The sequence below is a fragment of the Antechinus flavipes genome, chromosome 6, assembly GCF_016432865.1.
Source record: "Antechinus flavipes isolate AdamAnt ecotype Samford, QLD, Australia chromosome 6, AdamAnt_v2, whole genome shotgun sequence".
NCBI classification, from domain to species: Eukaryota; Metazoa; Chordata; class Mammalia; order Dasyuromorphia; family Dasyuridae; genus Antechinus; species Antechinus flavipes.
In genome coordinates, this window is record NC_067403.1 from 5697170 (window position 1) to 5841348 (window position 144179).

Below are 144179 nucleotides of genomic sequence, written 5' to 3' on the forward strand. Positions count from 1 at the left end.
TTCAAGGAGCCTTTGGAAAGCTGAGATTTGAAGACAGTGTGGTCTAGAAGAGCTTTGGCTCTTGTGTTAGAGGAACAAGCTCTTGTTTGATTCTAATTGTGGTTCTGCAATATTTGATTTTTTTGTTGTTGTTGCTCATATTTTCTTCTTAACCTGTAAGTTTTGGAATTTGACAATGATGTTCCTGTAGATTATCATGCTGGAATCTCTTTTAGGTAGTGAGCAGTGAATTTTTTTTCTATTTCTATTTTCCTCTCTTGTCCTAAAACTTCAGGGCAATTTTGTTTCTTGTATTACTGTATCGATTCTTTTTTTTTTTTTTTTTTTATCCTAGCTTTTGGGTAATCTTATTAGTCTCATGTTTTCTTGATTTCTTCTTCACATCAGTTGCCTTTCTTATGAGATGTTTCACACTCTCTTCTGCTTTTATCTTTTGTATTGTTTTATTATTTCTCAATCTCTAATAATATTGGCTTCCCCTCATCCAATTCTAGTTTTCAGGGCGTTATTTTCTTCCTTGAGATTCTGGATCTCCTTTTCTAGTTAGTTAACTTTATTTTTATAATTTTCTTGGTTTTCTTCGATTACCTTTTTTCCCCTTAACCTCTCTGATTTTTAAAGTCTTTTTAGAGCTCTTCTAAAAATTCTTTTGGGGTGATCATTTGTCATTTCTCTTTAAGATTGAAGAATATTTTGAGGGTTTTTTTTTTTGATTCAGTATCCTTCTCTGAAGATGAACCCACCTTCTCTATTCATAGTATCCATGGTTGGGTCTTTCTCTTTGCTTGCTCATTTGGTTTTTTGTTTTGTTTTGATTTGATTTTTAAGAGCTTGTTACTATAATCCTTCTGTTATTTTTTTGAGCTTTGTCCTGAGCCCAACCTCTGTACTCCTTCCCCCCTCCAAGCCACAGGCACACTCTGCTGGAAATGTTCTTGTTCTCGGAAGACAGTCTGGTGGCTATATCGTTCAGTTCTCCCCTCTGGCCTGGAAGCAAAATCAAAACCTCCCCCTTCTGTTAAGTGCCCACAGAAGCATCATCCCCCTGCTTCTGCACTTAATACGTATTTTGGTTCCTTCTCTTTACTATATTACCTCATATGTCTGGGTTTTCTTTTTTTTTTCGGTAAATATGATATAATTTATAGACTTTACTATTTCCTTTTCTGATAATTGGGGAAATTTTTAAATATAATCCTAGTCAAAAAAAACTACAGCAATATTTACAAAAATTATTCATTATTATCAAGTTGATGCAAAAATAAATCAATGTTATAAAAAAGGCATATTTAATCATATGAAAATAAAAAGTAACCAAAAAATCATAAGTGCAAAATAAAGCCTTTGTCAAAATATATTGTTCATATGTACTAAAAATATGCTTGGGATCAGGAGGATCTGCGTTCATATTCAGTTTCAGACATTTACCAGCAGCATGAGCCTGGGTAAGTCACTTAAGCTCTGCTTGCCTTAGTTTTCTCATTAGTAAAATAGAAATATAACAGCATCTACCTTCCAACACTGTTGTGAGAACAAAATGAGATAAATTTGTAGAGCTCTATATCAGTGCTATGTTAAACTCTGGCCACCGTTATTATTTTTACCATCATTAAAAACCCCAGTTTTTTAGGTAGCCCCTCATCAGCAAGAGGGCTGCTTAGAAGTAAGTTTTCTTAGTTATCAGGACTGAACTGAAAGATGCTAAGAGACTAGAAGCCCAGGAACCTAGGGTTCCTGAGAAGAGAAGCCTGGAGAGGTAAGGCGGCCCATCACAAAGGCACCAGTGGTCTTTCCTGGCTCACTGACCGGCTTAAGGAGCATGGACACTATTTTGCTGTTTTCCTGCTCTCCCAGCCTCTTGACAGATCATGCTTCCTCCCCCTCAGATTCTCTTTCCAAAGCTACCCCATGTTCCCCGATAACATAGTCCAGGTTATCAATCTACTTTCAACCCTTTTAACCTACCTAGAGATGGGAGCTGTTCCTTGTCACTCATAAACACAGAGCATCCTCCTGGTGGTTCTACACGTCCAGCATCCTCTGACCCTGCTGGTCATCCTCAGGACTGACCCTCCTCGAAAACTGCTCTTTGGCTCAGGTGCTGCCATCAAAACTTTCAACATCTTTCGATCATTTATTATGCTTTTACTATGTGTTAGTCACTTGTTCCCAGAAAAACAAAAAATTATGCAGGATTTAGTGTATTGTGTGAGTAGGAAAAAAAAGAAACCAAACATAAATCCATTATTTTCTCCCCTTTCTAAAATAAGAAGATCTAAAAGAAAATCCCAAGGAGAGACATTCCACTATGAAGATCACTGAAGACTGGAGGAAAAATTCTCTTTTCCATTTTTAAATTTCATTTCAATTATTAAGTTCCATGTAATTACTTCAGTGACTGACTTCGAAGGGCCTTGGCAAACTCTCTTCTGGAATAATCAGGCAATCCCAGGAGTAGCTCTTTGAACAACGCCAAAAACCACTGGAAAGTGGTTCGCCATCCATAATAAAGGGTGCACTTCGAAGATGGTTTACGATAACTAGCTCTTGTTGAAAACCTTTGTATTTTTCAAAGTTCATTCAGCAACAGAAGTAACCACAATAAGTATCTGAAATTTCAGAGCATGTTTCTTTGAAGGGCAAAATGCCTAAAACTGGATGGGAAAGACTTATAATTTTTTAAATTAAAAAGAGGTAAAGTCTAAATAAAATAAGCCCAACTCTACAGTTTTTGTTTCAAAAACAAAATGAGACATAAGAGAGAAAATTGTAATATGGAATTTAGAAATCTGCTCCATGTATAAGTATACATATGCATATGGATATAGAAAATTCCCTTTAGCTGTCCTACTGTCAGCTACTGTCTTGGTTGGTCATAATACTCCACCTATCCTTTCCTCCTTACCACACATGCACAAACTGTAATATAGTCATTTCTGAATCTCAAGGATCAAGTTATTATCCACCCTTTCAGTACAGCATGGTGTGTTTGTTAGGCGAGTCAAGAAGTGTAAGTCAAACTCCAATAAGCCAATGGGAACAGAGAGAATGAAAAAACACATGAAATGGCAGAAAATACTGCTCTTCTGGAACCTAACGTCACTAGTGTCTCAACAATTCACCTTAGTTCAACAAACATTTTTAAGTGGAGGCTACAGGCCGAATACCGTGCTTGGTGCTAGAGACCTAAAAATGATACACTTTTTGCTTTTAAAAAGTTTATGGCCTAATAAATAGTTAACATTCATCCAAAAGTAAATGTGCATACGGCTATAAATAAAAATAAGAAACAAAAGGATAAGGGTAAAGGTTTAGGCAAAGTATATCTGAGAATCCGAGGAGGCTGAGATCACTCTTGGCTGGAAAAGATCAGAGGAGAGGAGACTTCGGGAAGGCCTTTGGATATTTAAAAATGTTTGCCTATAAAACAGAAGCAGAGTGGACAGCAGAATGGATTGGAAGCCAGGATCCAAGACACTGTTTACAAAAGACACACTTGAAACAAAGACAGCAGAGTTAAGATGAAGGGTTGGAGAAGGATCTAATATGCTTCAGCTGAAGTTAAAAAAAAAAAAAAAGGCAATGGGAGCAATCATGATCTCAGACAAAGCAAAACCAAAAAGAGACTTCATTAAAAGCAAAAAGTCAGGGAAACTAGATTTTGAGAAAATGTATCATAAACAATGAAGTAATCCCAAAAAAATATGTTACAGCAAGGTTTTTTTTCTGATAAAGACCTCTTTTCTTACATATCTACATAGGGAATTGAGTCAAATTTATAAAAATAAGAGCCATTCCCCAATCGATAAATTGCCAAGGGATATGAAGAAGCAGATGGCAGAAAAAGAAATCAAAGTAATCTATCATCACATAAAAATGCTCCCAATCCACCACTGATTAGACAAAGGCAAACTAAAACAACTCTCGAGGTATCACTTCACGCCTCTCAGAAATGACAAATATTGGAAGGAATGAGGAAAAATAAGTACACTAATGAATCGTTGGTAGGGCTGTGAAGTAGTCTAACCATTCTGGAGAACAACGAGAACAATACCCAAAGGGTAGAGTATTGATTCAGCAATACCACTACTAGGTCTGAATCTCAAAGACAAAAAGGAAAAAGCCCTATAACAAAAAAAAAAAAAAATAGCAACTTTTTGGGGTGGCAAAGAATTGGAAAGTGAGGAATGGTTGAACAAATTGTGGCACATAATCATGGTGGGATATCATTGTGCTACAGGAAATGATAAGGGGGCGTAGATCCAGAAAATCATGGGATGACAAGACCAAATGAACTGACACAAAATGAAATGAGCAGAACTAGGAAACAATCTTACACAATAACAGCAATATTGTAATGATAATAAACTGTAAAGACGTAAGTACTCTGATCAAGACAATGATCTAAAGCCATTCCAAAGGACTCATGATGAAAAATGCTATCCACCTCCAGAGAAAGAACCGATGAACTAAATGCAATTTTCAAGTAGTTTATTTTTCTTGTTTGTTTTTTTTTTTTGTGATAAAGCCAATATGGAAATAAATGTGCATGATTTCACATGTATGATTGCTATATTACTTGCCACTGGGTAAGGAAGAAGTAGAAGTGAAAGAGAGAATTTGGAACTCAAATTTTAAAAAGAAGAATGTTAAAAATACTATTTTTTGGAAATGATATCCATCTATGTTAGGTAAGTGAGAAACTAACATCCTCCTATAAATGATTCCTACATGTCAAATAGTCAAACAGCAGAATTAGTCTCATTCTGTGAAAGCAAAGTGACCACACTACCTACCTACCCACAATAAACTGAGGTGTACTAAGTACAGAAAGTATATTAGCCTTTAAAATAACCAATTACAAGAATCTAAATGTGTAGTAATTAGACCATGAATTAGAGTGATGGACGTGGGATTAGAAAGCAACGCAAGGGTGCAGGACTAAGACTGAACGGGCAGGACTTAGTGATAGGGTGTCTCCTGAAGCAAACAGTTAGTGTTGGACTATCTCCATAAAGAGGAGCTCAATGGAGGAAGGAAAAGGGCAGAAAGAAGAGAAAAAGAGAAGGCAAGCTCATACTCAAAAAGGACTTCAGAGGGAAGAGTTCCATTTAATTCTAACACAAGCGTTTCTAGTACTCGTTTTGGCCAGCTAATGGAGTCCTCAGTAAGTGATCTTCGCAGGGAAGCATTAATCTAATGTTATGCATCATTATTATTATGCAACATATTTAAAGCAGTACAAAGAGAGCTATTTTGTATTCGTTGGCATTACCAATATTTTCTGGACATTTTCTGGGGCCCAAAACTCAGGTAAACTATGGAAGCTTATTTTACATTCATTAAAACATACCCCTGTAATCGATTTTTTAAGAAGATGGCTAAATGAACGTGATACTCTGGTGGTCGAGCTCCCTTCATCTCTCTGTGTCTCTCGCTTCCCTCTCTTTTTTCCACTCACACAGCCAGTCGGGGCCCTTATGGGCTCTTTCCTGAATTAGTGAGTCTTGTAATGGGTCTTCCTGGCTTAAGTGCCTCTGCTCCTCTCCATCCACCTCACTGCTGCCAAAGGGATTTTTCCTCAATTGCAGATCTGACGATGAGGATGTCTAAACTCAACAAACTCTAGTGGTTTCCAATTGACTCTATTATCAAATACGAATTCCCCCTTTTAAAGCTTTCAAAGCTCTTCACAACTTCCTGTAAACCTATCTTTCCAATCTCTTTTGACATTAATCATAGCCCTGCAATCTGTGATCCAGAAAAAATGGCCTGTTCTTTCTATTCACACAAAGACATCTTCCATTTTTGTAACTTTGCACTGAGCGACCATCAGACACAAAACACACTTCCTCCTCACCTTTCTCTCACAGAATCACTCACTTCCTCCAAGCTGCAGCTCAAGAACCACTTTCTGCACAACCTTCTCGATGTGCCCAATTGCTGGTGCCCTCTCTCTAAAAGTACATTAAATTTATTCATATTTGTTCTGCAAATACTTCTATGGGTACTTCCTCTGTCCCCTATTAGACCTTCAAGACCTGGGATCATTTATTCTTTGTAATTTTATTCCCAGTGTCTAACAGTTCTTGGAATATAGTAATCAATAATCATTTGTTGATTGATTCCTCTGACCTATAAGTCTGGTAAAGCTGTCAAAAAAGTTTTTCATCTGGCCTGATCTATTCTTAATAAATACATGGTCACTCTCTATGACCACTTTTTCCCCTTAGATATTCAATGACTCTCCTTTTAATATGTTCTAGAATTTTATGAGCAATCAAAATAATATCACTCACCTATAGTTTGTAATCTCCATTCTCTTCATTTTAAAAAACTGTACATTTTCCCTTATTCAATTCTCCTCTCCTCTAAAGTCACAATTGTTCATTATCACCCACAGTAGCTCAGTAATCAGTTGCCCAAAAAGTTCAATGAAGTTGGCTGCTCTCTTACAATCTCCTTATTTAGAGTTTCAGTCCCTAATTAGTCATTTGTTTTGTTCTTTTCAGCCCAAAGTTAGTTATCATTGGAAAGGAAAAGAGAAGTATAATTAAATCTGAGCAGCTCCACCTTTTATCCTTTGTTACCACTGCCCAATCCCAAGTGCTATGATCACACCTAGTTTCTCTTTTTGCCCAGTGTAGATTAAAGAACCCAACTTAGTTATCCTTCGCTCTTCTAAGGATGAAATAAGTCTTTGACTATCACCATGATTTAGCAAACTTTCCTTCTTTAAGATTCATTTTATTTAGATTCTGGGGGCACTTCCTAGCAGGGACCTAGACATTTCCCCTCCTCTCCTGTGCAAATTCCTGCACAGGTTAGTTCTACATACGTGCTGATGTTCCCTCATACATCCCGATTTCCCGGTTCTCAATCTCCTAAATTCCCATGACATACTACCACTTACTCCCTGAACTCGTCTCAACCCTTGGTCTTGCCAACACCCCGTGGTTTAAATTCTACAATCAAAAACTCCTCTTTCCAGTTTTTGTACAAACAAAACAAATGCAGACAAGATTAGAAGGGAAACAATAAACTGGGAAAACGTTTTTACAATCAAAGGTTCTGATAAAGGCCTCATTTCCAAAATATAGAGAGAATTGACTCTAATTTATAAGAAATCAAACCATTCTCCAATTGATAAATGGTCAAAGGATATGAACAGACAATTCTCAGACGAAGAAATTGAAACTATTAACACTCATATGAAAGAATGTTCCAAATCACTATTGATCAGAGAAATACAAATTAAGACAACCTGTCAGATTGGCTAAGATGACAGGAAAAAATAATGATGAATGTTGGAGGGGATGCGGGAAAACGGGGACACTGATGCATTGTTGGTGGAGTTGTGAAGGAATCCAGCCATTCTGGAGAGCAATTTGGAACTATGCTCAAAAAGTTATCAAACTGTGCATACCCTTTGATCCAGCAGTGTTTCTACTGGGCTTATACCCAAGAGATACTAAAGAAGGGAAAGGGACCTGTATGTGCCAAAATGTTTGTGGCAGCCCTGTTTGTAGTGGCCAGAAACCGGAAAATGAAGGGATGCCCATCAATGGAAGAATGGCTGGGTAAATTGTGGTATATGAATGTTATGGAATATTATTATTCTGTAAGGAATGACCAGCAGGATGAATACAGAGAGGACTGGCGAGACTTACATGAACTGATGCTGAGTGAAATGAGCAGAACCAGGAGATCATTATATATCTCAACGACGATACCGTGTGAGGATGTATTCTGATGGAAGTGGATCTCTTCGATAAAGAGAAGATCTAACTCAGTTTCAATTGATCAAAGATGGGCAGAAGCAGCTACACCCAAAGAAAGAACACTGGGAGATGAATATAAACTGCTTGCATTTTTGTTTTTCTTCCCGGATTATTTATACCTTCTGAATCCAATTCTCCCTGTGCAACAAGAAAACTGTTCAGTTCTGCACACATAGATTGTATCCAGGATATACTGTAACCTATCTAACATGTAAAGGACTGCTTGCCATCTGGGGGAGGGGGTGAAAGGAGGGAGGGGAAAAATTGGAACAGAAGTGAGTGCAAGGGATAATGCTGTAAAAAACTACCCTGGCATGGGTTCTATCAATAAAAAGTTATAAAATAAAATAAAATTTTTAAAAAAAAACTCTTTCCGATCACAATTTCCTTTCCATCCAGGTTTCTGTGCCTTACTCCCAAACTGGCTGAACTATATACTTTCCTTGACTCTGGGATCCCTTGCTTCTTTGTCTCACCCCCACTCATGTTCTAACCAACTCCCATTTCTACTGCTCTCCCCTCCCCCAAGCCATCTCTTCCATCTCTACTCACTCACCGCTGTACAGAGCTGGATTCGCTCAACCACGCCAAGCCCACTGATGGTTTGTTAGGTCTCCTCATCCGGTCCCTGACAGACCCAGAACGCCACTGACTGCTGCTTCATTACCTGGCAACCCTTCTAAACCCTTTGCCATTTTCCCAAAAGTACATGCTCACATCATGTCTGTTACATTTTGGAAATTCTCATTTCAAACTTTTTCATTATTATATGTGTTCCGGTGATCTGTGACGATTGATCTTTGATGTTACTGTCATAATTATTTAAGAGCACCTCAAATTGCACCCTTATTAAAATGGCAAACTTAATAAAATGTTGTGTTCTGACTGTTCCATTGACAAGCCATTTCCCATCTCCCTCTCCTTAAGCCTATTCCCTACAACACAACCAAATTGAGTATTACCAAAACTTAAGTTGATAGTAGGGTTGGAAGGGACTGACTCAATTTTTGAAAAAAGTTCCACTGTGGATAAAATGCTATCAAACTATCACATGCTAGAGAGAAATCTTTCACGGTATCATTTTAAGAAATCGGCCAAGCCACCCAACCTTCAGCAACCACCATCCTGATCGTCAGCAACATCCATCAGCAAAAAGTTATGATTTGCTGAAGTTTCAGCAAATGGTTTACGTTTTCAGCAATCAATTACTTTAATTATGTACATTCTTAAACATACTATATTGCACACTTAAAGACTGTGGTATGGTATAAACACAATTTATTTGCACCTAGAAACCCCACAATTCATGTGACTGGGAGATTTGCTTTTCTGTGATGGTCTAGAAGCACCACAATCTCTCTGAAGTACGGCTGTATTACCTTTCCTCTGAAGCTACCCTACTTCTGAATTTTCTTCCCATTTCTGATGACGAGACTTCCAGTTACCTCCTCTCTTTGACCATATCCAAAGTATTTCATCTTTCTATCCATTCTCCTCATTGTCATCTCCCATTATTTTTTGTCTCAACTATTTGAAGTTTTAATTGTTCCCTGCGATTATCTCTTCATGCCAATCCACTCATCCATCAAAATGACCTAAGGTAGAGATCTGCCCCATCACTCCCTCCCCCTAACTATAAATGTTCCCTATTATTTCGGGGTCAAATATAAACTTGTTTTGCATTTAAAGCAATTTTCAACCTGCCTCGATGCTCTCTTTCCAGTTATTTCTCCCCGTATATATTCTGTGGTCCAATCACACTGACCTTCTCCCCTCCACCCTGACATCCTATGGCCGTCGCTCTCTTGATTTACCTTCTACCAGAGGTCTCTCCTGGTTGTTCCACTTCTGCCTTCCCTGTACAGGGAAGTTAAGAGTCTGATCTTGAATGGTTTTTTGTATAAATCTGTGCGTGAGCATAATGTACCCTCTTCCTGCCCAGAAATGTTAAGTTCCTAGAGGGCAGGAACTTCACTTTGACTTTTAACCCCCACGCCTCCACAGCGGTCCCTTAAATACTTATTGGTCCCAGCTGATGAGTCATCAGCTTAACCTGAGACCATCCTATGCTCATGTTCTCTTCCACTACCTTCTTTTACTGACATCTTCTACACACACCTTTCAAAACGAAGTTGGGTGGGCCAATTTCTTTTGAATTCATATTGATCAGTTCTCCATTCTCCCCTCAGCATAATTCTTCTTCATGTGTCCAGGTTTCTTACCCATTCCTACCGGACTGACAGATCCTTTGGAAATATAACATTCTACCTAGCCTTCTTGAAATCTACTTTCACAAAATTTCTACTTTTCCATCCCAAATTCTATGCTAGAGTGGTCCCTCATCCCCAAAGCTTCCCTCATTCCCACTTTAGTTCTTCCATACTGACAAGAATCGAATCCAGAGCAGCGATTCTTCCTGTTGGTTCGTCCAAGTTTGAAAAGTGAATGATGTAGATAAGAACCTTCACATACTTTTAACAGAGGATCTTTGAGAGATGCCATGACTGAAAAACCATGACCCTTCAGCCATCCTAGAGAAAAGCCTCTCCCAAAGTAGACGGGCTAGTCTTCAGACAATTGTCCATCACTGGGCTTTTAAATACGATAGCCAAATAGATTTTGTGCCCTGCTCGGATAAAGCAAGGTAGTTGAAATATCATTCAAATAGGAGTGATTTAAATAAATTTATTTGAGGGAGAAAAAGAATATTTGAACATCAGGTATAGTCTGATCCACATTGATCCAGCAATACATCACAACTCATCTTAAGCACATAACTAAGCAAACAGTTTATGGGGGGAAAAAAAAAAAACACTTCATATTATAGCTGGTTAATGTTGATCAAAATTCATAAAGCAATCTAACCAATACATAATGACCATGATACAGTAAGAAAAATACAATATCAAATACTCACTCTCAGTGAGTGTCCAACTACAATATGAACAATTTAAGACCTTTTTTAAATGAAAAAATATCATTAGAGCTTTATTTTAAGCATTTTCAATTAGATACAGCTTTGTACAGTTTTGATCACTCTATATATACCAAAGGAATTCCTTCTAAATTATTTCTAGATAAAATATATTATTCATTTCATGTTTTTCTCTGACAACAGCATCTGAATTTCACTGTTACATTTGACTTTAGAGCACAGAATCAGACAGTGTTGTGGTAAAATACCTTGTTTGGACTTGGGTGGCTTTCAAATATAGACAGTCCAATTTATGTTAACATTTAAAGACATGTAGACATCCTTAAAGAATAGAAACATCACTATCTCCAAAGAAGCAGTCTGATTCCAAAGAACAGCCTCTCAATTGGGGGGATCAAAATGTGTGGTCCAGAGGCTGATTCTTGACAATTCTTGACCGCTTTGCAACACAAACGGTGTGGTGATCTGCTTTGTTGTGTTTTTCTTTTTGTGCTATAGAGATGGCCACTGTTAAAACAGAAGTTCTTAGCAGTCCTCGAGCCCATCCGCGTAAGAGGTGTGCGGCCTGCCAAACTGATCATTAGAAAGAAAAACGTGTTCACTGAACTGTACACATCGAGCTTCTAGGAGGGTTAATAGTTTTTGACACAGGCTCCTGATTGTAGTTTACAATATCTGCCTTCACCACCCTCTGTCATAGGAAAAAAACAAAGTTATTATTAGAATATCAAACACAAGCACAATTTAGAAACAGCTCTACTATTTTTATTTTGTGAACTTTGCTGAGTTTGCTAAAAGAGTACTTTTTAACTGAAGCATTCTTACCAATACCAAAAGAACTGATTAAAACAAGCTATTGCAGTGATCAACTCACTGCCTACAAAATCATGCTTCAACAGTACCTTGTATTAACTTAGGAACTGTTTCCGTGACAATGCCATATGCCATGAACCATCACAATCCTTTTATTACCATTGCAGAATCATTTGCAATCGAGAAAGTTATTGTATAGTAACCTGTTCCGATCAGTGTGTGAAATACAAACACTCGGGGCCTAAATCTCATTTTGGCAAATTTAGAGAATTGTTATTGTTGTTTGTCCCTAGTTTTCAAAGGGGACCATGACATCAGGGAGGTGATGTCATGACACGCAAGTGAGTTGGATTTAGGTGATTTTAGGTCACCAGCTTTATCTTTTCCTCCAGAGCCATCTGGGTCCAGGGGCAATATATAGATCAAGAAGATCAGACACAGTCTTGGACACAGTGGGAGAGACCTCGGCCTTCTTAAGCTAAGGTTTTTTAACAGGTCTCAATTTTTCTGAGGTAACACCCATAAGTCTAAATAAGAAATAAGACAGAATGACTTCTTATCTAGTCAAAAAAAAAAAATCTGGGAAAGGAAGACCCTCAGGATTTCTGGCCAACAAAGAAACAACTGCTGTTCACATTCATTCTGAGTCAATTACAGCCCAAACAATGACCAAATGGGGCTTGGCCTGGGACTATGGGTAGTCAATCAAAGAGACTCAGAGTAATTAAAAATTAAGGTAGGGTCCTTAAAAAAGAAATTAAGCCAGTAAACTTCAAGATGTTTCAGCAATCAAAATTTATATTCCTGTGGGCAGAGTACCTGCAGGTGGGACAGAAGGAGAGGTGGGAGAAATGGAAGAGGAAGGTGGGAGGGAGGAAGAAAGGTGAAAGAAAAGGAAGCAGGAAGGGAAGGAGGAAGGAAGGAAGGAAGTGAGGAAGAAGGCAGGGGAAAAGGGAAGGAGGGACAGAGGGAGGGAAAATGGAAAGGAAGAAGTGAGAGAAGGAGGAAGAAATAAAGGGAGGAAAGAAGAGAGAAAGAAAAGGAGGCAGGAAGGTAAGGAGAAAGGAAAGGAGGGGAAAAGGAAGAAAGAAAGAGAGATGGGGAGGAAAGGAAAGGAGGAAAGGAAGAAGGGAGGGACAAAGGAAGGGAAAGAAGGATACTACATAGGACTTAAATACTCTGCCCAAAAGAATATACATTTTGATTGTTGAAACCTCAAAAGATAACTTGGGGTTTATCGGCTAAATGTTTTTTAAGGACCATGCCTTAAATCTAAATAATAATGGATCATTATAATCCATTGATTTATATGAATATATACACATTGCATGCAAATATACCTAACATCTCCTTTTCACCCTTTCCTTACTTAATGTGATCCATATTCTATTAATTACTTTAATAAAGTTTGCCAGAAGGACACTAGGTAAGAGCTCTATCATATTTCTTGAATATCAGGCAAACTTAACTGGATTAAAAAATTCAGTCCAGCCTAGTTTACAATGAATCTTATCAGCTTTATTGAATGAACTGAGTGATGTTAGGCTTCTATGTGACCCAAAAGCAAAGTCACCATTATAGGATGTGATACTAGAAATGGACCTTTCAGGAAGAAAAATAGAATAAAAATAAAAACTGTCAGAGTCCCTTATCTCAGTCACATAGACTTGGCTTGATATATTTTTGAAGTATTTACTAAAAAACTGGGCATATGGTTGACCACCAAAGGAATGAGTTTTTTGTTTCTGTTTTTCTTATCCTAGCAATTAAAAAAATCATCTATTAAGGAGTAGTAGGGCTGAAACGTGTGCTAAAAGAGGAGCTCACCCATACCAAAAGATAGATCCTTTGAAGTGCTAGAATATATATAAAGCTATTGTTCTACTCTACAAAAAAAGGTTCCCATCCTGAGTCTGGGGCATTACTACACCCTTGGGTGGCAATAATTGTGCTTTGAATTAAGAAACAGCATGGCATGGTAAGAAAAGCAGTGAACTAGGGGTCAGGGTCGTGGAGTCCATTTTCTAGTTCTGCTACTTCCTAGCTATACGACTTTAGGAGCCAAGTAAGTTATCTGAAGTTTAGTTTGTTCATATGTAAAGTGGAAATTCTACTACCTATTTTAACTACCACACTTAAAGCACCCATTGTCCATGTATCAGGTAGGGGACACACTAGGGAGAGCCTCGAGAGTTTGTGGAGACACACTGTAAACTGTAAAAGGCTTTCGGAATAAGAGGGGAGTTCTCCCTTGGAAGCCAGAAGCAATTTTGAAATAGTCCTAATTAATTTCCCAATAACACATTACTGTAGGATATGGCAAAGTCAGTAACTCAAAAACACATACAACTTTAGGAAGCAACCTTTAAAAAAGAATTCAATTAAAAACAAGGTTCCCTTTTAAGTGGTAACTTCGATCAAAACATCCTCAACGATGTAATATTTTCTTTTACATCTACACACAAAAATAAGCATCTGAAGATAAAACAAAACAAAAAAACTTATCACTGGATTGTTTCAGAAAAATTGCTGAGAGCTGAATTACCAAATAGATGCTTTGATTTTTTGCTATACTGAACATAGAAAAATATATAGTCAGTTTTGAAACATCATTCATTTGTCTGTAAGTTGTTTAAACTGTAAACCTTTCACAAAAGGCCAGTTTTTTTTTTTAAAGTTTTTAAACAAAGCTGATATGCTATTGCTCTGCAAAATTTCCTCAGTTTTATTGACTTCCTGTTGGTAAAACTATTATGGAAACTTAAGTCCTAAAAAGCAAAAAGCTATTTGGCTTCAATTACCTCTACTACCCTTCTTTCCCACCCACAATTATAATAATTTCTCCAATACCTGTACTACTGTAAAGAACAGGTTCTACTCTGTGTAGAGGTGAGCTGCTGATTATCTTCTTCCGGATACGTCACTATTTCTGCCCTGACAATATGCTGTCAAATCCCGTACACAATAGACAAACGAGAAGGATGAGGAATAAAAAAAAAAAGGGGGGGGGGGGTAAAATGAAAGAGAGACAGAGAGAGAAAAGAGAGGGGAGAGGGGGAGGAAAAAGAGAAAGAAAATTCAATAACTGAAAAAAAAGAATGAACATTCCAGAAAGAACAAATAAAGAAAATCAACACACATTTGACTAGTAGCCAAAGATATAGGAAAACATGAACATAAATAAGAAAAGAAAAAGAATAAAGATCCAAGAGCTAATTTTCTGTATCATCCTATTTAAATATTAAAATGGAGAACTGCACACTGAGTCTACAGAACAAGAGTTTACTTCTTGGGGACTGCCTTAGCACACACATCCAGAATACATACCAATGTGAATGGTCAGACTTTTTTCTACAAGGGATTAATAAGAATATATATAATATATTGAATTTTTTTACTTAGCAGCCTTTTCAGTCATGAGAATATTTCCATTTTCATTACATTCCTTCTCATGCCCTCACGACCACTCTGATCACAATGCCCAGAAACTCACCAAAAAGCGGGTTCACTTAAAAATTTAAGATGGGTTCCAATTCCATAAATGCAAATTCTCCATTGGGTTTGAAAAAAAAAGCTCTGTACAGCTAATAAGACGTTCTGTTTCTCTAAAATGTTAATGGCGGTTACTTAAAGCAATACAAATGAAAATGTTTTCCCAATGAGAGCAAGGATAGAGAAAAAAGGGCTCTGAGAGAAAGAGCTCTGACAAGGGGTTCAAAAGACCTTTCTGAATCCTTCATTTCCTTACCTGTTAAAGGAGGGAATCAGTCCTGGTGAATTCTAACATTTCTTCCAGAGCTAAATCCTAAAATCCTAAAATCCAGTCTTTGAATTGCCTTATTTCGAAGTTCAAATGAGACAATATATGTGAAAGGGTCTTGTAGCTGTGAAGCTCTACCTACATCCCAGTGGCTATTAGGATTTCCACGCCTACAGCTCTTAAGGACAGAGCTGACATATAAAATATTAAGAAAAGCATTTATTAGATGCATTCTGGGTACAAGATGCTGAAGACACACGGTATTCTTTCCAAAAAATCTTTATTCTTAAAGAGCCTATAATCACATGACATACGGAAGTCCAGACAGAATAAATAGGAAAGAGGCCAGACCCCGGCTTTGTGAGGTCATGAGTGAGAGGTGCTCTGGGGAAGGCAGGCCGACCCTCTGTCTGCCGTATTGAGTCACAGAGAGTGGTCTAGAGCACCTAGGAGGGATGTGCTGGCAGGGAAGATTGGTACCCAGAAAGGAGGGCACCAGCATGGGCAAGAATCCCCAAACTTCCTTACAAGAAACTATTTGAGCTACAGCTTGAAGGAGCCATCATGCAACAATAAAAAAGCAATTCCTTAACAAATGATTCTGAAAATTTCCAAAATAAGGGGCAGCTGGGTGGTGCAGTGGATAGAGCACCAGCCCTGAAGTCAGGAGGACCCGATTCAAATCTGGTCTCAGACACTTAACACTTCCTAGCTGTGTGACCCTGGGCAAGTCCCTTAAACCCAATTGCCTCAGCAAAAACAGAACAAAACAAAAAACCCACAAAATAAGCTCGGTGTACAATGAAAGGACCCGAGCATCCCAATGCTATTCACAGATCCACAAGAAGGCATTCTGAAGAACTTCCACGTTTGGGGCTTCGTCCCAAGACCCAGCATCGTGAGTATAAGGAGCGCCCAGGAGGAAAACTCCCTTTCTCCAAGTGGAGCAGCACCAGGTGCCCCCCGGACCTCGTTGGGAAGGAGGGTCAGCAGAGAGGGGCCTGGAGGCTGCTTCAGCCCCAAGAGCAGGCCCAGCCCGGAGGAGCTGGGGAAGCTGGGCAGGAACCATCAGGCCCCCGTCCCAAAGGAGGCAGCTGACGCAGGGCAAAACTCCAACCCCTATCCGGGGCCCCCAGTTCCGCCTCCCCCCAAATGTTTACATGCCATTTCTCGCCTTTCACCACAGTCACATTTAACCAACATTTGAATGTATACTGAGAAAACTTGGATAAATGGAAGAGACAGGGAGCGGAGCACGTTAAATAGTCTGGATTTCTTGGTCTCTGATTCCTTGTTCCTGGGTTTCAGTTGATGAACTTCCTATTATCTGATCCCAGCGAAAAAGACTCATTTCCTTTTTAAAATTCCTGGTCTAATGTTATCAGTAACATGTTACCAATTGCTGGGGGAAAGTATGATTAGGGGATATGGGATCACTGCTCTCCACGTAGAATACAAAGTCTCCGTAGTCGGTCAGGAATTCACTAAGCCCCCGAAGGCTGCCTCGCAGCCCCTCCTGTGACAGAGCAGGCTCGCTGACCTGGGTTCCGTCACCAGGTATCGGCGCGGTCACCTGAAGGACTCCCCTTTTCAGCCCGTTAACAACAGGGTGCAAGCACAAGGGGGCGGCACTCCTCCCGCGGGCACGGTGCGTTTGCCACAGAGACAGGTGGCGGGGCTGTGTCAGAAAGACCCCAGCCAAGGTCCTGCTCGATTCCCCATTCAGGGCCTTTGTTCACTGATCTGGGGTCCTTTCCCACTCACTATTCCGTGTCAGAACGTTGTTTTTGGTGCCAAAAATAAAATCGCCAACTATCCTCGGGCCTTCCATACAAGACCCCCATGACCCAAAGTCCAAAGGCCACCCCCTTCCCCTACGGTAAGGCTTTAGGCATCCCTCCCCCCCCCCAAATCTCTGCCTAATGAGCAAGCGCAGCAAGGAGGAAGCCAACAGGAAGCTCCGGCTGTGGGGATAATTCGAGCAAAGCTTTGGGGGCATCCATTTTTGCGAAAGCAAATTTTCAAAGTGAGGTTAAGAGACGTCATCCAGGATAGAGTCTGAAGCCCCCGACTCCTCCTAGAAATGCTCCGGTCTGTGAGACGTTCTCTTTCTCATGATCAAACCTGATGAGGCACCTGCACGCCCGGGAGACAAGGCAGCCCGGCCAAGCCCCCGGGAGGGCAGAGGGCACGTGGAACCACCACCCTGCGGGCCCTCGCCCTCCGGACCCGGACCCAGGAGGTGCAGAACTTGTCGGAACCACTTTCCTGTCTCGTGTGTCTGCAGGAAAGGGCGCTGCCACCTGGGGGAGTGGAGGAGACACCCAAAGGCTTCCAGGGAGACATGGCCCATCAGAGGAAGGAGACTCCAGGCTTGAAGAGGGAGAGACAAGGATCGAGCACCTTCTAAGCCTGAGCAAGCGTTTGTCCAAAGGCCCAGAGAGGGGGAAGAGCGGAGACAGTCGGAAGACTCGTTACTTCGTCTACACAAGCGGCTTCTCCGTTCCTTAGCAGGCCCCGCTTTGGCAGGGAAGCTCTGAAACTTCCACGACACCTATAAGAAAAATCCCTAATAGATCAAAGGAAAAATGCCTCTCCAACTCAAACTCCAAACTTCCCTCAGCATCTGAAGGAAATTCCAATTCACCAACCTTTCTTTCTGGGACTCGGCCGCAAAGCTGCTTTGCGAAAGTCCTCGAAAATGCCGAAGCCCGAGCAAGGCTGCCGGCAGGCATCCCACCGTGCCGAGCTCCGAGGCCTCCGTCTCCTTGTCCGCCTGCCCCTCTAACCGACCACGTCTGGTGTCTCAGACCGCAGGCTCCTCCTCTGGACTCATACTCACGGACGCTACCGCCAGAATCATGTCCAAGAGGCGATCAAAAAGCACCAAAGGGCCTTCCATCTGCTTCTTTCATCAGATCATTCTTCAGTGTAAAACCTCCTCAGGGAAAACTTTCCCCGACTCCGTCGAGTCCCTGCTCTGGAAGCATTCTGGGTCCTCTCACATTTACCTGGGAGCATCCTACATCCACCCAACTCTTCAGGACAGAAAATGGAATTCTCATGTTTGCATTACCCAGAAGCTGGCGTGAGACCTTGCACATAAGACCTTGAGTACTTAGGTTTACTGAAAATGTTTGCTGACTGCATGAGTGAATGCCTAGGAAAAGCTCACAGGAGGCAAGAAGTGGGAGCAGGGAAGGAAGCACGTCTTTATTGTACGTGCAAGTGAAGGAAAATAATTTATTGTTGTCAATCACACATGTTGTTCACCACATTTAAAAGTCTAAACTTTAGAATATATTCCATTACTAAAATTTTTATGTCAATATATATAAGTTAATAAGCACTATTAATGTGTTATATTTGGAGAGAAGAAAAGGTCACAGAGACTTATAGGAACTACATATATAACATATATGTATGTTTAACTATTAGTGCAAAAATTAGTGCAAAAACAAAGCATTTAAGTCACATCTGTCACCTTTGAACAATTTTCTTTAAGAATGCAATTAAAAAAAAAAGTGCTACTTTATTTTACATCCCTCTTTCTTAAAAGAACAGAAATCGTGCCAGACAGGCTTTGAAACTCTAAGTTGATTTTGTTATATACTTTGAAAAGAAAAATGAGCCATACCTAACACTCCTGTGCTTTCATACACAATCCTCTTTTTTCTATTCTATGTATGTGCAAATAATCTAGTCATTTGGTGTTTGTTAACAACATTTTTTTTTTAAGTTTAAATTGCTTCTCTTTTTAAAAGTTTTCCCTCGGTTTCCAGATGGCTTAGGCCACATTTTGATGAATAAATATTACAAACCAGAGGAAAAAAATTATGTGGAATTGGCAATGTGAAAATTAAGTTCTTGTTACCAGATTATCTTATTAAAATAAAGGTGGTTAAAAAAAAATTCATCCCTCAACCTGATAAACATATAAAGCCTTGAATTACTTCCTGAAAACTTAATCTCCAAAATCACTGAAAAAGCATCATATAATTATGAAACACATTGCACCCAGTAGCACAAAAGAGCCCAGAGTTCTGTGACAAATTCAAGTTAAAACATTCTGATTATATATATGTGTGTGTGTGTGTGTGTGTGTGTGTGTGTGTGTGTGTGTACACACACACACACACACACACACACACACATATATAGTGTACCTACTATGTGCTAGGCATTGTGCTAGGCTGCAAAAACACAAATACAAATAAAAATAATATAGCAATCGCTACATATAAGGAATTTACATTCTATCAGGAAATACAAAGGTAGATAATCAATATAAAGAGAATGAAAAGCAAATAAAAATATGATTTGTAAATACAAGCCAGCTGAGGAAGAAGGGCTAAGTAACTGGGGGATCAGAAGAAGCTTCATATAGAAGAGAATAGCTTGCTCTGTCTAAAACAAAGTTAACTCCTTTGTTTTGTCTGTTAATTAGAATAAACCCAACAAATTGTTTATTTTGTTTTGCCATCCCTGTGAAGCCTCAGGAAGGTCGGGATGCGCTCCTAAGTTCTTAAATCTGTGTGCCGACAGCACAGCAAGAATCATTTAAACTTGGGTCATTTCACTCATGTCCCACTTCTCAATGACCCCATTTGGGCTTTTCCTGGCAGAGATGCTGAAGCGGTTTGCCATCTCTTCTCCAGGGTCACAGTAAGTGTCTAAGGCTGGATCTGAACTCCGGGACATGAACCTTCCTGATTTCAAGTCCTGGGTTCTCACCACTGCACCACCTAGCTGCCATGTTAGAATTAATCAAGGGCTTCCTCATGTTACCCCTTCGAGCCTCACCACAACCCAAGGCAGGGAGGGAAGTTCTCCCAGCACGGTGTAAGCCCTGGCGAGTTCTAGCAGACTAGAGGGGACTGGTGAATCTAAGGAGCCTGGAAGCTTCTCACCAGCCTGGTTAAGGTCCACGAGAGCAAATGCTGTTGTCTCTCTCTCTGTTCTGGTAGCCCCCAGCACAGTGCCCTGCACATCATCAGCACTTAGCGAATGCCTGCTGAATTAAAGGTTTACAAATTACATGGACAAAGTTACACAAAAGCGATCTGCTAAGTTCTAGAAGAGTTATGGTCTGTGGTGGGGGAAAGAGCTCACGGACCAACGAAATTATAGATCCTTTATGTCTTGAAATAAAGATATGAATAGCGCAAGATGGAAAAGGAGGACTGAAATAAAAGAGAAAACATTTCTCTCTCTCTCTCTCTCTCTCTCTCTCTCTCTCTCTCTCTCTCTCTCTCTCTCTTTCTCTCTCTCTCTCTCTCTCTCTCTCTCTCTCTCTCTCTCTCTCTCTCTCACACACACACACACACACACACACACCAATACACGTATATACACAACCCACAAAAAGGAGAGGAAAGGAAAATTTCCCTCATCCAGATACACGGAAAAACCCATCTCAAATAGTCAAGAATTAGATACGTAGAACTGTTTTGTTTTTTAAAGAACGGTCATTTTGCAACTTTGAACTACATTCAGTAGCTAATGAAGAACTGCCAAGTAGATGTATAGGGCTTCAATAAATATAGGTTAGGAAATAAAGTGTAATAACAGGAACTCGGTGTGCAAGTTAATACTTTTAAAGTTTGTTCTCTTTTGAGGTTGTTATTACTGACTTCAATCTATTTATACCCCAAAGTAGTATAAAATCACTTTTAACTTAATTCAAAATAAAATTTCACAGATTGTAACTAATGGGTCTCACTATTTTGTCAAGTACTAATGTGTCCTAATGAAAAAGATTCAATCTTTTCAATTTTCGTAGAAAGAATGTTTTTCACCTCTTTCAGCAACAAAACCCTGATGCAGTGTTTCTGGTGATATTTAAAATAATTACACTACCATAGAAGTGTGAAAAGGACCTTAAGAACTTCTTGAAATTATGTTTAAAACATAATATTCAAGACAATCACCTGGGACTGTTCAATTTCTGCCCTGTTTAATTTGATTCCAAGGATTTCAGCAGCAACTCTCTGAAAACACAGGAAAACCTGTAACAAAAAATAGAGTAAAAATAATTAAAAGCAGATATCCTCAAATTACCTTTAAATACATCAAGTTTTTTTTCACTTCTAAACAGTGGCTGTTGCAAAAATGTGACGTCCTGTGCAATTCTGAAAATGAGATATCTGGAAAAGGCAGTGTCATTGTATTAAAACGATTAAATCATAACTTTAAAGATACCATATGGTATACTAGACTGTTAAAATGAATTTGAAGATATATCCCTTAACCGTCTTCAAAGATCATACTCGATTAGTAAGAATAATGAATCTCATGGAACAGGTGCATGTTTTTGAATTTGCACTATTCAAAGTAATAATTATGTAAAATATGTTCATCGATTCAAGCCCGACAAACATAGGCCGTGTAAATTTGAATATCGCAACTATTTCCAGGGCTCTTTATTCAGACTAATCAGGAATAATTGGGCTGGAAAATTTTGCTTCCCACAAAAAAAATCCCAGCTTTTATATCTGAATAAATTATAGCCTTTTTAAATAATATTGTAAAACTGAGAAGTGGTTCATTAATCTCATAAGAGCTTACATGTGGATCAGTCCAAACTAATTTTTGACCATCTCCAATGAGCCACATATATCTATCTCATGAAAAATATTCTTTAAACTGATTGTAGCCTGTCTGGGGCTGGTAGAAACCAGAACACCACCTAGGACTAAGGCTCATGTCATTTGGGTTAGTCACTTGTTTATTTTGAGGAGAAGAACAGTTGCGGCAGAGTGGGTAGGACTCCAGAAAGGAAATCAGGATTTCCCAAGTTCAAATTTGGCCTCCTCTGAGGACCAGCTGCATGATCCTGAGCAAGTCACCTAACCTCTAATTTACCTCAGTTTCCTCATCTGTACAATGTGGATAATAAAATTCTCTATGTATCAGGGTTGTTGTTGAGGATTAAATAAAATAATAGCTGCAATGTTTGCTTAGCACACTGCCTGGCACAGAGCAAATGCTACTTAACTATTAGTTGTTGTTATTATTATTATTATTATTATTTCCTCATCTTTACAAATAAAGATACAGCTACTGTGAGGATAAAATAGGCTAATAGAGAGAAAGCCCTTGTCCAATTATAAAGTGGCTCCCAAGTTTAAGTTATTACTGCTATCTAATCTTTCAAGAGCTTCCATGCTTCTATCAACATAGATTTTTCACAATTCTCATTGTTTGAGAAATGTGCTAAACCGGGTAATCTTATTTTCAGAGTATAGTAGAAACATTAATTATTCTTACAAATTAAACATCTTTAAAAGACTCTTTAATTTCCTTATAATAGAAATCATTTCCTCTTTAGAAACAGCTTTATACTCATGAGCAACTTCAGGTCCACATTTTTTTCCTTGCTCCTTAAATATTTTCCCTAATCCTTATTTGGCCTAAATAGTTTTTATAACTTGTCTAAATGGATTCTAATGCCATCACCCCAGGCATTGATCATTCTTTTGCAGCTTACTGTCACCTGCAAACCAAGAAAAGGCATGATAAGACATTTCTTAGATCTTAAGATTTTTCAAATATCTATAAACCACAGTCCAACTCTGTGGGCACACGATCCGTTTGGACCCTTCTGCTACAGAGACAATCAATCACCTGCTGAAAATAACTCTTCAGCAAGAAGCTGAATCCAGAGAGGAGTTAATACTTGCAGGGACGTAGGAGAGTTCAGGGACAAGACAGCCACTATCGATGTGCACCCATGGCTCATCCAATGGGCAGAGCAGAGGAAATGTTGCAAAATGTTCTTAATCATAATATGGAAGTACGTTATTGATTTAGCCCAGGAAGCTAAGCTGAGTTACTGATTTAACCTAGGAAACACATACATAAATACATGCAACCATACATACTAACATACACCACACTTACATACATGCTATTCTATAATGAACTACTAATTTTGGCTGTACCATTAACTAGAAACCTCAGGAAAGTTAGTCTCCGAATATCATTTTCATTTGTAAACTAAAAGTTTAATTCAATGTTCTCTAACATGATTTCTGCCTCCAGATGTTTATGATTCCCCCATGCCAAGGGCATCCTGTAAAAGAGATTCGATTCAATTTAATTAAATATATATATTTCTTGCCTATTCCTAGGTGCCAAGTACTATGCTGGAGATGGGGTTGGAAAGATCAACAAAAAAGCCCCTGCACTCCAAAACTATACGTGTTCCTAGAGGGAAGCAACACGTTTGCAGATAAGCAAAAATAAACAATAAACAATAAACAAAATCATTTCTGGAGACAGTGGGTAAAATACCAGGAATGGAGGTTATCAGAAAAGGGAACTTCATACTATAAAGAGCAGCGCACCCTCCAAAATCTATAAAGAAATAAGGGGAGAGGGATGGGCGGAGGGGGGTGGGGGGTGAGGGTATCCTTTGGTAGGAGGAGCTAATAGCCAGGCAAGTTATGGAGCAGAATTTAATTGGAGAGTCAGCAGGGATAAGAGAGACATGTGTGTATGTGAGGGGTACATGTATGTATATATCCACATAGGTATACACAAATATAGCATTTCTTAAAGGTAGCCAGCTTGGGGGTGGGGGATAAAAGGGAGAGATGGATATGTATGTGTGTACATATCTACATATGTGCCTATATAAATATATTCTTTCTCAACGACAGCCTGCTGGGATGAGGAGGGTGAAAAGGGCAGGGGGAAGAATAAAATAAAAAAAGTGGGCAGCAGAGAACCAAAAAGTTACAAGTAAGTAAAGAGAAGACGGACAATACTCATGAATATAAATTCTTCTACTAATATATGTACTTTCTTAAATCGGTATTTGCTGTTACAGATTTTAAATCTTCCCTGATGTTCTGCAGGGCACAACATAATGTTCTTTTCTTTTATTTCATTTTGTTCTGTATTCCTTTTCAAAAATGTTTTCCTTTTCTCTTATTCTATTTCTTCAAATAAAAAGACAAAAGAAAAGGGAGCTTGGAGATTCCAAGAGGCCTGGTGAGAAGGCAGAGCAGAGCGTTGTGGGCAGAAGCTCAGAGGTGGGAGATAGCAGGTCTTCTATGGGGAACAGAGAGGAGGCCAGCTTGGCAGGAAAAGAGAGTGAATGAGTGGGATTAATGGGAAATCAGTCTGGAAAAATAGGTTTGGAGCCAGAATATTAAGAGCTTTAAATGCCAAACAGAGGTGTTTATATTTTATTCTACAGTCAAGAGAGAACCACTTAAGTTTCTTGAGCAGGGGAGTTATACAGTCAGGTCTGTACTTTAGGAATGTCAATTTAACGGTTATGTGGAAAATGGATAAAAAAGGGAAAGACTGGAGGCTGGAAGGCCAATTAGGAGCCAAGAACAGACCTGAAGTAGGGAAAGGTCTTGGGGACGATTCTGCTCAAGTCAAAGCCTCACCATAATTCTGACTGGGCCAGGACCCAGACTGGGGTCACTGCCGGACCGAGCGGCGCCCAGTTGGGGAAGAAGGTCCCTCTAACAAAATGTGGCCATCCCCGTCCCCATGACCCAGTGCTCTGCTGAGATGCCGGGCTTCCAGCTTACGGAGCTTCGGATTCGAGGAGCTGTGACAAGTCCACGCTCTGGTGACTGGCCCAGGTTTGGCACTTCACAAGTTCCAGATTTTCCTCAGGCCTTGCTCCATTATCTGGGGGTGTCTGGGGGTGTATATGCCGGGCCAAGGCTCTCAAAGACCATCCCGACACTTCAGCAAGTCTGGCCAAGCTAGAACGGGCTCGAGATGGGCCCGGTGACGGCCTGTGCCCGGCGCACAAAGGGCAGGCGGCTTCTTCGGACGGTGTGACGGTGACTTTTTGGACCACAGCCAGATCAAAGTCTACTGAGGCACAGAGGGAGATGGGAACCGTGCCGGCGGACCTAGAGAACCCACAGCTCCCTGAAGTACACTTTGTTTTCCACCTGGTGTAACCTGCCAGCAGGTGAAAAATGGCGCCCGACTCCGGCTGGGTGAAAACCAGGCTGGAGGCTTGAGAAGCTGCCATGTGTTTCTACTCAAGTCATCTTTTTATCTATCAAAAAATGGAATTCTTTATCAAAATAGCAATGAACTGAAAAACACTTTTCTTGAAAAGGTGGAAAGCACCTCCATACAATTATTCACAGTGCAACCTTAACTGTTATCTAAAACATTGTTTAATCTCTTGTCATTTGGTCATTTTAGTCACATCCAACGCCCCCTGACACTATTTTGGGGTCGTGGCAAAGATACTGTGTCATTTTCCATTTCCTTCTCCAGTCCATTTACCTCTAGGAGGAAACTGAGGCAAAGAAAGTGGAGTGACTTGTCCAGGGTCTCAAAGATAGGGTGTCTGAGGCTCGATTTAAACTGGGGTCCTTCCGAGTGCAGGCCCAGCATTCTAACCCCTGAACTAGCTGCTCCATCGCTATCTCTGGTTTAATATTTTCAAGGTTGGAAAGACTTGTTCCAAGTGATCTTCAAAATATCCCTGCTTCAAAAAACAATCCTGTCGTTTAGCTGTCTTTAACTGTGTCTGGCTTTTCCATAACCTCAACCACAAGCAGTCTATTTACCTTCCTTGTCTTTTAAACTTAATTAAAGGGAGAGCTTTGCCAACCCCTCGGCCTCCCGGCCTTCCCCTCTTGCTTATTTCCCTGAAGAGCTTACTGAATTGGAGAATAGTTATATCAGTATTGTGGGCCTTCCTGCCTTTTATAAAATACAATTTACTTGTCAATGTACCTTTTGAAAAAGCCATGTGAAGAATCCTCTCTCCACCTTCCTCAGCTAAGTGTGTTATGGACGGAAGGTTCCCATCCCCACACCCGTCTAAAACAGGATCAAATACAAAACTGTCCTTGATACAGAGTATGGAATTGCAAAAATCCACACTTGGACTACAAAATATTTTGGGGAAGAGTCATCCCTTCCAGAACAAACTATTTTAAACCAACTTTTATAGAGAATTTGACTTGGTTTTCAAATAGAGGGAGAAAGTCATTAGAGCCTAAACTAAACATAGCCCAGAAAATTGCTTAATGTCAAGAACTTTCATGAGTATTGGTGAAGATAGGAAATACAAAAGTGGTTTGGTAAACCACCTTTATTCTAAACAATGCAGGGGAATTTCTAACTACTAGTATGAAACATTTATAAAATTAAAACATTTTAGAATTTTGGAATTGAAAAGGTCATTTCCTCTCAAATGTGCATACACACACATACACACACACACACACACACACAGAGCTCCAATAACTTTACAAAAGGAGTCAAATGGTTAAAGTTAGGACACAAAAATCAAGTGGGTTTTAATTATATTAAACACTTACCGAGTCCCCTGTCTTTGCTGACACAAAATGGCTACTGAGGCCATTTTCCTGGCAAAACCGTAGGTGTTTATCAGATTTCACTGTTCTCATGTGCTCCAAATCAACTAGAAAGACATTCAAAGAAAAACAAAATCCAGCATGTTACTGTTTCTAAATAAAACTGTTCAATTATTTTTAGCTAACATGAAAGAAAATATGTTCTATTTTATTCCTGTTCTTCTATAGCACTGTCTGCTTATCTAATCGTATTTTATACATAGTGGATACCAAATAAGTGACGAATGAGAGAATAAATGTATAAATGCATCTGAAGAACCAAGATTTATTCAGTATAAATTATGTTAATGAAACATAAGCCTCCTACAATCTTCCTTTGAAATGGTTTACAATCTGACAAAATTAGAAATTTTTTCAAGTTTTATCATCTCGAGGCTTTATGGCAAACATCTAGTTAATGTCTAAACACATCAAAATATTCGTTGATTTTGTTATTAAAATATTGCTAATTTCATGAATGAGACTTCAGAATGTTCCTTTAGAAAGTTTCTTTCTTTTATATATTTTGAGAGTGGTGTTCATTGATTTTCCCTGTGATGGGCCCACTGGAAATAAAGCACTTAAACAAGACAGCATTTCACAGAGAAGTGTTTGGTGCTAAAAGCAGAACATGGAACTCAAATCTTGACAGGTTTTGTCGTATACATTCCAATTTTTCCAAATTTGATCCTGAAGTAACAGGAATCTATATAGAAAAGTTTCTCTTTTTATTGCATTGCAGTACCAATACGGGTGTTGACTCAATGCCGTCAAATTATAAGGCAAATATATTCACAAGGATTTAAGGACAACTAGGTTCTTTGAGTCAATACAGGAAAAAAAAACTTAAACTGATTTCCTGAGGAAGGGACCCAACTGACTTGTAAAAACTTGTAAATTTGCAAATCTAGTAAGCCTGCATAATAGTAGCAATTGATTATCAACTGAAAAAATGCTCTCATGCTACATAAAAGGCTTTATTTAAAATGATATTGGAGGTCTTTAATTTGTAGGCTCTGGAGATTTTCTGTAGGAGTTTTTTGGTCTAACAGGGGATGCCTAAGCCCCATTTATACTGCTTACCTTGGTTAATGTGGAGCCCTTTTTTTTTTGGCCACATGTTGCCGTTCCTTAAACATCACCGAGGCCTTGTTTACAAGAACAGGCCTAAAAACGCCCAGATACCACAGGCATTAATTTGTGGACAACTAAAATACTAAGCTATTAGCACTAATGTTTATACTACAGTTTATCATAATATTGAAACTAAAATACTTCTAATTCAACAACAACAAAAGCAAGAACAAATAACGTCACTAGGAAAAATCCCTGATGGACTCGCTAACCAGTTAAATATAAATGTCACTTTTTTTATTAGAATATTCTCTGCCATTAAAAAGCATCCCATACCAAAAGAAGTCAACCTAGCACACTAAGCAATATTATATAATAATTACAAATTAATTGCATTGTACAATTATCTCAATAAAGAAAACAATTCATTTATCTTTTTCTCAATAGCATTTTATTTTTCCCAAAACATGTAAAGACAGTTTTCAACATTCATTTTTATAAGACTTTGTGTTCCAAATTTTTCTCTCTCCCTCCCTTACCTTCCCCTCCCCAAGACAACAAGCATTCTGATATAGTTAAATATGTGTGATACTTTTAAACATTTCCATATTTGTTATGTTGTGCAAGAAAAATCAGATCAAAAGGGAAAACACAAGAAAAAAAACAAATAAACAAAAAGAAAATACTAAGCTTCAATCTACATTCAGTCCCATAATTCTCTCTCTGGATATGGATAGCACAGTTGATCCCAGGTCTATTGGAATTGCCAAACATCGAGTATATTTTACTTCATTCTCCTCTAAACAAGCATTAAAGAGATACTGGCAGAAAGGAAGCAAGGATTTTAAAAATCAGTCCAGTTTCATCAAGAACAGGCCAGACTAAGCCTACTGCACTGTTTAAGAGATCAGTGAACTAGGAGACCTGGACCTGCTGCAGATGCAGCTTACCAAGACCTAGCAAAGCACTTGACAAAGCATCACGATTCTCAGAGAGAAGATGAAGGGATGGGGACTGGATGATTGGACAAGGCCATGGATTCTGAACCGGCTGAGTCGACAGATTCCAAGAGTGTTTGTTAATGTTCAATGTCAATGAGATGGGGGGGGGGGGGGGGGATTCCAGTGGAGTACCCAAAGATCCGCAGGATTCCATGCTATTGAATGTTTTTATCAGTGACTTGTAAAGGCATGAATGGCACGCTCATCCAATTTTCCAGTGACATAAAGCTAATCTACCGCAACCCCAAGCCGAAGGTTAGCTAATGCAAACAAAAAGACTCTACCCAAGTTGGGTCCAAATCTGCAACCCACCAGACAGGCTGCTCTTATCGTCCCGAGATTCATTCACTACCTTTCCCAATGCAAACGTTTTAGGCAAGATAAGAAACAGATAGGCCTGTTTTCAGTTCCGGATGCCTCCTTCTCTTTTCTTAACTATGCTTTCTGGTCTGCTGGGGATGATAAATATGAAAGAAAAGATCAAGTCTATTCAATAAATTTCAGACCCAATGGCTAAGTAACATTCACTCTTGGAATGTGGGAATTGCAGCACCTTTTGGGAGGAGCCTCAACAAGAGGAAGGAGAAGCTTCAAGGAAATATTTTACATTTACTATTTATCCTTTCTCTGAGGGCTACAATATTTGCTTGTGCTCTACCTGCAAACTCACCAGCACTGTTAAAAAAAAAAAAAAAATTCTAAGCTCCTCCAAAGACTATGGATTCTAAAAACGACTCCTTCAAGGATTTATGAGTGTTAATGATTCCCTAAGCAGAAAAATATGTTGATATTTTGTAGACATTTATCTGGCCATTTTCAAGGAATGATGCCCAATAAGTCATGAGAAGAACGACTGTTACTTAAGATGTCGAAGCATTCCAAGACATGACTCATGATTGATCCTGAGGCGACCCCAAAATTCCAATTCTTTATTCTGGCTCCTTCTTTAAGCAAGCCTTTGCTTAAAGAACTTTGGGAATTTTTCTTCTCTCCCAATAACATGACCCAGAGAATGAAAACGCCATCGAGCCTGGGAAGGGCGCCTTGAGTTCTCGTCCTGGGGACCTACACTAACGAGCTGCGTAACAGCCGCAAATAAGGAAAGAAGGATGTCACAGGGATAATTGCCAAATGAGCACAGATAGAAATTACTGAAGGATAAGACTTCTCGTGAGGGCAGTTAAAGAAAGCTTTGGGTAGGTGGGATTTGAGCTGACTCTTGAAGAACTGATAAAATCCAGGTAACCCCGAAGGAATGGAAGGAGTGCTCGAGGTGGGCCGATCAAAATGAGCAAGACCGTGGTGGGGGAAGCTGAGTTAATTTTAAGAGATAATGCATAAGCAAGTTTGTCTAGAGCAGAGAATTCAGAAGACTCCACAGAGATAAGACTGAAAGCGCTGACGGTGAAGGACATACGTGGGATGCGGGATGCATAAGGAGGTCGAACGTGATTCTGTACCATAATGGCACTTGGCACAACACTTGGCACGTGCCAAGCACTTAATAAATACTAACCATTTCTACTGATTGACTGGAAGGAGAATAAAAGTTTTTAAGCAGGATGTGTTTCTGAAAGGATAGTTTGGAAGCATGAAGTGGGATCAACTAAATGAGATTCAATCACCGAAGAATTTATCTATAAAAGTAGGGGATTGGATTAGATAATCTTTACTTGGCACTCTAAAATTTTTATTCTCAGGACAATAATCATAAACTATCACCTACAATTCTGGAACATATCTCTTGAAAATAAAGCTGCTCCCTTTCTTGTACTTTGAAAAATATGATTACCTTTCACTACAACCTGAAGACATGGAAAAGGAGTCCTCAAGCTGGAAAAGTCACATTTTTTTTTAATAATGTAAAATCTGTAAAATTCCCATTATGCCATATCAGTCCTGCTGAGGCTGCCAGGCTTACTGCTATTTTGTAGAAACCGAATTTCTTTTGCTCACATATGACATTTCAAACACATTTTGCACTCGCTATCTGTAGCAGTAGCTCCAACGTCCCAGAACCATCCTCAGGTAACCAGGAGATGTGCATCCTTACAGTTCCTGACAATTCCTTCCTGCAAAGGCAGCACTGAGCCATACCTATAAAATGACACTGTGTGCCCCCATGGCTAGTAGAACTTTTAGGGATAATTTTGGTTTTGTAAAGAAAAAACATTGGGAGGACTCTGGGAAGATGGCAGAGTAGCTCAGCCAATTTCAAACTCCCCCAACTTCCCCCACAAATAGATCAAATCTGAGGCGAATACAGACTGGTGAAAAATCCAGAAGACTCAGGGCAGAACTGGGGTGCTCTAGATACTACCCAAGAGATCTGAAGAAAGACGCCAAGCCAGGATTAAGCCCTGAAGTGCAAACACCTTCAGCTTGGCTCAGCAGAAACACCAAGTGGGGAGCCTGGAGGTGAGCTGGTGTGGCTGGAGCCTGGGCAGGAGTCACAGAGACTTTCACCTCCCAGAACTCCGGGGAGTCTGGGTCTGGAAGACTGAGGGAACCTCTGCTGACTGGGAACTCCAGGCCCAGCTGTGCTGCAGAGATGGCCCTGGGGGAGAAGCAACCAGCCTGAGGGGGACGGGGAGGCAGGGATGCTGCTGGCTGTGGGCAGGGGGGAGCTCTTGCTTTGGGGTTCCAGGTCAGAAGAGAGAGTTGAGGAGAAGCCAGAGGCACTAGCCCCCACCCCAGAACTAGAGTTGCTTACCAGGAGAACAGGCAAGCTCTGGATTTATCTTCAGAGGACACCTTTAGTAAAAACAAACAAACAAACAAAAAAAACTTCCATTTCAAAGAGTAACTGGAAATGGCACTCTGCTCAGATAGAATTTACAGAATTTAAAAATCAAATGAGAGATACTGAAAAAATACTTTAAAAAAAAAAAAACCCAACAAAGCAAAACAAAACTTGAAAAAAACAAGATTATGGGGGAAAAGTTAACTACTTAGAAAAGGAGATAACAGAGTCTCAAAGATCAAAATCACTCTGAAAACTAGAATCAAGCAAAGGAAAGCCAGTAATGCTATGAGACCAAGAAATAACAAAAACAGATTATACAGAATGTGAAACATCTTATTTAAAAAACGACAGATCTGGAGAACAGATTGAGAGAAGAAAATATGAGAATAATTGGACTACCAGAAAATTGTGAACAAAAAAAAAATTGTTTTATTGACACAATAATGCAAGACACAATCTAAGGAAACTGTCCTGGAGTGATAGAACATGAGAGGAAAGTATAAATAGAAAAAAAAAAAAAAATCCACTGATCATCACCTCAATGAGACCCTTTGTGGAAAACACAGGAATATTATTGTCAATTTTCAAAACCCCCAGATTAAAGAGAAAGTTTTACAAGAAACAAGAAAAAGACAATTCTAATACGCTGGAGCTACAATTAGAATTGTACAGGACTTGTCAGCAGCCACAATAAAAGACCGCAGATCCCGAAATCATGTCTACCAACAATCAAAAGAACTAGGCCTGCGGCCAAAAATATCACATCCAGCAAAATTATCTGTGATAATGAATGAGAAAAAAATGGACATTCAATGAACTTAGATTTTCAGGATTTTCTATCAATCAAATCTGAACTTAATAGAAAATTTAATCTATAAGAGCAAATACTAAAGCTCAATTTCAAGGTACTCAACGTGGACAAATTGGGTTTTGGGGGTTTTTTTAATATGGGAAATTTATAGCATATGTTTAAGATTGACATCAACGATAGGGCAGCTCAAAATAAGATTGGGACAGAGTTAGGGTAAAAATAGTAATTATGTCCTACAGAGAGGGTACAGAGGAAAAATAGAGTCAGAGGCATGGGGGGAGGGCTCAAAGTTCTGAAAATCTACTCACATCGGGAATGGGTTCAATGTATCATGAAGGGTAGAGTACCAGCCAAAAATTATAAAGAAATAAGGGGTAAGGATGAGCAGATGGGGAAGCAAAGGGTGAGGGAAGAAGACAAGGGAGGGATTCTTGGATGAGGGAGGTTAAGTAATAGCAAGGCAAGTTAAGAGCAGAATTAAATTAGAGAGTCAGCAGGGATAGGAAAGATGTGTGTGCATGTATGTGCATGTATATATCTACATATGTATACATAAATATATCCCTTTTTAACAACAGCCTGCTTGGGGGTGGGGGAGAAAATGAAAGGGGGAAAAATGAATAAAGTATAAAATAAAGTAAAAAAGAATAAAAGTATAAAGCAGAAAACAAAAGAAGAATTTATAAGCAAGTCAAGAAAACATGGACATCTGTGAATATAATTTCTTCTACTCATACATATACTTTCTTGAATTGTTATTTGATGTTATATAGATTTCAAAAACACGTCTATAATCACTGAGTTTCAACTCCTCTTTGGCAAATCATCAGGATGTCCTGCGTCTCCAGCTTCCTAGCCTTTCCTAGCTCCCACCTACTCTACAGCTGACTAATTCTTCTTCTTTGGGCCGCCCCTTCATGCCCTGAATGATCTCCCTCCCCTTCAAGGCCTGGCCCCTCAGAGACTTCGCTTCCCTCCTACAGCAGGCCTTTCCCTGCCCCTGCCCGTGCACTGCCCTCTGAGACGGCCGCCATTTACACCATACCCCTTAGATGCACAGCTGCGTTTGTGCCGTTCTCCCCCTCCGGAAGCAGGGCTCCTGGGGGGCAGGGACCTGAGCTTTTATCTTTCACTGTAGCATGGCACCTGGCACACACAGTACAGAAAATGCTTGTTGACTGAATAGAAAATAAGAGGCATTTATTTATATTCCTTTTCTCACTCATTTGTAAGTTCAATTTTTCCCCCTGAGGCAATTAGAGTTAAGTGACTCGTCCAGGATCACACAGCTAGGCAGTGTCAGTAAGTTCAAATTTTTAAATCAAGAAGCAAAAACATTTAATTCATCAAATGGGCTTTCCACAAAGTCCAGTCACGGTTTCATCACTATTACTCGCATTTTACAATCTGCAGGGGGTCAAGTTCTGCCACTTCCAACACGAGCCTTCTCCTTGAGATAGCTAGGGCATCCGTGAAATTTCCTCCCTGCCTTTCCTTAAAGACACTTCAGTGAGGAGCCCTCTGTTTGCTTGTGGCTAGGGATCGCTCTGTGAAGAGGCTTCTGTGCAAGATTCACCTCCTTCTCCTGGATCTACCCTGCGGCTGTGAGCACAAAGCGCTCTCTCTTCCATAGGACTGCATTTCCAACACTTTGTGTTATCTATTATGTGCAACCTGCGTGTTCTCTTTTCCAAGCTAAACAGCCCGTTTCTCCTGGCGATCCCGGTATATCCTGATCTGGAGCCCCGTGACCATTTGGATCTTCCTGCTCTGGATGTATGCAAGTTTATCAATGTCCTTTCTAAACGCATTTTGAGGCACCATAAAAATGATACATAAATGTCGAGTATAAACCTCTATGTGTCTGCTGAAATGCTGCTAAAAACATGTTACACAGCTCAGAGCCAAGTACGGAGGATTCGTGGCTCACGCCACCAAACTTGAGATAAAACCAGGAAAAACTTTTGTGCCTGAATTTCAAACCAGTTAAATGCGGTATAATCTGGCCTACATCTTACCTCTATCATTCATTAAAAAAGACTTCAATGGCAAACTGAACTCTTAAAAAATAGAACATTTTAAGGATAAAGAAATTTGAGGCAGAGAAAATCTAGCTCAATTACCTGAAAAGTAAAGTAAAAGTAATACCTCTGGTACAGTTGAGTGCTCAGGTATAACTAATTATATCTAAAAAAAATGAATAGTGTTCTTCGGAAGTGAAATTTCTAAACCATGGGTTATAAACTGGCACTCAACAACAGTTATCGCCTCTTTAAATACAATCTGTCCTCATTATTACTTACGATTTCCAGGGTCACAATCAAATTAAGAATTTAGAAGTTAGGGAGCAGCTAGTTGCGCAGTGAATACAGCACCAGCCCTGAAGTCAGGAGGATCTGAGTTCAAATATGACTTAACACGTCCGAGCTGTGTGAGCCTGGGCAAGTCACTTAACCCCAACTGCCTCAGCAAAAACAAAACAAAACAAGAATTTAGAAGTTAAAGGCAAATCTCTGAACTTGTGTCTTGCCAAATGAACACTGTTCTCTGCTAGTTCTGCTGTTCAAAAAGTACCATAGTTTATTATAACTCCAAGGAAAAAGAAATCCCAGTCTTTAAATTAAAATATGATATAAAGCAAGGCACTGACATTTTTGATGTCCCGATAAATTGGAAAAAATTCTATTAAAATGAGGCATCCAAAAAAGAAAAAAAAAAAGATTCTATATAACAAAATCCACTTTAAGTCCCATCAAATAAACTTGGAGAACTAGGCTTTGTTGATTTGGCTTCAACAAATAAATCTGAAACACAAATATGTTGTGGGTTTTTTCCTCAAGTCTTCAATTTGAATACTTTTCATAATTATAACTCATTAAGACATAAAAAACATGTCTTTATCCAGACAAGGGATTAAGGCAATCACAAAAAATTAAAACATAGTCAAAAAAAAAAAAAAGAAATTGAAAAGTTTCTGCAATAATGAAGCCCACTAGGATAAGAAGAAAGTTATCAATAGGAGAAAAATAAACTTTACATCAAATATCTCTTATGTCTGATGCGAAGATACACAGGGAGCGAACACAGCTATAGGACCAAAAGCGATTTCCCTATGAACAAATGGGCAAAGAACATGAGTTCTCAAAAGAATTGTAAACTATTAAAATATATATGAAAGATCATCCCAAATCACTAAAACTAAATATAAATAAAAATCAAAACAACACTGAGGTCACATGTCACAACTAACAAATTAGCAAAGATGAGAAAAGGAAAGAATGATCAGAGATGGAAAGATCCTATAAAGTCAGGAGCAGTGACGTCCTATTGGTGGAGCTGTGAATTGGAAAACAATCTGGAAACGTATCATTATACTAAGTGACTTAGATGTCCAAAGCCAGGCCCAGAGATTTAACTACTAGCCAGAGGCTATAAGAAAGATCACTGTAACAGGCAAAGTGTTTCCCACTCCACAGCTGGGGGGAAATACACGTGATGACAATGACAATAGAAAGAATAATAGCGGCCACAGCAGGGAAACCAGACACTGTATGATTATAATGGTCAAACTTTGCCCTGAAGAAGAGATGGAAAAATCAATCCCTCACCCTTCTTTGCAAAGATGGGCCAACAATCTCTATTACCTAAAATCAGAACAATTGATGGGATTCATCCTGCTGAAATGTATCTTTCCTTTTCTCTTTCTTTTCCTTAATGGTGTTTTTACAGCAGTCCAGGTACAAAATAATAATGGCCTGAACTAGGGCAGAAGAAATGTGAAAGGAGAAGTGACAGCTGTGAAAAAGTACTAAAGAGACAGAAATGATTCAACCTGTGGAACAAAGAAAAAAGAGAAGTTAAAGACCATGAAAGGTATCAAGTTAGGATGACCAAGAGAACGGTGGTATCATCTATGAGCAGTTGGAAAAGAAACAAATTTAAGAGAAAGATGATAATTTTGAACATTCAGTTAGGGATGGTTATGTCCAAAATGTAGTAGAAAATGGAAGACATCAATGCTCAAGAGACAGATTTAATTTGGATATATAAATATTAAAGCTAACTATAAAACAGTAATAAGCTTAAACAAAACTAGAATTTTTTTAAAGATAAAAGTCTTATTCAAAGATCAAAATAATGTATTAAAAAGCAGATAACTTTAAAGTGAAATTTTAATTCAGAATTTTATTTGAATAAATTAGGAGAAAGAGATATAAGACTATCTAATATTTTAAACAACTTTCTACTAAGTAACTGCTTACCAGTTAGGATTCAAAAAGAATACACTAAGAACTTTTTTTAAAATAAGTACATCAATCATTATTATATAACAGTACCAAAATTTACCATTCTATGAAATGATATAAAGTTGCAAAAAATTAAAATAAAAGAAAGTTGTTTATAAAGCACTTGTGGCTGTTCATACAAATTTTAAAGTTACATGTTTAAATAATCATTTACTGTGAGTAACCCACATAGATATGTCAAATACTTTTAATAATTATTAAATTTGATTTATAAATGCCTAAAATTTGATATATAGTAACTAAAATTAGGTATGACTTTTCCTTTCAAAATACACCTGGATAATAATATAAAAGGTCAAATACATAACTTTTTAAAAATAATTTCTTCTTATATTAGTAGATAGCTTTTATTTTTGTATATTTTCTCATTCCTACATAGATCTTTAAAATCAGTGGTTAAGTCTTCACACAAATCATTTCTCCACTAGAAGAGTGTTAAATCTAAAAGTTGTCATCGACTGAAATGAGATTAGTTATCATTTGAACTATATGAGTTATGAGCATTTAAAATCTGAAATTAAAATTTTAGTTTATTAAATTCTTGAATAGTCAATAAATAATAACTTTGACCATAGGATATATTTTGACTTAGATATTTACATATTTCTCCAAATAGTCAGCCTGATAACAAATTCATCCTATAGAAATTAACCACCATTATTTAGTATAAATAGGTTGAAATTTTTATATGACCCTTCAGCAAAAAAGGGAGTGTTCTGCAATATTTCACAATTAATCATAAGTGTGCAATTATTAATTGCACAAAAATCATTAACATTAACTGCTATTTTTTTGCTACTGACAAATTCAATAATCTCAAACTTAAAAGTATATGATGTCAAAAAAAAAAAAAAAAGACTATTTTACAAGAAAAAATGTCATTGCTATAACCTAAGGAAGCTAAAAAAGAAATTGAAATAGAAGCCTAGTACAGATTTTCTCAGTAATTTTTAGGTTATCAGGAAAACATCTAGAGTGTTGATCTGGTTATACTCATTTCAAACAAACTACATGTCACATTAACTACCTCCAGGAAGTTATTCCAAACACAAAATAAACTGTTTATGCCCCTACTCAGATAGATAGCATGACAGATTGTTATTAGTTGAAGACAGATGAACTACATTAATTTGATTGTGAGCATGTGTTTAATTTTACACTGTCATGCACCCTCTAATGCTATCTTTCTAGGATGGCTTAGTAAATCATACTGTATTAGAAGAATTGTTAGTTAATTCAAAAGAATTATAAAAACTGCCTAAAGTGTGCTTTCCACATTTTCTGAATTACTTTTAACTTTATACAAACTTTAAGCTATTTCAAACAAAAAGAAATACTAGCATTTAGGTGAAAACATATAAGATTTTTTTAAAAATGTATTTCCCTAACAATAAAATGATCCAAAAAATAATAAAATTAAAATGAAACTTTTTTCTAGGTTTTATTGTTATAATCCTTCAAATCAACTTTCATGCTAAATTTGACTTTAAAAGTGGCTCAAAATTTCAAGAAAACAATATTAAAATAAAAATATAAGTTATGAAACATGTTACAGGATGTCTATTCAATATGACAAAAGTTCTCGCCCAGTAAAGCTAAATACAGCAATCATCACACTAAAAGTATTATTATTCCCATTTACAAATAAAGAAAGTGAAGATTGTAGAATTGTTCAAGACACAAAGCTTGTAGATGGTAGAACTGAGACCTGAACTAAATATTAAACTCCAACTCCAATGCTTTCCTAGTTATACCATGGCCTTTCCTAATGTGTACTCAACATGGGGAATATAAAAGAAGAGACGACACAGTCTCTAAGACCTTACAATTTATGTTTTTAATTCTAAACATAAAGAGCAAAAAAGGGGTATTTCCCATATATACAATGAAACACAAAAAGAAGATTCTATATGAAACCATAAATTTCCATTTCGTATCAATAGGTTTTTTAAAGCATAAAATAAATTCCACAGCTTGCTTTAAACTATCCTGCTTGACTGTGCTTCCTTTTAAACTTCCTTCTGTTCTCTTCTGTGCATTTAAAAAAATTCAATGGCCCCCTTTTTGTTTGGAATTACTACTGTTAATTCCCCTCTACTTCAGCATCACCAAACAAAAGAGAAAAAAATGGAGAACAAGAAAACTCTTTTCACAAAATAATCACAATCAAGCAGAAAAACATGTAACCATGTTCATAAATGTACTTTCCTTTTTATACCTTGAGTCCACGTCCTTTCTGTCAGGAGATGGGCAATGTGATTCATCAGGTGTTCTCTGGAGACACAGCTAGTCCCCGCATTGATCAGAAACTTAGGCTTTTCAAAGTTACTTTTTTAATATTGCTATGCTTTTGTATAAAGTTCAGTTTCTGTTCACTTTATCCTATAGCAAACATTAGATCGTATTCACATACCACAATTTGCTCAGGCATTCTTTAACTGTCTAAGAAACCTAGGCATTCTAGGGTATTCTTTTTATTTTCTAGTTCTTTAAGTATTTTTCTTCCTTTTAACCTTTTCAGAATTAAAGTTTGGAGCTTTTTTTAGGCTATTCTTTCTTCCTCTTAACCTCTCTCCCACTCTAGTTCCATTGTTTTCAGGTTGAATCTGATGTACTCTGTGCCAGACTCTGCCAGACTCCAGTGACTATGTTGAAATCGTCTTTGCTCTAGGTCAAAGTGAGATCCATATGACTGCCTCCTTCTCCAGGATCCCTTACACATCCCAATGAGGAGAAACAGCAAGTTTCATCCCTTTCTCACTGTGTTCTATACCAGAGTAGTCCTCTATGTGCCTTCCCTTTTCTTTCAAAACTCTCAGAACAAAGCAAATACATTTCCAAGCCTTTCATTTGTTTGTTTCATCCCATCAATACTTTGAGACGACATCAAAAGTCAAAAGAGATAATTGTTTTTTCTTTTCCTATTAGGATGTTAGCTCTACATCATCATATGCTCGTTTCAATGATAACAACAAGAAAAAATTACCTTCCTAGGCTTCCAAAATATTATAACTGCATTTCAAATCCTATGCGGCTCTAGTTTTTTCCATCAGAAATGCTTAACGGTCCTCTATTACGTTAAAAATCCATTTGATCTCCCTCCACCATTGAAGTCAGCTTGATGAAGTAAATTATTCTTGGTTCAAGGCCGGTACCTTTTGCCTTTTGAAATATTGTATTCCAAGATCCCTTTTCATTTTACTTGAAAGCTGCCAAGTCTTGTATAATTCCTTTTGCTGTTCCTTGTTAAGCTTCTTTCTGGATGCTGGTAGAATTTATTTTCTTTTGATATGGGAGCTCTAGATTTTGGCTATAATATTAGAGGTTTTTCCTTTTGAAGTTTCTTTCAGGAGAAGATAGGTGCATTGTTTCTTCAATTTGTTCTCTGGTTTTTATATGTCTGAGTAATTTTTTATTTATGATATCTTAAAATAAAATGTTTAGGGTTTTTCTTAATTTGATCATGATTTTTCAGGGAGTCCAATGATTAATAAAAGATCTTTATGTGACCTATTATCCACATCAGATTGATAGCTTATGTTTTTCTTTTAAAAAATCTTTTATTATATTCTAATATTTCTCCTTCAAATCTTATTTTCTAGGAATCATTGGATAAAGTGGACCACTTTTTAAGTCATTTATTCTCTTTTCATTTCTTTCCTAAAGAGTTTCAATTTCTTATCTACAACTGCAGTGGTTACAAAATTATTTGTTCCTAGAGCTGCAATCATTTTTTTATACCGGTCACTCTCTTCTTCAATTTACTCATTACTCTGGCTTTCATTCCTGAAATGAGTAGGGCGATGCTAGTCTCTCTACTATGATTTTGGTTTTACCCTGAGTCACCTAAGTTCTTACATCTTTATGGCCCCAAAACTGAAGTTCAGAGTAGTGGGACTTGATCAACTTCGATAGCATCTCAGTACAGTGTTTTGGACCTTGGGGCCCCTGGATTGGAGTACTTCTGTGCCACAAAGCATTCAATGTTCAATGGAGCTCTTTTGGCAGGAGGAGGGGATGCAGCCCACCTGCGCTTTCTGATGACGCTGGGGACTGTGGATTTCCCTGGTGCTTTCTGAAAAGAACCCTCCATTTCTATTCCTTTATGACAACAAAATCCTGCAGGTTTTTCAGGTTCATCATAGGCCTACTGAGAAGCTACTGGTTAATTTCCCAGAACTAGAAATCTTTTGCTATAGGCTTCTGGCTCATTTTGTTTAGGTGAAATTTAGGGTAAAAGAAGTCACTCACAGCAATTTCTTATTGGCTTTCTTGATCACTTTTTGGTTTGGGGTAAAATTTGAGTTTCTGGTGCAGCAGCTATAATGGACTCAGCTTAATGTCCAGAGATCCTCCAGAGAACTAGTCCGGACATTACTTACACTGCCTGCTAAAATACCCATGTTGGCTGGAAATTTCCTACCCTTACAAAGTAAAAGGAATAAAGCTTACTCAAAAAACAAGTATAGAAAAACATATACATCAAATATTATACAACAGCATATTTATTAACACTTCACCTGCGACTATAATGAAGTATGTGGAATTAAAGCACATCAGATATTTCCTTGGGCATTGTCACAGACAGATCTTTCGTACTTATGTTTATGACTCATTCCCATTTTAAACTGTTAACTCCATGGAGAGATGTAATGTTCTCTTCTCTAAAATGTAATGTTCTCTGGGAGCAGATTTCTTGGGGGATTTCTGGGAGCAGCCTTTCTTTCAGTTCTGTGTAATAATCACCTCAAATGCAGCCAGGAGTTAAAGTCCAAATCCTTTATTTTCTCTTTCAAGTCTTGGGCACGGTTAGCTTTCTTAGAGGCCTATCTCTCTCCTTGGTTCCGAGAGGTCTTGCTGCTAGGCCTTTGCCTCTGCCACAGCTTTAGCCTCTAGCTCCCTGTGAATCTCTCCAGCCGGCACAAAGGTGAAAGAAGGAATGACTGTGATTCTGCCTCCGAGAGAGTGGGCTTGTGGGCTTCTGACTTGTGAATCTCCTGGACTCGTGAATCTCCTGAACTCGTGAATCTCCTTGGACTCGTGAATCTCCTCGACCTGTGAATCTCCTCGACTGAATTCTGGGTCTGAATCTCCGGAAGTGTCCAGCCAGCACAAAGGTGGAAGTTGGAATGAATCTGACTCCGCCTCTGAGAGAGTGGGCTTCTGAACTTCAGTGGGCTTGTGGGAGATCCTCCTTACATAGGCTCTCTTAAAGGTGTGAACTCTAATTAGTACTAAGTACATAAGCACTGCCCCTATCAATTCCAGGGACTTAGCACTTTGTAAGAATTCTAACAGAGAGATGATAAATACTTAGTACATGGCTGTCAAATAAGCTGAAGGTTAATGGGCAGTGGAGAGAGCTCTGGGCCTGGAGTCAGGAAGAAATGAGTTCAAAAGCAGCCTCCTACACTTATGAGCGGATGAATCTGGGGCATATCTGATAACCTCTGCCTGCCTCAGTTATCTCACATGTAAAAAAGGAGAATGATAATAGCACCTATTGTTGCTATGGGGTTGTTATGAGAATCAATAAAATAGCCAAAAAGCATTTAGCACAGTGTCTGCATTTTGGAAGTACTTAATAAATGACTGCTCTCTTCCCCTCTTCTGTCAATGATTCTGCAATGCAAGTCATAAATTCTGCTCCTCCTCCTTGGATGTCTGATAATTTCAGACTTTCTTCTCAATACTCCTCAATCACTCACTTTCTGACCCGTTTCCCTTTGGCAGTGGATGCCCCAAGGTCTAAAGCTACCTCGGCTTCCTCACACAATGAGAAACGCACTTTTCGCTGGTCCTGGCCCGACTGCCAACAGTACAGAGCTAGCTTTCGGCTGAGTGGGGCTTCCTCCCCCTTCTCAAACCTCCGGCTCGAGTGACACAAGAAGGGGGGCAGGGAGTAGGCAGAGCTGAGGTCTACTGGTGGTTGCCACAGAATAACCGGGTGAGCGCAAGGGCAGAGTGTGTGCTGGCAGGGACTGCTGAAGCAACAAGGAAACCTGAGTGACTCCCGGCACACAATGTCATGGCTCAGTTGTGATACCATGCTAAGGCACACGATGGCAGGGGAGAGGGGGTAAGCATACTGGAGACAAAGAATTAGAACTCCCTGACACTAAATCAAGCTAATATTTTTCCTAATATTAAACCAAACCTACATTCAGGGCAAAAATCCAACCTGGTCAAAACCTATAATGTTCATGAAATAATAATGATAATGATGATGACGGCTAGCATTTAAATAGCACTTGCCTGTCCCATTACTGTGCTAAGCATTTTACAAATATTCTCCCGTTTGATCCTCAGAACAACCAACAGAGGCAGATGTTATTATTCCCATGTTGTAGATCAGGAAACTGAGGTTAAGTGACTTGCTTTAAGTCAGACAAAGGGTAAACATCTGGGGCCTAATTTGACTTGGGACTTTCTCACTCCAAGCCCAGCACTCTATCCACACTACCTATTAGTTGCCTCTAATTATGATGACGTATTTATTAGTTTCTTTGCTAATATTTTGCTTAAAATTTTAGCATCAATAGTTTTCTTTTTCTGTTTTAACTCTCCCTTGCTCCTGTATCAAGTCTTTATCTGCATCCCAGAAGGAATTTGGTAGACTCACCGTGTCTCTCACACGGTAAATACTTATAAGGTCTTGTTAATTAACTCAGTGTCTATATATACGTGTACGTGACTTAAAGCAAGAACTAGAGATCTGAATAGAAGAAAGTAAAGTGGGTTTGACTAACATCAGAGGTCTGGCAGGATGAGTCTTGTTACACAATGGGACCACAGGGAAACGTAACTCAAGCAAAAGCAAGAGATGAAAAGCAGGTGGAACAGAATGTCACATATTAAATACCGACTAGAATAGGTTCAGCTGAGAAAATCTAGAAACCTGGAGAGGATTCTCCTCCGGAGAGCCATTTTTAGGCAAAGGACCATGGAGGGAGAAACCAAATGTTACCGAAGTCTCCTTAGGGGCACCGGAACAGAAAAAGACAACAGGAAACAGAGACTGCCCAGCACCGAGGCGAGATCCAGCAGTGACGGGGGACGTCAATAAAACACAAATTTGCCAGAGCTCTCGTTTTTGCCAAGGCAGAGGAATGGATAACTTCTTGGCTTTTACCTCAATAGAAATTTCTTCCTTCAGAAGATGGAAAAAATAATGAAGGTTACTGTGATTCTGAACTTCATTCTGACGAACAAGGGGTAACAGATGGCTGAAGCACAAATGATGAGAAGCTCGAGGGGGAATGGGGATACAACGGCTCTGTCTTAGAATTCACAACACAGATGAGGCAGGATGTGACATTATTTCTTTGGCCCAAACCTCTACTTTCATCAATACAGAATACGTGACCTGAGACTGAGTGAAGGAGAAATAGCACAAGCCTTCGGTTCTTCTCAACTAATGAGTCATCTTTGAACTTACTGCCCGTCTTCCACCTTTGAGTAAGACAATTTTGTGCCTTTACATAGACCATCTCCATCCTGACTTCTGCCTCAGAAATCTGCCTCAAAGCTCAGTGAAGAGCCACCTCCTATTTAAGGCCTTTTTTGGTCCTCCCAACTGCTGGTACCTTTCCTCATTCTGATATTAGTTTGCATTTCATTTGAATATGTTTCATGATTAAATATAATGTAGCCCAGAAAACCAGCCAGGCTCCAAAGGCTCCATCCTCCTAATCTTTAAGACTAAGGTCCAAATTCATCACATCCATATGTACTGCCTCTAAGAGAGAACAAACTCCCACCTGGAACAGCATGGGTTACCAACCTCACCTCCCCCTCCTCCCCCCCCCCCCCCCCGTGTTCCTTAAATCTCCAGTGTCCCAAGAGCAAACTACATGCCCAACTCCAATCCAGCCCTCCTTCCCCAGTCCTCTGGGATTCCCACCCCAAAATAACCCCAAATTTCCCATCACTCCGGGATTTTCCTTCTCCTATTTGTTTCTATCTGCTCACACTCCCTGAGACACAGCTTCCCCCAGAAGATGCTGCAGAGTGGACTGTCATTTTCAGTCATAGCTATAACTTCATTCTGTATGCACTGGTCTTGGAAGGAGAAATAAGAAACAAGCCCATGCAAAATAAGCGACAGAAAAAAGAAATAGGAAATAATTAAGAGACAAGACAATAGAATTAAGAGTTTGGCTCTCTCCAATCTATTTAAATTCCTCCTTTTTAACTTCCATTTCCTCCTCAAACCTTTAAAGTCTGACTTCTGACCTTCTCACTCTAATAAAGCAGCTTTTGGCAGTCACCTACCTAATCTGACGCTCCCATCTCCATTCTCAGCCTTCAGGTGGGGGGCACTGGAGGTGCCCCCTCTCCCTGGGACCCTCTGTAACCTCCAGGACCTTTCCTGGTTCTCTTCCCATTCTTCTGACCATTTCTCCTCAGGCTCCTCCCCATGAGTTTTCCTTTGATTAGTACTTCCTACAGCTCTATTTTCTCCTTTGGGGGTCTCCACAGCCCCCATTGGTTCAGCTGTTATCTACATAGGTGACTCCAGGAGAGCTACAGACACAGGTACCCATGTGCTTATGTCCACATGCACAGAGTGATTTTTATTTAGGGCTTCTCCCCCTAATCCTGTATTATTTCCATCCCTCCATGCTCCTGTTCTTTCATTTCTTCCACACACACACACACAGATCCCCATATACGTGCGTGGAAGTCCGCTCCCCTAGTCTCAGCCCCAAGGGTCGGTGCCATGCCGGCAATCACTAGATGCCAGACATCCCAACACCAACTAGCCCCAAGCAGGACTCTGCCTGTATTTACCTCCAGACCCCCCCTTTCTGCTGATAAAGGCTGCCCCCTGCTCCTGGCCTTCCAGCGGCCCGAGCTCAGGCCCTCACCCCCAATCTCATCTGGCCCAGCCCCGTACTCACTCGGCCAACCCTCACCCTCTCCGCTTCCACAACCTGTCCACCCGACCATCACCTTGATGCAGGTCACCTAGAAGCATGTCCCTAACTGGTTTCCGGGACCACTTCTCTCCCCCAGTTCATCCTGCTCCCAACGGTCCAAGCGATTTTCCTTCAGCAGTGACTGTTTGGTGAAAGATGGTGAAGGTCTGAAATCAGGGAGAAGTTACATAGAGAGAGGAGAGCAGACGATGAGAGATGCTGGGGAAGCAACATGGATAGCCCTTGGCAACCGGTTTTATGTGGAAAGAGGGAACAGTTAGGAAGGGGATGAGCCCAAGGGGTGAGCCAGAACAGTTAGTGGGATCCTGGGGCCGTCCAAAAAAGCGGGCAAGTGTGGAGGAGGAGAAGGAAAAAAGAGCATGACTGGGGGAGAGACACACTGTGTGACCAAGAAAAGGAGGAGCAACACTAAGATTCCAGCCCGGGAAATTTCAAACCCCAATTTTTAATCTGTTCACTATTTAGGGAAATCTTTCTAAAACGCACTCCACACATCCTTGCTTTCTTAGAGTATCACCAACACTGGGCGCCCACTCACAGAACAGGGAATACACGCTGTCTCCCAGCTGGGTGACCTGGGCATGCTCCATGCCTCTTACACACACTTTTTACTCTTAAAGATTAAATAGGAAAAATAATCATGTCTGTATTGAGCTGCAATGGAGAGATGCTCTCAGGTGAACCTTTATGGAGTTCTTTGGTCTCTATGCAAAATGCGCCTAGAAAGTGGTTTGATCTTTTTGTATTTTTTTAAATCTCTTCCCTTATATAAATAGAAGCTGTCATATCCCGCTATTGACAAGGTGAAAGGTAGTATCTTCCTTTAAGGGAGAGTAAAGTATTGTGAAGAGAGAGCTAGACTTAATAAAACCTGGGCTCCACTCTTACCAAACACTTGTTGAGTAATGCTAAACAAGTAATTTAATGTCTCTGAGCCTTGTTTTTGTATTAAAAAAAAAACAAAACAGGCTTGGACTAAATGGATCTCAGGTATGATGCATCTCTACTCAATTCCCTTTTTATTTTGCCATTTCTAATCAGACATGTGCTTGGAAAACAGATATGCGAGCTTATATGAACTGGGCATAAGGTTAATACACACACACACACACACACACACATACACACACACACACACACCGTTAAAAGATAGACAGACAGATAGACAGATAGATAGGCTCTAAGTAAAAGTCAGAAAGGCTTTCCTATAGACAAAGTAAACAAAATTTAACATGTAGACTTTTAGGTTTTTTTTTTTGGATCATTTACAGGCCTTTAGTGTTTACTCCCATGTTCCATATAAGAGAAATGACTAGATAGATAAATTCTGGAAAGATGAGGTTAATTTTAAATTATGTGGAAAAAAATAGAAAACAATTTTAAATAATCTATTCATCAAAATAAAGAGAAGATACTCTGATGCATATAAAAATCAATATATCGTCAAAGGATATCGGATAGTTTAAATCAAATAAAAATAATTTTAAAAGCTAACATGTAGCTTATTCCTATCTACTAACATTTTTATGGGAAAATAATTTAGTCAAGGAAAAGGTGCTTCCACAAATACAAAATCATTTTCTCTAGTCAAATTTCCTTTAAACCACAGTATTAAATTGTAGTTTAAAAAAACTATCAGAAGATGGTGCTAAGCTAATGTGATAAGCCAAGAAACAATCTATTAAAGCACTACGTAAAAAAATATTCTGTTTCATTTGTGCCACTAAGAGACCAAGTTATTTGAGGAAAGACTATGTTCAGTGTCAAACAAAAATCCAATCAGAGAAAAATGTATCAATAAAGTACATGTTAGCACACCTTTGGAAATTATTAACAAAAAATGGATGGGTACTAGCTTGAAAGCTACAAGGATGACAAAAATTAATCCTGTTAGCTTAATTTCAATCCTAGAAAAAATAAATTTCCATTGGTATGGAATTCATGTTAGCACAAAGATTTAATATAATGCATTAGAATATTAACTTTAAATTATATATATGAAAACCTCCATATATATACACACATCGTACACATACAGAACCGTGTACACATATGTAGCTAAATATATATTCAATTGTGTGTATATTACATTAATAGTAAAAAAATGAAGAAACAATTCTGTCAAATTTCAAATTGAAAAACAAAAAAATCTTCAAAGAAACTGAAACAAATCCAGCAAATGTTACCATTTGTAGTCTTATTTTTTCAGCTACATGTTGAAATCTATTGAAGATAGATCCTTCTTTCTATTGTTTATGCTTATTCAAATACAATTAGATAAAAACAAAACAAAAAAAATACAAATATAGGATCTGCCTTAAATTCTACTTAAGGATTTTAATTTTTTTATTTAATGTTCAAAGGACTCCATACTGCTCTCTAATATCTATCTCCCAAAGAAAATGGAGCTTAAGTTTGAGGATCAAGTCTTTTTTATTCACATAACTAAGAAAATGCTTTCATATGAAGGGAAAAAGTGAACCTGACAAAGGATAAGTCCCTTGAATTGACAGAAGCTTGCTGCTACCATTAAATAAGATGCTTAAACCTTATGTGCCATTCAAACAAATAGCATACAATAAATGCTTTTAACTAAGACTGTAAACACCAGAAGCACAGAGATTTAGATGAGATAGCCAGGTGGCCCAAGTCACCTCATCTTCCTGGGTTCAAATAAAACCGCAGAAACTGTGCAGTTGCACGATCCTGGACAAGTCACTTAATTCTGCATGCCTCAGTTTCCCATCTGCAAGATAAGGCTACAGAAGTAAATGGCCAACCACTCCTGTATCTTTGACAAGAAAATATCAAGGATGGTATCAAAGAATTGGATATGACTGAAAAACAGAGCTAGAGCTGGAAATATTGATTCTATTTTGCTAATTCACTTCTAGAAAATAATTATAAATTGGTTACTAAATTTCCATACAACTAATTAAACCTTTTTTTTTTGCAATGAGTGAATTTCAACACAGAAAACCTCCTTATTCCTGGGTATTTATCTCATATTGTGCGCTATTTCATGATGCTCTTTCCATATTACTTCATCTTATTCAGACTTGTCCATCCTGATGTTGTTCTACTAGTGTATCCTCCTTGTCAGCTACACAACTGGGCAACCGGGTTGCTTCCAGTTTCGGGTTTTTTTTTTGTTTTTATCCTGAGTAATATAAAAATCAATAATAAAATTTTAAAACCATACAAAAATTCTTGAATAGTTAGGCTTTTTTTGTTGGCTTTTTCAGGAGAAGTTGAGGGAACTGGGTGAGGAAAATGGGCCTCCCAATCTATCTGGAAATACAGTTTCTCTGGATCTGATTCCATGCTGATCAACACAGAAACTTAACTCTGCTCCATAGTTTCTACCTGGGCCAGTCTGTTTCTCCTTGAACAGCCTGTTGACCACCAACTTGTTTGATCGCCATTTTGATGACAGGCTCAATGCAATTAGCACAACTGCAATCTACCAACCCCAGCCTTCTCTAATAGTAGGGATTACAGGCAAGCATCGCCACCCCCAGAGTTAATATTTTCGGATTTACTGACAACGATGTAATTATTGAGTCAAAAGGTATGGCTGTTTTTCTAATTTTAACTGCATATTGCCAGACTACTATAAAAATATTCTACTAGCTTGCAAATTCAACAGCAATGAACAAATGTAACTTTTTCTTTGCACTACTTCACTACTTTTAATTATTTGTGCCAATTAGTTAAGTATGAGGTGCTATTCAATGTGGTTCTAATTTAAATTTTTATTATAAATGAAACTCAGATTCAAATAATTTAACAATTTGTGGGATTTTTAAAAAATATTTACATTTTTGGAATATTATTCACTGGGCCCAGGGAATTGCCCGAGTATTTAAAAGTTCTCTCTATATAAACAAATATGTGTGTATATACATGTTTTGGGATGCTTTTTAAATATAACTGTTACTTCTGTAATAAAGAAATATACTTAACCAAAGTATATTTGGTTATTTGGCCCCAACAAATTGGGCCAGAAGGAATGGAAAATAATTAAGAAAGAAATTCCTAAGACCCAAAAGGAAAAACTTTCAATGAAGACTCAATCAATAAACAATATTTTTTAAATAAAATCTCTTCTAAGCATAGTGCTATGAACTGAAGAGTAATCAAAAAAAGTGAAATAAACTCTATTCACAAGAAGCTTATGTAATAATGAGGAAGACAAGTAAATACATAAAATATATATAAAATAAAGAAGTATAAGTATATACAAAGAATTTAGATATTGTGAAAAGATTTGACAACTGAATGGATATATGGTATGAACAAAGATGATGAGCTCTACTAAGAGCGTGAGTTGATATCTATGAGTCCAACTGGCAATGCCGCCAGTTAAGAGGCAGACCCATAGATGGAACTTCTAAGTCCTGATGGGGAGGGAAGGGCTGGCCAGAGTGTCGGAGTATCTGGTATCCCGGAGTTCGGAAAAGGAAGAAGAGCTGCTCACTTCTCATTCTGTATCATCTTCTCTGTCAAGGAGAATAACAACCAGGAAAAAAGGCTTCCCGGGAGCGGACACTGAAGACAAGTCTGAATGACTGAGTGTCCGAATGAATCTGAGCCGTGGCGGGGGCACGCGCTCCATGCCCACCCTGGGAAAGGTGACTTCTTCCTGGCAGTGACACTGAAATATCCTGGAAATGGGGAAGATTAAATACATTCCTCAATGCCACGTGGCACTTCCACAATGATGGAATAGGTCTTAAAAGTTCAGAAGAATGGTAAATAAGTGCAAAATAAAAGTACCACTAAACACCTACTTTATAGAAGAGAATACAAAAAAACAGCAATTGTTTCAGAGAGGTCAAACAAAAAACAGCCCAAAATGGAGACTTAATAGTGAAGTTTTAAGTTACAAATGGATCAAAGATTCCATAGCGGGAACAATAACTAAGTGAAGACATTGAGAATGCTGGGCAACACACCAACCCTCCCGAAATATGAAGAACACTTCTATGACTAATGCACGGGGAGGATTCTGCAAGTTCTCTTGGCTTGGAGGACATAAATGTCCTTGCGAGCCAGGCAGACTCAAGACTGGTCAGGGCCCTGCTACAAGACCCAGTGACTGCCTTGGCTATCTATCTCATTTGTTCAGCCCCTCCCCATCTGAGGGGGATTCACTTTGTTTCTAGTTGGGTTTGTTTTTTTTTTGTTTTTGTTTTTTTTTTGCTACCACAGAAGTGCTATTATTAATATTTTGTACTGCAAGTCATTTCCTCTATCTTAACTTCTTTGGGATATATGCTAATAGTAATTTCATAGGGTCAAAAGACAGTTTAGTTACTTTTCTAGTTCCAAATTGTGGTCCAGAATAATAAGATCAATTTCTAGCTCCATTTGTCTCAATTCTAAAATTGATCTTTCTCCTTTGTGAGTCATCTTTACCAATCAAACTGTACAGAAAATAAAATATTTCAGTTGCTTAATTTGTAGTTCTATAATTTTTCTTATTTGATAATTTGCTAATAGTTTGCATCTCTATGTATATTTTGGCTCATGTATTGGGAACAAATATCATTCCATGTTAGGAGCAAATTCCTTACAATTGGCACATTAATGATCATTCAAAGCTCGGTACCTGGTGTTAGCCTTTACATAAAATGACCGATAACAATATACTGAGGTCCTTGAGATCCCTGTGTCCCAAATATATTTCTGTAGGGATTTTTTCAATCTGTTTATTATGTGATTTTAGGGTGACTTGGTCTATTTTCTCTTTTTTGCCTAGGTCAAGGGCTAATTATTCTTTAACTGCCTTACTGTATTGGATCTGACTTTCATTATTGTTGTTTAAGCTTTTGAGAAGGTACTTTCAAAATCTGTTATTGGTCCATTACTGATTTCCAAAAGCATGCATTAAAAATGATCCTGGGAATATGTCATTTACTTTTGATGTGTTCTTTCAACTGGGCTTTGAATTTAGAATTCAGTAAATTTTTTGACATATGGTCACATTTTCTTTCCTATCCTGAGGCTGAATTTGTTCCATACAATGCAGACCATAGAATTTTATGTATTGCCTTCATTTACCGGTTCAATGAGACCTTTGGGTTCAAGCTTCAAACTTTCAGTCTTTTTGTGATGTACATTAAGAATTTTATATTGAGTACAAATGTCACCTTAACACCAGTGAAGAAAGTTTTCATGAGATGAAGGAGCTGTTAAATATAAGTTTTTGATGAAGTTATGTAACTTGATATCATCCATGTATGACAATTGATGAATAAGATGTGTTGGTCTGACCGCTCTTATTAATATTAATACTTATTCTTTCTCTTCAGGAGATTTGAGAATGGATTTATTAGAGCCATAATGGGCTTAAACCATCACCCTACAAGATACTATCTTTACATCAAAAAATAAGAGGGAATGATTACTAAGCTATAGGGGAAAAGAATGACATATCTTTTTAAGGACTGGTAGTTTTTATTTGACTAGAGAGCTAGAGAGCCAGCAAAGTTCAGAAGTAAGAGTCAGAGGTGGAAAGATATGGTAGGGTTGGTGACTTCTCACCAACTGGAGCACAGGGTCACAATAATGGAAACTTGAAATGCAGTTGGAAGTAGAGGCTGGAAAGCAAATAATATGGCATGAAACTAAACAGGAAATTTCCTGGTAGTCACCTTTTAATTTAAAATATTGTTATAACATATATGATTCTCCAAGTTCTGCTTATTTGGCTCTAATATAAATCAGTTCATGGAAATCTTCCCACTTCTCAAATTGTTCACATTCATAATTTCTTACAACACAATAATAATTAATTACATTCATGCACCATATTTTTCTCACCATTCCCCAATAAATTGCCATCACTCTGCTTCCAGTTCTTTGTCATCACAAACTATGCTGCAAAAGGCACATACTGGCCCTTTGTTTCTGTCTTTGACTTCCTTGAGATACCCAAACCTCACAGCAAGATTGCTGGGCCAAAATGTATATGCAGTTTAGTCACTTTCCTTGAATAATTCCAAAAAAAATTTTTTTAATGTTACATTGCTTCCAAGCTTCATTATCAGTGAATGTATCAGTGCACATTTTTCCTCCCACAGCCCCTCCAATACCAACTGTCACCATGTTTGGTCATCTTTACCATTTCATATAGTGTGAGATAAAAACGAATCTGTTTTAATTTGCATTTCTCTTAGTGATCTGAAGCATGTTTTCATGTGTTCACTTGTGATTTCAAATTCTTCTTTTGAAAACTTCTTATTCATATTCCTTGATTATTTTTCTAATGAGAATCTGATTTATCTAAAAGGGATTTACATAAAATTAGAATTTTATCCATTCAAACAAAGGTTCACTTCTTTCCTATATTAAATTGCTAAATCAAATTTGGTTATAACCTGATTAATATAATCTGGGAGTTACAGTTTAACAATCTGAAACCCATTAATCCAAAATTTTTGGGGGTAGTCTCTCTTTTCATCATATTCTACATGATACCTATGGCCAAAGGAGAATAGAAAGTGGTTTGAGAAAATAAAGGATGGAAGGACCATCTAAAAGTGATAAATCCTATGAGGACAATCACTTAAGTATAGTTTAGCTGCAATTGTCAACTTTTGTTAGCCCACAATTCTCCACTTGCATGTGGTGAATTCAAAAAACAACTGCTAAGACCTGTAAATGCTAAAATCTTTGCCAAAGGTTAAAACAGATGTCTATAAATCCTACTATAATGACAAATCCATCAACTAGTCTTCCAAAAAATGTGTTAAGGCTTTAGTATAATTACTCTATGAAGTTTCCTTTCTCACATAAAACTATGACAGAATTTTACACGCTTTTCATATTACTTTGATTGACGTTTTTAAATGTTAGGAGAAAGAAGGAAAAGAGGATGAAGGAGGAGCAATGGGAAAAAAAAAAAAAAAAAACTTAATTCCCAAAAGAAAGCAGGTAACATAAGGATAGGAAGAAATGTTTAATTTAATATATGCTTCATTTTAACATTAAAAATTTTTTTAAATTTAATTTCATAAGCAAATTCCCTTTAAATTCTTTTATAGAGAAGTTCACATTAAGTGAGATAAAGTTAATAATAAAAAGATAATAAAAACAATCTAAAAGCAAAAACAAGCTTTTACAGGAAGGATTCAACAGAATCTTTTCCAAGAAATATGGGAATGAAGTAAGGATGCCTATTTTTCCCTACTATAATATGGTTTTGCAAATGCTAACAATGCCAATAAGATAAGAAAGAAGTTAAAGGAATAAAGATAGGCAAAGGGAATGATAAAGCTATCTCTATTAAGTTAATGACATGACTGATTATATTAGAAAATCCTGGGGCATCAGCAAAGATACTGATTGAGAAAATTAATAGGTGCAGCAAAATTGTAGGGTACAAAATAAATCTTTAGAAATCAAGAGCATTTCCAAAAGATTATGGTTAAGAATCGTATGGTATAAGAAGGTATGAATGGATTATGATCAGACACTAATAAAACCAAAGACAGCCTCAAATATTTCATTATTTGTATGAGGAAGTTAATACAGTTTGTTAATGTGTTAATAGGGCTCTGAAATGTCACACTTTAAAAGCAGGTCTTTCCAATCTAATCTTAGGTTACAAAGATAAAAGGAGAGAATTTCTAGGGACAGCTAGGTGGCACAGTGGATAGAGCACCAGCCCTGAAATGAGGAGGACCAAGTTCAAATCTGGTCTAAGACACTTAACACTTCCTAGCTGTGTGCCCCTGGACAAATCACTTAACTCCAATTGCCAAAGAATTTAAAAATGATATGAGAAACATTATGGAAAAACAAAAAAAATAAAATAAAAACTATCCAAGAAAAATAAGATTATGGAAAAGAGTCTCTTTAAAAATTAGAATTAGACAAGGGGAAACGAGCGAAACTACAGAAGACCAAGAAATTACAAAACGGATTAAAAAGAATGAAAAAAAAAATAGAACAGAATGTGAAACATAAGACAAACAAAAGATCTGGAGAACAGATCAAGAAGAGAAAATATAAGAATAATTGAACTGCCAGAAAGTTGTGACCAAAAAAAGGACCTTAACACAATAATGCAAGAAATAATCCAAGAAAACTGTTCTGGAGTGATAGAACATGACAGGAAAGTGGAAATAGAAAAAACCCACCTATCACCACCTCAACGAGATCCTTTGTGGAAAACACAAAGGAATATTATTGCCCAAATTTTGAAACCCCCGGATCAAAGAGAAAATTTTGCAAGAAATGAAAAAAATGATTCAAATATGCTGGAGCTACAATACTTAGCAGCTACAATACTTACAGCAGCTACAATAAAACTGCAGGTCCTGGAATCCTATCCATTAACAATCAAAAGAATTGGGCCTGTGGCCAAAAATATCATATCCTGTAAAATTATCTATATGTTCAACAAGAAAAAAATGGACATTCAATGAACTTACAGATTTTCAGGACTTTCTGTCAACCAAACCTAAACTTAATAGAAAATTTTAACATATAAGAGCCAATATCAAAGATCAATTTTAAGGAACTCAACACGGCCAAACTGTTTAAACACAGATAAACTGGGGGTTTTTTCACATGGAATAAGTATACTATATGTTTAAGATTTTCATCAACAATAGGGTAGCTCAAAAGAAAGATTGGCAGAGTTAATGTAAAAATAACAATCATGTTATACAAATCGTGAATAACAAATGTTATACAAATATTATTCCTCTTATAGAGACCACGAAGGGTCTAGCATCTTCCAAAACCTATAAAGAAGTAAGGGGGAAGAAATGGGTGGAAGGGGAAGCAAAGGATAAGGGAAGAAGACAAGGGAGGGATCCATGGATGCAGAGAAGTTAAGTAATAGACAGGCAAGTTATAGAGCAGAATTAATTAAAGAGGCAGCAGGGATAGAAAGGACATGTGTGCATGTATGTATATATCAACATATGTATACATAAATATATCTTTTCTTAACCACAGCCTGCTTGGGGGTGGGAGTGGGTGAGGATGAAAGGGGGGGAAAAGAATAAAGTAAATAAGATACCCAAAGGAGAACTAAAGAATAATTTACAGGGAAGCCAAGAAAAGATGGACATTTATGAATATAATTTCTTCTACTAATATATATAAATACATATTTTTCTTGATCTGATAATTATTTGTTATATTTTTTGAATCCTTCTTGGTATTCTGCTGGGCACATGAGAATGTTCTATTTTGCTTTGTTTCATTTTGTTTGGCATTCCTTTTCTGTTTTTCTTTCTTACTTACTCTTTTGTTTTCCAAAATAAAATAAATTTTAAAAAGAAGAAAAAGGGATGAACAAGAAAGCTATACTATACTAAAAGGAACTATAGATAATAAACCAATATCAATAATAAACCTTTATTGTCTTGACATCTGAATTCACAAAGAAAACATTACCAAGCTATACGACATTAGATAACACAAAACTGATACATTTCAATATCCCTCTTTCTGTTTCTGAAAAGTCTAAAAGAAAGAAAAACAAAAGGAAATATATAGAACTGAAAAAATTTCTTGAGAAATCAAAATTAATTAGAGTTAAAAGACTTATGGCCTCTTCTAAACAGATCAAAGAATTTACATATTACTCAGTACCACACAGTACTTTTACAAAAACTGACTATGTAGAAGGGACAAAGTTATTTTAAAAATAAACATTAAGAAGCAGAAATACTTAATATATAATTTACAAACCATAATATAATAAAAATAGTCAACTGTTCGGAGATTACACATAAAAGATACAGCCCTAAAAAGAGACTTTATAATGAAATCTTAAATAATGACCAAATGAACAAATCATAGAAATAATTAATTATTGTGCAAAAGAAAATAATAATGATCAAAGAAGAAAGAAAAATTTCTGGGACTCGGCTAAACTACTACTTAAAGGAAACACCATATTCTTATAAACATAAATTAACAAAATGGAAAAAGAAATCATATCCTTATAGACACAAATTAACAAAATGGAAAAGAATTACTGAACAAAACATATGTTTAACAGAATTAGAATGCAAAAAAACTTAAAATAAGCAAAGTATTAAAATTAGTGAGGAAATCAATAACTTGGAAACAAATAATAATAATAAAAGTGATCAATAAATTTAAAAGCTGTATCTTTGGAAAGACTAATAAAATTGATAAACCCTTATCTGAGCTGATAAAAAAAGGTGAAAGCAGAAAATCAAACTAATAAAAGAGGCATGGATTAAAGTGAAATAACAGGAAAGCCACAAGAAATAAAATTAATAAGGACATGATATACCTAGCTATATATTAGCAATAAGAACATAAAAGAAATAGAAGAATATCTTCAAAAATATAAAATGCCTAAATCATCAGAGGAACAGATACATTTTAAATAACCCAATCCCAGAAAGGGTAACAGATCTAGCTATAAAAGAACTTCTAAAAAGTAAACATTCCTGGTGTTGATGGATTCACAAAAAAATTTTATCCATTTAAAAAAAAAATCAAACATACATAAATAATCATTAATCTAAAAAATTGGCCCAAAAAAGCACTCTTCCAAAAAAATTTTATGAGATAAATGGCAACAGACAAGGTTGTAGAACTATATCTAACAATATGATATATATTGTTGGTCAAGCTGTGATACAATACAACCATTTTATTAGGAGTTATGCAAATAAAGTGATGAAGATGTCCTACTCTAATGCCTATTAACAGCAGTAAAGGAGCTCCTTCGCCAAGATTTGCTCATACCCCATTGTAATGCCTCTTCATGACTGCAGCTAGACTAACTACAAAGACAATATAATTCAAAAACACACCTCAGGTGGGATTGATGGGATCAGCCTTAGCCCTGGCCTTATAACCTTGGCCTTTCCCTATAGGAAACTGCTCAGTAATCAAGGCTGTTTTGGGATGCAAACATGACTGACCTTGTTTACTAAGATCTTTGAAACCTGTAACTCAACCAAGTCCCCTCTACACCTGATTGTAGGGGCAGTCATGCCCTATTTCTTTGTTCTTTGCAGTTGGCTGTCCATGGGATATGGTTTAGCCTGTGATTCTAACCCAAAAATTTCTATATATATATGGGACCTTTCTCTAGCTTGCTGTTAGTCCCTTAAGGAATAAGCCCGCTTCACTGCTCAGAATAAAATCTTCCTTGAATAAAAAACAACTAGCTCCCTAAAATTCTTTTCCCAAGATCCACAGCTCACTTAAGAGCTTTTACAAGCCACTTCAGCATCTAGTATTTGAAATAATTCCAGCAGATTCTTCTACCTCTTATCAGGAGTTGCTTTACAAATTACGCCATAAAAATAAACAGCAGAGAGATTGACCAAATGAGCAAGCCAAGAAAAATTACCAACCCAATTAAGAAATACTATACAACATGACTATCTTAGGAAGACACTCAAAAAGAAAATAATTTTGCAATAAAAACTAGAAAAGAGAATGAAAAGATCAAAAGAACCCCTAGCATGATAACTGGAAATTAGTATGGCAGAAATTAGGCATGGACCCACACTTAACACCATATACCAAGATAAGATCAAAATGGGTCCATGACCTAGGCATAAAGAATGAGATTATAAATAAATTGGAGGAACATAGGATAGTTTATCTCTCAGACTTGTAGACGAGAAAGAAATTTGTGACCAAAGATGAACTAGAGACCATTACTGATCACAAAATAGAAAATTTCGATTACATCAAATTAAAAAGCCTTTGTACAAACAGAACTAATGCAAACAAGATTAGAAGGGAAGCAACAAACTGGGAAAACATCTTCACAGTTAAAGGTTCTGATAAAGGCCTCATTTCCAAAATATATAGAGAACTGACTCAAATTTATAAGAAATCAAGCCATTCTCCAATTGATAAATGGTCAAAGGATATGAACAGACAATTTTCAGAGGATGAAATTGAAACTATTTCCACTCATATGAAAGAGTGTTCCAAATCATTATTGATCAGAGAAATGCAAATTAAGACAACTCTGAGATACCACTACACACCTGTCAGATTGGCTAAGATGACAGGAAAAAATAAAGATGAATGTTGGAGGGGATGCGGGAAAACGGGGACACTGATACATTGTTGGTGGAGTTGTGAACGAATCCAACCATTCTGGAGAGCAATCTGGAATTATGCCAAAAAAGTTATCAAACTGTGCATCCCCTTTGATCCAGCAGTGTTTCTATTGGGCTTATACCCCAAAGAGATACTAAAGAAGGGAAAGGGACCTGTATGTGCCAAAATGTTTGTGGCAGCCCTGTTTGTAGTGGCTAGAAATTGGAAATTGAATGGATGCCCATCAATTGGAGAATGGCTGGGTAAATTGTGGTATATGAATGTTATGGAATATTATTGTTCTGTAAGGAATGACCAGCAGGATGAATACAGAGAGGACTGGCGAGACTTACATGGACTGATGCTAAGTGAGATGAGCAGAACCAGGAGATCATTATACACTTCAACAACGATATTGTATGAGGATGTATTCTGATGGAAGTGGATTTCTTTGACAAAGACTCAGTTTCAATGGATAAATGATGGACAGAAGCAGCTACACCCAAAGAAAGAACACTGGGAAACGAATGTGAACTATTTGCATTTTTGTTTTTCTTTCCGAGTTCTTTTTACCTTCTGAATCCAATTCTCCCTGTGCAACAAGAGAACTGCTCGGTTCTGCAAACATCTATTGTATCTAGGATATACTGCGACATATCTAACATATATAGGACTGCTTGCCATCTAGGGGAGGGGGTGGAGGGAGGGAGGGGAAAAATCGGAACAGAAGCGAGTGCAAGGGATAATGTTGTAAAAAAAATTACCCTGGCATGGATTCTGTCAATATAAAGTTATTATAAAATAAAATAAATATTTTTTTAAAAAACCCAAATGGTCACAAAAACTTAGGCATTACTGAAATTACTGAACAACAATAAAAAAGATTTAAAAAAGCTTACTTCACACATAAACAAACAAACAAAAAAGAACCCCTAGCATGACAGAATAAAAATTAATAAAATTAAAAATAAAATAATTAAGAAAGAAGAAAAAAGAAATATCAGGGGTAAGATTTAAGTTCCTAAAGAAACATATGAAAAAATAACTAACTTAAAATAAAAAGTGGACAATCAGCGAAACAATGAATATTCTTTTGTGTTTTGGTTTGGTTGGATTAGTATTTTTGAGAGGGAGCTTTGAGCCTGGTGTCAGGAAGTCCCATGTTCAAATCCAGCCTCATATACTTACTAGTTATGTGATCCTGGGCACACAATTTAACCCTGTTTTCCTCAGTTTCTTCATCCGTAAAAATAAAATGAAGAAGGAAATGACAAATCACTCTAGTATCCTTGCCAAAAAAACCTCAAGTGAGATCACAAAAAGTAGGTCATAACTGAAAAACAAAATCAAGACAAACTTCATAGTCAATGAGAATCACACTAGTCTACTGAGGGAGTTGTAGGGATTAAGAAAGCAAATGGCTATTGGAGGTAGCTCCGTTCCCTTTCTAACCAATTTTGGATCTAATCCAACTGTGGTTTTATGAGAAAACTTTATTCCATTGTGCAAATTGGGAAAAATCTTTATTTTACTGTTTGAACTCTGCCCTGCATAGCTGGGAAGCTGGACCCTTACCTGCTGCTAAGAGACCCTTAAGTAAGGACTTAATTATGTGGGCCAGAAATTCAGTCAGATCCAAAGACGGATGCAAGGAGTTTTCTCACAACTGTAAACCTCAAACTATCCCTATGTCTCATCTGAAAACTGACCCACATTAATAATCAATTGCTGTTTCCATGTTTCCTTGATTATTTACAGATACTGGAGAATGGGATTATCTCCTTTTCTGATTCACAGAACTGCACCTATTTACTCTGTCCCTTCCAAATCTGAAAGCTCCTAAGCTTTCATCCAATTACAAATCAGTTACCTAATACTGGATCGTTTCCTTTTAATTGTTCTTACATGATTGTTTTTAATGATAAAATTTGAGGTCCAGGAATAAGCTGAAGAGGTCTGATCCCACTTTGTAGGGAATTAACAGGTACTGCTTAATAAAATGGTTATCAGATCAAACCATTGTTTTTCTCAGCAGTTTCATTTCTCACTCACCACACTATTCAAAATAGTGTTAGCTGATGAATTGTAAAAGCCTATCATAAGCTAGGCAGCTATGTAGCAGTTATAGAACTATGTTTACATTTAAGAGAACCACTACTTCAATGGGTCAGAGTCAAAAATGGGATGAAATACAGAGAATTTGGGAACAAATTTATTCCCTCTTTTGATAAGTAAATATGTCTGCAATTCGGTAAAGTATATTAAAAATAATAAAAGTATTATTTTAAACAGCTTGGCAGCACAATGTTACTATATGTATATGGCAAAAAAATTCAAAAACAGCTATAACATCTAACAAGAATTCCTTAGCCTGCTTCCTCAGAAACTGAGCCTTGTTAAAATATACCAAAATTCACATATAAAATGCCCTTTCTCTTTCAGACAACAGTCATCTGGCTGCCTCCTCATTTAACTTTTTTTCTTCCTATTAATTCAACACTCGAATACTTCCCACTGACCCAAAGAATCTAAAGGGATCTGACTTTTCACTTACTAGTGGTTGGAACTTTCTGTTATTAATTATCTATACAAAACATTTTTTCTCTGTTGAAAACCTAAACTGCAGGAAAAAATTCCCCTCAGGAGGAGGGGAGCAGATCAAGCAACGCGTCATCAACCTGAGCAGCCGGGGAATTCCAGCCAGTTCCCAGGGAGAGGAATGTTCATGGGTCCCAAGGTATCTTATCTCAGTTCCACCCAGAAACAAACTGGAAAGACTAACTTGATGGGAGGTCCACCCAGGTGGGCAGCCTCCACACACAAATGGAAGCTAAAGTATAAGGGTCCGGTGGCACTCAGAACAGGGACCCGATGTCGTCACAGGCGAGAGCGAATCTAGCTGGAGCTGAAGAACCAGCTGTGATAAGCAACTTCTAACAAAGGGTTGATCAAATGCTTTAAACTGTTCTTTTGATCAAGGACAAAAATCAGAAGAAATGAATGAATCAAGGTCAAGGGAGGGTTCCGAGTGAAGAAAGAGAATGACAGGGAAGAGTTAACTGTACACAACAAATGGGGATGATGATATTGAAAAGTTCTCACTTACGTCCAATATAAATCTCCACTTTAAAGTTTGCCCATTTCTTCTTTGAGCTACCAGAACATACCTTCTTACACAATGAATTCAATATCATTAAATATCTATGATGTGCAAGGCATAATATTAAGTACTAGAAAGAAAAAAGCAAAAATAAGACTATTTCTGAACTCAGAGAGCTCTGCAACATACAAAAATCATAAAAATTTTGATATCTTTTATTTTTATATCACTTGTGTATTTCTTTCCTACCCAGATACTACCAGAGGCATCACAAATAAGGAATTTATAAGAAACTCTTTTAAGCACCTGTAGGTAAAACAGGGTGGGAAGCACAGAAAGAATTTGAATAAAGAAAAGGAAACCAATTCATTTGTTTTCTGTTTAATCTATAACTTTAAAGTATAGTTTTGGCTAATTTTAGGAAATGAACCCACTGCTGATCAATTTTACCCTGGTTAAATCTGTAGAACCCAGCACTGGGAGAATATTTTCCGTCTCTCTCCATTTCAACTCTACTACTAAGAGAATCATTATCCTTTTCATGATTTTCCTTTGAGTTTTTTTTTCTGGGTTGTTCCCACTTTTATATAATTGTTAACATCATTATTGATTACTCATATTTTTATGGTACTTTCCTTACAATCAAACCTAGGAGGTTGGTAAGACAGACACTTTTATTTCACTGAGGAAACTGAAGCTCAAAAAAAGCAACTTGCTCATGACGACAGAACAATCCACAACAGAAAAAACCTAGGAGACGAAGAATGTCTATTGTTCAGAGAGCAGTTCTCCCTCTCTCCCGCTATCCTACAGTATGTGACTGCCCACCTCACACTGGGCACAGCAGCCAAATGGGGCGCCTCAGACCTGACTCCGCCTCTCCCGGCCCCCTCCTCCCCTGTCCATCTCACAGAAAGGCTCTTTTCCCTCCAAACTCTGCCAAACTCTCTCTTCTAGGTGGAGTCTTTGCTGATTTCTCCAATTGAGAGACTCCTTCTAGTAAAACTACTTTGTTTTTACTTTTACTTGTTCTCTTCACTCTTTGTACATACTGGGCTAGTCACTAAACTTCTCAATCTTCCAGGCAGTTTTCTAAGATGCAGAGAAGATATCATCCTGCAATGGTAGAAGGCACCCCTACCTCACAGCTCTCAGTAGCCAAGAAATCACAGGTCTAGGTCACACACACAACTCACACGGGTAAATTTATCTGTTTTATTGGGTTTTTTTTTTATTTGTTTCTCAGACCAGATCTCTTTCTATTCTTGTAACAAACTGCAAGTTCTGCAGAAACATCTCAACTATAAAGATAATGAAACCTTAGATGAGCAGTAAATTTAGTGAAATTATTTTTAATGTTCATTTTCTATGTACTAATGTATTTTTTAAAAAGCATTTTATTCAGTAGGACAAAATGCTACTTCAAAGGATCTCTTCCAAAAAGGTATCTCCTATCCATATATTAACTACATATAAGATTATTCTAAATTCTTTAAACAATATAACAGGGATAACCTTGCTCAATGACCCTTATATCAAGCAAGGTATAAAACAGGTAAACACATGTCACTGAGATAGAGAAGAAAAAGAGGGATTCTCTATAAATTGTGAGACCCTGCGATATTTTGTTTGCAAATGCTATTTGCTATTAGCAGCTAAATATTGAAGAGCATCCTCAAGGAGCCCCATGAGAGCTTTAGCCTAATCATCCCCATAAGAAAAAACAAGTGGATCCTCTTGTCCAGATGGTGACATGCATTTGGAGGACCAACTTGTATAGCTCAGCTAACAGTATAGACTTCTATTATAGACCTTGAAAACTGTCAAGTTGGACAACTGATACAGAAAGGATTATCTTAAGGAAATTCTAAGATCCTTAAATAGACTTCTCCCAGAAACAAAGGTCCACAGTTTTTAATAGGAGTAGTTTACTGGTAGTCTTTATAGCTGAGAGGCATAATTTCTAAAGAATAAACAGAATATCACTCTTATGCAATGCAAAATCAAATGGCTACTGTTTGAGAGGCTGCAATGCAACAAAAAAAGAACTTTGAAAAGGAAAGGCGGCCATCAAATAAATGTATGGTCAAGATTGTGACAAGATAAGTAAGCAAAAATCTCCAAGCTCCATGCCTTAGGACGTAAGGAGAAAGCATCCCAGATCCCCAGTACATTGCAGCTAATTTAAGGAATTTTCATAAACTCACTGATATATCTTAGTAAATGTGCTAAATGAATTTGTTTTGGCAAAAGGCCTCGATATAAATTTAAATTTTAAAATGTACTCTTCAGCAATCAGCATAGTGGGATCTTGGACAATAACAAAAGGTACTAATTTCTTTGCAATCTCCTTTGTACGTTTCCATAAAGTTGCCAAAAAACGTTTTTTTTGTAATTTAAAAAGAATTGAGGCCATGAACTGTACCTCATATATCTTCTGTATCAAGCCACTGGTAAACTTAGAAGAATATTTAATTCATTTATCAGTCACGTTGCTCTTGCACTGTCAAGTTGCTTAAAAAAAAATTGTTGCTTCATATTTTAAATCATTTTCATTTATGAAATCACAGATATATTCTGAAAAAAAAATCATCTTAAAAGTAATCACCCAATAAAATAACTGACACAATAACGTTTGTCCTTATGAAAATTTTTCCAGAGTCAAGGGATATCAATGACTTTTTCACACTTCACATTGGCTAATCTCTATCATCGACTCCCTTTAATGATAATATATGAGACTCTATTTTCACAGTAGCTACTGGAGACATTCCTACAAATCAATGTGCTGCAGTGATACCGAAATAAAAGTGTGTTTCACTGTAATGATGCTTCCAGACTCCCCTCCAGTCAGGTGGTTACTTGCAGTTAATGACCTGTGACATACCACACAAGTAGTCCTAAAAAGACTGATTATCCACTGCATGTGCAACAATATTTGCTTTATGGATGGCTAAATGAATGAAGACATTCAATGTAACTGTAAAAGTTAAATCAAAAGAAAACTTACAAGTAACATGTTTTCTTTGAGTAAAAGGGCTGTGACCATTTTCCATTAATACTTAACCTTTTGCTGGAGGAGTGCAACCACATATAATGCTTGAATCTATAAAGCCCAAGAGCTGTTCTGGGTTAATGCTAATTAGCTACCCTCAATCAAAGTATAATGTTTTTTTTTATCTAATCTCACCAACTTCTTGGAATTATAGATTGATATTAGATTGAATCACAGATTATAACAAAGACAAAAAATCTTGAAGATTTCCAATGCAGCCAGTTCATTTTATCAATGAGTCAAAGAAGAGTAAAATGGCTTGCACATGGTCACCAAGCTACAAATGAGATGAGACCAAGTCCCAGCTCTTCTAACCATAAGTTGAATTTTACTGGTCATCAATAAGTTTTAAAAGATAACAACACAGTTAACTTCTACGGCATATCTTTTAAGCAAATAAGAAAATTATTTAAATTTTCCACTATCCACTATTAACTCTGACATAAAAAGAGAAAAAGAAAAGAACTACGCAAGAATACTACATCAGAAGCTTCCACCAGCACAACCCTTCTCACTGCTGCCAGACTTTGAGACATTCACATAATTTTTCTTTATAATTTGATTTCATTTGCTAGACACAGCTCTTGTCCATCACATGTCCACAATAGATTAATTATTCCCTTAGGTACAATTAAGGGGTTTCCATTTGTTGTAAGAAGAGCTAAGTATGATGGATGCGGCCAGAAACAACATTTATTCCTAAACCAAAAACAGAAGCATATTCAAACTCAAATGATGGTTCATATAACATCTTTTTTTTTATTAAACACAAATAAACCAGATATAAGTTCATAGCAATAGCACAATAACCTTCACCCTTTCTGTTTAGCTATTATAAAATGGGAGGTTCCTACCAAATTTTGTATTTAAATGACATACAAACAGAACATTTTATCATTTGAATTTTTAAAGTACAGCTTAACAAAAGTTTAGCACCCACGAATTAATTATAAGCAAATTGTCTATCTGATAAATTCTTGAATATTTTAAAAATACATAAAATCAAATCTGTCTTCCATAACGTGAAACTGATTTGAGATAAGGAAAAGTCATTCATTTCAAACAAAAATATGAAACAGTGAAAAGCTGAAGAGGGAAAAATTTTAATTTCTATTAAATTGATAATTGAAGTAAAAATAATTAAATATCGTTTGGAATTCATTTGAATTTAGAACTATGCAATCATACTTAAAAACAGAGTTGCTTTCAATATTTTCAATGACAAATAATAGCTTCTCTGTAGCTAAGCCAATTTTGGGAATATCTTGCATATAGTACAGCTAAAAAGATGTGCCTCTAAATTTTTAATTACATTTTCCAAAAATCAATTCATTCAACAATGTATTATTATTATTATTATAGTATTATTAGATGCCAGGCCCTACTCCTAATAGGGGATAGCCTGAAAAAGTGAAACTCTGGAGTAGAAACTCCTCAAGAATAAAAACTATATCATTCTTCTCTGTGACTTCTAATGTAATAAGTATAGTACTTTTCTTGCACACAGTAGGTATTCAAGAAATGAGTGCTCAATTAATTTATGATTTAGTTGAACCTTCAATCTAAAGCATATATTTCCTACAATTTCCATTACCTAACTCTAATAACAAAAAAAGTTCTCTGTCCCATCACAAATAATTCCAAACAAATATAAACAACTGGGATCTTGCAAAGGTATAATAACATTCTGACACTTTTCAAAGGTCTTTCCCATATATCATTGGATACAGACATGATCAGCAGGCTGGCTTGGACTCGTGTCTCTGACAAATACTGGTTATACAACCACAGACAAGAAACTTAACCTTTCAATAGCCCAGGGAACTCTTTAACAACATAAATTGCTAACAAATTTATGATTTACATCTGTGGAGAGGGTTTCTTCATACAGAGATCCCTATACCCCCCAAAAATACAAACAAACCCCAAACGGCACAAAAATTCTATGAAATAAACAGGCAGACAGTGTACCCCCCGAGAAATTTGATACTTAAAGAAAACCTATGAGCAGAGGGTATTGCTAGATGACCAGTGAGAGGGATAAAAGCAGGCAGAAGCCAGCGACGAGTTTGTCTAACAGGCCATTCTAGACACTTTCCAAAGTTTGGCTTCCTCACTATTGACAAAATGGTTCCTCTCTCCAGATACTGACTTTTTACACCCTGCTTTAGAGGAACTCATAATGGAAGTCAATGTGCCCAGCGTCCCAGGTCATGGTTCAAATCTGCAGACACCAACTTGAGAAATTTGTCCCAGCAACCAGTCTGGGCTGGCCGCCCAACCACATACTCAAGACCATGGACCAACCTCCCCGTCTGCCATGTGTGTAGAGAGATTTCCTAAACAGTCTATCTAAACCCTGACAACTGAGAGAAGGGGCTAGCGCCTGCAATCTGGAGAACACATGTACGCGGGTCAGGCTGCAGCCCCTTCCTGCACTCGGACTGGAGGCTGTGAGGGAGACCAGGGTAACCTTCAGGTCCCCTCTACCTTGGTCCTGGGAATGACTAAGAAGTCTGAGCTCCCCTTAGATGCCCAATCCTCAACAGCCATTTCAATCAACCATTTGTTATCTGTATGGTGCGATTTTAGGGGGAAGTCCATTCCCCAAGATCTGAATAGCACCCTGTATGTCCTCAATGATGAAATATGAAGACTGTCCTTTCTCATTCGCTTCCCAAAGACATTAACTACCCCTGAAAGTCTCAGTGCTACTTGAGATTTTTTTAAGATGTTCAGAAATCCAAAAATATATTCAACTTTCTGCTATGAAAGAGATCATTATCCTCCATCCTCCCACCTCCCAGTGCTTACTCTCTGGCCATTTTATTGCTTGCTCACATCTCCACCAAAAGTGAAAAGGGGAAAGAAAAGGAAGGAAAACTGAAAATCTGGCAACTTTTCTATTTGCTATTTTGCCATTTGCTATTTACTCTTGTCAAGGTTTGGTGAGGATGGAAAGGAGATTGAAACTATTGACTATTCTGAGGTTTGGGATTCTACCAACATGTGGATCTCATTTAACCACACTTATCCCCTCTTCCCCATTACCATGCATAATCTTTCACAGCTAGAATACTATAATAGTAGTTACCTCTATTTTCACCACTTATTAAGTAACATTGTGTTACTCTGTCATTAAATAATAGAAAAGAACAAGATTCACTGTTAAACAAGAATGAAAGTGCTACAAATACCACCGGCCTCCTTCCTTAGCAGAAGAAAAATGATTCAATGGGACTAAAAAGTCAGCATGAAAAAGAGAACTGAAGATCGTATCCTACGGAAGGGTGAGCCCTCATTAAAGTCATTAAAGTTCACAAGGGAGAGTACAGAGCTAGGAGCTAACTGGGAGGTTATGGGCTAAAAAAATAAGCCAGGGCCACATATGCGAAACTGAGTCCAGTCTCCTGTTGGCAAATGCTCTGCGAAGGCTGACGGCAGCGGCCTGCTCTCCCGATGGGGCCAGACGGGAAGGGACTTGCAAGAGAGGGGCTTCAGGGGACATAAGGAGATCTCGGATGGGGTAAACGGAAGCCTCGTTTGGGTGAAGTGGTCACACAAGGAAGCAACGGTGGTCACCATTCAAACCCAGGTTCCTTGGTTCCCAATTTTGATCTTATTTTACTACACAATCACATAATATGCCGAATTAATTAAAGGAAGCAGAAAACTAATAAATAATCACAATTTTTATTCATCTAGAATTTTTTCAATATAGATAGCATTTTCCTTACAGTGATACAAGACAGGCAGCCCACATGATTATCTCCATTTGACATATGAGATAACAATCTCAAAGAGGTGAATGACATTCAACTGGTAAACAATGGCATCAGGACTCAAATTCTGGTCTCCCGACTGTCCCATTTTTTCCCTTCCCTTTTTCTCCTTGCCTTGTCAAATTAGGCGGCTTCCATCTCATTTCTCAAATGAGTAAGGAATGAGTCAAATTAAAAAAAAAAAAAAAAAAGACCCATTCCCCAATTTAAAAATGACCAAAAGATATGAAATATGCCCAAAAGGCTATAAAATCACACATATCCTTGTTCCTAACAATACCATTACGAGGCATGAATTCTAAGAGAGATTTTTTTTTTTAAAGTAAAGGGCCTAATATACAAAAATATTTAGAGCAGCTCTCTTCTCGACAAAATACTGGAAATTGACGGGATACCCATCAACTGGGGAATAGCCCAGTAGGTCATGGTATATAATGACAATGGAAAAGTTTTGTTCTATGGGAACTGATAGACAGGATGCTCTCAGAAAGACCAGGAAAGTCCTCCATGAACTCAAACAAAGTGAAATATGCTGGGTACAAAGTAATAGCAATGTCAGAGGATAATCAGCTACAAATGCCTTTGCTAATTCTCAGCAATACAATGATCCATGACTACTCCAAGGACTTGTGATGAAAAAGGCCATCCATACTGACAGTGTCAGAATACAGATTGAAGCATACTTTTTTGATTTCTTTTTACTTTTTTTCTTAAGGTTTTTTTTTTTTTGAAGGGGGAGGGGGAATCTATGTTTTCTTTTACAACATGACTTTAATAGAAATGTTTTGCATAACTTCCCATGTGCCTTCTTTAAATAACGAGGAAGGAAGAGAACCTGGAACTCAAAGTTTTAAAAACAAATGCTTAAAAACTTTGTTTTAAATGTAACTGGGGAAAAGTAAAAATATTAAATATGGGGAAAAAGAAATCTCGCCCCTCCTATCCCCAAAATAACACAATTTTTCTTTTTAGTGCACCAGAGGGCTAACCATTTTCTACTTTTCTGGTGAGCTTGAAAATCCATTCAAGTTTCTCTCCACAGCAGAAAAAACTACTGTTTCCAAAAAATCTCATAACACCACTAAGAAGTGGCACACTTGAAAACACAGAAGACTAAAGATAATTTCTACTTCATTGTCCCAGACCCTTTTTCAATGTATAAAATCAATCAACAGGATTTATTATGTGTCTAACAAATGCCAAGCCACGTGTGGGCAGTGGGGACACAAAGACAAACATGAAATTGTTTCTGTATTCAAGGAGGAAGACAACATGAATATGGTTATTGGAAGAGTGCAGAATGGCACTGGCAGCTAGGGGATCAAGAAAGTCCTTGACTAGTGGACTTTAAATAAGTGAACTCACTTTTGAGATAAATTGGGAATTCTAAGAAAAGTGATTCCAAGAGAGCATGTTCCAGCCATCGGGGACACGCAGTGCAAAGACATAAAGGGGAAGATGAGGTTGTCGGATTGTGGAACAAGAAAGCCAGCTTGGTTGGATTTTGAACACGTAAATGGGAATAATATGTAATAAGGCTAGAAAGGCTGGATGGAGCCAAGGTCTGAAGAGCTGAAAATGGCAAACGGAGGAGTCTGCCATCAGACCCTAGAGAAAACAACCCACCCTGCAATGCTGCTCCTTCTTTTTCACTCTTTCAGTTAGAAATTCCAAAGAGATTTCCAACGAAGGGATGCAACGGACATGACTGGCCTCCCTCCCTGAACTCTGTTTATCTTTGTTCATAGATACTTTTTAAATAAAAGTTTTATTGATGTCTCTTATTTTACATTAGTCATTTCTGAAAATGTCGCCATCTACTCCTATTCACTAAGTCTTCCCTTGTAATGCAGAAAGAGTTCACAGTCACCACATTGATGGCATAAGCAACACTCTAGCAGCTAAGTCTTAAGGAGTAGACCACAACTTTCTGTCAATTTAGCAAGTGTGAAATACAAAATTTAAAAGGCAATGAAAAAGAATCTGAAAAAAAGAGTTTCTACAATGCTTCACAGAGTTTTTATGAGGATCATATCATATAGAATGCTTTACAAGAAAATTCTATTAAAATGCCAGCTATATAAGACAAAAAAGAAGGAAAATTATTTATTTTCCACTGGAAAACGGAGAAATTTTATTTGAAATCATAGAAAAATATCATGAAATAAAAATAAAACATTCTAAACTAAATAAGAACCCTGAAGCATAAAAATTAGCATCTATCAAAAGGCAAAGTAATTAGATTTATTCTGCTTAACTCTGGCAAGTAAGAGCAGGACCAATGAGGAAGAGATAGACAGGAGATTTCAATTCCACAAAAGATTCCAAACAATCATGGCTGCTATTTGCAATCTGATTGTTCCAAGAATTATCCACCTTATAGTAGATGCATCCCAGGAACTATGCTCCTCAAATTATATTACACAATAAAAAAAAGTCTAAGAAATCTGTCAGCTGATTTACAGGCAGCCAAAAGAGGTCAAGAGCTATGACTTTAGAGCAGAATTTTGTATTATTTTTAAAAATTAAAGTCAATAAACTCAGGAAAATGCATGTGCATACAGTCATTAAATTAATACACACACCTCCCCAGCTGGGATCAGATAGCCACTGAACAGTCCCCATCCAGCCAACTCTCAGTTTTCAGATAAGAAAGCTGAATAGCAGAGGAAGGTAAATGATTTGAGCAGATTAGCAAGTGGCAGAGTTACAACTAAATATCTGGTTTCCTTACTTCTCATCCTCTGTTCTTTCTAACCACATTAAACTGATACAAATTAAAATAATTTCTAAAATATTAAGTGGCACAACATGTTAACGAAATAACAGCATTTTCAGATTTCACGGGAAAATCTACTTTTGGATCACTATCTTTCCATTAAGTTGCACCCATAAAGGCCCTCATAATTCAGTTTGATTTGTCGCCCAACACAAATGAAAAGTAAAGCAGGCAATACATTCTACATAAATCCTGGTCAGAGTTATGAGATGAATTTGTGTAACAATCTCAATAAACTCAAAAAATCAAGGAGATAGAATTCATAAAGGCACGACATTATTGCCAAAAAAATAATGTGCCATTATCGCACATCTCTTAATGAAAAATTCATTTCCTTGGCTCTAGATAATATACATATTGCTATAAAAAGACCTTTTACAGTTGTACTTAAAGAATAACTAACAAGTATCAAATAAGATTGTTCCCACAACGGTCGATTACAAAAAGTTTCTGATTAATGTTTTGAAAAGGTAATGGCATAAAAACCACTTTACTAACAGTACTCAGTCATTTAAAATGAGGGGCTAGGCTACAGTGAATAACTTGTAGGGTGCCTTTTTTCAACTCTGAGAATCAGGTCAAAACACAAACACATACGTGTACTCAAGGATGCTAAACCATCAAGATGGCATATAAAAGGATAAAAATACCATATGAGAGTTAAGTAGGGGTAAATATGAAAAGTATCAAATCTGGGACACTGGGATCCAAATTATTAAGAATCCCAAAATAAAATCACTTATATAGGACACAGAAAGGTAATTATCTTCCTCTAGCAGTTAACTACCCACAGTAACTGCCTCATAAACACTTTTTCATTCATCTCAATTAAAAAATTGTAGAGGCAAAGGAGGCACGAAAAGATTAAGTACAATTAGAAAAACTCCTCTATTATCCGCCACATAGTTGTATTTTTGCTATGTAGTCTGCATTTTAATTAAACTAAATGCTATCTAGTACATATTTTCCCTATACTGTATCAAGTAAAAAAAAAAAAAATATCTTGTGAATTCGCATTCATTTTTCAAGGTAAAAATATAAATATCTTTTATCTACTATTGTTTTAGGAATAAAGTATAATCCTTAAAAATCTGAAAAGACGTTTTACTTAAAAGAGCAGTTAAAAAAAATTCTATTCTGCAGTTTACTTGTTGTTCTAATATATGATGACCACTAAGTTCATGGAGCACAAATTAGAGAATACATTAAAATATAGCCTTTAAACCTTCCAATAAAAAACATCATTTCCTGTGTAGAGATAGCCCTCCACGAATAATCAATCACTCCGAAGACGAATATACGGTCAACATCATTAATTAGTGTTGATGCACTCTCTTCTCTGCCCTCATCTGTCATGGCGACTGTTTAAAAATCTGAGTTATTAGTCTTTATTTGGGAGAGGATCTGGTTAATATCTTTAAGAGTAGATATCATTCATCCTTCCACTATATACTGGAGGCCTGATAATACCTACACCCAATAGAAGGTCCTGATAACCACATCCCCTACAGCAGTGAGGACCATAAATCAAGCAAAGTGCAGCTCCCATGCAGCCCCAGTTAAGTTCTGTTTACAATATATCCACTGAGAATGTTGGCTTGACAAGGGAAAAGCTGGCTGATGGATCTGATAGTGGAGAAGCAAAATAGGTTAAGAAGTGAAAAACAACAAAATGATAAATTTAAAAGGCTCAAACTTACAGAAATGGGTTCTTTGCACTAATTTTAACACTAATACAGTTAAATTATAATATGTCCAATTATTTATCAAATGTTATCTTAAGATAGTGATTAACATATGCCTCCTTCAGTAAAGTATAATTGTGATTTTGCAACCTAGTAACAATTTATTACTTCATTAATTTAATGCATATGCAAAAAAAAATAAAAGTCCTTCACCAACATTTCAGTGTTGAAATCCAACTACGATTTGCTCCATGTTGGCACGACATCCGGGGAGATGAAAATCTGCCAATGTCTTTCTCACGAGAGGCAATTCCTTCTTGTTCGGGGTCTCCCACCATCTTCAAAAAGAGGTTTCCCCAATGTGGACAAAAACAAAGCAAACACAAACCAAGAAAAACATTTGAACATGAAAAGCCAATGGGTGTTTGTGAAGCAAGCACAGCACTTCCCATGAGCCGGCCACCGCGCTCGAAGTCTCATTTGCTCCTCAGAACAACCATGAAGGGGTGAGGGAAGGTAATGCCCTTATCATCCTCATTCTACAACTGAGGAAAGTGAGACAGGCCGAGGCCGCGGGATTGCCCAGAGTCACACGACTAGTAAGTGTCTGGGGCATTTCCTGCCCCAGGCCGGGGGCTCCATTTACTTTGCCACCTTGAACCAAGAAAACCCTAAAACACAAAACTGTAACAATGTGAATGGAAAGAACAACAACGATCACAACGGAATAATTCAAAATGATAAAGACCAAATCTGCTCCAAAGAAGAAATATGCAAGAACTCCAAAGTGGGGACTCTAGGGGGAGAAGACTTTTTCAGCCCAATGGGCTGAATGGTTAATTTTAATGAACTACTTTTCTCTCCTTTTCACTGTTATTAGAGATGGTGCTCTGGGAGGGTGGTAAATGCAGGAGACAGAAATCATAAGATACCACTAAAAGAATTTAAAAAAAAAAAAAAAAGGCTTGAATTAAAAAACAACAACAACTTTACACAGATAGCAGTAAAAATCACTCTTGAACCGTGATTGGCCTGCCTCCTATTTTGAGTCTCACGTCTCCTGAATAACATCATTTACACCACTTCATATACACTAGTCACCATTAGTAAAAGGCTTCCATTTATTTATGGCTTCCATGCGTCTCTCCACTGACCTGGAGGTCACGTGCAGTACTGATTCCTTGGAGCCCACAGTGTTCCATGATTCTGAGGCATATAGCAAGAATGAAAAACACTCATTGGAAAATGAAGGGTTTTTGTTTCGAGGAAATGTTTGGGGTCATCATTAAAAATATTGTGCAATTTTCCAAATGCATTCCAGACTGTTCTCTTTCACTGTTTAATTCTGGGACCAGTTTAGAATTCATTTGAAGCATCTGTTAAATATATATATATAATGATGGGCTGGCTTAATGAGCCGTCGCTCCAACTGACTATTGTGGCCTAGACAACAGGACATTTGCAAATATGAGATTAAAAGCAAAGTGCAACAAGTTAACACGAGTATGGTGACTTTAATGCTCGAAGGCTCTGCAGGTTCGTTAGTATGAGCATTCTCCAACAGCGCCAGTGACAACATCTTGTGCCTAATTAAGACAGTTTTTAGGAACTGCTAAAGTGAAAAAGAAAAGCACCTGAAGGGCTGCCTCCTGGTAAGAAGTCTTCCCAAACTTCCATAGGCCAGTCCTTGGGTAAGAGACAGGCAGTAATTCCCGAGACTTAGACATGAAGCCTTTGCACTTCTGGCCCCGCTTCAAGTATCCAGGGTTACTTCCAAACCATGATAAGGCATTCCAAGAGAACCAAAGTGAAGGAAGATTATTTTACAACTTTTAAAAAAATGGGAATTTTGAGGAAACTTCTCGGAGCATGTCTACTTTTTAAATTGACACAATATTAAATGGTTGCCCTGACAGATATATAATTCTACTATATTTGGGGTTTAGTCTAACATATTACAATTATGGGAAACACGATCTTTCTGAAGCTCATCACTGCAACATGAGGATAATGGGATTTTAGAAGGAACTACTTCATCAAACAGAAAGTTAGATTTCTCAGGATTTTTGTAATTTAGATTTTGTGATTCCATGAACGGGAAACTGTAAGAGGGTTCCAATTCAATTCCATTCAAATCAACCAACACTATCATACCTACTTGGTGTGCTTTGCTAGGTTCTGGAGCTACAAAGACAAACAGGAACCAGGTCCTATCCTCAAGAGTTCCTCTGTCCATCTTGGAGCTCTCATAAGGGGATTTATTCTACATATCCACGTTTGTCCCTCCTTGAATGTTCCCTTTCCTAGCATTCTGTGACGTAAAACAGGAGGAAATGTTTTCTGGGTAAATTTCCCCAACACTTTTTTCTTCTCTAAAAGAGCAAACGGCACCTTGGAGGTTTTAAGAAAACCTATCAATCAATTCTAGAGACGTAAAAAGCCCTTTCTTCAGGATTTGGAGTTTTTTCTTTCTTTTAAACAGAGAGCAGAAGGGGCTTTGCCCTTACTAAAAAAAAAAAAAAAAAAAAAAAAAAAAGGTTGTAGGAAGCTGTGGCAGAGTGGGAGAGGCTACTCCCCCCGGCCAGGAGCCCCCGTGGGTTCAATTCCAGTCTTTGTCCCTCACTTCTGCGGTGGCTCGGCATAGCCGACTCCAGCTCTCGGGTCATATATTTTCCCATCTGCAAGAGGCTCCATACTCAGATGAAGGAAGGACAGCCTGAGCCGAAATGTCCTTCTCTCCCGACCTTCAGTCCTTCGAAGCAGCTCCCCTTCACTCCCCCAAATGAGGAAGGCCGTCTCAGCCAGAGACCCCCAGGTCCCCGGGACGACCCGGCATCCACAGGCGGGGGCAGCTCCCCGATCTGTCTGTCCTAGGACAAACAAACCATATCTCCGTCCTCTGGGCCCGGTTTTTGGCAGCGCTAGAAACCCCACTTTTACATTCTCTCTCTTTCGGGTTCTCCTTCCACATACCTACATTAGCACTCACGCAAAGAAAAGCCTGCTCTGCCAGGTCAAGAACACTCTTAAACCAGCCACGGCTCTCACATCCATTCTTTTCTCTTTCCATCTACTCTGGGGTCAAATGGGAGAAACAATGGAGAAAAACTGCAAATCAAACGTCTTGTCACCAGGTGAGCTATTCTAAGAGAAGTGAAGTAGCCACAAATTCACCGCTAGGTCGCGGCTCTAGTGTTTTAAAGAGACAGGTACAATTCCCCTGGCCATCACACTTTTAATAACTGAATATAAAGGCACTCCATTTCTCCCTCTGACATTAGTCCTCTAGTTTCCCATCCAATCTATAGGAGAATTTCCACTATTTACTACCCAGATATTCCAGCCATTCACACACCAGAAGTCACGTGTGAGTGACAGCTGGCCGACACAATGACCTTGTCTGAGGACACAGGAACTACAATTCCCTTTGTGCTCCTCCTTCCCAGCGTGAAGCAATTAAATCGTAGGGTCCTTTTGGCATGAAATGAGGCAAGGCCAATATTCTAGTTGCTTAAAGATAAAGGGGGAGTTAGGATGAAATGATCCCCACCTTCAACATTTAAGGTGCACAGTGCCCACCTGAGGAGGGTGCTCACAATCTCCCTAAGAATGGAGGCCTCTGACTCCAGAGCCAAAGCTTCCCTCCACTGACCCCGGCAGCCACCATGAATAGAATGTCTTCAACTGCTTCTTTCCAAGGGAATTGGAAGAAAAATAACACATTTTTAAGTCCCAGGGCCAGGGGGATTATCAAAATCAACAAGCTGGGGGGATTCACCAGACCACCCCCCCCCATCTCACCCCTCCCCCCTCCCCCCACTGACCTCAGGGCTGGTCGAATGGGATAACTGAGAGAAACAGGCCCTCTCTGAAGGGGCCCAGACAGTAGTGATGAGGTGGGGATGGCAATTTCTAGTTCAGAACACGAGGCGCAAGGCTCCCATGAAGAGTTCACAGGACCTTCTCTTTGTGTTTACAAGAGCAGGTCGCAGACAGAATGCCAGGAGTGTAACTGTGAAACAGACTGGGGAGAGCGCACAGCAAGGAAACGGGCTCTAACCCTTAACAAGGAGAAAGACAAGTTTGGAGCTCCCAGGAGGAAGGACCATGAGGTGGGATAGATTAACCGGCAGAGGAGTTTAACAGACTAGCCCCAAAGGGGATTACAGCACTGGCTGGCAGGCTACCACTCAAAGGGACTTAGCACCCCGAAAAAGTTAACTAGAACAAGGGCAAAGGCCCCATGAGGTAGGGGGAAGGGAGAAGACGGAGGCCACGAGGAGGATCATGGCACGCTGACCCCGAAAAGGGGCTGAGCAAAGATGGCGGTGGTCTTGTGTGATGACACAGACAGGAGCTAAGGACCAGAGTGGGGCAGCCAATCCAAAGAACTGGGGTCCGGGGAAGGAAGAATAGCTGAGGGCAGGGGAAAGCAACTTCATGAAGAAAATAGAACTTGAGCTGGCCTTGGACAAAAGCTAAGATGGACACAAGCACAGAGAAGGGACAGAGCTCCGGGGAGACAAGATCATGTAAGCAAAGTGGAGAGACATTAATAAGTTAATTATATGAAACAGATGATATCATGTATAATATGTCACAGTATTTGGAATATAGCATGTGTATAATAAATAAAGTAATGAGGAATCAGTTGTCTAGAACAAATGGGTTATGTCATTTTTTCTCTGATTTATCCATGTAATCATGTAAACATGTTTAGCTAGGCTAAAAATTCTTGCCTCCCATTGCCAATGTTTCCTAGTACCCACAAAATATATTCATTTTTAACTCTTATTTTCTAGAATTTAGGCTGCCAAGCACAGTAAAAACTAAATACAAACCAAGCCTGGAAAACTTGATTCTATTTCAATAGTGATGAAAACAGAATAAAGCTGCATGTAGTTTTCTATGTTTCTATTGCTTTAAGTCCAACTGTCTACATTTCTTATATAATTATAAATTTTCCTTTAAGAAAAAAAATTTTAGCCTAACCTCAGGTTTAAAATTCAAATCACACATTATTCAGGAAACTCAGAATTCCAGTCCTAGGAACTTTAATTGAAGATCTTTCATTACATGAACATGCGATAGTAGGCCAAATGAGAGACTCTGAAGTAAATTAGTAGAAAGGGGACTAACTTTTCCCCTAGAATCTCTTCATTTAACATGTGCACTATTCTATTTGACTGCATGCTTTTTTATTTGATCTCAAACTCAAAGAACTGATTTAATAAACACAAGAAAGTGATCCCAGCTAAGGCAGCTATAGGAAAATGCTGGACTTTTGTGCATTTCTAACAATGAATTATTGTGGTTTTGCTTAAATTCAGTATAAATATTTGTTGTTAAGACCTGGGAAGGGTGACACCAGAACAGACCATTGGGCCATCTAGTCTGACAGCCTGTCTTTGACAGTGACCAATCTTAGATGTCTCAGAGCATAACATAAACGTGGAATGTAATATGTATAAATAACTACGCCAATGTACCATGGAAAAAAGAGGGAAATTTATTCCATGCCCAGATGGTGATCAGAACATGAGAAAAATTAAGACAAGACTCTCCCCAATCTTCATCCTCTGAAGATTCTCCCAAAAGATGCGGTCCGAGTTCAAGCACACACACTGACTGAGTCTAGGACTAAGAGAGAGATGATCTGAAGTAGAGACCAACGCACTGACAGGATAAGGAAAAAGTCATCTAAACCTATCAGGATTTTTCAAAGGCAGGAGGCAGCTGGGTGGTGCAACGGATAGATCAGATGACCTGAATTCAAATGCAGCCTCAGACACTTAGTAGCTGTGTAAAATCACTTAGCCCCTGCCTCCAAAAATAAAAGGGGATTGTAACATGCTTATTAGAAATCATTTTATTCAGTTACAAAAAGGTTTCATAAAGAGCAGATGGAGGAAGGATGCAAATTGTCCCCATCTGATGCAAAGAAAGCTGGCTAAAGCTTTACAAAAACAATGGGATTTTCTGCCCAAATCATGCTGGGATAGGTGAAGTTACTTTCTACAAAGCATAACTGAATTTTCATCTAAATCATGCTATGTTATAATGCTAGAAACATTCTCTCTCCACCTTCTCCCATCCCATTTTAGTGTATCTATATCGATTTAGTCAAAGAATAATAAAACAGGAGAAATGTAGGTCCTGTCTTCAGAAAGCATTGTACTTGAACCATTCCTTGACAAATAACTTACTATTTTTGAAATGGCCTTCGGAGAAGATCCTTCTTTTGATAATCCACCCAATTACTTAACAACTTTCACCGGCAGGAAATATTTTGTTATAGCCAAACTGAATTCCCGCCTGTGATACTTTCTTCTTGGTCTGAATTCAAGTGAGATTGAGAGCAGCAGGCCTCTGGCCTCTGAATATTAAACACTGAACGACTATATTCTAGTCTTTACCCTTAAGCTCCTTCTCTAGGACAAGGAGCATGATAATACTCCGTTGCTGAATATAAAAGAGAAATTAGCTTCAAATTCCTACAAACCACATTTCAGTCTGGAAGATAATTTCCAAAAATGGACGTAGCCAGAATTTTCACCTTCCCATGCAGCACATCACCACTTACCGCTGTGTCCAGCCTCATCCCACTGCAGAATGATCTAGTCTTTTAATACCAATTCCCCAAAGTTTACCAAAGGAAACACATGAAAATGTGGGGAAAGCGTGTGTATGGGACCTCCTCGCCTCAGGCAACCCCATCCTTCAGAAAGTCTCCAGGGTGGAGTGTACAGTCAGGTACTGTGCAAACCTGCGGCTCTGTTGCTGTTCTCCATAGCCCGGCTGCATGTTCAGAACTCGGGCTCGGGCCTGCACTTACCTTAAGAGAAGGAGGACACAAGCCGGAAATTCCGTGAGAGCCGCACTGCTCTCAGTGTATCCCAGCAACTATTCTTTGACAAAGGAGAACAGGAGCTCTACCGCATGTGCTGCAAGCCCAGGGAACGGGGCGGGCCAGGCACCCTAGCGAAGCCACTTACTTTTGTTGCCCACCAAGGCCACCAGAGGCTGCGTCTCGGACTCCTCGTTCACCTTCTTCACCATACTGTGCCAGTCTTCCAAATTCTCAAAGCTCTGGTAGTTGGTAATGTCATACACCAGGAGAATTCCCTGTGGCAAAAGAGTTAACAGCACGTTTACAAACTCTCAGGAGTCGGCAGCAAGGCGCGATATGGCCGCATTGTTCCTAACGGGACGGGGACGCCACGGACAAAGGCCCGGGGGAGAAGTCGGTACTCTTACTTTAAACCGAATGGGGTCCGAGGCAGCCTCGGCCTCTGCACAATCCTCAGTGACTTTGAGCGCACAGAGCGAGAGCATCTTAGGGAGTTCAGAGGTTCTCTGAGGGCCTGACGAGGGGCTCAAAGGCGAGCACGGTGAGGAACTTTCTCAAAGTCACAAAATGCTCTATAATCCAAGGACTCCACTATGGGTTTCACCAAAAGTACATCAAGATCACCCATTTACTAAGGTCTTAGAATGATGCTTGAAAAATACAATCAAGTGAGTAAATCAGTCCGCAAAGCAGTAAATGAATACATCCTTCAGACAGTTAAATGGCAAAACTATCCATCAGACAAGCAGCTACCAGCCGATGCTGTGTTAAGCATCTCCCAGGGCTGGAGAGTACGAAGCCTCTCCCATTCATCTACTTCCATGATTACATTTTCTATTGCTGCCACTTAAGACAATTTTTTTTGATCCTCTATTTATGGTAAATAACTCATTAGCTTCTTCCTCAGCAAGTCTACACACACACACACACACACACACACAACCCCCCTCCCTTAACACATCCCATCCGCATGCATGTGTATACTTCTATTTCCCATTCCCACCCAACTTGTATCCAAATACTTAGCAGTAGTGCTTCGACTAAAATGCAAGTTTCCCTAATTGGTTCTCATGCTCATGGTCTGTTTTTTTTGTTTGTTTGTTTTTTTAGCAATATGTACATCCAATTTTCACTTCCCAATTTCATAACTATGTCTTTTGTTAATTTTAGGTAGTTAAGTACATCAAGCGTATCTCGAATTTCTACCTTATGTGTTCATCCTGTTTTTGATGGACTATTTATTTTACTAAATTTTTAAAAAACCAATCCACAACATGGAATATTTTAACATATAATGAGCAAACACTCTCAGTGATATAGACATCAAAAACATGTTAGTCTTCAAAAAAATCCCTCCTTCTCCACACCAACTTCTAGGTTACAAATTGTAAATTTGGGGACTTCTTCCCAGTCCAGCAACCTTTTCAACTGCTATGATCTGCACCTGCACTCTCTCAATCCCACAAAAGAACATTCGTTCCTCTGATCTCATCATCCACAAGCATTTTAATTCCACAATACATATATCTGCCTGAATTCCATTTCTCTTATCAGAGGATCATACACATAGAGCTTTCCAGGGATCATCTGGTTGAACATTATCACTTCAGAGATGAGCAAACTGAGACCAAAGGAGTTTAAGAGTCTTGCCCAAGTTAATGTAGATAATAATTGTCAGTGGTGGTTTTTGCATCCAGATTTTCCACTTCTAGTCCCGGAGCGCTTTCCACTGTCCTTCCTTTCTCTCTGTGTTCCATTCACCCCTACTAAACCTCTCCTTGCTCCTCATAGCAATTTCCAATCACTCTATCCCTCCTTGCCAGGCCAGACAATTCTTTTATTTCTCTTTTCATTGAACCTCTTGCCTCAAGTTCAGAACCTCAAATCCTCTTCCTTTATTCAACTAGTTGGATTTTACACTATCCTTAGAATCAGGCCTGAATGCCCAAGCCCTCTGTGCGCTGATTGTTCCCACAATCTGCCTTCTTCATTCTTGTTTGACTTCTGCAAAACTCCAGGAGATAAAGTCATAAAGGCGTCGCTGCCCTTAACCTTCTCCCTCACAGACTGGGGGAAGGGGGAGGAGCAGTGGATGTGTCCACACATAGGGACATGCATGGAACCCCTTGTGGGTAAGAGTGAGGTCCCTCAAATGCCCGTTCTCTGGGACCCCAAGCCTACTCCTTTCCCCCTTCTCTACAAGTGTCCTCCAGCTTTGATCACGCCTTCTGTTTTTCCCTTTAAATCTCAGAAAGGCAAACACCAGACTCCCAGCTCCTCCGTTTGGGTTTTGATTTCACCCATCAACGTTCTGGGAATACCTTCAGGTTCTGCAAGGCAGAACATAAGTACTCCATCACCACCCTTCTGATTTCTCAAATCACTTTACCCTTCTAGGTTTAGTCTTAGATTTTAAAGGTCCTACTCTGCTCGAGTCTTTCTGGAATGACAGTTTTTCATTTGATTTCTTGAGAATTATTTGTTTAAACAAAGTTTTTTTTTGCTGAATTTGACATTCAGCTAAAGAGTCGGCTTCCATTCTGGTCGCCATCTTGGCCAGAGAGTCTCCATCTCCCTGTGTCTCAGAAATTGTAGGAATACTTATGCATGCCTAGCAAGAACTATCTAGACTCTTTATTAAAATAAAAAATTACTTTTTTAGTAAAAAAAGACTACTTTCTTTGGGAAGATGAATTCTACATCTACATATCCAGCCCATAACATCACTTTGCTATTTCTGTCAAGGGCACCGCCATCCGTCACCCAGGTTACAACCAATTATCATCTTTTCCCTCACTTGTCTTTCACATATTACAAGACCAAGCGCCAAGTAGCACGGATCCTACCTCCTCAAGAGAGCCATTCCTTCCTTCTAGTCACAAGCATCCTTGGTACTTCTCTCCTCAGCAATTGCAACAGTCTCAGAATTGGTTTCTCTGCATCCTTTATAATCCATAATTCGTACAAATCTACATTAAGGGTGTTTTTATACGGATTGTAGATTTATTATGCAAGTATCAGGTTATATTGTTGTTGTTCAGGCCATCATTCAGTCACATCTGACTCTTCGTGACCCCATGAACCAGAACGTGCCAGGTCCTTCTATCTTCCACTATCTCTTGAATCCGTCCAAGTTCATGTTCATCGTTTCCATCCCACTGTCCAATCCAGCTTCTGCCATGCTCTTTTCCCAATATCAGGGTCTTTTCCAAGGAGTTCCATTTTCTCAAAGTATTTCAGCTTCAGTATCTGGCCATCCGCTGAATATCCTGAATTAATTTCTCTAAATACTGGCTGATTTGATGTCATTCCGATCCAGGGAACTCTCAAACGTCTTCTCCAGCCCCACAATTCAAAAGTGTTGATTCTTCAGCTCTCAGCTTTCCTTGTGGTCCAGCTCTCAGAGCCATAGTTGGTTCCTGGAAAACCCATAGCTTTGACGGACCTTTGTTGACAAAGTGATGTGTCTGCTTTTTCATCTACTGTCCAGATTTGCCGTAGCTTTTCTTCCAAAGAGCAAGTTCATGCGGCAGTCACCATCTACAATGTTCCCTGTGCCCAAGAATATAAAATCTGACACTGCTTCCATTTGTTCTCCCATTACCTGCCAGAAGTAACAGAACAGTTGCCAAGTTCTTGGAGTTTTTTATGTTAAGCTTCAAGCCAGATTTTATACTCTCTTCTTTCACCCTCCTCAAGGTTTCTTAACTCCCTTTTGCTTTCCCTTTATTCTGCATGCCTGAGATTGTTGCAACCTTGATTCCAGCTTTTGATTCACCCAGCCTGATATTTTGCATGAAGTACTCTAAATATAAGTTAAATAAATAAGGTGACAACAAACAGCCTGTCATACACTCTTTCCAAACTTCAACTAATCCAGCTGTTCCATGTTCAGGTTTAATTCTTACCTCCTAGTGGGCAGAAAGGTTCTTTGAGGACTTGCCATTTTTTCTTATGATCCACAGAGTCAAAGACTTTAACGTAGCCAATGAAGTAGAAGCAGATATTTTTCTCGAACTCTGTTGCACTCTCAGCAAATGTTGGCAATTTGGTCTCTAGTTCTTTTGCCTTGAGCAGCTCTTCTGGAAATTTTCAGTTCAACATAATCTCGGAGCTTGTATTGCAGAGTCTTAAGCACAACCTTGCTGTTCTGAAAAAATGAGCCATTTGAACATTCCTTGGCATTTGTCTCTCTTCTTTAGGTTTGGGACGCAATCTCATCTCTTCCAATCCAGAGGTCACTTTTAGGGTTTACAAACTTGCTGGTTTATCGAGTGCAACATTTCAACAGCATCATCTGCTAGAATTATAATAGCTCGGCTGGAATCCCATCGCCTTTCCTAGCCTTACTGTTAGGAATGCTTTCCCAAGGCCCTCTTGAATTCATTCTCCAGATACTTTAACATATTTAACATGTATTGGTCTACCTGCCATCTGGGGGAGGGGGTGGGAGGAAGGAGAGGAAAAACTGGAACAGAAGGTTTGGCAAGGGTCAATACTGAAAAATTACCCATGCATATATATTGTAAATAAAAAGTTATAATTTACAAAAAAAAAAAAAAAAAAGAATTCATTCTCCAGAATGTCTGGCTCTGGATTGGTACCCACATCATCATGGTTATCAGGGATGTTAAGTTCTTTCTTGTATAGTCCTTCTATATATTCTTGCCACCTCTTCTTAATCTCTGCTGTTTCAGTTAAGTCCCTGCCATCTTTTTTCAGGCCCATCTTTGCGTGAAATATTTCTTTGATATGTCTAATTTTCTACAAGAGATCGGTTCATCCCACTTCACTGTTTTCTTCTATTTCTTTATATTGTCTTTAAAAAAAACCTTTTTCTCTCTTTTCTTTTCTCTATAGACATACATATAGCTGCAAAAGTTATGTAAACACACACACACACACACACACATCTCAAAAGTGATTTTCCTAAAATGTAAGTCTGATCATGTCATTCCTCTGTTCAATAAATGCCCACAGCTCCCTATTGTCTTAATGATCAAAGATACATTCCCCATTTGGCATGCTGAATGCAGCACTTCATAACCTCGTTTCAATATGTTTAATTCTTATATTAATCTACTTCTCATACTCAATAATTCAGCCAAATTAGCCTCGTCCTCTTATTTATACATGGCATCTTTTTTTCATTTTCATGCTTTTGCACTAGTCATGTCTCAAGCTTGGAATGAATTCTTTCCTTACCCCCATTTCTTAAAATCCCTGATTTCTTTCAAAGCTCAAGTAAGATGGGGCAGTTGGTGGCACAGTGGATAGAGCACTAGCCCTGAAGTCAGGAGGGCCTGAGTTCAAATCTGACCCCAGACACGTAACACTTCCTAGCTGGGGCCCTATGCAAGTCACTTAACCTCCATTGCCTCAACAAAAAAACAACAACAACAACAAAAAATCCTCCAGTAAGGTACTACTTTTTCTACAAACCTGTTCTTGATAGTCCCAGCTGCCAGAGCTTTTGACCAAAAAAGTAATCTTGCACTTACTTTAAGCATATATACATATATGTACACATACATACTTTGTACATATAAAGATATACATTCATATCTACACACACAAAATCTCCCCAGATGAATTGTAAAGTCCTTATGGGCAGAGATTATTTCACTTTTAACTTTGTTTTCCCACAACCCACACAGGACCTGACACAAAGCCTGACACGGGGCCTGACACAGGGCCTGACACAGGGCCTGACACATGACAGGAGCTTGCTCCGTACTGGTTGGCAGACCGACTGATTCCCAGTCAGGCTTCAGCCTGGCTCCCTGGCTGGCCGCCCACCCTCCTCTCCCAGTTCGTGCTCCAGCCTCATGGGGCCGTTCCCCACTCAGGAGACATTCCCAACCCCCACCTCCTTTGGACAGGCCGTCACTTACGCCTACACGAGAGGGACTTGGAACCTCTGGCTGCTGTCAGGATCAGCACAAAAACATCCTTGCGAGAAGTCTTTCCTGACACCCTGCCCGCCTCCAGTCCTTGTGTAAGTCATAGAGTTATAGACCAACAGTTGGAAGGGACCACAGAAGCTTTCTAGTCCAACTCCCTCCCCCTCAATAAGTCAGAGACTCAAGGAGGGGAAGAGACTTGAATGCCACAAAGGTAGCACGTGCACTACGGCCTCGCAATGACTCCAAGAATAGCCTCATGTGGTCGAGAGCAAAGATTATCTTATTTTTATTTGGCATCCCCTGAACACTGCACATTTTCCGGCACATGGGGACACTTCATAAGTGCTTATTGATTGAGGGACAAATCAATGAAAAATCCAAGAAGAAAAATAACTGGAATAGAGATTCCCTATTCTAGAAGAACTGCTAGAAAAGCTAAAAAACAGACTGGCAGAAAATAAAACTTAATACCCCTTTAAAATTAGATGAGGAGGGGGGAAATGGCTTTGTAGGCTGTAGTTAAGGCTAAAATTCATAACCAAGAGAAAGAGATCACAACAGATAAAACAGACAACTTTGATTATGTTAAATTTTAAAATATTTTATACAAATTAAATCAATGAACCTAGACTCTTACCAACTGTTGAGTTGGGGGGTGGGGGAAGTGTAATCTTTGCATTAAATATTTCAGATAAAAACTATCTAACACATAGGAAATTGACACAAAAATACAAAACCAAGAACTATTCTACAATAGATAACTGGTAGAAAAGAACAATTTTCAAAAGAATTACAAGTCATTAATAGAAAAATGCTCCAAATCATTAATAAAAGAAAAGGAACTTAAAAAAACAATCCCAAGATTTCCTCTCACTCTGAAATCTGCAAAGATGATAAAGGCAGCCATTTCTCAAGGGCTATGGTAAGACAGGCACACAGATGTGGAACAAATGTATTGGTCCAAATGGCACAATTTGGTTCAAGTGTTCATATCCTCTGAGCCAGCGATTCAACTACTAAGCATGCAAGCACAGAGATTTTTTAAAAGATCCCATATATAACAAAGAGTACTCATGGTAATAAAATGTGGTGTATGGTGGGAAGGAAGTAGGAGATGGCAGAGAAAGAGATAGGAGAAAACAGATGGCTATTTGGGGAATAGCTGACCAGAAAGTGCTAAACACACACACACACACACACACACACACACACACACACACACATATAATGGTACCATAAGAAACAATATATAGGAGAACTTCATGGAAACATAAACTGATTTATATGAACTCCTCCAGAGTAAAGAAGGTACAGAGGCCTATAGATATATGTTTCATCTATACATATGTATATATTATCAAAGAGTTCTAATGTTCCAATAATACCTATGAGGCAGCTATACTTAGATCAAAGGCAACATTCAAACATGCACCTCCATCAACAGAAAGGTAGAGAATTATGGTATAGCGTTACATTTGGTTTTTTGTTTTTTTGGCTGAAGCAAATGGGATTAAGTGACTTGCCCAGGGTTACACAGGTAGGACATGTTAAGTGTCTGAGGCCAAATTTGAACTCAGGACCTCCTGACTTCAGGGCTGGTGCTCTACCCACTGCACCACTTAGCTGCCTCAAGTATTACACTTGTTGATAGAACTGGTTTTGCTTAACCGTTTTTCACTGTGGGGAGCAGGGGATTCTGTGAAGTATCTGTAGTGAAGAAAAACAAAAGGCATCGGTAAAATTTTCAAGAAAAAAAATTATCTTCAGGTCTCAACTCCAAAGCAGCTTTTTCAATACAACTCTCAGATTTGCTATTGAATGACTGGGCACCATATTTGAGACACAACTTGCTAACAGACAAAGACAAATCTACCCAGTAATCACTAAATAGACAATTTATAAAACTTTGCACTATACTTTGAGGTAATACAACTCTTCCATATTGTTTTTTTGCTCATGTGAAAATAATTCCCGGTCAGAATAAGATAAAACCTGAGTAAGAAAAATGAATCTGACCATTATGATCACAATTTCCAGATAAGAGATATTCCCCTTAATCTTGGGGGTACAATCTGGTACCCAAAAGCACTTAACAAGTAACCCTGCTTCCCCAGTTTTGTGGCAGTATTTGTAAACCACTCAAGAGCCGAAAGGCAAAGAGCTACAAAATGAAGCATCCCCATTGTGGTTTGTTATTAGTCTGTTAGCCACAGGTTACAGAGCACTAAATACCATGAGCTTTGTATTTGCTCCTAACCACTAGGAAAAACAGCCTAGAACATTTTTCTGGAGACTCTTAGAATATTTCAACTTAAAATCTGGAAATCTAGCCAGTAAATAGGTCAGTTCTTAGCACTACTTCTCATTAGAATAGATCTTTTTTTCTCTATTTTAGGTTAATCCACTCTGAGTGGAAAGAGATTACTCCAAAGTGCCAAAGGAGAGGCAAAGGGGAGAAAACCAAAGCATTGTAGGGATTCTTATGGTTAGAGTTAGAGGGTAACTAGAAGTCATCTAACTCAACCCATTCATTTTGCAAAGGAAGAAACCAAGGGCCAGAAAGATTAATTCATTAAAGTCACAAGTAATAACTGACAAATCTAGAACTAACTTAAACCCAGGTACCCTGATTAAAAATCCCAGGCTCTTTCCGCTGCAAGAAGGGAAACAATAAGTTTTCACTGAAGGTTCCGATTAATTTTCCTGCCTGACACTTCAATATAGATGATTTCCTCAATAACTAAAAATACATGATAACTTTAAAAGAACTGAAGATAAACTCACCAGTATAATACATGTTTAAGGAAACCATTTTAGGACTGAATCCACAAGTCAAGAAAATCATGCCATAACCTTTGTGACCTCAGTAGAATCCAAGTTAGTTTGTATCACTTCTCCATTTGTATCCCCAACGCTAATCACAATAGTTGGCATACATGAAGTGCTTAATAAATGCTTATTAAGTGATCAATTGATGACTTCACTAATATACCTCTTACAATAGACAGCAACATTCATTCAAGATTTCTGCACTAACAACATTGAAAAATACTCTAATTAATATGGCACGATGACTGCCACCTCTAAAAGGCCTGGCTGAGAATAATTTAATATTCAGAATACTCCTTCTCCAAACTTTTTTTCAGATGAATCGTGAATGTTAGAAACTAAAACTGTTGCAACTAAGAGGATACAGCAAAGGGCTGGAACTGAAAGGGGTGAAATACACACAACACTAAGTTTCAGAAGGGATCTATAAGAAGCAATAGGGGATCCTCAAGTATGAGACACTGGAGGGGAGGCAGTGCTGTCTACTTATTTCATTGGAAAGTAAGAAGCCAGCTTTTTCTCCTCCTGACTCCTGGGTCTGGCTATCATCACTCCTCCTTTGTTGCTCACCTGTACTCTTGGTAAGGATAAATGAGAACATCTATGAACAAGAAATGGATCTGAACGTGACCAAATTCGGATATCATCATATCATCACACTGATTTCAAAAATGCTTCTCTAGGTCTGGAGAGACTTACATGAATTGATGCTAAGTGAAGCAAGCAAAGCTAAGACAACACTGTACGGAGTAACAAGATCATGTGATGATCAAATCTGATGGACGCAACTCTTTTCAACAGCAAGGTAATTCAGGCCAGTTCCCATGATTTTGTGAAGGAGAGAGCCATCTGCCCCCAGAGAGAGCACTGTGGGAACTGAGTGTGGATCACAACATAGTATTTTCACTCTTGTTGTTGTTATTTGCTTGCTTGTTTTTTTCTTTCTCATTTTTTTTCCTTTTGATCTGTTTTTTCTTGTGCAGCATGATATTTGTGTAAATATGTTCAGAAGAACTGCACATGTTTAATCTATATTGGATTGCCTGCTTTGTAGGAGAGAAAGGAGGTGATAAGGAAGGGAAAAAAATATGCAACACAAGATTTTGCAAGGGTGAATGTTGAAAACTATCTTTGCATGATTTTGAAAAATAAAAAGCAATTATTACTTTGAAAAATTTTTCTGTAAGTCAAGTATCACTAATGCCAGCTCTCATAATTTTCCAGATGTTTTTAGCATCACATATATATACATGTGTATACACATACATACATAATATATATATATATTATAAAAAAGGAATTGAAAGGTAGGATAGAGGATAATATTCTTTATATTTAAAATTCTATTTATTTTATAAAAGAAAGTTCTTGAAAGCAGAGAGATAAGCCATTGTACTATTAATACAAATACTTATATCTCATTTTCTTACTTATCTCAATACTTAAATTTTAATAACTGAAAACTGCATTAAGATTTTTGGGACTTTCTTTATGCCTATTTTCCAAAATTATTAATAAAGTTTCCTCAGAACTCAAGTTCTGAGGCTCTGATACAATGATGATGAACAGCACTTCACTGGAGATTGTGAATATTCCTATTACAGGAAATTCTGAATCACCAACAGAGTACACATACACACACACACACACACACACACACACACACACACACACACTCTACCCTTAGAGACAAAGAATCAGATTCTTTCCTTCATGGAATATAGACCTCAAAGAACCCTTAGAGATCACCTACCCCATTTTACAAATGAAGAAATTGAGCCCCAGAGAGTGTAAGTCCCATTAAGAGTTAAATGGATATGAAGAGATGTTTAAATCAGATTTTCTGACTCTGAACTCGGCATTGTCCAAAACTGTACAACTAGTAAGTAGCAATACAAGAACTCTAACACAATTCGATCGTTGTCTTGGGAACCAACACAGAGGATAGGAAGAAACTATTTTATTTCCTCCATAATATGTCATAGATGATAAAAGTGCTGGAGATTTCTTCTGAAATTCAAAGAGTGAAAGAAAAATGGGAAAATTCTACCAATATGCCAATTAGTACCCACTCGGTGTCAACAGTTATACCAAATACAATGCATCCATACTCTGCCAAAAAATAATTATTTGAAGCAATGTAGTTAAATAGAGCTCAACCCAAAGTACAATTTTAAGTGGATTCTAGATCTTAAGTGGTAGAAAATGTTTGCAAGTTTAATTTTCATATAAAGTTACATGTCTTTAAAAACTATAAACCCCTTTATGATTTTTAGTATCTCTGCTTATAATAAAAGGGTTGTGATCTTTGTAGATGAGCAAATGTTGCTGAAAATTGATTTTATTTTTTATTTTTAACACAATATTAACAAAAAAATTTTTTACTCCAAGTTCTATGCTAACCACTTAAGCCATCTACAAGCAGACAAATAAAATTATAGATTTTGAGCTGGCAGGGATCTTAGGAATCAGCTAGTCCAAATGTCTTATTTTTCAGTTCTCATTTTTCAAATATATACAGAGTACCAAATTGAGTCGAGTATCTAAAAATGAAAGCTATTCTCCAATTGATAAATGATCAAGGAATATAAACAGGGAGTTGTCAGAAGATATCAAAACTATCTACAGCCATATGAAAAAGCATTCTAAATCACTATTAATTAGAAAAGTACAAACTGAAGCAACTATCACACTTCTATTAGACAAGACAAAGGCCAAAAAGGAGGGAAAAATGAACACTCAAATGAACAATTAGTGGGATGGTGAAGAGGTCCAGTCATTCTGGAGAACAATTTGGAACTAGGCCCAAGAGACTGTGAAATTGTATAATGCGCTGGTGGGTCTAAAGCTCATAATATTTACACAAAAATATTTACAGCAATTGTTTTTGTGGTAGCAAATAATAAGAAGTCAAGAAGATTCTCAACTGTCGAAGAATGGTTGAACACCTTGTGGCACATGACTACCACAGAATGTTACTAGAAGTAATGACAAAGGGTGGGTTTCAGAAAAATCTGTCAAGATCCATATGAGCCGACATAAAGGGAAATGAGAAGAACCAGAAGATGGTGCCGAAAAATCACAATGTTGTAATGATGATCAACCATGAAAGACTTGGCTACTCTCGAGCAATACAGTGATCCAAAGTGATCCAAAAATACTCATGATGAACAAATCTAATTGTCTGGTGTCAGGAAAAGCATGTTGACAATGAAAGGTAAAGAAGAACGGATGGACCATTTTAAAAGTTAAGAGGATTCCCCCTCCTTGTAGTTCTACAAACAGAAAATGGATGACCAATCAATCAACAGGCATCTAGCATCCACTGTGTTTGTTAGGTTCTGAGAACACAAATGGAATACGCTTGCTAGACAATAATAATGATCATGTCAATATTAACTACCAGTTCTACAGTTCCTTAAGGTTTGCAAATCACTGAACTTCTGTTAACTCAACTCAGAGGAGCAGTGGCCAGGGGCAACCCTGCAGGCAAGAAGGCTCCTCTTCCTGGGGGCTAACAGCTGATCTCAGGCCCTTCCCAGCTGTGTGACCCTGCATCAGTCACTTCATTCCACTGCCCTCAGTTCCTCACTAATAAAATGGGCTGGCAAACCACTCCAGTGTCCTCGCCAAGAAAGCCTCAAGTTGGGTCACAAAAAGTCAGACATAACTGAAAACCACAGGATGATAACAAATGTGACAGCAGGAATTCTCTTTGAAGGGCATGTACTGAATGATGCAAACCAAGAGATCCTTTCCAGTTCTGAAATTCTATGACGGCGTTAAGGTGATACCTAAATACCAACACATGACATATTTGATCCACCTTAGCTTGTAAGCTTTTCAGAAAAGTAGGTCCTTTATATAGGAATCTTTATCTCAAGTTCCGTAATACTCGACCACTCAAGAAAAATAGCAAAATGATTTTTCAATAAAATTCCAAATAGTAGGATAAAAGATGCTAAGAGAAGTCTAAATACAGGACTACTAACATGACTGATGCACAGATGTCCAATATAATTCTGGACAGAATTAGTTTTTTAAATTAAGACATGGCTTTAAAGCCAGATTTCATTTTGCAACATTTTGTAAGTCCTCAGTCCATGAAGAATAATATGCTAGATCTACCTGTGTATGTGGAAATTCAAATCGCTTCCAACTTCAGATAACAAAATTGTTTATTCCACAGTGGTTCTTAAAAGTCCAAAGTAGGACTGTCCTACTTTAGAGACCCCCTTCAATAAAAAATTTTGTGAAGATTAATGGTAATTAAAGGCTTGATTCCAAGAAAATATCAATATCTCATAATATCATTACATAAATTGAAAAATATATAATGAATTCAAGAAAACTGAATAAGGGAAAAAAAAGAAGGGAGAGGAAAAAGCATATTTAAATAACTTAATAACTGAATAAAAGATGATTAATAAAAATCATTATTAATCATTTCTGTTCAAGATAAATTCAACATAAAGCTACTGTAAGAGTGTACAGTGTATAGTCCAATAGTTAGCCATATTTCTAAGTACTTAGATTTGAAGCAATTTGGCCAAACACAAGAGATATCATTTTTCAGACTGCATGAAATAAACAAATAAATTTGAAATTAAATGCAAAAACAAAAATGTTTTACACTTAAATAAGCTTATTATACTTTATTATCTTAACTGTATCAACTCAGACAAAACAGAAAGGTAACTTTTGGCATAATAAAGTTACTACAAAGTAATTTTTTTCTTCCTTGCCTTTGGGTTAACATAAGTAGTTGGTACACTGTAATGCACTATCAAAATGCAAAGCATTCTTATTATTAATATAAAGATTTTTACTATTTCTAGTGTAGGGTTAAATACTTCTCAGGTTATCTTCTGTCTGTATATATCTTAATATGTATCTCGTTATTTACAAGTATTCTCTATCACTAGAACATAAGCCCCTTGAGGGATAGTTTTTGCCTTTCTTTTTGTTCCCCAACACTGATCAAAATAAAATGACTGAACACACATTTTGCCTTAATACACTGACATATGTAGCTCTACCACACATGGCCCTAATATACATTTAACTTAGTTTCATAATCTCACACAAGACCTAAATTTTTAATTTTCTACATAACTGCCAATATTTATCAAAGTATCTTATAACATTATACATACTTAGGTACATAGTGTCTATTCTATTATAACATAATTTCTTTTTTGCTTTTTATTTTATTGCCCCAGTGCTTAGCACAATCCCAGACCCATAGTAGGTACTTGAAAAATATTTGCAGACTCACTGGAAGCTTCCTTTGGTTTTTTTCTTGCAACTCTATTCACTTTCTAAATTTAATTCATAAGATCCCTCTTAATTATCTTTCTTGAATTATTTTTTTCTAATCCATCAATCAATATATATTAAGCACGTGCTATGTTCTAGGCACAGCGCTAAGGACAGAAGATACCAAAAAAATCAAAAAAGACAAAATCCAGTCCCTGCCTTCAAGGACCTTCCAGTCTAAAGGAAAAAAACATACAAAGTGAGCTGTATACAGTATAAAATGGGGCTTAAAGGAAGCCAGGGAGGTCAGTAGGTAGAATGGTTTCCACACACAGAGGATGGCCAGTATCACTGGATCCAGGAATACATGTCAAGGACAGGTAGGAAAGGACCGGGTCGTGGAAAGCTTGGAAGGCCAAGCAGAGCACGGTGTGTCTGCTCCCAGAAGTAATGGGAAGCCACGTGCGTACACATACGTACCCACTCGCACAAGTGGATGCTTTACAGAGGAAGTACAAGACCACATGCTCTGGTACATTATATTCGTTATAACTCATGAATAGCCAAAAACATTTAAGATTCTCAGCTACTGATAATAAAAACTTGAAATAAAAGCATGGAAAATATGAAAGTTTTACAAGAAACACAATTACTAATATATGTAACAAACTACTTGCAACATCATTTTACTGAACATGAATGATGAAAAGATTTGCACATAAATCTATGACATGTTTTCACAAAATTTTCTTCTTCTCTGACCAAAAGAGAATTCTTAAGAATAACTTAATTTAAAAAAAAAAAAAACTTTTCACTCAAATATTTAGTTATTAAGTTGCACTATTTTACTGTACCTGTGCTCCATAGATATATTTATCCAACATCTTGCCGCCTATTGTTTGCCCTCCTATATCCCAAACTTGTAGGGTAACATTAAGGTTTCCTGAAACAAAAATAAACAAAAAATTGAGCAAAAATAAAATGCCAAGAAGCATCTGGATCGAGCAAAATCCAACAAAATAATAAACATCTTCAGTGAACACTAAACCCAATTTCCCTCTTAGTCCACAGGCTCATAAAGTCAGGTATTTGAAGTTCTGCGGTAAAGCTGTACTAACAGATCATAGGAGGGAATTGGATCCTTCCACCTTTGCCTTGATCCAATGAAGCTGAATCCTCTCAAAATAATGGGAAGGAAGATTAAGGAAATTTTAATTCTTTAAGAAGTTCTTCATATCACACCAAACTTCATGACTACTGAAAAAACGTAAAATCAGAAATGGGACAAAATCAGATTATATTCATTTATTTATGCCCATAAATGTCAGAAAAGAGATCAAGACAAAAGTTTAATAAAGAAAAACAGAAGAATACAACAAGGCATGGTTTTTATGAAGTGAAAGACACTTGTATAGAAAATAAAAGTGGAAACTTTATAATAATTAATTCCTTAATCTTTAATCATATCAAATAAAACAGTAAAATACCTCAACTTTATTACGAGAAACTGTCAGAAAGTTTTAGGTTTTAAGAGAATAATAGCCATTTCTATGATTACTAAATATTAATACTTTATAAATATCTAAAGTAGAAGTTTCTACAGTGGTACTAGAATGCATGGGTTTTTTGTTAATGTGAATATCATAAGGTTTTAAATAAATGACTGATATGACTATCAAATGTTTATGTATAATCAATAAAACAATTTGCTTAACAATATCACTCAAATTACAAATTTACAAACAAAATTACAAGTTTTTTCTTTCCATCATCAAATCTCATATAGAATGGAGCCCCTAAAAGGCTGCTGTTAGTAATCAGATATCTACCGCATATGCATTTCCATCTACTATACTGAGGTCAGCCTCTGTTCTGAAAAGCAATATTTTATTGCAATAGATTGTTAGGAAATTTGAGTATATAAAGCTGCTAACAATAAATGTACAAGATCACAATTCTTTTCTAATATATATCTAGAAATTGCCTATTCACTAAATTACATCATTTAATAAAATTGGGCAAAGCATCTATCAAAAAAAAATCAAGTATATTCCAAATCATAAATTCAAAATAAGCTTCAACAACAACAAAAAAAAATTCAGATTCATATGAAAATTAAGAAAATCAAGAGTAAAAGTATGTTAAATACAAAAATTATACTTTTTAAATGATTATCACAAAATTCCATGATATATGAATCTGTGATAAAAAAAAATTTATTCATGTAAAATAGCTTTGAGAATATGAAATTATGATATTCAAATTTCCCAAGGAAATTTCAGACAACTCATACTAACACGAAACTTTAAAAAGCAAAATATTTGAGTCTCAAGCCGTTTTAGCTTCAATTCTGAGTGCTGTGGGTTTATATTACAATATTTCCATTCTCTAGACATAGTCAAGCCTGTTCCCTAACTAATGTGCAGAGGATTTACCTGAGAAACTTCCATCAGCATTAATAAGAGCTACTAAAGTTTATCACCCTTCATCACACTCACATACAGACACATTTAACACATATTCAAACGCACAGAGCAATAACCAAATACTATGAAGATTCTATTGCTGACTCTATCACTGAGGAAGTCTACATTAAGATTGCAGTCTGCCCAAACCACGGAATAAAATGGTTGTAACTGCCCATCTATAAAATTATCCCTTTAAAAAATCCAGCAATCTTTTCATTTCTTGAAGCTGAAACTTTTTTCTATCCAGATAATATGAATATAGTGATCAAACAGCACTAGCCATCTCTAGTATTACTCAAACTTAGTGCTCTCAGAAGCCCACTAGATAAAGAAAGAATTCTCTCAATTATTTGCTAGATAGTTGACAATTATTTATACTAACTTACAGGGAAAAATGGTATTTTATTAACAAATAATTGTGAAAGTGTGTTTACATAAAGCTTTAACAAATATTCAATCTGTCACAATTTCCTCACTGGAAAAAAATACCTATTCCTTTATTCTCACACCCAGAAATATTGAGTTATATATATTTTTATTACCAGAACTAGAATTACACATGAATAATAATTGAACAAATGAGGCAGTGACTTTGAGGACTACCATCTTCATGCATATACTTCTATTACTTAAAATAATACCAATATCATACCTAATTGATCGAGGAGGTGGGTGGAGGAAGGAAATCAAAGTTTTCCCAACAAAGTTTTTAAAACATTTAAATGGCATCTTGCATTAATTCAATATGAATAGCTACTGATTAGCAGACATAATCAACTGATATCTTGTAAGTGTAAAAGATATTCAATTTCACAATCAATCCACATTCTAAAATTATCAAATTATTTACTCATTTTAAAAAGAACTAAAACATGTCCTCACTAAAATGGGAAGGGGGAGATTACTCTGAGGTCAAAATCAAATTGAAAAGATGTGTTTCAAGGTAATATTAATTTTCATTCTGGAGGTAACGTATATACGACATCTTCTATTAACTGGTCATTTTCCAAATTATAAAACTAAAAATGAATATTAAAATAATTCAATTATGCAGAGTAAAACCACAGTGGTTTAATTCTTGAATACCTAATCTGAAACTGTCCATCAATAAAGAATTTTGGTGAAACTGCCAACAATTAGATTTAAATTGAAAATTATTTTTTTATTTTTTTATTTTTTGTATGAAATCATACTGAGAAAATGAGTGACAAAAGACAGGTAGATTTCATTCCATTTAAATTAAAGGCCCCCAAAGGATAAAACAGTGACTCTATCAAAGGATCCTTGGTTAACCTTACCTAAAGTGCTACAGAGTCAAGATGGAACTGAAAACATAAGGCTGCCCACTTCTTGTACTGAAGACTTAAAAATCCTTTTCACAGTAGAACCCTGTTTACTGGACTGTACCCACAACCTTCCTGAAAGTATTTGGACTATGGCTCTTAAGCAGTTCTATCAGCTGAACCTCTGACGAACAGATAGACTATTTTAAGCAGTCAGATCTGCACAGTGGCTGCATCCAGACTATACAGCACACTGGATCATGAAATAAACTAAAATAGATCAGTATTTGGAAAGTAACCGACTTGAAAAAGTTTCAGTGGAAAGTCAAAAGCTTTATCAGAATTCTAACATTCTATTTTGTTATAATTATACGTAGTTACGTTATCATTTTCATTCTATACCCTGAAAGACTTTCAGCAAAACAACAAAAACACTTATCACACAATATCAAAAGTAAATTTTGATACTGATAAGATAAATAAAATTATAAATTATTAAACTATACTATGTCATTTAAAATAATTTAATTCATTATGTCAAACTATATTGTCATTTAATATATCCATTTAATTTCAATTGTATGGATTAAAATAGATTGAAAACTTTTTTCCTGCTGAAATTTGTACCCATTAAGTAGCATGAAACTCACTGGTATTGAAAAAAAAAACAACACAAGATTTTTCCTCCCTTTGGAACTTAGCCCATCAAAACAAAACCTTAATCAGGAAAATTAAAATATATATTCACTACAAGTACACATTTCCTAAAGTTGGCTCTTAAGGTAAGTACTTTCTGATATTTCACTAAGACACAAAATGCATACTAGAAGGCTATAAATGTGTAAACGGTCAAAGATTATTTTATATAGTCAAAGCAAACAAAAAATGCTTCTATCAAAAAATGCTGTAGAACAGATATGGCACTTTCAATTACATAACTATACATATGTAAATAGATAGAAAATAGAAAAGCCAGCAAAAACCATTCAAGTATTTTGTTAAAGGTAGCTGATGACTGTTCTTTTTAACTCTTAGATATAAAAAAAGTTCAAGGAATAATAAAACGATCAAGAAGGGTAGCCTCTTTAAGAAACTCTCCAATCCAACAGGAACGGTTAAGAACTAAATACTTACCTATAGAAGCTCTTAAGACAACAGCTAGCATGGGGGGTGGGGAAAATCTTTGTAAAAATACCATTTCACAGCAGGCATACTGTGTGATTTGTGTATGCATTCCACTAGTGACTGCTGTTAATTATCATATATGTTGTACTTAGGGTCCATGATAGTAGAAATAATAAAAACATAATCAGATTGTCACTTTCAGAATTTTTTTAAATATGAACAAAATATTCAAACATTCTTATTAACCTCTTACAGACCAATAATGGAACAAGAGCAAAGCTGAAAGAAAACAGTTCTCTTTTTCAGCCTACTTTTCCTGGGAAAATCTAGATAAATCTTTTTGGAAGGATAATAATAACAAAATGTATAGAAAACCACCAACTGTCCAGTATTTTGTTATCAAAAGCATATAACTGAAGCTTTTAAACAGAAAAAATGTTCGGACTTTAGCCAAATGATCCTGACTTTTAATATCATTAATATATCAATTTTATCACCTCTACAGTAAAAATGCTGCTTAAATTTGCAAGTTTTACTTAAATCTTCCCATAACATTAATATATTGAAGGAGAATGCAGTTTATCATGCTCACTGAAATAAAAGATTTTAATGGAATACTTTCAAATGCACAACTGAACCATCACAACTAAACAAATAGTCCATTTTAAATCTCCAATTGTTCAGAAACAAACTTCAAGCAGAAACCACTCTGTTATTATTTCTTTGCATTTTCCACACGGTGTGCTTAACTGGCATCTAAATAGTTTCTCTGCGTCGTGAACTGAAACATCTTGAATGCTCAAACTGTATTTTTATGAGTGCCTAGGGACCCTAAATTTTAGTGGTCTATTAAATGCCAGCAATTTCATGCTGCCTTGCATAAAACAGCATTCACATATTAGAGCACAGTGGTTCCATAGCTACATTATACTTCCCCTTCAGCATCCCCCAACCAAAAATACAAGTACAGACTGCCTAAAATAAAAAAATATTTTTAAAGAAATCATCTTTCTCAATGTTTTTTGCACACAAATTTGTATTCCTGAACTCTCTAAGTATTTATTTTAAAAATATATAAGAGTTCTATGGCCTTCTGAAAATGCCACAAATTCTCATCCTATAACATGTACAAAATGATCACTATGTGATAGAAACAGAAAAGAAAACTAGCTTTTAAAAATCATGCCTAAAGTGCTTGTCTTCAAACTAAGAAATGCTGATGAAAATATGCCTCCCCACACTAAGTATTCTGGTTATATTTAAATTTTTGTACAGAAGCAATACAACCATTTTACACATTTCTGTTTTATGTCCCTCTTGGCAAATGCTACTACTATCTCTCTCAATATTGAGACACTATTATAGTCCCTTACCTGGCAATGTTATCCTTTTCAAAAAGAAGTCCAGTCCTACAGTTTGTTTGTACTGTTTCCCAAAAGCTTCCTGAGCAAACCGCGTAGCTAAGGAGGTCTATAAAGAAATAATGCACAAAATTAAAATTCGTTTATATGTTTTTCAAATCTTAAGCACAGATTCAGTACAAAATCTTACTAAACAATCTTGGTAATTATGCCTCTGTTAAACCAAAGGGCAATTTTAAGTATCTCTAATTATTGACAGGGTGAGGGCAAGCTTAAATGCTTACCTGGTAAATTTCACTTGCCAGCATTAGTGGGAACAACACTATTGAGCCTCTTAAATCTCTAAAAGTCCCCTGATAATACCCAATTTCTCTTTGCAGGAAAATAGGATTCTAGACATTTAATTAAAGGAGGAAACAAGAATATGATTAGAGATATAAATCTCATTTAACTTAAGGACTAGCTAAAAAAAATAAAATAAAAGCAAGTGTCACAAAAAAAAAAAAATTCACAATATAATTTCTACAGGCACCAAGAATGTAGCTGACATACTCAGCTAAAAGATAGCATAGAAATAATGAATAAGAAAATATATAGAAATCCTCTAAAAATCTAATCTTTTTTCTTTATTTTTAATGGAAAATAAATATTTTATTTGATCTTTTATATGATGAAAACATGAACATAATTTAAAATGACAAACAATATGCTTTAAAATTGCTGGTTCTATAAAAATAATTTTAAATTTGGGGGGGAAAACCTAAAAAGAAAAAAAATAACCCTTAAACCCAGAAAATGTATTCACTTAATTTAAAATCAAGTATCTAACAACAAACATTCTTTACCTGGTTCACTTTCCAATGATTATAATATTCCTAGGTTGTAAATTAAGAAGAATAGACAACATATATGTATAGCAACTACTATGTGCTGGGCACTGTGGTAATTAGTTTATAAGAAATGTCTCGCAAGAATATATGTACAGCTAGATTTATTCAAATTTAAAACCATAATGTGCTATCTCAAAGTATGTGGGCTTCTCTATTAGAAGATATATTTCTGAAATAAATCCAGGAAGAAATTTAATTATTGACTTTCAAATGTCAGTTGGAACAACTTGAATTTTTTTTTTAATTTATCATGTAAATAGGGAGGGATTATTGATGAGAAGGAGAGAACAAAACAAACGTTTCACTAAATTCCTTTTCCATACGAGGCATTTCCCCAAAGTAATAGAAAAATAGTCAGCTCTTAGATTAGAGGAAACTAAAACATTCAAGATAGAACTTATTATACATAATTACAATATAAGTACATCACTAGTAAGAAGGAGAAAAAAAAAAAAACAGCCAAATTTCAATCCTGAAAATTACATTTAAACAAGTACACCTTAAATTCCATTTGGTAAATCACAATTTTTTGAACATAAAAGAGTAATCTCAAATTTAAAGTTACTAGTTTTGTAGGTATTTAAACAATCAATAATTATTTTTAAATTAATCACTGCTTTAGATATCAAAAAGGATTCAATACAATACATATTTTTGTTAATTGAATCAAAAAATTACATCATTAAAACTGAAGTTAATATAAAAGAATTAAGCTAAATATCCCTGAGACACATATTTCATTTTCATATATCCTTTCACTGTATCATTAAATTGGCTAATTTACAGACCTAAAAAGCAGTAAAATAGCTCAATGAAAAATAACTCAATCATTACTTCTTTCATAGATAGATACATGTAGATGGACATCCATGGATAATACATAACAAAAATATATATTTTATATACAATGTATAAAATTTCACAAAGCTCAATACATAAACCGAACCAAAGGGCCTTTTAAAGAAAAAGTCAACAACACTGATTTTGCATCAGAATTCCATTTGCAGTATATCATTTTCATCTAAAGGCCTCAAAATTCACTATAGCTATTTATTAAGACTCACAGCACCCCTGTCAGGTCAAAAAATACAAATTATTGAACACTGCATAAGGCCTTTTCTCCCTCTAAGAAGAGACACCAATTGACTTTCTCTCCAGAGCCACCTTCATACAGTTGCGTTAACAGTAGCCAATAGTTTAGACGAAGACTGAGCAGGAACTGACAAAATGACAGACTTTAGGGAGCACATGAAATATTCCTGAGGATACTTGACATACCCTTTGCTGCCTTCGTGTCTGTGGGAGACAATTTCCCAATAAAGAATCTCTTGGAGTAAGTCGATTCCTCACAACTCCATGCCACTATGAATGGTGATTCATAACTCAGAACTCCCCTAATACTAGACATGGTATAAACTTCTTTCTCAAACGATTTGAACAGATAAGTGAAAAATTTTGGCTTGATGCTTTACCTTTTTCAGATGCGGGGCAAATCTAATAAACACAAGACGCTATGTGTCTTTTGAGGCAATTTAATTTTAAGAAATGATACAATATAGTTTAAAGTCAAAGCATGTCGGTGCATCAATATTGTATCTCTAAACTCTTTATGCTACATTTGCAGTCAAGTGTGAGCTCCCCGTCCTAAATGTATCTCTAAGCTTCTCTTGAATTTTAACTCTTCTGCCATTAAGAGGCAGTTAGCTGGTGGCTCAGAAAGGAAGAGTGAGGAATGATAAGACAAACAGAAAGGGGATTAAGCTGATACAGAATAACCTTTCTTCCCAATTATTTGCATCTCGTTTCCAAAAAGGATCAAACCAAAGGCAGAAATACAAAATGGCCTAATGGGATATGGAGACTAGAAAAACACCTGGGGAAGCAGAAAGCGACTGGGGCCCCATTCTGCAGCAAGCTCCTATGTTACCACAAAGAGTTCTGGCCCTAAAGAGTTCAGGACATAAGGGGGACCCAAAAGCCCATGCTTGCATTCCCAGGGCTCTCAGGGGGGCCAACTCGAAGAGGGGAGGACTTGCAGGAGCACCACCCGCACAGCAGATGCTCCCGCAGGAACCGGAACTCAACAAATGAAAATAAGTAAGGAGAGCACCAGAAAAGGGGATGGAAGGCAATAGATCAGATGGACGGAATCTGATCCTACAGTCTCCTCGGAAGTGGGCACCTCACACCCAGGTTCCCACTTCCCCTCCCTCCCCCACCTTAATCTCCATCCCACCGGGGGGCTGGCCAAGTAATCTAGGAATTAGGAGCCTTTAGGCTTTCTATGAAGGGGGGAGGGGAAATGTTACCTCAGGACAGCTGCATATAAAATCTCCTTCAAGGAGCAATTCGATATGCAAAGTTCACAATTTACTCCAGAATAGTTTTTTTTTTTTTTTAATTTTTGGAGGGGGATAATAATTATCATGAAGGGAGGGGTGAGGAAGGCAGCACACAGGAAGATAACTGGTCATGAAACATTTGCAAAAAGGATTTAGGAGCATTAAGGACTTAGAATGCCTGGGATCATTATAAAGGGCATCACGGGAGTCTGGGAGAACACAGGGCCAGAAGTGCTTCCAACGAGCAAATGACCTCTCCAAGCCTCGATTTCCACAACTGTAAAGCCAGTCGGAGATGCTGAATTACGTCCAAGGTCTCTATTACAGCAGGCAGCAACTGGCCAGTCTGGTCCACTGACAGGAGCAGCAGGGAGGGCTCTTGGAAGGAGGAAAATGTAGGGAGGGGAGGAGGGAGTGAAAATGGGAAGGAGGGATAGAAGGAAAGAGAAAAGGTTGGAGAGAGAAGAGGAAAGGAAAAGCGGTAAGAAACGGGGAGGAGGGAGAAGAGAAAGGGGAGGAAGGAGAAGAGAGAGTGGGGAGGAAGGGTGAGAAATGAAGAGTAGAGAGAAAAAGGAAAAGAAGAAAAGACTAAAGAGGGAAGAGGAAAGGAGGGTGAGAAATGGGGAAGAGGAAGAAGAGTATGGGGAGGAAGAGGAAGAGGAGGAGGAAGGCTGAGAAAAGAAGAGGGGAAAAAGAAAAGGCTGGAGAAAGAAAATAAAGGGAATGAGATGTGGGGAGGAGGAAGACGATAAAAGGGGGAAGAAAGAGGAAGAGGAAGGCTGAGAAGAGGGGAAAAAGAAAAGGCTGGAGAGGGAGGAGAGAAGGAGGGGTTGAGAAATGGGGAGGAGTGAGAAGAGGAAGAGGGAGGGGAGGATGGAGAGCAGGGAGAGAAAGAGAAATGAGAATGGGGGAGAAACGGGGAGGAGAGAGAAGAGAACGGAGAGGGATGAGAAACGGGGAGGAGGGAGAAGAGAACGGAGAGGGATGAGAAACGGGGACGAGGGAGGAAGAGGAGAAGAAGGGAGAGGAGAGCGGGGAAAGGAACAGGCTGGAGACTGAGGAGCAGGAGGACGACAGGGCCCGGCCCCGGGAAGCCCGAGGGAGCCCTGCCGGGACTCGACGGGACTCAGGCAAGGCGGCAGAGAGCTCCGAGCTCGGCCCCGGCCCCGTCGCGCCGCCAGCCCTGGCCGCTCCCGTCGGGGCTGGGACAGGGAGGCCGGGGGCCGGCCGGGCCGGGGTGCGGACTGACCTTTCCGGAGGTGCCGTCGCCCAGCAGGACGATCTTCAGCTGCCGGTCCTGACACTCCTCCTCCGAGTCGGACATGGTGACCCGGGGAGCGGGCCGGCCCCCGGCGGGGGAGGGGGCGGGGGCGCCCCCCGGGGCTCAGCAACTGCCGGCGGGATCCGGGACGAGTCACTCGCCGGGCGCCATGTTGAGCCCCCTCAGGCCCCTCCCTCCGCAGCTCGAGCCGAGGTCACACGGAGGGAAGAACCATCGGCCGGCGCGGGAGGGGGTGGAGCGGCGGCACGGGGCTGGGCAGCTGCGGTTCTGGCGGGCGGGAAGGGCAGAGAGGAGCGGCGCAGACTCGGAGGACATAGTAATGCAAGCGGCGGCCCGAAGAGCGAGAGCCGGGGGCGCGGGCGCGTCTGGCGGGGGCGCTGCCGGGCTCCTCCCCTCCCGGCCCGCGACCGCCTCAGACCCCGATGGTTTGGCCGGTTGGCGGGGACGACGAAGACGCCGAGGCCGCGCGCTGGTAACTAAGGAACCCGGAGGGGAAAGGGCAGGCGGAGGGGCGGGGCCGAGATGCTGGGCGGGGCCGAGATGCTGGGCGGGGCCGAGCTGAGCAGTTGCTAGGTAACGACCCGAAGGCGGAGGATGATCTTTAAAGACTCTGAAGGAGATGGCGGGAGCTGGAGCAGCATGGACCCGGGTGAGGACCGTTCAGCCACGGGCTCAGAGGTTCCGCTCTCAAATTCATCATCCAGTGTGATCCTGTGATCCCCTGAGTCTCAATGTCCTCCTCTGTAAAAGATGTTTTTTTCCTTTATTAAAACTTTTTATTTTCAAACCACATGCATATATATTGTATTTAACTCATACTTTAACACATTTTACATATATTGGTCAACCTGCCATCTGGGGAAACGGGTGAGGGGAAGGAGGGGGAAAGTCGGAACAGAAGGTTTTGCAGTTGTCAGTGCTGAAAAATTGCCCGTGCACATATCTTGTAAATAAAAAGTTATAATTTTAAAAAAAGCCACATGTACAGAGAATTTTCAGCAGTCACCCTTGCAAAATTTTGTTTGAAGTTTTTTCTTCACTTCCCCCTTCCCCACCTCTTCCTCTGGACAGCAAGGAATTCAATATATATGAAACAAACACAATTCTTCTACATATATTTCCACAATTATTGGGCTGCACAAGAAAAATCGGATTAAAAAGGGGGGGGAAGTGAGAGAGAAAGAAAACAGCAAGCAAGCAACCACAAAAAAGGTGAAAATACCATGTTGTGAATTCATCCTCAGTTTGTACAGTCCTCTCCCTGGGTGCAGATGGCTCTCTCCCAACACAAGCCCATTGGAACTGGCCTGAATTACCTCATTTTTGAAAAGAGCCAGGTCCATCGGAATGGATCATCATATAATCTTCTTATTGCTGTGTACAATGTTCTCTTGATTTTATTCATTTCACTTAGCATCAGTTCATATAAATCTGTCCCGGCCTTTCTAAAATCATCCTGATAATAGTTTCTTATAGAACAATAATTCATAGACCATAACTTATTCAGCTATTCCCCCACAGCTATTCTAAAATCATCCTGATAATAGTTTCTTATAGAACAATAATTCATAGACCATAACTTATTCAGCTATTCCCCCACAGCTATTCTAAAATCATCCTGATAATAGTTTCTTATAGAACAATAATTCATAGACCATAATTTATTCAGCTATTCCCCCACAGATGGGCATCCACTCAATTTTCAGTTCCTTGCAACTACAAAAAGGGCTACTACGGACCGTTTTACCCACGTGGGTCCTTTTCCCAAAAAGGGGGGGTTTTGATATCCCTCTCAATGCCAGACTTCACATCCCCATCTGTAAAATGGATTATGTAAGGCCTGAAGTACCTACTTCGTGGGATGGTGAATTCCAGGAAGGAAGATCTGGGTTCAAACACTGCCTCTGACCCCTACAGGCAGTGTGAGGTGTCTTGGTTTCTACATGCTCTAGGCAGTGGGGTGCTTGTAGCAGTGAGATCACAAGGCCGATTTAAAAAATAAAAATAAAAAACCTTTTTTAAGACCACCTTGCTTTTTTAAGCCTCCCTATCTAACAAACTGTTGTTAGATGAATCACTGGGGAGAATCTGCTAATTAGTCTATGCTCCTCCTGTAGAAATTCCCATTTCTACAATCCATTTATATTGGATTGTAGAAGAGCCACTCTGTGCTGAGGAGTCACTCAGAGAGATGTCCTAGCTATTGAGCATCTCATGAAGCAGTGGACGCTGCTGTGCCACTTTGGGAGATTCAAAGTTTCTGTGAAACCAGAAATGTTCCCGCTCAGTCATGGTTTCTGCTTGGTTCTGGGCTCAGATTTCCAGGCCACCAGTGCAAAACCCTTTTTCTAAAGACACTGGTGAGAGGTTTCCAGATCTTAGTGGCTTTTTTCTGTTAGACCCAAAGGCAGCTGGTATCCCATTCACTACGGGTCTTCAGAAGATTGCCTACTTTATGGAAGCCACCAAAGAGCAGCATTATGGAGTTGGCTGGAAATGTGCACTGGTGAACCATCTCTGCCTTGCTGGCTGGGAATCCCCCAAAGTCCAAGCTGCCTTCTTTCACAGTACTGAGGAACTCATGTTCTCCCAAGAAGACATGACTAACCTCCAGGTCGTGGCAGAGCCAGGACTGACTCGGACTTCAGAGCCCAAATCCCGTGCTCTCCCCACAAAGGTAGGCAAGAATTGACAGGAAGCCCAGCAATCCTTCATCTCTTATCACCTCTGACTGAGAGCAGATCTTTGGGCAAATCTTTCTGCTTTCTAAGAGTCCATTTCCTCAGCTATATGGGGAGGAGATAGCTTTGGCTATCTTATTGTTATAAAGAAAGCAGTTTGTAAACCTTGAGCTACAGAAAAAAAATTTTCTTATTTATCAACTGCAAAATGAGAGGGATTGGAGTATATAAATGGTTCTTAAACTTTTGGTCTTGGGATCCCTTTACATTCGGAAAAATTATTGAGGATTTTCCCCCAAAGAGTTTTTGTGTATGTGGCCTATATCTGTTCATGTTTATCACGTTAAAAATTAAACATTGCTCTATAAATCATATTGACCTCAGATCCCTTGAAAAGGACCTGCAAGGGTCCTTGGACCTACACATTGAGGACCACTGTCCTCAGTTATCTCTAAGGTCTCAGTCAGCTCTAAATGATATGATTTTGAGTCACCTCAGGTTGTTTCAACCAGTTAAACAACAAACTTAAAGAGCCTACCATGTGCTAGAGACTGAGGATACAAAGACAAAAACCCATAGCTTGCTCCCTTCCGTGGAAATAATATGTACACATTTGAGCAAATACAAAGTAAGCAAGAAAGTAAATACAGTGCACTCTTGTTGAAGGCCTCCTTAGCTCCTGTAAGCATCTAGAATAATTTCATGAGGCAGGCCGCACTTGAACCGAGCTCAAGTTAGGGAGGAATCTTGGAGGAAGAAGATGTGCACCAGAGAAACAGAGGAGTAATCCAAGCAAGACATGACATAAGGATGCAATGCTAGGTTCTGGGAAACAGCCAATTTGGCCCGACCAAAGACTCCAAGAAGGGAGGGAAACTGGAACCAAAGTAGAAAGATCCTAATGTGGATAAGGCGATGGGAGGGTTATGGTGCAGAGGGCAGGGCCCAGAGTCAAGAAGGCTCATCTCCTTAATTCAATCTGGACTCACACACTAGTCGTTGGACAAGGCACTTGACCCTTAGTTTCCTTATTTGTAAAAAGAAGGAAAAGCCAAACCACTGTATTATCTCTGCCAAGGAAATCCCAGATGGGATCACAAAGAATCAGATATGACTAAACAATGAACAAAATGCTTGGTAGTTCTCTGCTGGGCCATTTGTGTAATATCATAGCTTGTACATCTTCTTTGTTAAGGGCACTTCCCAATTAGACTATAAGCTCCATGAAGTTGTTTGTCATCTAAATTGTGTATCTTCCACAGCCCCTGACAGAGAGTTCAGCACACAGTAAGCATTAAATATTCGTTGAAGAATCGAATCCCTTATCTCTATGCCTTTCTACTTGACCAGTTACCTAATTGTTCCTCAAGGCTGAACTATTCTAAGTCTGGCAGAGAAAGCTGTGAGAAAGATGCCTCATTCCAAATCTCAAAGGAGCTCCTGAGAGTTTCATTGAAGTGTGCTAAGGTATGGAGTATGTCTGTCAGAAGGCAAACACATGGTGAGCAAACCCAGTCTTGGGCTGGGGTACAAAGGACATTGTTGGGAGAAAGAGTGGAGAGCACAGTCTCACCAGAATGCTGTTTAATTCTGGGGACTACTGCTTAAGAAGGATGTTGAGAAACCACATACTCCTCAGTACCCAGAAGGGACTGGGCACATTTAGTCTGAAGAAGAGAGGTCTCCATGTTGTCAAGTACTTGAAGGATCTTCATTGGAAGAAAGGTTAGACTTAATCTGCTTGACCCCAAGAAGCAAACTTGGAAGCCTTGGGTTAAAGTTACAAAGAGGCATAATAAGGTTTGATAACAAGAAAGATTTCCTAATAATTAGTGCTATCTAAAGGTGAAATGAACTGCCTCAAGAGGAGGTAGCTTCCCTCAGAGATCTTTGGTCAGAAGACTGTCACTTGTTGGGCATGTTGGGGAGGGGGATAGTGTCCTTTCATATAGAGGTTGTTAACATGGCCACTAAGATCCCTTCCAACTCTCAATTTGTGTAATTCTGTGGAACTGAAGATCATCTTATAGGAAGATCCATTGGGGGAAACGGACTTATTTAACCTTAAGAAGAAAAGTCTTGAAGGATATGATAGCTTTAAATTGAAAAAGAAATGAGTACTTTGTTAGTAATAGTAATTTTATTGGGAGAGGAGGGTGTTAGGAAATGATATCTATATTTTTAAATTAAAAGTAACAGGAATCAAATCTATTCTAGAAAACTACTATAATAATAAATAAGAAAATATAAATGGAGGTGCATTAAAAAGTCAAAAATGGTACACAGTAAAGAAGCATCAATATCCAATTCGATCTGATCAGCTTTTATGTTAAGAAAACGTTCTTTCCTTCTTTCTTTGCTTCCTCTCCATTTTTTTTCCTTTCCTTTTTGTCATTCAAATACTGCTTCTGCTACTCATTTCCTGTCTTTCCCCTCTTCCCACCATGAGCCTCAGTCTCTTCATCTGAAAATAAAGGTGTTGGACCAGATAAGCTCTAAAGTCCCTTTCCTAAATGTGTGCTTCTATAATCTCATAAACTTGGTGTCAGTGACTAAGATGAGCCTGGAGATGGAAGAGGCGGGGTGAAGGTCTATTCCTGCCAGATGAATTTCTAAGAGACAGCAAAAAGGAGGGACCCCTGAGGGCAGACACCTTTGCCTGGCAATGCTGTAGAATGATGACATCAGGAGAATTGTATCTCCCGACAAGACAGGTAAACTCTGGAAGACTCTCCTCTGAGTCACTGACACCCATAGAAATTGTTCTCCCTTTAGCATTGCCTGAGAACCAAGGGAGAACAGGCTGGCTAAGGTGATTAACCTGGGATCCCCAGTGAGCTTTCGTGCCATACATCATTTGTTGGCAATGCCTGAGAACAACTGGAGGGGCAGAGACCTGAGGATCTGGGAGAGGCAACCCCCCGGGGGAGCTCCACCTGGAGTGTGATGGCACGTGATGGAGGAAGGACGGCTCCTTGGGAAGTGCTGATTTCCCATAAACTCTATTAGGAATTCTGTGACCTCTTCAACTTATAAAGGCTTCGCGTCTTTGAGTGTCATGAACCGTGTGCTTGCAAAGCAGCTGATCATGTAAGCAGACCCAAGTATTTCACTGACCAATATATGGCACCAAAGCAACCAGGTTTTGCTGCTAATATAGTCATTATAAGACGGGGACTCAGCATAGGTGGGTTAAAAAAGTCATTTTTTCCTCTTTCACTTGCCTTTTTTTCTGACTCAGATTCATTTCTATTCTAAACCAGAGTGGATTGGGGGAATGACAAATTCTAAAAGAGTTTTCTAAAATAGATGACAGCAATCAGGGAGCCCCGTGGTTCTTGCACCTCTGCGCCTGGAGTCAGGAAAACACGAATTCAATTCTGATCTCAGATATTCCCTCGCTGTGGGAAGCAAGTCACTTCACCCGATTCGCCTCATTCACAGGAGAAGGAAATGGCAAAACACTCCAGTGTGGAGGCTAAGGCGGAGCTGCACAAAGTCTTCCGCCTCACCCTCTCTTCTGGTCATCCAAGTGCCAAGGCAGGAAAAAGGCAACTGATGGTCCAGGATGACGTGGATGACCTCGGCTGCGTCCAGGTCTGACCCGGCTCTAAGTTCTTCTCCACTGCGCTTGCTTCGGGAACAAATTGTTCTCATTCTATCAGGAGCCTTCTGCCAGGAGAGTAGAGATAGCCCTGTAGGCACCCATGGATTTGAGGTCTACTGATTATCCTCTCCCTGGTTTGTCCCATTTGCTGAGATGGTGACACCGGAGTGTGGCCACGGCTGCCAAGGGTGAGAATTCACCAAAGGTGAATGAGCAAGCCCTGAAAAGGGTTCAACAAGTCCTCATCCCAGAAGTGCTCCTGCTTCCTGAATATCAAAAATAAGATGGAGATAAACTCAGGGAGGGATTCACCACAGAGAATGGAAAAGGGAATAGAAAGAAAAGAAAGGAAAAAAAGAAAAGATCACTGTCTCCTCTTTCACCATTCTTCTTTATAAAAAGGAAAGCAAGAGTCAAAATAGAGAAAAGTGTAAGACAATAGGATAGAGGGATTTACACAATTAATGACCACAACTAGGACTGGTTTGCTCTCACCCATTATATGGAAAAGGAGAAGAACACTGGCACCTTAGAACATCTGGTGGAAAACTTCACTCAAGACTTGAATGCCTTCATTCAAATGAATATTGAGTAGGCCAGAAAAAAAACAACAATACAACAACATAAAAATGCAAATGAACTCAATGGCCTCCTCTGACCAAAAACCAAGAGACCACATCCCTTCCTCCCATTGGCTCTGAAATCATTCATCGCAAGCTTCACTCCTCCATTTTCAACCTTCTCCTGGACATATTCCATGGCTGTCTCAATGTTATTTTCACTTACTGTGTACTTACATGTCTAAAGATGAAGTCATTAAAAACTTTTCCCTATTGATAAAGTCAAAGGATCCAACAAGGCAGTTTTCAGAGGAAGAAATCCAAGTTATCAATAACCATATGAGAAATATATTCTAAATCATTAATAATTAGAGAAATTAAAACCAACTCTGAGATTCCATCTCACAGTCTTCATATTGGCAAAGCATATTATATATTCATATTACAAAGCAGTGATCATCAGAACAATCTGGTACTGAACAGGAAATAGAGTGGTAGATCAGCGAAAAAGGAAATAGTAGAAAATGACCACAGTAATCTAGTGCCTAATAAACCCAAAGATCCAAGTTTTACAGACCAAAACTCACTATTTAACAAAAATTGCTGGAAAAAAATGGAAAGCAATATGAAAGAAACTAAGTATAATATGCCACAAATTATACACTATTAATTTCAAAATGGATAAATGACTTAGACATAAAGGGTGATATCATATGCAAATTAGGGAAGAATGGAAACTTTTACCAGTCCGATTTATGAATAAGGGTAGACAAGACAATATCTTGAGATAACCAGAGATTTTAAAAAAAAGACCATGGTAAATAGAATAGATAATTTTGATTAAAATGAAATTAAAACGATTTTACATAAAAAAACCCAATGCAATAAAAATTAGAAGGAAATTCTTACTCCAGACCTCATTTCTCAATTTTTGTGGAACTGAGCCAATTTTATAAAAATACAAGCCATTTCTCAATTGACAAATGGTCAAAGAATATAAACAGGAAATTTTTAGAAAAAGTAATCGAACCTATCAATACTCTTGAAAAATGCTCTTAATAACTAATAATGAAAGAAATGAAAATTAAAACAACTCCAAAGTACCAACAAATTGACTACTATGACAGAAAATTAAAATAATAAATGTTGGAGAAGATGTGGGAAAACTGGAACACTAATGCATTATTTGCTGGAGTTGTAAACTAATCCAGCCATTCTGGAGAACAATTGGGAACTGTGCACAAAGACTGTGTATGCCCTGTGATCCACTAGAGTCACTACTAGATCTGTATCCCAAAGAGATCCTAAAAAAAGGAAAAGGACCCACATGTATAAAAATGTTTACAGTAGCACTTTTTGTGATGTCAGAGAATGGGAAATTGTGGAGATGCCCATAGATTGGAGAATGGCTAAACAAGTTGTGATATAGGAATATAATGAAATACTATTGCTCCATAAGAAACGATGAACTGGTAGATTTCAGAAAAACCTGAAAAGATTTACATGTACTGATGCTGAGTGAAATAAGCAGAACCAGGAGAACACTATCCATAGTAAGAGAAACATTGTGCAGTGATCAACACTGACTGACTTAGCTATTCTCAGCGATGTAATGATCCAAGACAATTCCAAGGGACTACACCCAGAGAAAGAACTAAGGAGTCTACAGATGGGAGCAGACTATTTTCACTTTCTGTTTGCTAATTTTCTCTCTCACGTTTTTCTCTTTTGTTCTGATCTTCTTTCATGAAATAACTAATGTGGAACTAGGTTTAACATGATTGTGCATGTAAATCTTAAAAATAAGACAAGACTGTTCTTATCATTTCACAACATTCACTTTTCATTTTTTTCAAATAGTTCTTTCTATTTACATGGTTGTAGTTACTGTGTGTATATATTTTTTCTTGGCTCTATTTTCTTCACTCTGCATCAGTTCACGTAGATCTTTCCATACTTCTCTATACTTATCACAGTCATTATTTCTTGCAACCCAGTAATATCTTTACATTATATACCACAATGCATTTAGCCATTCCCTCTTTCCATAACAGTCATGGCTATCTAAATTACATTTTATTTCTCTAGCCGCACAAAAAAAGTAAGATAGCCTACATTATAGCAAGAATTTTTTATTTCTGTTTTAAAGCATTGAGGTATTTCATGGCTTTGTTTCTGATTTTTGTTAATGTCAGTTTTTTTTTTACTGTATTTGTTGTAATTTATACCACAAAAGTATTTTTGCAAGTATTCAACTCCTTCCTTAAGTCAAGCAAATCACCTACTTTCTCAGTGGGGTTAAGGTCAAGACTCTGAGGGGAGCCACTCCTTCCTAATTAGTTCCCCAGACTCCTCTCTTTTTTTTCTTTAAATGGCCACCCTAGTCTAGAAAAATGTTTGGAGTCATAACCCTCTTGATAAATGAATCCATGATCAAGCAGCTGGTTTCCAGAAGGGACTCCATGCTGTGCTGCAATTATGCTGAGACTGAACTCCAGTAGTTCAGGTCACCGCTAAAGTACTTGAGGGAGAAAGGTCTGCCTCTGTGTTCTGCCTCCCAACATACAAAGATGAGAGGTCCCTGCCTTTTTCCTCTAAAGATATCACCCCAGATGTCAAAGTTCTGCTTATTTAAGGAAAGAAGTGCTGATCTGAATGCACGATGAGCATCCTTTCCTGGAGATTGAACCAACAGCAGAATCTTTGTCAAATTGTATGGGAAAAACACATCATTTCAGAGAAACATATAAATTTAATGCCCATTATTGAAGCCTTGGAAATTTCCCACCTTTATCATTGATTCTTAGTATGTCTTTGGACAGTGAATTTAACCTCTCAGTTTCTCATCTTTTAATATTTAGTATTCTTCAAGTGAAAATATTTTAGAGGAAAAATGACATCTGTGCAATATGACCAGTCAAACCCAAAGAAGATGCTAGATTGTGGGTCTCTGTGGATGGGAGCTGCCCATTCTGTGGGTGATAAAGAGTGAAAAGAAAGGGCTTCCAGACACTTTCTAGTTTTCTCTTTGTGGGGCCATAGACAAAATCCATTCCTTTTGTACTTTCAGCCTGGGATGTGAGAGGGAGCCACAGTAACTGCACCCATGGCAGCAAGGGTCCGTGTTTACCCAAGTAAGTCTGAAATTGTACCTCACATCCCTGCCTGCCCCTTCTCCTTGGGGTTTCTTTCGGTCACTGAGCTCAGGTCACCCAACAGCAGTCCTGAGAAATGGACATTTGCATCCCTGTCAGGAACCTCATGAATTCAACAACTGGCTGACCAGCAGGAGGTGATTTCTGTCATAATTTCTAAGAGGAGATGACAGTCGCCATTAATATGCTGCAAGTGGAAGAGCTAGAAAGTCTACGTCTTGCCCTGGCTTGCTAGGAGGTCTGGTCTTGTTAGTAGTTTAGACAGTTTGGATCCAAGGTAAAGGTCAGTATCTCTTACTTGTCTTAGCTAATCTGGGCCACACAGACCCTCCAGCTCCTGTCATAGTAGCAACAGCTCCCTAAGCATTCTGGACACTTCTGATACAGAACTCCAAGTTTGGAAATGCATCTAAAAAACACTATTGTGTCAAAAGAAATGATGGGGGAGGGAGATAAACATGGCATGTCCTTTTCCTCTTGGGAAAGCCTAACCCCCCAAAAAAATAGAAATATCAAAATTATCTTACTAAAAAAACCCAGCACTGACCATGTCATTCTCCTGATCAAAAATTCTGAGTAAAATAGGGTAAAATAGGGTAAAATCGTAGAGGTCTTTTTGCCTTCGAGTTAAATGCCAGTTTCCTTGGGGTGGAATTTAAGGCCCTCCACCATTTGGCTCAAATCTGTCTCCTGGCAAGCCAGTCCAAGGCTTTGTCTCGGATGACCCACGTCATCATCTCAAAGAGCACTGCTGCTCAGGGAATCTCCCAGGCCGCCCGTCAGCTCCAACAGGTATTTTGAGCTCACTAAATATCTAAGCCTGAAAAATCAATCTCATGGCTACTTCTTGTTCCCTACAATCAGAAAGAAGGAAAACAAGAGCGGCAGCTGTGACCCACAAAGGATTCTGGGTGAGACGTGCTTTATCAGCTATCAGATCTACATTAATCTTTGGAAGTTCTTTTCCCGTCTTCAGTTCTTCTGCTCAGTGAAAATGAGGAGGCAACATTGGCATCCCAGAGCGCCCGGCCCCCCCACAGCACTGAGTGCAGCACACGTAGCCACCAGAAAGCAGAAATCTCCACCTTTCCCTGTTCCATGCACAGGCACATAGAAGGTCACTGAGGAGAGGAGCAGGAACAACAGAGGGGACCAGGAAAAACTTCACAGGGAAAGCAGTTCCTCAGCTGAATCTTTAAGGAAACTAAAAAAGTGAGAGGGGAGGGAATTTGGAGCAAGTCACTTAGCTTACTGGGAAAGCCAAGATGGCAAATTAGGGGCAGGCAGCCAATGACCGTTCCCAGCATTTCCTTCCAAAAATGTAAAATAATGACTCAAATCAAATTCTGGAGTTGCAAAGCTGACAAGAACTCAGAGTACGCTATTTCTTCAGTCTAAGAAAACAAAAGGGAGGAGGGAGAAATTTGTGACGCCAGACTGGACACCTAGCAGAAGTCTGTCTAGAGCTACACATGTAGCTGGGAGCCACAGCAGTCTCAGCAGCAGCTTCAGAGCTCTAAGCCCGAGATAGTGATGATGTAGGACGACTGGCAAGAAGGAGACCAGAGGCATCCCTTGATGGCACTGAGTATAGCTGAGTTTTCTGACTGAAAACCCTGTACCCCATACTGGGAGCAGTCCTAGGGAGGAGAGGTACACCGGGGAACAGCCCAGGGCAGCGGGAGCCTGGACACAGTACCAAAGCAGAAAGAAGGGCCGGCAGGTGTAGCTTCACGGGAGCAGGGGCGCTAAAGACCAGAGCGCAGCCCAGGGGAGCAGGGACCACCTCTCTCCCAGGACCATACCATCTGGGAAGCGCCAAAGAATAAATTGTGGAGGGCTTGGGATATAACATTTAGGAAAAAGAAATCTGTATTACAACCAAAAATAACCTAGCCAGCAAAACGGAGTGTAATCCTATAGGGGGGGAAGTAGATATTTAATGAAATAGAGGACTTTCCAGCATTCCTCATGAAAAGACCAGAAGTGAATAGAAAATGTATCATTCAGCATGAGAGAAGCATAAGAAGATAAATGTTAAAGAGTATCAGAAGGGATTCAAAAAAGTTGAACTGTTTACATTTCTGATTGGGAAGACACGTGAAACTGGCAAAATTTTGTCATCATTAGGATGGAATGATCTAAAAAAGGTGGAGGGGGAGTGAGAAAAAGGGACGCACTGGAAGAAGGGGAAAGGAAAGGTGGAAGGAGGGGAAGGGAGAAGTGGAAGGAGGGGAAGGGAGAGGTACAATAAGGAAAATTTTCTCCCATAAAAGAGGGCACAAGGAAGAGTTTTACAATGGAGGAAGACATGGGGAAGTAGCAAGCAATGCTTGAACCTCACTTTTATCAGAAAATTAGCTCCAAGAGAGGATATGCTTCAATTCTGTATAAAAATGTAACCCACCCAATAAGGAAATAGAAATGGAAGGGAATAAGAGAAAGAGGAAGGATGACAAAGGGTGGATTAAGGGAAGCGGTTCTTAGAAGCAAAATAGACTTTTGAGGAGAGACAGGACAAAAAGAAAGAGAGGAAAAACAAAAGATAATGAGATGGCGGGAAATACATGACAATCATAAATTGTAAATGTGAATGCAATGAGCTCACCCATCAAACAGAAGCAGATAGCAGAATCAATTAGAAACCAGAATCCAAAAAAAAAAAAAATGTTGTTGGCAAAAGACACACTTGAAACAGGAATCCACTGAGTTAAAGGGTCAGAGTGGGATCGAATATGCTTCAGCTGAAATTAAAAAGGCAGAGGTAGCAACTATGCCATCAGACAAAGCAAAAGAAAAATTGACTTAAAAAACAAATTAATCAGGGAAACTACAGTTTGATAAAAAGTATCCTAGACAATGAAGTAATATTAAAAAATTACAGCAAGTTTCTCAGAGAAAGATCTCATTTCTCCAGTATAAATACAGAAGAGTCAAATCTGCTTTTAAAAAAATTAAATTAAATTAAATTTTAAAAAAGCTATTCCCCAATTGATAAATGGTCAAAGGATATGGAGATGCAGTTTTCAGAAGAAGAAATCAAAGCTATATAAAGTCATATGGAAAAGTGCTCTAAATCACTTAGTAAAATGATGATAATTTTTAAAACTCTGCAATACCATCTCACATTTATCAGAAATGACAATACTGAAAGGATGAGGAAAAAATAGGTATATTAAGGAACTGTTTGTGGAGTGATGAACTGGTCCAACCGTTCTGGAAAACAATTTGGAACTATGCCCAAAGAACTATGAATACCCTTTGACTCAGGTAAAGCATTGTTAGGTCTGTAGCCCAAAGAGATCAAAGAAAGAGAAAAAGCACCCATATGTACAAGATTTGTAGCAGTCCTTTTTGTGGCGGCAAAGAAGGGCAAGTGAGAGGCTCCTCATCAATTGGGGAATGAATAAAGTTGCGACATAGAATTGACATGAAATACTATTGTGTTGTAAGAAATGATGGGGGGAGGGGAGAAACATGGCAAGATTTACATGAACTGAGGCAAAGTGAAATGAGACCTGGGAGAGCATTGTGCTCTGTAATAACAATATTGTAATAATGATCAACTGTGAAATAACAATATTGTAATAATGATCAACTGTGAAAGATTTGACTAGTCTGAATAATAGAATGATCCAAGACAATTCCAAAGGACTCATGATGAAAAAAAATGCTATCCATCTTCAGAACTAAAAACTCTGAGTTCCAATTGAAGTATAATTTCTCACTTTCTTTCTTTTTCTTTTTCTTTTTTGAAAAATGGCTAGTAAGGAAATATGTTATGCATGATTTCACATATATAATTGATAACATAATGTCTATCTTCTAAGTGGGTGAGGGAATGGGTGGAAGATAGGGAAAGAATTTGAAACTCAGAATTTAAGAAGAAAAGAATATAAATGATTTTGTAAAGGAGAAGTTTAGTGTATGCAATTTTATCAAGAACAGGGATTCGGATTCTAAATTCAATGAATACCTAGTAGATCATTTTGGCCAAAACATGGTGAATATAAAAGAGAATAATATAGAATCATACTGTAAAGGTATGTGAGAGAGGGAGGGCTTATGTACTAGGTTGAGGAAGATGTATTTTCTTCTCCAAGCATTAGGAAGGTACTGAAGAGATTTGAGCAGGGGAATAACATGCTTAGACCTGTGCCTTGGGAAGATTACTTTGGCAGCTATGTGAAGGTTGGATTGGAGTGGGGAGAGGATAAAAAATAGGAAGACTGATTAAGAGGCTATTAAAAACTCTCAGTGGTGTGAGATGTGATGAGGACTTAGAATATGATAACCTCAGAAGGATGATAACTGGAGGTGACCTAAGGAGCAACTGAAAGAAATGAATAACCAGGTTGCAGCATGTTCCCAGTGATGGTTTAAATATGGTAGTACAAAATATATTAACAAAGACATAGGAGATTTGAAAAAGGATGTAACTTATTCATGGAGCAAAATTGAGTTATTGGTATTCCAAGTGCCATAATTTAAAGAAAAAGAGAAAAGAAGACGGTCCCAAATATATTGGCTGGGCACTCTAAAAGGGATGTAGAGAAAGACATAGAATCACACAGGACAGAAGAATGTGAGTGGGATTCACCCTTTTTTGGTGAGGGGGTGAGGAATGCAGTCAGGGTTAAGTGATTGCCCAGGACCCCACAGATAGTAAGAGTCTTAGACAGAATTTGAACACATACCTTCCTGACTCCAGTTCTGGTAAGCTATCCACTGTGAAACCTGGCTGCCCCGACTCATCCCTACTTAAAAAGAGCACCCAGATTAAATTAGAAAAATTGTAATAGTCATTTTAAAAATCCCTCTTGTAATATATCCCGAGTTATTGTGGAGTCCTGTGTAGAAAATCAAATAATTAAGGTTGTGGTGCTTTCCTTCTATTACCAGGAAAGATCAAGTTTTGGGAGGCAGTGGAAGATTCAGAAAATCAAAAGAAGATGATGTGGCAGAATAGAATCTTTGTTTTCTGTTTTCTGATACAAGTTTGAGGGTTCCTTTCCTCTTCTTCCCGCTACAACTGTGACATTTTGCTAATTAGAAAGCTCCCTGATTTCATTAGTGTGGGTATTTCCTCTGCCACCATTTGTATAAGTTCCTCAACACATTCTCCTCCTGATTATTGGTCATTTTTCCTGGAGAAGCTGCCCTATATGCTTCCCTCTTGATATTTTGTTATCTTGTGAGTAATCTGTGAAATGATCAAAATGATCCTCAGTCCTGCGACCACTAGGAGCCATGATTTAATCTGACTTGAGTACATTCTAGTTTATGAATTCTGACAAAGCATGGAATATACCTCATAGAGAAGAATCTGTTTGGCAGAGGATTTACTAGTCTATTCAAGAGATTTCTTTCCCTCTACCTAGAATATATTTGGGTTTCCCTCTTTCAACAATGCTTCCTGGACTCTTTTATTCCTAAAAATTATTCTATCCATCCCATCTTAAAATATATATATATATATATTATATACTCAGTTCTTCCATTTCTGTCCAAGAACCTAGCCAAATTCAAAAAGGCTTCTCACCACGCAGCTGGCTTTTTGACAGTGATACGCAAAGATCAGAATTAAAACAACAATTAAGTTAATGGAGGGAGTACTCAAACGGGAATAAATTATGGCTCCTTATGGCTTCAGGACTAGGGACCATTTTGTTCCATTTCACAAATTACTCACAAGATAACAAAATAATAAAAGGAAGACATGTAGGGCAGCTTCTCAAGGGGAAAATGACCAATAATCAGGATAAGATTGTGTTGAAGAATTTACATATATGGAGATGGAGGGAAAATCTGTACTAATGAAATCAAGGATCTTTCAGAATAACAAAATATCAGTGTTGTAGCAGCAAGAAATAGAAAAGAACTTTCATACTTGTGACATATTTATTTTGGTTTCTGTTCATCCCCCAAAGTCTATGTGATAAGGCATCCAGTTCTAGAGTACACAGCGTGTCTCAAAAATCATAAAGCAATTTTACCCTTCAATAATTTCAGAAGTAACTTTGAAGAAAACACATTTCAAAAGTTAATTTTTAATATCATATGTTTCTTATTAAACTTAAGCATAATCGCTGTCTTATGCTAAACCAATGCCTCATCATTTTTAGAACGTTGTAAAAACTTTGATCAGCTGCTGTTTAGTGACTGCAAGGATTGCATTTGTAATCCTTACCTTAACCTCATCCAAAGCATAGGTTTGGGTGCATGAATGACAGTTTTGACATTATTCCACAACATAATTAAATAACAAGAATTGGATGGTCAAAAATCACAGCAATAACAGAATTTTTTTCAAAGAAAATGACAAGGAGACAACATTCTACATATGTGATGCAAAAGAAATACCCATTTTTAAAGGAAAATATAAAACCAAGAACAAATCTAAGCTGTAATGGAGGAAAGTCAGAGTTTTTTTCAATAAAATCAGGAGTAAAACAAAGTTGTTCATTATCATTGCAATTATTTGATTTGGTGCTAAAATGTGGGCTCTTTGACAGCCTTTTTTTTTTGGTCTTTCTTTGTATCCCCAGTGCTTCCCACAGTGTCTGACTGACTCATAGATAGAACCTAAAAATGTTTGTCAACTGATAGACTGACTGAAATGTGAGCTATAGAAATAGGACAAGAAAAAGAAATTGAATGGAAAAAAATTGGCAAAAAAGAAACACAACTATTGTTCTTTTCCATTATATAATGGTCAACTTAGAAAATCTAATGGAGTTCATTAAGAATTTATTGCAATAATAACTTCAGAAAAGATGGAAGGTAAAGAATAAGTCCATGTAAATCATTGGCATTTCTGTTTACAGAAACTCAGAAGAGATAAAAGAAATTTCACTCAAAATAATTACAGAATACATTCACTATTTAGAAGTCTACCAACACACATCCAGAATCATGAACAAAACAACAAAACACTTTACAGAAACAAAGATTTTAAAAATTGGGTACATGTTAATTGCTCCTGGGTAGGTCATGTCAATACAATAAAATTACAATATTACCTAAATTAGCTTATTAAGTTCAATACCATTAAAACTACCAGAGGATTTTTTAATAGAACTAGAAAAAAAATGATGAAATTCATATGGTAGAAAAAGAGTTATAGAAGCTCAAGATAAATAATGAAAAAGTTACAAAGGCAGTCCAGCAGTTTCATAACTCAAACTATATTATAAAACAACAAGTACCAACTGGCTAAAAAATAAAGAAGTTGCTCAGTAGAATAAATGCTACACCACAAGCAGAAACAAATAAACATAGTAGCCAAGTGTCTAATAAACCTAAAGATCACAGCTCCTGAGGTAAAGATTCATTATTCTATAAAAACTGCTAGGAAACTGGACAGCAGTCTTGACAGAAATCAAATTTAGACCAACATTTAACATTATATACCAACTCAGATTTCAAATAGGTACATGAATTATTCATAACCCATGATATAATAAACAAATTAGAGAAGCAAGAAAGAAACTATGTTCTGAATCTATGGATAGAGGAAGAATTCATAACCAGACAAGGGAATGAAAAGATCACAGTAAAACAAAGTGAACTCTTTTAAAATTTTTGCCCAACCAAAGCCAGTATGCTTAAAATTACAAGGAAAACTGGTACATGGAAAAAAATACTTTCAGCAAATTTCTCTGATAAAAATCTCACATTCAACTTATGTAAGACACTGATTCAAATGTCTAATAAGAACCATTTCCCAACTGATAAGTAGTCAATTGGCATAAGCTGGCAGTTTTCAAAGAGAAAAAAAATACATTTAAAAATGTTCCAAGTAATGAATATTAAAGCAACTTTGAGAACCTACCCCAGTCCCATCAGATCGATAAAAATGACAAACTAGGAAAATGGCAATTGTTTGAGGAGCTGAAGGAAAGCAGGCAACCAAAACCACTTTTGACAAAATATAACATCTATTTCTGTCTTTTAAAAAATTATAAAATATATGAATTAATGAATCTTTTATTAAAATAATAAATGAAAAGCAAGAATTAGAGTTAATCTGTAATGAAGATAAAGTAGAATATTTTCCAATAAATTTATAGGAGACAAAAGGATGTTTATTTATGATTACCTTTAACATAGCAATAAAATAAAGAAAAGAAATTGAAGAAAGAAGTTGAAATGCAAAATTATCACTTTTTGTAGATGACAATGGCATACTTAAAGAACTCTGAAAAGTCAAACAAAAGTTAACTGAAACAGTAAGTTCAACACATTTACAGGATATAAAATAAATCTACACAAATCACCAGTATTTCTAGATAATACCAATAAAACTCAGTAGGAAAAGATATAAAGAGAAATTCTATTTAAAAATCACTATTTACTAGATAGTGATAGTGTACTACTGGTGCACTGTTGGCAGAGTTATTAATTAGTTCATCAAAGATGAAAAGGATATAAAAATATGTAGAGTAGGTTTTTTTTAAAGGGGAAATTCTTTGTTGTTGTTGTTTTTTTAATCTTGTTTATATTAGCAAAGAACTAGAAATTCAGGGAGTACCCAACAATTGAACAATGACTAAACAAATTGTGATATATGACTATAACAGAACTCTATTGTATTGGAAGAAATTATGAAAGGGATGGTTTCAGACAAATTTGGAAAACGTTGTATAAAAGGATGCATAATGAAATGAGGAGAAAGAGAATAATTTATCCATTAGCATTATAAAGGAGGGAAGGAGGACTTCAAAAGATTTGAGAACTCTGATCATTTCTATATCCATTTATTACTCTAGAGGACTGATGATGAAGCTTTCTGCCGCCCTCTTGAAAGACGTGATGGAATCAAAATGCAAATAATGCATATATTTTCAGGCGTAGGTACTGTAACAATTTGTTTTTCATGACTAGGCATGTTTTTCCCCCAATGGCAGGGTGTAGAAAAAGAGAAGGAATGATGATAAGGTAGCACAAAAAAAAAAAAAAATAGAAAGAGTAATTGAAGCATATTTCTTAAACGCACAAAAATCCTGGGCACGGTGCCACAAGACTGCTACCATAATCCGTGATAGTGGGGAGGAGGGGTTGGGGGCTCAGACTGACAGATCACTTGAACTTGAGAATTCTGAAATACAGTAGGGTAAAGCTCATTGGATATCAACACTGAATCCTCTACCAAAATGGTGACATGTTGTCCCCCAAAAAAGAGGGGCTACCAGACTGCCTAATGGGGACCGATCTGGCCTAGGTCAGAAAGAGCATCTATGCCCATTGGTAGTGGGACAAGACCCACATGTGGCTTCTCCACTTCCAGCCCTAAAGGAGACAGGGAGAGCCAACTCTCAGAAAAAAAAAAAAAAATCAACAATGAGCACACGGAAATCCAGATAGAATCACAGACGAACAGGAAAGCCCTGAAAGTTAAGGGTTGAATTTTTTATACACATGTTGTTAAATGCAAGATATATAACAGAGATTAAATCCATAATTTCACATAGAATCTCTTTTCCATTTCTACTATGTGGCAATAACCATTTTATTTTGTGTTTATTAATTTCAAAATAAAAATAATTTGAAAAGGATTTAACCCCTTTTCCATCACAGTTTATCCAGCCCCCATTTTCTTCTCTACCTGGACAGAATTAATCCTATGATAACATCACAGCAGTTAAAAGGAATATTTAAACAATGCACAAACTATTACAAATGTTTAAAACAGTGCTCACACTCACCACTTTTCACAACCTACAATTTCAAGGAAACATTGGCTGTGAGTCCTATTGGCTTCAGTTTCCCCGCTGGCTTCTTAGCCCACCACTGTAACTTAGTAGAAGAGTAAAAACAAGTTTCTAAATCCACTCTTTAAGAGCTCCCCAAACTGTTAGATCAGCATAGCACAGTGTCCCAGGGGAAGGGGAAAGGATGTTATCAAGCCCGGGAACCTTGCAGGCTCAATAATGTGGCACTGGATCTGCACAGTATTTTTGCAAAAAATATTCCTTAAAATGAAAACTCCAGGGAGAAGAATCCCTTCTGGCTGTTCCCACGGAAGAAGGAAAGTTTTCTCGCAGCATCCAGAGGTGGTTTGGTGGCATCCTGGCTCCCCACGCGGTTGTTTTGCTTTCGTCCTCAAATCCTATCTTTTTCATAGTGCTTCACTCAGTCACACACACACACACACACACACACACACACACCCAGGCATCCAGCAAACTCAGCTACCATCACTGCCTGCTGTATTCCACAAAGTGAGGTCTATATTTCCCCAGGAAAATACATTCCCCTACATATGTGAAAAATGGTGTCGGAGCCAACATTTCTACTCATTTAAACAATAACTTGGTTGAGGGCTGAAATATGATGGTTAAAAAAGGGGATGGGGAGTGGATTTAGGAGTCAAAGGACCTGAGTTCAAATCCTAGCTCTATTATTTAACTTAATACTTCTATGGCCTTACTTTATTTCTCCAACAATTGCTTTTCTTGTTTGTAAAATGAAGGAATTGAACTAGATCATGTTCCAGCCCAAATCTCATGAAAGTAACAGCTTGCTGTGAGAGGAGGGTATACTAGCCACACTTTTAAGCTTTATCTGCATTGTTAATGTTTTCTCTCTCTTTCTTAAGTGTAATCAATAAAATGATAAAACAAATCTGGACTCGTAGATTTCTGAAATGTTAAGTACTTACACTGAAAATTTAACAATTGGCTCTCCTGAGAAAGTTTGAGTTAGCTTCAGCACACCTTGGATTTAGTTTTTTTCATAACATCTCTTTTTAGAGATCTTCCTTAGGAATAAAGGAACGAAGGAAGGAAGGAAGAAGAAAAGAAAGGAGAAAAGAAGGAGAAAAGAAAGAAGGAAGGAGAAAAAGAGGAAGGAAAGAAGGAAGGAGAAAAAAGAATAATGAAGAAAGGAAGGAATAAGGAAAAAAGAAAGAAGGCAGAAGAGAAGGATAGAAAAAGGAGGGAGAAAGAAGAAAAGAAGGAAGAAGGGAAAGGAAGGACAAACGAGAAGGGAAGAAATATGTGTTGTAAAGCTTTCTCATTTTTGTGAGGCTTTTTGATGAAAGGTGCTACGCTTACACTGAGTAACATTGTCTAACTCACCCTTTAAAAACACTAAAACACTTAGGACTGGAGCACGCACAGGGCTTCAGCTGACCCTCAGAGATTTGGACAATGCACGGCACTGTTGCAAACGCGTCCAGTAATCTGGCACAGAAAAGGGAGATATTCATCCCTTCACTTGCTGTGGGAGAGATGGGGGAAAAAAAACAACAACCTTGCCTTCGAGTGAAGAAAGGATCATATCCAATTAAAACTGCAGAGGAAACTTAGCAAGGCAGAGAATGTAATTAACCTTCCCTGGACCGTGGCCAAAACACCAGGGTAGAGCTCCAACTCTTAGAAAAGTGCCAGGGGGATATTTAACAACTGTAGGTGGCCAGATGCTAACTCATAAGTCTCATCAGAAACACTCATTTACAGCAACTGTATTCAGCAGGCCAAAGTAATATTAAACAGCGAATCATACGTTTGATTGTCATTCCTAAATCCTCACGGTCTTGTCTACCAATTAAAACTACCAATTAAAGTCACTCCTCCATAGAATAAGAAAGATAGAAATAAAACCTTTTGGCTATTTAAGAGCCAAAGCTAAGCCACATTGTGGTTTTATTTGATTCAGCACCAGGGCCAAAATCAATGGGACTCTAGATCGATAACTGAGCCCAGCTTTGTGGGTGCTCCCATGACTCTGTGGGTGCTCCCATGACTCTATGGGTGCTCCCATGACTCCATGGATGCCTTGGAAGAAACCCTCATAAATTTTAACGGGTCAAGTGATGATTTCTTTTCGCAATATTTCCCATTACATCCTTGTTGTTGTTGTTGTTTTAATGACTTCAACTTAGTGAGGCCGTTTGACATAGATGCACTTCATTTGGAGTCGAGAGACATGGGGCTTACCAGCTGTGTGACCCTAGAAAAGCTGTTTCTTTGTTCTGGGACTCAGCTTCCCCACATCTAAAATAAGGATCATTTTCCTTCTTTCCTTCCTTTTAATTTTTTTTCCTTCCTTCCTTCCTTCCTTTCTTCCTTCCTTCCTTCCTTCCTTTTTTTGTTTTTTCCCTACTTCAGGGTTTGTCGAAGGTAAAGCTTTCATGATCTGATGAATGACCAGCCCTCTATTGGTTAGCTAGGCTAATCTTTAGATAGCAGTCTAATAACAGGACTCTCCTCAAAGCAAGGGCTGAATTGTAATCATATGATAACTCACATTTTCATAATGTTTAGGTTTTCCTCATCCAGTGGCTCAGAAAATCTAACTGATTTAGCCACCAATTCAATATCTATTAAGTCTAGAACCAGAATTCAAATCCAGGTTTCTCCTGACTATAATACCTGTGTCCCGTTCACTACATACGATCTATTCAAGACCAACACGAAGGATTTCTTCACAGAGCAAGAAAACAGTCCAAGCTTGGGGAGAGGCAGAAAACAGCCGGACAGTAGGAATGCAAGTAAGGGCAGAGACACCGGAACACGGCAATTTGGACCCAAGGAGGGGCCAGACCTCCTGGACCTGAGCAAGAAAGAAGCAAATAGGCGTCGGGCATTCCCCGGCTTCCTCCGGCATCCAGCTGTACACAGCAGATCCCGGCTCTCGGCTCTGGATCTACTTAGCCACGCTGGGTGAATGAGGCTGCTCTCTTGTGGCTCGCGAATGATGCTTTCCTCTTATTTCCCTTTTGCCCATTCTGGGTTTTCCATTTTGCCACATCTGACCTAAAAGCAGCGGGCAGCTCGGCCACATCGATAACCGAATCATTATGTAAATGAATTTGTGCAATGAAATCTTAAAGCCCCTATTTTCAAATGCTGACTGCTTTAGAGCCGGGCTTGTACCTGCTGTGATTTAAAAGGCCAAAGGCCTCATTTTGAGCCTCTAAAATTCAAAGTGACAGAAACCTACAAATTTTTATGACTGTGCATTTAATAAAATTTACATTTACAAGCTGTCAGTCTGAAATGTTGGATAACGGGCACTTTAGAACGCTAAACAGCAGGTTGGGTTGGGTTGAGTTGGGAGGGGAGGTTCATTACTACCTACTTACAATGGTCCTTAAATACTCCGAGTAATCCTTCAGTCTAAGGCTTTTGATATCTATTAATTCAGCGTGGACACAAAAAAAGCCATTGAGTTTGCAGGAAGGTCAACAAAAGGAATTTATCAGGTTCCCATAAAACAAGGCACAATTAAGAGCTCCCTCTTTGCTTGTTTAATGTGCAAACCTGAGAACATTAGGGCCAATGTCCCATCTATTGCTTGGGTTCTGCAGCAGCTGACTAGGTTTTTGTTAATTTACTTACTCAATTATGTCGACTCTCTTAAATCCACAACACTGGTGGGTGGTAAGGTAGATGGCTAATGAAGAAACATGAGGTAGGAAACCCCTTTAATGCCTGTTTTACATGTATCTTGGGTAACATTTGGTAGGGGCAGAATTGGGGAGAACGAGGATTAAAGACTGTAACTTTAGAAAACTCTCAGGATGGGAATAATGTACATGGGTTTAAGACACCCCTAAAAATTATGAGATGGCTAATATCCCTCTGATTTTGTGGTCTGTTCTAAGAAATAGTATTAAACCAAATGTTTGGCTCTGAATAATAAAAACAGATTATCTAATGGCTTCCAAGGGGGAAATATGAGAAAGACCATTCATAAAGCTTCCTTAATAGTCATAAATTATAAGCACTTCCTCATTCTCTGTGGAAGTGAAAGGACCAATAGAAACTTTGTTCCATATAATTTATTCACACATCCTCGAAAATGCTACACTTCCCTCTAAAATTGTTTGTTGTTCTTAAGGTTGTTCCCTATCAGCATAATGTGTTCTGGAATTAGCCTCAGGAATTTTCTTCCCTTAATTTTGATTCTCAATGTTGATGTTACTTTAGTGTTTCAAAACTTCAAATGAAGGCCAACTTGTAATTGCTTCTCAATAAAGAACATTATGTATTAGAATAGCTAATATTCAAGTCAGATTAAAAAAACAGAACTAAAATGGAAAATTAATCGAGACTTACGTGTTCGTTGAAAATTGCGTCCTTCCTTCTGGTGCTTGATACAACCAACAAGCTTAGTCACGCACTTCAGTCTCATTTTGAATTTTTTAATTGAGTTTTTCAAAGTTCATATTACAAGTTGCTAGTTTTTCACACGTTTCAGTCACCTCTCTAATTCTAGAATTCTTGTAAAAGCCAGATATAATCACTATTTAATAAACTAAAGTAACTTATCCCCATTCATAACATTTTCATGGTCCCATCACAAGTATTCTTTGTGTTATTTTGCAATTATAAATCAAGTCCCCCAGCAGCCTTGAGGGAGGAACTGACTTGCCCTAATTTTTCAGGGACTGGAAAATAATTTTTGAAAAGTGAATAGTAAGCCAAGGACTATAATCTAGCATAGATGCATTAGCACCTGTAAATTGCATTTTGTCTTGTTATTCTTTTCTCTTAAATGATGCAGTGGGAGAGAGAGACACACAGAGAGAAACAGGAAAACTACAAGAAAATACATCATTCTGTGCTGTTCCCTCTTAGCTATTTTATTCCAACGTATTTTTGTTTTATGCTCAAAGGAATTGCCACACAAGAAATATTTCATTTCAGCGAGGGCCTCCCGGGAGTTTTAGGCCAATTAAAGACTGAGAAAGGTCACTCTAATACTAGACAATGAATGGGCCTGTCTGCCTTTTCAACAACTTTCAGTTCAGAGTCTACTCCTCAAGCTTAAGTATCAGCCTATGTAAAGGATTTTTAAAACTATAAGATTTTGTTTTTAAAATGAAATGTGAGGCATGAATACGCCTGGTAAAGCTACAGATTGCTACAAAACTAATTGAAAACATAAGCAGGTGAAGTCCTTTTTTCTTGGTCATTACTCCTGAAAAAAAAAATGATATATGTATGTATGCACTGACCTATGATATACATAGATTGATACTGGCCACTACATTAATTCTCTGTGCTAATTATGGCCAAGGTGGGTCAGTTAAAGTCTTTGTTCATAGATGTCAACCATAAAAAATTGAAGGGTGAGAACAAATATATATATATGGAAAAGCAAGAGGTAGAGCGAAATGTTTCTAAAGAAAAGAAAAGAAAACTACCTATTCATAGAATTAATTGTTGGAATTTTAGTTCCAAAAAGAACATTGGTCCAACTAGTCCATCTCATGAAGCCCAAAGGAGCTTCCCTAAGGTCACATAGCCAGGAAATAGTAAAGTAGGGACCTACTAGGGTCTTCTATCTTCTGACTTGGAGTTCTTCCCAATATACCATGATTTATTTATTTTATGTTAAGCCAGTCAATTTCAATCGTTTTTGGACACATTTTTATGTTTTGCTCACTGAAATAGCCACCTGAGAAAGCTTGTATTTTAGTGAACACTTGGAGGTTATTATAGGCACAGAATGGCATAGTGTCAGTCAACAAGCATTAATTAAGGGCCTGCTATATACCACTAGAGTTCAAAGAAAGGCAAAATTCCAACTGATCAGTGATGAACAGAACCAGCTACATCCAGCGAAAGAACCCTGGGAAATGAGTGTGGACCACAACATAGCATTTGCACTCTTTCTGTTGTTCTTTGCTTGCATTTTTGCTTTTCTTCCCAGGTTATTTTCTTTCTAAATCCGACTTTTCTTGTGCAGCAAGATAACTATATAAATATGTATACATATATTGTATTGAACATATACTTTAACATGTTTGACACGTATGGGACTGCCTGCTGTCTAAGGGAAAGGGTGGGGGGAAGGAGGGGAAAAATTGAAACAGAAGTGTTTGCAAGTGTCAATATTGAAAAATTACCCATGCATATGTTTTGTCAATAAAAAGGTATAATAATAAAAAAATAAGAAGAAAATGAAAATTAAAAAAAAAAAAACAAAGGCAAAAGATAGTCCCTACTCTGAAGAAACTCACGGTCTAATGAGAGGAACAACATGAAACCGATTTGTAAACAAGCGACACACAGGACACATTGGAGATAATTGGAAAGGTGCTGCTGTTAGTGGATCTGGTCATGTTTCTTTTTAAAAAGAAGTTGGAATGCTAACTGGGACTTAAAGACACCTAGGAAGCCATGAGATGGAGGATGAAGCTAATCAAGGACCTTCTACTCCAGTAGGTAGTTGAGAGTCAAGGCAAGATTCGAGAATTCTTTGGGTTTTGCTGTATACCCACAAGTTGTCTTTCCCCCCTAATTAAAAAACAATAAGGCAGAATCAGATTAAGTGCTCTACTTTCCTTTTATCCATGGTTGCCCCTTTCCATTGCTAACCATAACAATTAGCAGTGACATAATTTTGATTTGGAAAATTTGTTTAGGGCAGGGGACTCACTTTAATCACTTTGTACATTTGTATTAGATTGGTTTGTTGAATTCAACATAAACTATCTCCAAGCATCAAAAGTAATCTTGAGATAAATGCAGTTGTATGTCCCAACTCCTCCCTACACCCTCCCTCCTACCTGTTTTACAAGTTAGGGAGAGATGAGCAGCAATATCAGGACCAAGTACTTAAAACTAATGCTTATAAGCCTTTGAGATACACTCTTGTTTCTGTTCCATTGAAGACGGTCAGTAGCATTACTTTCATATTCAAAGGATAGTAAAGTGATTAACATACAACATAAGCAATAGGAGAAATATATAAATCCCTAACTTGCAAAGCTATGCATCAATTTCAGGATTTTTCCCCCTGAATTTTAGATTAAGTTTGGAGAGTAAGATTCTCATTAAAATAGGCTGGTAGACTATGCAGAAAGTTGCATGTGTTGTTAGCTGTTTTGCTCAACTGTTTCCTTCCATAGAAGATTTAATGAGGTAGACAGTTACTAAGAAATGACAGAAATGTAAAAAAAAAAAAAATCAATGAGGTATTTTCCCCTAGGGATTGGGTTCAAACATTAGTGTCTATTTAAATAGTGTTATACCTGGTTTATAGTCAATAACATATAGAGTCAGTAAGAATAATAGCTCACATTTAGCTCACCCTTTTTGGTTTTCAAAGCATTTTCAAAGTATGTCACAAGTCTGGGAGACTGGTGTTATTAGGTACATTTTATAGATGTGAAAACTAAAACTCAGAAAGGTACAGTGCTTTGCTTAATGTTGCAAGATGTGTCATGACCAGGACTCAAAGAGCCAACAAAGCGCAATCTTCCATTGGAGACAAATTCATTTTTTATAATTGGCTGGTTTTTTTTAAAATGAATTATTCTATGAAGAAAATATATTTTATACAAAAAGAATAAATCCCTGCATTTTATAGGCTTGCTTTCAAGGGCTTTTCCTCCCCTCTCACCATCTGCATGGCAAAAGGTAATTTAACTTCCCTGGTCAGCTATCCTTTCTGAAAATCCCGCATTGGCAGGCTTGGAAATGGAAGGAATTTTTCTTAGGGATTAATTCACAGTTCCTCTTAGACTCAAAACTCTGAATATCTTCAGTACACAAGCCAGGGAATTTGCTTGTTGGAGTCACTTTTTTTTTTCAAACATAAATTTTAAAAGAAAAGTCTTTAAGAGGCTCCAGATGTCACTCTAACTCTAGGAGAATTATCATCAAGTATGTAAACAGATATGCAGAACAACAGGCCCTCCAAATGGAGCATTGTCTTCTTGATGGAGTGAAAAACTCCATTTTTTAAAAGCTTCCATGTTTAAGAGTTTGCAATTTGCAAATCCATTTCTAAACTTTACCACTGGTTGGCCCCAAAAGAATATCACTTTCAGAACGAAATTGTGAAGGAAAGCATTTTCAAGCCAGAAAAGAGGCCACCGTAGGACTCGTTTCACAAAGACCAGCTGCTTTTCTCAGTGCCTACTAGGACAACTGCAAAGCAACTAGCCCTGACAGAGAGCCTGTGTGACAGAGTCATTCGGTTTCCAAGAACAAGCTGATATGTCATAGACTGTGTATTGCACATCAGAACACCCAGATGATAAAAATCTCCATTGAATATCTACATCTTTCCTCAAGTGATTTAAGATTTTGAAAGTCATATTTTGGAGGGGCAAACCTGTGCTAAAAATTAGAAATGTTTTCACCAGTTTCAAAGTCCTAAACATTGAAGCTTTCTTTATTGACTTGTATACTCTGATTAGGAAGAAGATTGCTCATTTGAAGACGTTTTTGTTCTAGGTATCAATTTTACATAATTGCTCATCATTCTGAGACTTTCCCATTCACTCCCACCTAACTGGTGGTCAAAATTGTTCATCTGGAGCCAGGAAACCACACAATGGGGCCCTGAACTCTCCTCACAGAAGAATGTATGCTACCTGGAGGCAGATTTTGTTTCTGTATCACTAGTACCTAGCAAAGGCCCTGGCACAATAGTAGGCACTTAAAATGAAGTTTGTTCAATTGAATTGAAATTAAACTCTCCACTTCTTATGGCAGGTATTTTGGCTTTGTCAACAATAAAGTGGGAAATGAGTGTGGACCACAACATAGCATTTCCATTCTCTGTTATTGTTTGCTTGCATTTTTGTTATTCTTCCCAGGAGGGGAAAAGTTGGAACAGAAATTTTTGCAAGGGTCAATGTTGAAAAATTTCCCATGCATATGTTTTATCAATTAAAAAGCTATAATAAAAAAAAAAACAATAAAGTCTCTGTCATTTGCACAATAAAATGGAATTCATTTCTATAGGGATTTCCAGATTCCTCCTGAGACATTCAATTTGCTATCTATCATCAACGGCAGGGGGGAAAGTATGTCTCTGTACTATATACTCCTGCTCTGTGTGTGTGTGTGTATATATATATATATATACTCCTAATTCAAATTACAGAATAAAATGACCATTTCTCTATTTCTAAGAAATTTACATATGTTTGCATAGATGTTTTTCTTGTATATATACATGTATGTGTATACATATGCTATAGTACTTTAAAAATAACAAAAGATAATGTATCATGCTCCAGAAAGATGCATATTTCCTAGCATATGACAGTACTACATCAGCCCTTTAAAAAAAAAGTTTGATTTTCCAGATCCATTGGTACCAGCCTTTACTTTTAGATGATGTTGTGTAGTGTTCACAAATCCATTTAAATAATTTATTAAAAAAATCTTTAAGATAGACATCAACTAATCATTATTGAGAACAGCAAGGCTAGAGTTCTTTTAACACCGTACACATCTATTAGTGGTAGCTTGGGAAAAGGGGGTTTGCAATAAATGCAAAATGACAAAAGGAGACAGGTTCAGAGAAACCTGGGAAGACTTGTGTGAACTGATTCAGAGAGATACGAACAGGATCAGGAGAAACATACAGAGAGTAACAATATTGTAAAGATAAAAAATTCAGAAAGACTTAGGAATTCAGATCAATGCCATGACTACGACTCCAGAAGACCAAAGGCAATGCATGCTATGAACTTCCTCACAAAGAGATGGCAGATTTGAAGTGCAGCATGAGACATACTTTTTCAGGCTGTGTATGAATTTGTTTTGATTCACTATGTTTGTTGATTTCAAAGTTTTTCCCTCTCTGTCTCCCCATTCCAAGTTCAGGGAGGAATGTGAAGTGAGAGAAAAGAAAAGCTAGTAATAATGTGGCTAAAAAAAAAGCTTCATTGAAGATTTTTTTACAATGCTAGAAGAATTTGTGGACAAATAAAACCAAGATTAGAAGGAAAATAGAAAATTGGGGGGAAATTTTTATAGACAGTTCCTTGGGCAAAAATTTCATATCTCAAATACATAGAGAACGTTGTGAAATTTATAAGAATATGAGTCATTCCCTAATTGATAAATGGTCAAAGGATTTAAAAAAGATAATTTTTGGATGAAGAAGAAATCAAAGTTAATGTAATCCTATGGGGGAAAATGCTCTAAATCATTATTGATTAGAGAAATGCAAATTAAAACACTTTAAAATATCCTATCAGATTGGCTAAAATGATAGAAGGGGAAAATGACAAATGATGGAGGGGATGTGGAGAAAATGGGACCCGAATGCACTGTTGGTGAAACTGAAGACTGATCCAAACATTTTGGAGAACAATCTGGAATTATGCTCAAAGAGGTGTAAAAGTGTGTATTCTCTTTGACCCAACAGTACCACTATTGGGTATATTTCCCAGAATGGTCAGGGAAAAAGGAAAAGAACCTATATGCTCTAAAATATTTATAGCAGATTTTGTTTTGGTAGCAGAAAGCTGGAAAATAAGGGAATGCCCGTCAATTAGGCTAACAAGTTGTGATCTATAATTGTGATGAAATACTACTGTACTATAAGAAATGAAGAACAGGTTGTCTTGAGAAAAACATGGGAAGACTTGCATGAAATAACAAAGAGTGAAATAAGTAGAACAGAGAATGTTGTCTACGGGAACAGCAGTATTGTTCAAAGAATAATTGTGAAGAACTGAGTTTTTCTTAGTATTATAAATATTCTAATTGACTACAAAGGACTTATTAAGGAAGATGTTATCAATTTCCAGAGAAAGATCTGATAAATGGAAGTATTCATAGTATGGTTTTACTTATGGGTGTATATCTGGTGGCCTTTTTTAATGTGGTTTAGGAAGACAGGGTGGAGGAAAAGAAAGAGCTAAAACTTAAAATGTAACACACACACACAAAAGTGAAATTGAATTGAAAAATACCTTAGAGACCATAATAAAATAAAATAAACTGCACAGATGAGAATAGAAGGAAATTTAGAAGAAAAGGCAGAGAGACTGGACAGTTTTTTTTTTAAATGCTTTAATTTATTAAATCCTTTTTTAAAAAGAAAATTATGCAATAGAATTCATGGTTTCCATATAGTCATTTTTATTTTCTAGTTTGCATATGAAAACATTTATGGTTATTCATTTATATGTTTATTAATTTCAGGATATGAAATTTGTTTTTCAAAAGAAAGAAGAGAGTAAATGATATGAAAATTTGGAAGGAGGGAAGTCTTGAATGTTTATATTTAATTCCAATCCTTCATTAAAATAGTATCTTTTCTAACTTAAAGCTACTCTGTGTATCTCAGCTGTTTCTTTTACAACTAATGCAAAATAATCTGTTTTTATATAGCTAGATTCCTTTGGGTTTTTTTCTGAACTTTTTTAAAAAATTCCTTTCTATGGGGTGATGTGTTTCTAGATACCTCATTAGTCTATTTCAATTATTTTTAACTTAATTGAGAAAAATGGCTATAGACATTAATAGATTAGCAATAAGGGGCTCACAGTATGTTGGGGAATTATTTTTACCAGGATGTTAGTATTGGAATTGACAAAAAGAGTGGGTCCCTCCTAGTCCTGAAATTCTATGCATCTTAGCAATCCACCGAGACAGCTTCAATTCAGTTTCCACCTTGGTACGATAAACTAGCTAAAATATAGGCAAATATAGTCATTTAATCCCCCAGATATGACTGATGGGCTCACCATCTGGCCGCAGGAAAAAAAAAATCCATTGGTCATTGAGAAGAGACTAGAAGAGCATTTACTGTGGAATGTAAGAGCCCGTGTGCCAGGGACGCTGCAGGAGAGAACATGAGGTTTGTCTGTGAGGAAAACTTCAATTTGGACAATATAAGCTGGATCCTTTAGTTTCTGCATCCCCCTAACAGATGCAGGGTTCCCAAAGAAGTCAGTGGGAGTTCAATGGCTGCGTAAGGCATACAAATACAGCCCAAGCAGGCCCATAAAAGCCAGGAAATGAAAAAGTTAAAGTTCTCATGGTGTGTTAATGTGCCCACAAATGTACCTACTTTATACATTTAACAGCTCATGTAGTAATGAAAAATGCCATGTAGAACATATCTGCATGTGCAGTGTGGGCTAATTAACATTGCTATATGAGTTCCTTAATTGTTTCAGTCTCTGTGTTTCAGTTAGTTTAACAATTTGCAAAGTGTTTTATATGAATAGAGCCTTTCTTTTTATATCGAGTCGCAATCCTAACACAGGGAGGAAAAAGAGGAATAAGAAAAATCCTAATGTTCCCATCTAATATTCGAATGAGAGAAGAATGGAATTCTCTGGATTTCCAACTGTCAGAGAGCACGGAGCTCAGGATAACTCAGTCCCGCTGTATGTTGTTGGAAGAGTAAAAAGAGAGCATTTCCAATGCAACCCGATGATTTGCCAGGTATTCTGGACTTTTCTGATATTCACCCAACAGTCAGCGTGGAGGACCAATTGGACACCAAGTTTGGAATTGTAAAATTCAGGCATTTTTGAGTTGTAAAAAAGGGAGGGTGGGGAGAAGGGATGGAAAGAGAGGAAAGGCTTGAATTTTAAAGTTCTCATTATTACCGACATAAAACTCTGAGGTTTGGGGTTTGGTTCGTTTATTTGTTTTTCTAGAACTAAAAGGCAACTGCAGATATTTTCCCCCTCAATCTTTCATAAGCATCTTTAAGCTTAAGGGGAAAAAAGGAAGGAGATGGCAGATCCAGGGCAGGAGCCACGCGGGGGCATTCGGGGCGCCCCCTTTGGGGACATCCTGCTCAAGGCGGAGCCACTTTCCCGTTCCACGTCCTAGGACCGTTCCTAGGGGCGCCCTTGGCACACAATTCCCGCTTTCAGTCCTGAAAGGAAAGGAGTTTCTCTCTGCTTGGCAGTGAATCCTAATGCAAATGTGTCTGACCAGCAGCACCCAGGGATCATCTCTGCATCCCTTATTGCCCGCCTCCTTGCGCTCTCATTCGGGGAAGTGCATTTTCGGGGGCGGCCCCGAAGTGGCCCCGCTTCCAGGATCCGAGCTCAGCCCTGCCGAGGTGGGAGGGTCCAAGGCCGAGTCCTCCTGCGGGCAGGCTTCTTTCTCCCAACTCCCGGGAGGGATTTGCCCTTTTCTCCCCGGGTCCCTGCAGGCTAATTCTGAGCCCCGGAAAAGCAGCGTGTGTGTGTGTGTGTGTGTGTGTGTGTGTGTGTGTGTGTGTGTGTGTGTGTGTGTGTGTACGTGTGTGTATGTGTATGTGCGTGTGTGTGTGTGTGTGTACACACGTACAGAAGGGGACTCGGTGCTCGGGAGGCCTGGGGGCCGGACTCTGCCCTCGCCCTGTGCCCTGGGGATCTTCACCTGAAGTCTCCGAGAGGTCGCTGTATTCCAGCCTCCTGGGCTGCTTTTCCAAAGCGCGTCTTTCAGGCCTTTCCCGGCGTCCTTCGGAGGAAGAACCTCCAGATTTCGCCGCCCTGCCCGAGGGCTCCGGGATTGAGAACCCCTCGATTTCCGCGCTTCGTGAGCCGGGGAGGAGGGGGGCCCGCGGAGAAGCGGCCGAGAAGGCGAGGCAGTGGACACCCCACCGCGAGCCGAGGGACCCGACGGGCTCCCGGCCCAGCGCCCCAGCCGCATCCCGGGGAGGGCTGAAATGGGGTGAGCTCTGGCCACTCGGCGGCCTGGCCCCCAGCTCGGGAGGAGGACAGGCCGATGCCCCAGGCCTACGGCACGACGTCGGCCCGCCGGCACGGAGCAGCTGGAGCGCCTGCGGGCCCTCGGGCCGGCCTGGGCCCACTCTTGGGAGCCCAGGGCTGTCCCGGCTGCCCCGCCGCGGGGAGGCTCCGCTCCGGCCAGAACTCAGGCATCCAGGCCAAGGGGGAAGCGACTTCATGGCGGGCTTGGCCCGTCGGGCCATTTCTAGGGAAGACGGAACCGAGGTGAGGCTCCATCCTCTGCGGCCCTACTGGGAGCCACAGTTCCTCCAGCTGTGAAATGGCGAGGTCAACTCGGGGGTCCCCGCTGACCCAGCGTCCTCCCCAGCTTCCAGGATCGGGGCAATGCCCGTCCAAACCCCTCCGGCCTTCCTTACGGGGCCCGTTCTTCAGTGCTCCTCCGATGGCCTCGAATAGCCGCTCATGTCAAGTCCTTGTGCGGGAGACCTCGATTCAAACCCAGGCTCCGCTACTAACAAGCAGCGGGACCCCGAGCCAGGCCAGCTCAGCGTCCTGTCCCGGGCGATGGAAGCGCCACCGCCCTCTCTGCGCCTTGCGCCACCGAGGCTCCGCGGACCTCATGAGCCCACGGGTGGCCGGGCCCCGAGGCGCTCTGGCCGCTGCCTTGCTCGCTTGGCTCTGCCCGGCCTCTCCTCCACTGGGCTCCCGCCTGCCGTCTGGTATTCTGTCTTTGCCAGTAGCGCCCCCCCCTCTTGTTTTCCCAAACCTCGGAGAGGCCTCTTCTCCCCTCCCCTTTCCTCTTCCCTTCCCTTCTCTCACTCTGTCCATCCCTCTCTCCTGTCCTTGCCCCTCCCCTGGTCTTCTCCCCTTTCCTCCTTCCCTTCCCCTGGTCCTCTCCCCTGCCCTCCTTCCCCTCCCCTGGTCCTCTCCCCTCCCTCTCTTCTCCCTGCTCTCTTCCCTCCCCCATCCTCCACTTTCTCTGGTCCTCTCTCACTCCCCCCCCCATCTTCTCCCTTCCCTCTCCTTTCCCCTGCTCTCTCCCTCCCCCCGCTGGTCCTTTCTCATTCCCCTCTCCCTTGATCCTCATCCCTGCTCTCTCCCCACCCCCATCCTCCACTTCCTGGGGTCCTCCCCCCTTTCTCCTTCCTGATTCTCGGAGCCTCTGGATTGAGTCGGTTGCCTTGGCCGTCCTGGGTCTCCGCGGTTTATTTTTGTTTTTTTGACAGGGGTGGCTCTTCCCCCGCCTCAAAATCGAACCGGGAAAGGAGAGACACCGACCCTCTTGCTCTTGGCAAGACAGCCAGACGCCCTGGGTGCTCCCCATAATCGACCAGATGCTGTTAATCTAAAAAGCTGGCTTTGCAGTGTCCCCATGGGACCCACACGAGTAAAGAAACATTTAGGGAGCGCCTGATGTATGCGGGCTAAAGCGTGGAGAGTGGGCGCGCAGAGGAGCAAGCAGAAAGAAAAAGAAAACCAAACAGTGTTGAGCTGGAGGGATTTGCTGATGGAGAGGAGGAGGAGGAGGAGGTCAGCTGACAGGTACAGAGCACACAGTGGGTGCTAAACTTGCAGTTAGGAAATATCTGGTTCTCACAACAACCTGGAAGGCAGGTGATATTATCCTCATTTTACAAATGGGGAAACTGAGGCAGAAATTAAGCGACTTGTTCAGGGTCACACCAAATATCTGAGAGCCCTCTGGGCTCTGTCCACAGCTCCACCTAGCTGTCCTGCCTGGTGTGGGAGATGCAATGACAACGTCCACTATTACTGTTATCACAACATCAACAACATGCAGATACTTGGAAGTAGAATGCGACAGGCACAAAGGCTGCTATTTGGGGGGGAGGAGTCCCGGCTGATGTGGAGAGAGCAGGGAGAGCGGCTCGGAAGGAGTTCCTGGTTCCCACCTTGAAGGAAGAGAGGTTGCAACAGATAGAGAAGAGGAGAAATGACCTTCCAGGCAGCCAAAGGGAACGACGACAGGAAGGCAGGAGGCAGGAGGGCCAGACAGCATCTGGAACCAGTTTGGCTGGAAGTGAACGGGGAAAAGGGATCGGATTAAATAGGATTGGAAGGGAAGCTCCAGGAGGACTGGGAAGGGTCTGTGAGTGCAGGCCGAGGAGCTTGGACAAGATGATAAGAAGCTATTGCGGGGCTTTGGGTCAAGACCGGGATCTGATTAGGCCCCTGCCCGGGGTGTGAATGTGCGTTTTCTTGGTCCCCGGACAGGTTTGGACAAGCACGCCTCAGAACTAGTCTGATTAACCAACTGCCTGACATCCTCCTGCAGACTCCAAGCCCGCTCAACCCCAAGAGGCAATTTAGTCAATAAAAGCCAGAAAGCCAGCTCCCACATGGCTCGAATTCCCTTTGACTTGGGCCAGAGTTCTCCTGATGAGAAATCGACTCCTCTGAGGAATGCCTTTCATCACCTGGGGTCAGACCTGGGAAGCCTTGAATAAAATTTCCAGGAGGGCCCTCATATATTCTGTGCTCCAAACCATTCTTCATCTGGAATGGTGGGGAAAGCGCTGGATCAGAAATCAGGTGAGTAAAAATTCAATAGGGGCAGCTCTGTAATGCAACAGATAGAGTTGGGTCTGAAGCTAGAAAGACCTGAATTCAAATCAATCTCAATCCCTTAATCCTGCGTGCCTCAGTTTCTCCGCCTGTAAAATGCACCAGAGAAGGAAATGGCAAACCACTCCAGTATCTTTGCTGAGAAAACCCCAAATGAGATCACAGAGTCACTGCACAGCAGCAAGGAATTCAACGGGTGAAAATAGAGAATATTCCCACCGTAAGGAAGAAGGTGAGCAAATGAAGCAGAGCTGTGAACCATGGGTCAGAGGAGAGAGAGTTGTGCCATTTCACACTGAAGAGAGGAATATGAACTAATTAAGGAAAAAGGTAGAGTGCCACCAGGTTGTAGAAAGACTTGAAGGTCAAGAAAAAAAATTTAAATTTTACTGGAGAGGCAATAGGGAGTCACAGAATATCTGAGCCAAGGAGCAATAGCTAACCGTGTTATTCTGGCACTGGCATGAAGGTTCAATTACAGGAAGAGAGAATGGAAGCTGGAATATAATTCATAGAACATTGGATATGGAACCAGGATTCCAATTCCTCCCTGAGCATAATTACCTGTGTGATCTTAGGTAAGTCACAACCATTTTTACCCTCATTTTGCTCATCTTTAAAATGAGAGGGTTGCACTAACTTTAAGTTACCACATATTGGATTTGGAACTATAAGGGACCTTAGAACACTCACAAGCTAAAAACAGCCCCGGAGAAGGAAAGGTAATTTGTTCCAAGGTCACATAGTATGTTACAACTAGAATTAGAACTCAGATCTTTTGCCTCCAAATTCAGTATTCTACACATTTGTCTTTGTGCTTAGAAAGGTCCCTGGAAGCAGGAATTATTTTGTTCCTGTTGTATATCCCAAGCCTGTAACCCTGAAAAATTTAGGGTGCTTCCTTGATTGGAGTCCCGGGCTTTTCATTTTAGGGCAAAGTTCCATTTCTACAGAACTTTTAAGGGTTACAAAGTTAAGGCAGTACAATAACTCAGTGAAGACTCCTCTAAGTATTCCCAATTTACAGATTTGAAATGACACTTTCAAGGTTACAAAGTTCTCAGAAAGGACAACTGGCATGAAAAACACTAGATTTGAAGCCAGATGATTGGGCTTTTTTTTTTTTCATTTTGGAGTATGCCATTTATTATCTGATTTGGGTCAGTTCTGTATCCTCAATAAAAGGGGTTTTACTAAATTAACAAAAAAAATTAGAAGGTTGGACATGGGGACCTAGAAGGTCTTCCAGCTCTAAATCTAAGACCATATAACCTGTCTGCAGGTGCTAGGTAATAAGGGTCCATACTGGAGCATTGGGGGGGGGGAGGAGAGGGAGAGTAGAAACAGGTGTGAGTGCTGTTCACAGGGAGAGGGGAGACTGGAAGATAATCTCAACATTGTAAATACGGGAGGACCAGGGAAAGCAGTGAGTGGGACAAGTAGAGAGGCAAAGAAGTAGGAATAACAGTTACCATTCCTATTGATATTCTTTTTTCTTTCTGCTGAGGCAGTCGGGGCAACTTGCCCAGGGTCACACCGCCAGAAGTGGTAAGTGTCTGAGATCGGATTTGAACTCAGGTCTTCCTGACTTCAGGGATGGTGCTCTATCCACTATAGCGCCACCTAGCTGCTCCTTGATATTATTCTTGATATTTTTAGTAGAGATCTGAGATTTCTTCAGTGGGAAAATTTCTCTTATGGAAACTCTCAGTGTAGCTCCTCCTTTCAAGGCAGATGCTTTCTGCTTGTGTGTGTGTGTGTGTGTGTGTGTGTGTAACTATATATATTTATAGATATGATGACCATGTACTTAAGTAGCTCCCACATCTGTATATATATGATCCATCTGACAATGTCTCTTGTATGTACATTGTGCCTGATTGTACACAGTATACACGTCTCTAGTTTGTACACACGTGTGTCCGATTGTGTGTCTGTGCGTGTCTGAGACACACACCTCCCCACACCTCCTCCGTAAGGTTTCTGGGGCAAAAAGCTCCTGGCGAGGCCCAGGCAGCCCAGACCAGCCCCCGCTTCTCCATCCCCGGCTGCAGCCCCTCCTCACCCTTACTGTTCCATCCTGGGCCCCGGTAACGAGGCCGGCAGCCAGGGGCAGGACGCTCCTCCGGCCGGGACTCTGCCGATTGCTTTGAGATCCATCCCAGCTTCACAGCCACGGGGGGAGGAGGCAGATGCTGAATGATCACCCTCTTTTTCAGGTGAGGAGCCTCAGGCAAACGGAGATTAAGTGACTTTGGAGAAGTTTGAATCAGACCGTTCTGGCTCCAGGCCCAGGGCTCTGTCCACAACAGCAGGCCGGCTCTAGCAACGCTCCTGGCCACAGCGGCGGGACAGGGACAAGAGGGTGGCCCGGGGAGGGGCCTTTAAGCGGCTGAGGAAGCCCGGATCCAGCTTGTCCGGACTGAGGGCAGCCTCTCCACGGTCCGCCATGTTGCCGGGCGCCTGTTTGTTCAGCGGCCACGGGCCTTTCCTGGCTACCTCAGTCACAGACTGAGATGCCTTTGGCCAGGAAGCCTTCCAGCCCTGATTCAGAGTCACCACGTGTTGCTGGATACTGTCATTAGTGGGAGAGCTTTGGACACTCGTGGAGCCCGGAGGAGGCTTCCTGCCCGTGCTGAGGGTCAGCCTTCGCTTTCGCCCAGCCGGGCCTGACTCCGCGATCCCCTCGGGGGTTTCTTGGCAGATGCACTGGCAGCGCTGGCCATTCCCAGCTCATTGTGTAGAGGAAGAATTGAGGCAGACAGGGTGAAGTGACCAGCCCAAGGTCTCACAGCTAGGGGGGTCTGAGGCCACGATGGAACTCCGGGAGCCTCCAAGTGCTCTGTGCACTGAGGCTTCCTCGCGGCCCTAACATATGTGGCTGGGTGTCAACAAAGAAACAGGAAGGGGTCAGTGAAGAGGCTGTGCCCTAGCATTCATTTATTTATAAAAAGGAAAAGCCCCTTCCAGTGTGGATTGAGATGAGGGCCGAGGGGGGATGGGGCATGAAAACCAAGTGCATTAATTTTTTTAAAAGTCTCTGAGTTTTGCATCCAAGCAATCAATGGCTTGCTTTGCTTTCTCCCAGTCACAAAGCTGGCTCTGGGCCTTGGAGGTTCAGAGAGGAGGGTGAATGGGAGGCTATTGAAGGTTCTGTCCAGCCTTCAGATTCTCCCATTTTAAAAAATTCATTTGTTTCTAATTTATGCAATAAAACAAACAGAACAATAAAAAGATTGTACTTAACACTGTAAATCTCCTACGCACAACTTGCTGTTCTTTTCACATTACAAAACTTATCAAGTCCATTTTTTTCCTTTTTTTTCTTCCATTCCCCCCCACCCCTCCCCAGCTGGCTACTCTTAGACACAAAAATTTAGCTAATTGGGGTATTGAGAAGTAGTTCAAATAACTTATTTGCTCAAAATCATGCTGAAAACAATAAAACAACGCACAATGTTCTCTTGGTTCTGCTCGTCTCACTCTCCATTGTTTCATGCAAGTCTTTCCATGTTTTTCTATGATTATTGACCCCATCATTTCTTTAGCATAGTGGTATTCCATCACAATCATATACCACAATTTGTTCAAC

General features: G+C 38.6%; 1 protein-coding gene across 3 annotated transcripts; it reads right to left on the reverse strand.

Annotated features, from left to right (window-relative positions):
- Positions 1 to 10452: 10452 nt before the first annotated feature.
- RAB28 (RAB28, member RAS oncogene family) lies at positions 10453 to 105044 on the reverse strand. 3 transcript variants are annotated; one of them, XM_051963978.1, is made up of 8 exons: positions 104559 to 105044; positions 100090 to 100186; positions 94695 to 94783; positions 79992 to 80121; positions 26608 to 26711; positions 21220 to 21297; positions 14380 to 14474; positions 11310 to 11407 (listed from the first exon to the last, which is right to left on the reverse strand). In XM_051963978.1, the coding sequence occupies exons 1-7, from the start codon at positions 104631 to 104633 to the stop codon at positions 14385 to 14387; spliced, it is 663 nt and encodes a 220-aa protein (XP_051819938.1). In that variant the 5' UTR covers positions 104634 to 105044; the 3' UTR covers positions 11310 to 11407; positions 14380 to 14384. The 3 variants fall into 3 exon arrangements, with proteins under 3 accessions (XP_051819937.1, XP_051819938.1, XP_051819939.1); XM_051963977.1 differs by lacking the exon at positions 14380 to 14474 and having other exon boundaries at positions 10453 to 11407; positions 104559 to 104789; XM_051963979.1 differs by lacking the exons at positions 11310 to 11407; positions 14380 to 14474 and adding an exon at positions 14526 to 14674.
- Positions 105045 to 144179: the final 39135 nt, after the last annotated feature.

Coding starts and splice junctions, on each gene's coding strand:
- RAB28 (XM_051963977.1), bottom strand. CDS start 104,633: ATGTCCGACTCGGAGGAGGAGTGTCAGGACCGGCAGCTGAAGATCGTC. Junction 80,122..94,694: donor AATATATCTATGGAGCACAG/GTACAGTAAAAT, acceptor CTTTTGCCACAG/GGAATTCTCCTGGTGTATGA. Junction 21,298..26,607: donor CAGCAAAGACAGGGGACTCG/GTAAGTGTTTAA, acceptor TTTTTGTTACAG/GTTTTCCTGTGTTTTCAGAG.